This window comes from Pleurodeles waltl, chromosome 7, assembly GCF_031143425.1.
Source record: "Pleurodeles waltl isolate 20211129_DDA chromosome 7, aPleWal1.hap1.20221129, whole genome shotgun sequence".
Lineage (NCBI taxonomy): Eukaryota > Metazoa > Chordata > Amphibia > Caudata > Salamandridae > Pleurodeles > Pleurodeles waltl.
In genome coordinates this window covers 1425310690-1425454868 of record NC_090446.1, presented here as the reverse complement: position 1 = coordinate 1425454868, position 144179 = coordinate 1425310690, and the positions used below count along the sequence as shown (strand labels likewise).

The 144179-nt window shown below is 45.8% G+C and overlaps 1 long non-coding RNA gene across 1 annotated transcript; it reads left to right on the top strand.

The window, feature by feature from the left end:
- The first annotated feature begins 37057 nt into the window (after positions 1–37057).
- Positions 37058–129566, top strand: LOC138247420 (uncharacterized). The gene is made up of 4 exons (XR_011194499.1): positions 37058–37143; positions 56718–56782; positions 58596–58631; positions 129141–129566. It is a non-coding gene; the product is annotated as an uncharacterized lncRNA (long non-coding RNA).
- Positions 129567–144179: the final 14613 nt, after the last annotated feature.

The window sequence follows — 144179 nt, the reverse complement described above, 5'->3', positions numbered from 1 at the left end:
GAGCACCAGTGATCCGGAGGGCGAGGGGAGCACCACAACGGGGACCGGTGGTGACACCAGCGACACCGACACGTCCTCGGATGGGAGCTCCCTAGCGGTGGCGGCAACATCCGGGCCCCCGCCTCTACAGGTACAGCCGCCACCCAGCGCACCAGCCCCACCCTCCCAGTAGCCCCTCAGCCTACGCTCCGTGCCCGCTCGCCCAGGAAGGCGGGCGTCTCCTTCGCCCCAGGCACCTCAGCCCCTGCCACTGTTACCCCTGCTGCCCTCAGTGAGGAGGTCATTGACCTCCTTCAGACCATCATTGTTGGGCAGACTACCCTTTTGAATGCCATCCAGGGGGTAGAAAGGGAGGTGCATCAAAGCAATGCCTACCTGGAGGGCATTCCTTCGGGTCAGGCTGCCCATCAACGATCGTTCAATGCTCTGGCCTCAGCACTGACGGCAGCCATTGTCCCTGTTTCCAGACTCCCTCTTCTGACTGCCTCCAGCCTGTCTCTGTCTCCTGTTCCTCAGCCTATCCCATCCACACCATCAGACCAGCCTGCACACACCTCAACACCCAAGGGCAGCTCATCCAGACACAAGCACCACAGAACCCACAAGCATTCACGCAAGCAACACCCAGATGCAGACATTCCAACAGTCACTACAACCTCTGTGTCCGCCTCCTCCTCGTCTCCCTCCTCCCTCCCTGTGACGTCTACACTCACACCTGCATGCACACCACCATCAGCCAGTGCTTCCATCACCAGCACACCCTCCAGTAAAGTCCGCACACGTGCAGTCACCACCCCCACTACCATTTACACGTCCCCTGTGTCCTCTCCCACTGTGTCTGTCACCCCCTCTTCCAAGACACACAAACGCAGGCAGACACCCACCCAACAGCCATCCACCTCACGACAGCCTCCAGCACAAGCACCTGCACCCAAAGACAGCACACCTGACCCTCCTACAACCACATCCTCTTCCTCCACTCCCATCACCACTTCTCCTACCCTTTACCTTGGTCCTAAAAAAGTTTTCCTCGCTAATCTTGACCTCTTTCCCTCCACTGACCCACCCCCTCCATCTGCAAAGAGTCCCAAGAGCACCTCAGCCACCACCAGCCCAGCTTCGAGTGTCACTGTGGTGCATGGGTTCTGGAGTCCACCCTTTGCCAGCAGTGACACTTCAATCAGCAGCAAGGGGACAGCCAGCCCCCCCCAGGCAAGAGGACCCGGAAACTAAAGGGCCGCCGTGAGAGGACTGACACGGCTGCCCCCAAGGAGCAAAGTTCGCCCACTTCACCAGCCACAACATCTAGGGGAGGCAAGGGCCCGAGAGCCCCATCTAAGGAGCGAAAGGGCAGCAGGGCGGAGAAGTCAGCCAGCAGGAGCGCGGAGCAGGAGGGGCCCACAAGCCCCATCCCGGGTGTTAGGGAGGACACCAAAGGGCCCAGGACTCCATCACCGAAGGGTCCAGCAACAGCACGGTCGGAGGGCGACTGAGCAGGGAGTCCAGGCCAGGTCTGGCTCCCTTGACTTACTGGACGAGCACCCCTGAACAGGGCCCCGCCGTGCAGAAGAGCACCGCTGAAGAGGGGCCCGCCGTGCAGAAGAGCACCGCTGAACAGGGCCCCGCCGTGCAGAAGAGCACCGCTGAAGAGGGGCCCGCCGTGCAGAAGAGCACCGCTGAACAGGGCCCCGCCGTGCAGAAGAGCACCGCTGAACAGGGCCCCGCCGTGCAGAAGAGCACCGCTGAACAGGGCCCCGCCGTGCAGAAGAGCACCGCTGAAGAGGGCCCCGCCGTGCAGAAGAGCACCGCTGAAGAGGGGCCCGCCGTGCAGAAGAGCACCGCTGAAGAGGGCCCCGCCGTGCAGAAAAGCACCGCTGAACAGGGCCCCGCCGTGCAGAAGAGCACCGCTGAAGAGGGGCCCGCCGTGCAGAAGAGCACCGCTGAAGAGGGGCCCGCCGTGCAGAAGAGCACCGCTGAACAGGGCCCCAACGTGCAGAAGAGCACCGCTAAACAGGGCTCCGCCGTGCAGAGGAGCACCGCTGAACAGGGCCCCGCCGTGCAGAAGAGCACCGCTGAACAGGGCCCCGCCGTGCAGAAGAGCACCGCTGAACAGGGCCCGCCGTCTCAAGCACCGCTCCGCTGGGCCCTTCCTGTCAAGCACCGCTCCTCTGGGCCCCGCCATCTCAAGCACCGCTCCGCTGGGCCCTTCTTGTCAAGCACCGCTCCGCTGGGCCCTTCTTGTCAAGCACCGCTCCGCTGGGCCCCGCCGTCTCAAGCACCGCTCCGCTGGGCCCTTCCTGTCAAGCACCGCTCCGCTGGGCCCGGCCGTCTCAAGCACCGCTCCGCTGGGCCCTTCCTGTCAAGCACCGCTCCGCTGGGCCCTTCCTGTCAAGCACCGCTCCGCTGGGCCCCGCCGTCTCAAGCACCGCTCTGCTGGGCCCCGCCGTCTCAAGCACCGCTCCGCTGGGCCCTTCCTGTCAAGCACCGCTCCGCTGGGCCCGGCCGTCTCAAGCACCGCTCCGCTGGGCCCTTCCTGTCAAGCACCGCTCCGCTGGGCCCTTCCTGTCAAGCACCGCTCCGCTGGGCCCCGCCGACTCAAGCACCGCTCCGCTGGGCCCCGCCGTCTCAAGCACCGCTCCGCTGGGCCCTTCCTGTCAAGCACCGCTCCGCTGGGCCCTTCCTGCATGCACTGTTAATGGTTCACTGTGCCCACCATGCCTCCTCCTTGACCAGTGGAGACTGTAATCCACCTGATGGACTGTGGCTTTGCACTCCCCAGGATGGCACAGTGGGCAACCCACCCACTTGTGAGACTTGAGAGACTGTGGCTTTGCACTCCCCAGGATGGCACAGTGGGCAACCCACCCACTTGTGAGACTTGAGAGACTGTGGCTTTGCACTCCCCAGGATGGAACAGTGGGCAACCCACCTACTGTAGAGACTTGAGAGACTGTGGCTTTGCACTCCCCAGGATGGCACAGTAGGCATGGTGGCCCCTTCGTGGTTCTGGCGTCGTGGACTCATGTGGCTGTGGTGCCCCCCCCTTCCCTTCCCCCTGAGGTGCCTGTAGTTTTTTCATCAGATGCCCCTGCAGTGTTCTCTCCAGAGGACTCAGGTCTCCTGTGTGGGCTTTGCCCTTGTGTTGTTACACTTTGGCCCACAGACACTTCGATTTTCTTTTGATGTGCAGGACTAATTGCCTCGGTTATCCATTGCACTGTATATAGACTTATTTTGAAATTGATTTTTGGGCTAGTTGACCATAACTTTTCAGATCCTATTTTGTACATAAATTTTTATTCACAATTTAATTATGTCTTTGCATTTATCAGGGGGATTTGGGTGGTGTCACTGTGACTTGTTGCTCTGCATTGGTGTGTACATAGTTTGGGGGGGTGGGGGTCGCATATGTGTGTGTGCCGTAAGCTTTCCTCCTCCCCCCTCCCGTGTGTCGTAGGTGCAGTACTCACCGTTGTCATCTGCGCCGGCGTTCGTACTCGTGGTAGATGAGCAGGTAGACGAGAGCAGGTAGGATGTTTAATTCGGGTTCCATGTTGTCCTCCTTCCTCGTGGAGTGCGTAGAGGTGAGCGTTTTCCCGTTCGTAGTCTGTTTCCGCCGTGTTTTTAGCGGCGGTGCTCCCGCCCCGGAAAAGGTGGCGGATTGGTGAGTTATGATACTGTGGGCGGTACATTGTCTGCCGCCTGCCTGTTGGCGGTGACCGCCGCGCTGTTTGTCTGTACCGCCGTGGCGGGCGGAGTGTTAATGTGGTGGGCTGTGTTGGCGGTTCCCGCCAGGGTCAGAATTCCATTTTTTGGACCGCCAGCCTGTTGGCGGGTTGGCCGCCGCTTTATCACCGACCGCCAGGGTTAGAATCACCCCCACAGTGTTCACACTTATCAATAAAGTGTGTAACTTGTTCGTGTAGTCCAGGCCACCAATATGATGCTTTTAATTTCTTTTCTGTAGCTGAAATTCCTAAATGTCCTTGATGAGCAATACTAATGATCTTATGGCGGAGATCATCTGGGGGAATGAAAAGGTTACCTCTCATACAAACTTCATTATTACATGACAATTCCCCCGACACCTGTTTAAAAGTTCTCATAACTCTATCAAGAGTTTTCTCTGAAGGCCACCCACATTTGATAAAATGAGCCACCCGAGTTAGAACTTTGTCAGTGGACATGGCCACTTTCCACTCATCTGTCGTAATTCTGCCATCACAAGCAGAAATTGCTTTCACCAAGCTCACCACACATTCATCCTCTTGACTATCCGTTTCACTTCCAGCAAGTTGCAGTGGCATGCGAGATAAACAGTCAGCATGGACATTCATACCTCCTCGGATGTATTTGACATTTAAGTTGTATTCCTGTAATTTTTATAAAATACGCACTAAACGAGCCGAAGCCTTCCCCAAGCCATTGCCGCTAAGAAGATAAACCAAAGGATTATGGTCTGTGAACACATCACATTTCATGCCCCATATATACGTTTTAAACTTCTCAACTGACCATGCGCAAGCAAGGGCCTCCCTTTCAATGGTGCTATAATTCTTCTCTGCTTCTGAAAGGGACCGGGAAGCGAATGCAACTGTATTTTCTTTTCCATTAACTATCTGCCCAAAAACAGCTCCTAATCCTTTGAGACTAGCATCAACCGCTACAAATGACTCACCCGATTGGATGAAAGGCTTTAGTGAGGGTGCAGATAATACTAAATCTTTTTGAAGGTGATATCCATCAAGTCATCCCAAATAAACCTTTGACCTTTCTTGAGTAATGACCTCAATGGTTGAACAAGAATTGCATATCCAGGCACAAAACGTGCATAGTATTCACAGAGCCCCAAGAAAGAACGCAAAGTGTCCTTATCTGATGGTGCAGGAGCATTTTTAATGGCTTCTAAATTACAGAACTTCGGCTTTATCCCTTCCGACGAAATGGTATGACCAAGGTACTCTACTTGATCAGCTAGAATTTTACACTTTTCAGCTTTAATGGTCATGCCATGAGATTGAAGGATGTCAAAAACTTTACTCAAGAGGGTAATATGATCCTCCGTGGTAACAGTGTGTACCAATATATCGTCTTGGAAGGCTACTACATTGTCTAATCCACTAAACAAGGTATCTATCATATTTTGAAAGACGCTGGCTGCAGACGCCAACCCAAAAGGGAGCCTGGGATATTTATACGCTCCAAAAGGGGTTACAAAAGTAGTGAGCGACTGAGAGGTTACACTCAAAGGTATCTGATGGTATGCTGAGTGCAGATCAATGGTGGAGAAATACTTGGAGGTCCCTATGCTAGTAACTAACTCCTGTATGTGAGGAAGAGGATGGCAATCAATCAGTATGTTCTTATTGAGTGACCTCAAATACACACATAGGCCCTCATTACAACTTTGGCGGGCGGCGGAGGCCGCCCGCCAAAGTTGCGCGTCGTGATTACCGTACCGCGGTCGGAAGACCACGGCGGGTATTCAGAGTTTTCCCCTGGGCTGGCGGGCGCCCGCCGAAAGGCCGCCCGCCAGCCCAGGGGAAAACGACCTTCCCACCATGAAGCCGGCTCGTAATCGAGCCGGCGGAGTGGGAAGGTGCGACGGGTGCTACTGCACCCGTCGCGTATTTCACTGTCTGCTATGCAGACAGTGAAATACATTTTGGGGCCCTCTTACGGGGGCCCCTGCAGTGCCCATGCCGATGGCATGGGCACTGCAGGGGCCCCCAGGGGCCCCGCGACTCCCCCTCCCGCCATCCGGTTCCCGGCGGGAGAACCGCCAGGAACTGGATGGTGGGAGGGGGAGTCGGAATCCCCAAGCCGGCGCAGCAAGCTGCGCCGGCTTGGAGGATTCCTTGGGGGCAGCGGGAAACCGGCGGGAGACCGCCGGTTTCCCTTCTCTGACCGCGGCTAAGCCGCCGCGGTCAGAATGCCCCGCGGGGCACCGCCGGCCTGTCGGCGGTGCTCCCGCGTGCCGCGGCCCTGGCGGTTCTATACCGCCAGGGTCGTAATGAGGGCCATAGTCTCAAGTCCCCTGATCTTTTCTTCGTAAGGACAATGGGTGAAACCCACTCGGAGGAGTCGGTAGGGGTAATTATGCCTTCACAAATCAACTTGTCCAGCAATTCCTTCAATTTTGGCCTGACACTCAAGGGTACTGGCCTTACTTTGTGAATCACAGGCAAAGCTCCTTTCTTATGTCTGATATTGTGCTCGAAACCCTTGACATTGCCAACCATGTCCTGAAAAACGTTAGGAAATTTAAGTTTTAAATCACAAAAGATTGCCTCAGGAGATAACACCGACAAAACAGAGGCATCAGACACCGGAGGGTCAGCTAACCTAATGGGTGAACAATGCCCAGGACATAGAATTATCCCGAGTTTGGCCAGATCTCTCCAACCAACTATATTCCTACCATTAACTGCTACATAGACTTTGGTATGTGCCGTTCTTCCTAAAATGGATAGATCTGACCAAAAATACCATAACAAGTCTATGTCCTGATCACCAAAAGCCTTAGGACTGATGTCGGGAGACAGCAACCCAGATGAATCTGGCCATAAAGCAAAGTATGTTCTATCAGAAATTATGGTCACTGGGGCTCCAGAGTCAGCTATGACTGTTAATCTTTTACCACCTATACTTGCCTCACATAGTGGCCCTTTGATTTTTACTTCATCGAAACTCAAATCATTGTGTGTGTCAACAGTCAGTACAACATTAGAAAGTCTACCCATGCATTCAGAAACATCATTCTCAGAGTCTGTGGAATATAAGTTGCTAATTCGTAATTTGGATACATTGGCACTTGAACCTGAACCTGGCTTGAGTTTTCCCATCCTGCACACTTTTTGGAAATGGCCAATTTTTCGACATTTCAAGCATTTTTTGTTCAATGCAGGACAAGATGGACAATTTCCAATGTGATTATAAGAGCCACACAGACAGGCATGCTCATACTTTGACTAGAATTCCTCTTAATTTTCTGCCATGATATAAGAGTACTAAATTAAAGAAAAATTAGAAAAAGGATTCCCTCCCCACAGTCATGTGTACAGAACCTCCTGGTGGGTGGATATTTCTTAATTCAAACGTCTGAGAAAAGGTCTTTGTCTAGTGCTCCAGTGCCTCCACTAGAGTACAAAAATAAGTTCCTGTTCGCCAGAAGAGTGCCCTCACAAAAGTTAAAGAATGTTCCTGAATAGTTCAAATGTAAGCAGAAATTTCCAAATAATATCAGGGAAAAAGTCAAAAACAAGCGAAAATCCTTTACATGTATGCTGAGAAGAAATCTTCACATTGCAACTGTGCGCCGTTAGGACATCGTAAACTCTCACGTCTAAATGTTCCTGAGCGTACTTGTCAAGCGCGTGTACTTCCTGTTTTACTGGTTGCCATGGCGATCGTTTTTTTTTTTTTTAACGGGAAAGCGCACGCCGAAGCGGGTGACGTAACATAGCAAAATACTCAAGAAGCTGGACCCACAGCCGGAGCTCGTGCAAAAGGTAAGCTCTACAACACGCGGATGGTCTACTGCTGGCTGTAACTGCCTATAGCGCGCTGGCACCTCACACGGACAAGCACAAGCAGTCTGATGGTAGCAGCTTTGAGTACGCTGGAAAGAAAATTAAAAAATAAACTATTCTCACCCCAGAGACCTGGTACACAGTCTACCGGATCCAAGTGTTGAAAAACAACAATCTGGTCGGTGGGTCCCTGGCTCTGTCCTGGCGCTGTCCTGGAAAGCGCTACTTTACCCCACTCCTGGTACCAAAATGTAGAAGAAGATGTCACTCCAAATAACTAAATAAAAGAATTCCTGGAAACTTCAAGTGGTTTGCTCCAGCAAGAAAATATAATCCAAATAATAGGGACCCACGACAGTGAAGGCACAACCATCCGAGTCGAGAGCCAGTCACCAACTGACAGCTGACTAAACACTCGAACATGGAGTGTTCAGCTATGCTGCGTGAGTTCGAGAACACAATATTAAAAGACAACAAAACACGCGACAGTACAGGGTAAAATGTGAACAACAGAAATAGCAAATAATATAATAAATCCCAAGCATATTACAGAGACGCAGAAAACACCTGGCTCCAAGGGTTCAGGGAAAAAGAAAGGGGATAGTAGCAAGACAGCTGAGCCATCATCAAAGGTGGGGAAGGGCCAGAAACTGAAGGGCAGGTCAGGAGAGGGCATGGTGGCACCGTCTGAGAGACCAGTGTCACACCTTCTTTCCACGTCGATGCCAACCTGTACAGCGGAGAAGACCGCCACTTGCACTGCCACCTGCACCGCCCCCTGCACCACCACCAGCACTGCTGCCACAGAGCCCGCCGCCAGCACTGCTGCCACAGAGCCTGCCATCAGCACTGCTGCCACAGAGCCCGCCGCCACCACCACTGCCACAGAGCCCACCGCCAGCACCGCTGCCACAGAGCCCGCCGCTTGCACCGCTGCCAGAGAGCCTGCCGCCAGCACCGCTGCCACAGAGCCTGTAACCAGCACCGCTGCCACAGAGCCCGCCTCCAGCACCGCTGCCACAGAGCCGCCGCCAGCACCGCTGCCAGCACCGCTGCCAGCACCGCTGCCACAGAGCCCGCAACCAGCACCGCTGCCACAGAGCCCGCAACCAGCACCGCTGCCACAGAGCCGGCAACCAGCACTGCCACCACAGAGCACGCAACCAGCAACCCCGCCACAGAGCCCGCCGACAGCACCGCTGACACAGAGCCCGCAACCAGCACCGCCGCCACAGAGCCCGCCACCAGCACCGCTGCCACAGAGCCCGCCGCAAGCACCGCCGCGACTGATACCGCCGCAAGCACCGCCAGCGGCCCCGGGACATCCTGAGCCAGTGGCACCACCGCAGACATGGCTGCCATCCCCAGTGGTCAGTCGACTGAGGCTGGTGGTGAGCTCCATGATATAAGAGTACTAAATTAAAGAAAAATTAGAAAAAGGATTCCCTCCCCACAGTCATGTGTACAGAACCTCCTGGTGGGTGGATATTTCTTAATTCAAACGTCTGAGAAAAGGTCTTTGTCTAGTGCTCCAGTGCCTCCACTAGAGTACAAAAATAAGTTCCTGTTCGCCAGAAGAGTGCCCTCACAAAAGTTAAAGAATGTTCCTGAATAGTTAAAATGTAAGCAGAAATTTCCAAATAACATCAGGGAAAAAGTCAAAAACAAGCGAACATCCTTTACATGTATGCTGAGAAGAAATCTTCACATTGCAACTGTGCGCCGTTAGGACGTCGTAAACTCTCACGTCTAAATGTTCCTGAGCGTACTTGTCAAGCGCATGTACTTCCTGTTTTACTGGTTGCTATGGCGATCATTTTTTTTTTTTAACGGGAAAGCGCACGCCGAAGCGGGTGACGTAACATAGCAAAATACTCAAGAAGCTGGACCCACAGCCGGAGCTCGTGCAAAAGGTAAGCTCTACAACACGCAGATGGTCTACTGCTGGCTGTAACTGCCTATAGCGCGCTGGCACCTCACGCGGACAAGCACAAGCAGTCTGATGGTAGCAGCTTTGAGTACGCTGGAAAGAAAATTAAAAAATAAACTATTCTCACCCCAGAGACCTGGTACACAGTCTACCGTATCCAAGTGTTGAAAAACGACAATCTGGTCGGTGGGTCCCTGGCTCTGTCCTGGCGCTGTCCTGGAAAGCGCTACTTTACCCCACTCCTGGTACCAAAATGTAGAAGAAGATGTCACTCCAAATAACTAAATAAAAGAATTCCTGGAAACTTCAAGTGGTTTGCGCCAGCAAGAAAATATAATCCAAATAATAGGGACCCACGACAGTGAAGGCACAACCATCCGAGTCGAGAGCCAGTTACCAACTGACAGCTGACTAAACACTCGAACACGGAGTGTTCAGCTATGCTGCGTGAGTTCGAGAACACAATATTAAAAGCCAACAAAACACGCGACAGTACAGGGTAAAATGTGAACAACAGAAATAGCAAATAATATAATAAATACCAAGCATATTACAGAGAAGCAGGAAACACCTGGCACCAAGGGGTCAGGGAAAAAGAAAGGGGATAGTAGCAAGACAGCTGCGCCATCATCAAAGGTGGGGAAGGGCCAGAAACTGAAGGGCAGGTCAGGAGAGGGCATGGTGGCACCGTCTGAGAGACCAGTGTCACACCTTCTTTCCACGTCGATGCCAACCTGTACAGCGGAGAAGACCGCCACTTGCACTGCCACCTGCACTGCCCCCTGCACCTCCACCAGCACTGCTGCCACAGAGCCCGCCGCCAGCACTGCTGCCACAGAGCCTGCTGTCAGCACTGCTGCCACAGAGCCCGCCGCCAGCACCACTGCCACAGAGCCCGCCGCCAGCACCGCTGCCACAGAGCCCGCCGCTTGCACCGCTGCCAGAGAGCCTGCCGCCAGCACCGCTGCCACAGAGCCTGTAACCAGCACCGCTGCCACAGAGCCCGCCTCCAGCACCGCTGCCACAGAGCCCGCCGCCAGCACCGCTGCCAGCACCGCTGCCACAGAGCCCGCAACCAGCACCGCTGCCACAGAGCCCGCAACCAGCACCGCTGCCACAGAGCCCGCGACCAGCACTGCCACCACCGCGACTGATACCGCCGCAAGCACCGCCAGCGGCCCCGCAACATCCTGAGCCAGTGGCATCACCGCAGACATGGCTGCCATCCCCAGTGGTCAGTCGACTGAGGCTGGTGGTGAGCTCCAGAAGCCTGGGCAGCTTCCATAAAGCATCACTTTCAGTGGAGAAAGGCATCCACTACATCCGTCCTTGGCAGGATGAAGCACTCTGGGCACAAAGCCCCCTCCAGAACCAGTGGAGAGATACATCCACTACATCTGTCCTTGGCAGGATGAAGCACTTTGGGCACAAACCCCCCTCCAGAACCAGTGGAGAGATACATCCCCTACCTCTTTCCTTGGCTGGATGAAGCACTCTGGGCACAAAGCCCCCTCCAGAACCAGTGGAGAGATACATCCACTACCTATGTCCTTGGCAGGATGAAGCACTCTGGGCACAATCGTTCAAATCATTTCCTTTGGTCCTTGCGTTATTCAAGGGGTGTGGGGGGGTGTAAATGTAATGTTGCAGCATGTATTTGTGTGTATGGTGTTGTGGGTGAGGGTGGGGGTGGGGGTGTTGCGTATTGCATGTGTGTGTCACTCTCTTTTCCCTCCCCCTCCCCTGTGTTGTAGGTGCAGTACTCACTGTGGTCGGCGCCGCTGTCATTGGAGCTCCTCATAGAGGACCATCGCCGGAAGGATCTGCAGTTCTGGCTCCATGGCGTCCTGGTTCCTCGTCAGTGATTTTCCCTTCTGTGTACTGTTTCCGCCATGTTTTTATTCGCGTTGGTTCCGCCCCAGAAAAGGTGGCGGATTGCCGGGTTGTGATAGGGTGGGCGGTACATTGTCTTCCGCCTGTCTGTTGGCGGTTACCGCCGCGCTGTTTGTTTGTACCGCTGTGGCGGTCAGAGTGTTAAAGTGGCTGTTTATGTTGGCGGTTTCCGCCGTGGTCGTGATTCAATTTTTTTTTTCACCGGCCTGTTGGCCGTATTACCGCCGCTTTAACACCGACCACCAGGGTTGTAATGAGGGCCTTATTCTTTTGAAAATTCATTTTTTCACTTGTGTATGTTGGATTTTTCTCATTTTGGTTTTGTTTATTTAGATAAATATGGCCCATTTTTCTAACTGGTATGGTGTCCATTTTGTAGTGTTTGCACTGTATTACTGTGTGTGCTGGCACAAATACTTTACACTTGCTTCTGAGTTAAGCCTGCCTGCTCATGCCAAACTGTCAAGGTAGTGAGTGGGGATTAACCAGGTGTGTTTCTCCTTTGTTCTGACTAGAGTGAGGGTTCTTGCTTGGAGAGGGGTAACCTGACTGCAAACCAAAGACCCCGTTTTAAACACCCTGTGTAAGTACTTGAATTGTATAAGGTGAAAGTGGCCAACTATGGCCCTGCCCCTGGAGGATTTGAGACTTTTATGCCAGTTATCATCATCCAAGCTTACGATGTCTCCCTTCCAGGCCTTACTTAAATTGGGGAAAGTGTATGGGGTGTGTATGACTAGTGATTTGTTTATTGCAAACAACGTATGGTGCATGGGGGTGGGGTATAAGGAGGACCTGAGCCTCCAGACGACTGAACTGAGGGAGTTTGTTCATTTTGAAAAGCTATGGCTGGAGCGCATGTCTGATTGGTAAGTAGCAATAGAATTGAAATAAAAGACAAAGGGCCTCATTCTGAGGCCGGCGGGCGGCGGTCGCCGCCCGCCTGGCGGGAACCGCCATATGGCCGCTGAAGCCATTCTGGCTTTCCCGCTGGGCTGGAGGCGACCGTCAGAAGGCCGCCCGCCAGCCCAGCGGGAAACCCCTTCCCACGAGGAAGCCGGGTCCGAATGGAGCCGGCAGAGTGGGAAGGTGCGACGGGTGCAGTTGCACCCGTCGCGAATTTCAGTGTCTGCTAAGCAGACACTGAAATTCTTTGTGGGGCCCTCTTACAGAGGCACTGCCGGGGCCCCCAGGGGCCCCACGACACCCCATACCGCCATCCTGTTCCTGACGGGCGAACCGCCAGGAACAGGATGGCGGTATGGGGTGTCGGAATCCCCATGGCGGCGCAGCTTGATTCCTGAGGGCAGCGGAAAACCGGCGGGAGACCGCAGGTTTTCCCTTTCTGACCGCGGCCAAACCGCCGCGGTCAGAATGCCCTTGAGAGCACTGCCAGCCTGTTGGCGGTGCTCTCGCGGTCGTTGACCCTGGCGGTCAATGACCACCAGGGTCAGAATGACCCCCAGAGTTTATTAACCTCATGAGGTGGTACCACAGTTCAAACAGCACCCTTAGGTAATGTCTGAAGTAGCACACTGAACTGAGAGAGCATGGTCCTTTTATACCCATGCAGGGGCTAAAAGGAGGTGGTACAATTATAGAAGCAAGACTTGTATACATGTAAGGTCATGTGGAAAATGCACAGTCGACAGGTAGGAGGAGCTAACAGTTTTCAAGGACTAACAGCTGCAGACCTTACTGAGCATGTGCAAAAGTGGGAGATGCTAAATATAACTTGCCACTAGGTAGATTTCAAGAGTAGTTAACAGAAAGGTAGGGCAAAGCACATGGTGAGCACATGGCAGCATGTGGCAGAGAAAATGGGTGCCATGAATACAAAATGGATTACGCAAAATGTTCACAATAGTTACTAAATACAGATGTCTTCTGCTAACGCTTAATCTAATCGCTGCTAAACTACAACAGACAACCCTTTCAGCATTAGCTGAAGACATTCGTCTTTCTGGGATAATTTAAATATTCATCTTGTATATTTATGCTCATCATTTCAGCTATTTCCTTATCTAACATATGTTGTGCTTTCATTTCTGTAATATTTCTTTTGGTAGGCATACAAGCAGTAATACACATGGAGCAGAACATTGAACCACACTCAATACAGATACAGCATGTGAAACATTTTGCAATCATTACACACAGGATAGTAAGTAGTTTCCAGCCCCAGGCGGAAGCAAGAGCCCAAAACCATCCAGAAAAAGTCCAAGTACCAGTCTCTGTGTGGATTTCTGCAGCAATTTTATGCAATTTAGATATTGCATCATATACTGAAGGTGAGTGATCGGGAATGAAAACACAGCAACTACATGACATGCACCACTTCGGTCAGCTAATATCACATCTAGTACCATACGATTTTGGAGCGCTACAATCCTCGCAATTTGGAGCTCCTCAGTAATATTGCCAGAGCTGCCTGATTGGTAATAGCTTCCACAACCTAGTCAATCGTCTCACTTTCCTACTGTTTAACGCAGCACCCACAAAGGGGAACAATCCTAAATTAAAATCAACATATTGTTGCAGGCTAGTATCCGTTTGGTCTACCTCATTTGTTCTTATTGCCCTTTTATATCTATTGTTAATTATGTCATTGAACAGTTTTTAATCTCGGTGATATGATGCAGGGGCCAAAAACACAAGTGGTAATAGAAAAGATACATAACACACACCTGACCACCCAACAGGTAGTTGGTAATATCCATAGTTACCACATACAAAATATGTATTAGGTGAAGCTGTAAAACTACTATTATTCACACCCTCAATAGTTAAAATCAAGGTACAATCACTTATCCCTACTGGAATTCACCCAATGCTACGTATACATAAATCTGCTTTAGTTTTTGTAACAGAAATCACAAATTGTTCTTTCTTGTCAGAGTCTCTTATATTTGTGAAGACATATGGTATTGAAACATTTTCTGGTTGATACTCTTCCCATTCCCATTTAGTTCCTTTGGCTTGGGGATACCCATCTTTGTCTTGGTAGCATACTTTATTAAGGCAAAAAAGAAGTCCGCCCTCTGTACTTTTTCCAGATGCAAACAAAAGTGTGTACCAAGCTTGACAAGAACCATTGTGTGAAAAAGGAAGAGGAATGAAAGGTGCTCCTCCTTTCTTTTGATGCACAGGTATCATTCCACCTACACGACAGTTAGTAGTATTTGTAGCATTATGAATATGATGCAACATCTGAATGAAAGTATTATTGAAGTACGATTGTCGGTGCTTCTTCTCCTGATAGTGAAGCGTAAAGTAATAGTGATCCTCTGGTACTGGAGTAGTGCCAACAAAAAACTCACGAGCAGGAGCCTTCTTTTCAACAAACCAGGTGATTGTTGCTGTAACCACCAAAACAACAACAAACCCCATAGTACTTATGATCAGTTTGTTATTCATGTTAGCAACAGTGATAATCGACCCTTTCAGAAATGGATTAAAAACAATCGTTGGAGCTCTTATCCCTGGGCAGCCGCTGATTTCTTCACCACGGGCCAAGACGGGTGTCACTACTCTAATGCATGGCTGATTTCCCCCCCCCTTGCCACATTGGCTCTCCGTTTCACTAACCCAGGGCGGTAGCTCAACCAGTTTGTTTAAAAAAAAAATCAGATTATTTCCTCAGTCTCAAATTATATCGCGACACTCTACGTATCTACACTGATAAGCAGGTGAGAACGTCTGGTTGCACACTGCACACTGAAGCAAGTACTCCCCTGGAAGGTGTCTATGAGGCAGTGAAGCCAAGAACTCCTGCTGCTAAAGGTTTCCCCTCCCCGCATAGGTCTGTCTGGGATCCCGCTGCAAGCACTGCCTCTTTCAGAAAGTGATGAAGCCGTCCCTCAGCCTCTGGTGGAGATCTGCCAGTTTTTGAGCCAGCATCCACATACTGAAGGTCTTTTCAGAAAATCGGGATAGTCGACTCGAATCAAAGCCCTGAAGCAGCAGCAGGAGGAGACGTTCTCAAGTGGTCGCACTGAGTGAGACGGAGCGAGTGACAGAGACGGAGCCGACGCTCTAACAAGGGCGCCGCTATAGACGCGAACTAGGGGCATCCGCTGCCACTGCGGACATTGCTGTTGCCGTGAAGGCTACTGTGAAAAGCAGGGTGAGCGCAGCTGTGTCAGTCACAGCAGCGAAGAGAGTGCACCAGTGTCACACGGAAGCGGCCCAGCCAGGTCTGGGTGCAGCTTGTGGGCCCTGTGTGCCCCGCTTACCCTCCGCACCCCCCAACTGCACCTCGCGCCACCTACCTCCTCGCAACCGTAACCTACGAACCTACGGACACTCAGCCCTCGGACTCCCAGCCCACTGCAGTACGTTGTCGTGTGTACTACTTCACCGACTATCATCTAAGCAGAGGGTGTAGTGCGCAGGGTCTACCAGGGCCCTCCATTTCCTACAGGACACAGTGAGCGCAGCAGCGTTTGTAAACTGCTGCAGAGAGAGTGCACCGGGGTTACAAGTAGGCGGCCCGCTAGGTCGGGTGCAGCTTGTGAATCCCCGGGTGCCCCGCTCACCTGCCGCGTTCAGCCACTGTAGCCCTGCAATCCTAAACATCAGGAAAAAGCAAATCGCGCTTCTCTTTCGCCATTCCAGGCCAAGAGATAACCACCATGAGATCGGGGCGACTCAGGATTCTAGCAGAGGGCAAAGTCAAACCTTTAAAACCCCAAAGGAGGACGCAAGGGAAGGGAAAGTGCTCAGCAAAGCACTCATCGCCATGTCCGCAAAGTAGCAGACAGGAACAGCTGGTAGCACCCCTCACTCCTTTTCAGCTCTACTTCAAACAAACAGAACTCACTAACAAGGCAGACTTTTTGAAAGATCCAGCAGCGGCTTTTTTCTCAAATCCCGACACCGTCGTGGGCCTTCTAACCCCACTGACTCCACAACCTCTCATCACGGGGCAGCGGGGGCCCGGGCTATCAACAAACCAGACACAACAATTAGGGGTAGCCCTCCCCCGTCAAGAAACATCAAAGGTCCAAGCTCCTGAAGAGCTTAGTGATCCCCTGCTCCAAGGGCAACAAATCAATTTCAGTCGCTCAAGTAGCCCAATAGCCCACAAACATTCGCAAGCAGGTAGAATCGTGACTATGGCTCAGGTACATGCCCAGGAGTGGGAAACTTCTCTAAGTGCTCATCTACAGGTTTTAACGGGCAACCCAAGTAACTCCGAGCTTCCAGTCTCTACAGGTAATGAGACAGAGGTACATAATGACACTGGGTTTGTGAAAACCCACCAACAATCAACCCCAATCCCGTGGTCAAACTCCAACACCCAGGGGAATAATGAGAGACTGGTCATTGGTTCCGAAGTAATTACAGGGTTGGAAGATTCCTGGTTACAGTCGCTCTCTATAACAAATAACAAAGACCTGGGAGAAGCGCTGGACTTAAAAACTTTTGATCTAATGAATCCTAAGGACCAGCAGTCGAGCCACCCTCTGGTGGTAGAAAGCATTAAAAACAGTATTACTACACACCAACAAGAAAGAACTTTCAACCCAATCATTGAACTCTCTAGCGAGATGTCCAAAATACAATCACTTGAGGAATTAATGGTAAAAAGCAGCTCGATCGCTTCACCTTCCAATAATATCCCCTCAGAGTCCATTAACAGGGAAATTCTATTCAAAAATCCCGCTCAGGCAAACCACCCTACTTGTGAAATGGGAGATCTAACACGACTACACACCTCATTGCTGATTGCTCTACATACTTCAACAGTGGTTCTTAACATGCAATCAGATAAATTAGACTTACAAATGGATCTAATGAAGGTAATGGCCACATGCATAGCTGGCATCAAACACACTGGACTCGCTGGCCTTTCATCCAACTGAACAAAACTCCAACCTCCACCTCCCTCCCTGTAATTGTGGCCCATTATTAGATAAACTGTGTACGTTACCACAAGTCTTAATAGAGATTCTGCAGGAAGTTAAAGCAGGGAAAACCAATGAGGTCATCCCCAGGAACCAAGATACATCTGAAAAGACACCAGCCTTTGGGGAAGCAGCCCAGCAAAAAAAGATGCAAACATTCATTGCATTACCCCAATGATCATAGACGGATCAGATAGATCTACACAGTCGGAACAAACAGCGCCTACCAATTTGGAGAGTATAATTGAACAGCCAGCTCCAGCACTGAAACCCATAACAAAGAGACAAAAAAAGAGCGCAAGAAAGGCAAGGAAACAAACCCGCGCCAAAGCTATCAATGATAATCTGTATCCCATATTTTCAACCCTTCGGCAGCCGCAAAATCAAGCTTTAGGAACCGCAAGCAGCATGCAAATCTCAAATTGCTTCAAAACCATAAGGGAGGGGGTAGTCACCAGTCCAGAACATCAACTCACTGAAGAACATCTACCTGATGACTCGCCAATGTCGCTCAAATATAACATGCCACACCCAACATCCCAAGACCAATTGAACGGGCACGCATTGGCAACGAGGCTGGCACTTCCTTGTCAGGGAGGCCTAAGGGCAGGAAATTGCATCTACAAGGATAAATCTGAAATCCATTTAGATGCCCAATTACCAGTGAGGATTCCACCAGACCCACCCTCCGATGCAGCTGTCGCTCAAGCCACTTCTTCACTATCTACAATAACCCTTCCGGACAGGTCCGAGGGCATCTTGTCGAGTCTCAAAACATCTTCCAGGCAAAGATCGTCCACCCAGGTCAATGCGGGGCAGGTTATAGTTATCCCGTCAGGCACAAAGAACAATAACCTCACTCCTTTAGTAGACGACTCGCAGTCCAGACTCAACCCTCGCACCGGAGAAATACACCTGTCACCGGCCCTAAATTTTAAACATCCTTCTAGGGAGGTCGCAACTACTTATCATGATGGACGAATAAAGACAAAAGTAACGATTCAAAACACTCAAATAGCTGCAACAGACCTTGACAACAAAGCCTTTTCAAGCAAACAACTAGGCACGCTGAAAAGGGCCCCAAGTAGAAACAAGTCGGAGGATGGCCAACGGAACAGGCCTATGCCACACAGAATTATAGAGCATTCCCAATCTAGTCATGTTATTGAAAATGATAAGGAATCAAGGCAGGTCATTCTAACCCCAGATTATGACTCACGCAGACAACAAGATAGCCTGAACAGGGGCAATATTCTGAGGCTTTTGGCAGAGCTTCCTTCAACTAAGAAAATCATGTCCCCAGATTTAATATCACTGAAATTCCTCTCCAACAGCACTCAGAATGACCGGGAACAAACTCTGACTATGTGGAGAACAAGCGAAATCTCTGCATCAATTATGGCAGTTAAGCAACAGTTTGAAATCTGGGGTATACGGCTATCACAACCAACCAGCCCACGTTATCCTTTTCCCCTATTGTTAAATCTGAAAAATGAACCAATTAAAAAAACGGAATCACAGGCCCGCAAGCGCGGTGGGGGCCCGGACGTCGGGGAAGCGGAACAGTGTCAAACCAAATGGGGGGAAAAAGATTCAAATACCTCTATTAACCCCCTAATTGTAGAGAATGGAGCACAAGACGAATGGAGATGGATGGCACGTACCCTAAATTCAAGGAGAAATTCAAGGAGAAATAATTGACCCACCATACGTAACACACCAGATACAGATCAAAGGCCGACCGTTACTATTATGTCCTGGAACATTGCGGGAGCAAAAGCATCTATTACAGAAGGATTTACAGTAATGTCCAGTTGCAATTACTCAATAATAGTGCTGCAAGAAACATGGCTGGTAGACCCGATAGAACTAGGAGGCTATTCTCTACACCATATTGGAGCTGAAAAATCAAACAAATCAGGCAGGGCAAGCGGTGGTCTAGCCACATACATCTCTACGGCACTTCAGGTCACAACAGAACAGCTGGCCTTCTCATCAACGGACTTACAAGCAATAAAAATCAATTTTAGTTTCAATCGTCATGCTCCACTAATTATCTTTAATGTCTACGCCCATCCGCGGAACCATCGCAAAATACTTCTCTTCGAGAAGTTACTACAAAAGGTAGAAGAGATACGGTACGCTAATCCAGCATGGGACATCTTAGTAACAGGCGACTTTAACAGTAATCTGATTTATACTCCAGAACCGGACGAGCAATTGGCAGCAGAAAACGCAATTTGGTCAGTGCTACCACAGCAACCATCAATACAGATGAAACTGGATATAAGGGGCAAGCAATTGGTCGAGGCCTTAGAACATCTGAAAATGAGGGTGCTAAACGGCAGGGTGAAAGGTGATGTCCCGCCCAGCTTTACTCATCATAGTGCAAAGTCTGCAACTACAATTGACTATACTGCCGTCTCTCTTCCCCTGCTGGCACATGTTAAAAAATTCAAAATCATACCTACTCTTCACAGTGACCATTCGCTTCAGCACATAGAATTGGCTTGGAATGCTCCGTGTTTTCTTCCAGCCATGAATGAATTAGGAACAGTAACCTCTGTCAATCTAAACCGCTTGTTTTGGACGGAGTCCTCCTTACGACAGCTCTGCAAAAATATAAAAACCCTGCTTCAATCAACAGCATGCCAAGATCTCTCAGCTGGGGAAGTGTGGGCCAGCTTTCTACAGTTAGTACCATCACTTGGCTCGGCCAGGCGTCAAGCTCCAAATCATAACCGGAAGCCACTGACTTTGCCACCAAATATCTTAGAATTAAGAAAGATTCTGAGACGTAAACTCAGATCCGCAAAAGACAGACCTCCTACAGAATCTTTATGTGCCCAAATAAAAACCCTTCGGAAAAATTATAAGAAACAGCTATGGCAAATACGAACCCAAAAGGAGGATGATTTCTGGATCAAATTACTTTTCAACTTAAGAAAGGCTAATACTAGAGAATTCTGGATGTCAGTGAATGAAATAGACAGAAAAGCAAGAGTAATAAACTGTACCTCAATTTCAGAAGATAAATGGGTGGAGTACCTGTTAGACATCTTTTTCAAGCCAACCCCTCCTGTAGAAAATCAGCAACGGAAGGCTTCACTAAAACCTATAGACGTTCCTCAGAGTGATATGAAATTCAGTGCCAATAAAGTAGACCAGGTGATCAGAAGGAGCCGTAGGGACGGGGCTCCCGGCCCTAATGGTCTCCCACAAGCTATATTTAAGGCGGATCTCGATTATTGGTCAGCCACTCTGTCAATACTATATGCCGAAGTCGAACGCAACAGTACCATTCCTGATAGTTGGAAAGGATCCATCATTAATCCTATGTATAAAGGAGGCAGCAGGGCAAACCCAGCTAGCTATAGGCTGATAGCTCTAATTGACAGTGAGGCCAAATACTTTGCCTCTTTAATCCTAGCAGACCTGCTCACCTGGTCCAATTTAAATAACTTGGTCCCTATGAATCAAACTGGTTTCCGGAAGGGCTACGGCACAGTGACTAACATTCTTGCGCTAGGAGATATAGCCAATCGAGCTAAGTGCTTAAAGAAAAATTTACACATATGTTTTGTGGACTTCAAAAGTACTTTTGATCGTGTGGACAGAGCAATTCTCTGGAACAAACTACGGAGTTGGGGTTTGCAAGAACATATTTTGAGGTGTATAGAAATGCTGTATGACAGAACCTGGGTACGAATCAAGGTAGCAGACGGCTCAAAAGTTTCCAGGAAAATACCAACAAATATAGGATTAAAACAAGGCTGCATGTTGGCCCGCACCTCTTTAACCTCTTCATGGTCGATCTCTCTGCAAAACTAGATGCAACCAACTCACATTCTCCAAGGATGGGAAGTCTGGCTATAACACATCTGTCATATGCTGATGACATTGTTCTGTTAAGCCACACAAAAATAGGGTTGCAACGACTGGTTACTGCCTTGGGCGAATTTGCAAAGACAAACAAACTAGAGGTTAACACTTCAAAGACAAAAACAATGTCAATAGGCTGCCCTTTTAATCCTGCAAATAAAACTAAATTAAACGGTTTCACTCTCGGTACGATCTGCAGCTACAAATATCTTGGATTTACAGTAGACAATAAGATCAATTTTGTGCCACAAAACCAGTATATTCTGCAGAAGTCCAAAGCCCTGACGTTTGCTTTCTGCACTCTTGCTAAAAGATTAAAGGGCCCATCATATAAACCACTAATGTCGGTTATGTCGGCCAAACTCCTTCCAGCAATTACGTACGGAAGCGCAGCCCAGTACGGGAAAGATGCTAGCCTCCTGGAAAGGCAGCAAATAAAAATCTATAAGCAAGTCTTCAATCTCCCTCGCTCTGCTTCCCCTGCAGAGATAAGGCTGGAATTTGGTCTAACGCAACAGCACCTCGACAGAAAGGCCCACACAATTAAGACCTGGTACAAAATACGTAAAGACACTGTCAGCCCGCTAGTAGCGGCACTATGGAGGTCAGTAAACCTCAATCTTAATTCAGTGTACAATAGATATCTGAACAACTCCTTGCAAGAGACGAAAACAAAGTACCTATGGGATTCCAACATGTCATATTCCCTTTTGTGTCGAGCGATAAAAAAGGAAATAAGTATCCAATCTTTTCTAGATGATAAAGCTAAACTTGCCCAACGCTCACACGCCTGGCTGGTAATGCAAACTTATACCACCATGGCCTCGTCACAATACTTGGCCGAAACCTTTGCACTTCACATCAAGCATCGCTTCTCGACTCTGCGTTTGGGAGCATTTCCCGCTAGAGCGGATCAACCATCGTGGAAGAATAGAGGAGAGACTTCCTGCAGGCTATGCAAAGGCCCGAAAGAAGATATGGTTCACCTGATTTGTATTTGTCCAGCCTTAAAAGAAGCCCGCAGACAAATATTAAAACCGCTTTTTATGAGGAATGGGACTCGCTCCTGCCGGTCAGCGGTGATGTCAATGTTTGATCCAAATAATGCACAATCAATATGTAAATTTATCAAATTCTTGACTGCACACACCAAAGACGTAAACCTGCCATCCGGGACGCATTCTTAATCACGCACTTTTTTGCATCTTAGAATTAAGAAACTGATTTTAGATCCCCGCATGGCTCCACTGCAAATTAAATCACAGAATTTTATAGAATTTTAGAGATGTTTTATCTGTAAACATGTTGCATTATGAGATGATTGTTATGGTTTTTATTAACTAAACAATAAAGACGAATAACCTACTAAAAGAATCGCGACACTCCAGAAGTCGTATGGTCCGGGAAGACCTCTGCAGATTCGTCAGGTGATATAGCACGGCCTTTCTCTGTAGTCAAAATCTCTCGATGATCGGTCCGCACAGCAGGTTCCACCAAGGTAGGCAGCACTCTGTTGCAGTGAGTACTTTGGACCCAATTCTTTCGGTTTGTCACTCGAACTGCTGTCCTTGTCGCAAGGAGCACCTGTTCTGGGCCTCACCACTTTGGTTCCAAGCTGCTTGATCTTTCAAAGGACTTAATCATCACCTGGTCACCAGGTCGGAGTTCATGGCCTTCACCTGTAGATCTGTCAGGAAGTGCTTCTCGAACCTGTTGATGAATAGAAACCAAATTGTCGGTTAACTGTGCCAAATAATCATTCATCAGGACACAAGGTACATCATATACAGATTTTGGCTTAGGAACTCCCCAAATATTCATTGGGCTCCCGAATACCACCTCATAAGGACTAAGGCCGAGTCGGGAGTGTGGCACTGACCTAATAGACAATAATGCCAAAGGTAATGCATCCGGCCAAGTTAAGGATGTGGAAGCCTGTATCTTTGCTAACTTCAGCTTCAAAATTGCATTATACCTTTCCACCAACCCTGCTGATTGTGGGTGGAAAACCACATGGAACTTCTGTTTGATCCCTAATCCTTTCAGGACATACTTAATAACTTCCCCAACAAAATGAGGTCCGTTATCACTCCATAAAAGTCTGCAAACACCAAACCTAGGGAAAAATTCTTTCAAAAGCACCTTTGCTGTGGTAATGGCAGTATTATCCTTTGTGGGATACGCCTCTATCCATTTACTGAAGGCACAAACCACCACCAAGACATACTTTAAATTGTTGCAGCGTTCAAGCTGAATATAATCCATTTGTAGAACTTCAAAAGGTGCAGTTGGTGTAGCAAACCCTCCCACAGGAGTATGTAACCCTTTTCCAGGATTGTATTGTAAACAGATCAAACAAGACTGTACTACTCTATTAGCTGTACTGGAAATTTCTGGATGCTCCCAAACTTGCATAAGCAACTTCGTTATTGTTGAAGCTCCAACATGTGCCAGCCCATGTGCCATCTGAACCATAGGTCGTACAAAAGCTATAGGCAATTTCCATTTATCCATCTGCTTATTCCGCCAACAGCCCTCATCATCCAATTCTCCATCTTCAGACCATTGCTCACGTTCTTTCACAGAAGCAGATTTCTGTATATCTAATACATCTTGTCTAGCATTATGTCAACGTTCAGCTTGTGACTTCACTACATACATAGAAGTAGTTCTTCACTGCATCGCAGTCTCACGTGCTACACGGTCTGCAAAAGCATTACCTTGCCCTATCTTATTGGTCACTTTCTTATGTGCACTACATTTCACAATAGCTAGTTTGTTTGGATATGTCAATGCAGTCAAGAGCTTATGCACTCATTCTCCGTGCATTATCTGCATCCTGTGGGATGTGAGAAAGCCTCTCTCCTTCCAAAGCAAACCAAAATCATGAGCCACTCCAAAAGCATAGCGGCTGTTTGTATAAATGTTCACACTTAAGTCAGTAATAAGCTCACATGATCGTGTCAAAGCTATTAGTTCAGCTGCTTGAGCTGACTTCTGTGGTATACGAGCTGTCTCCACTACCGTGTGTATTGTGGTGATTGCATATGCAGCTGAGGTCGTACCATCTGGCAACTTCAAACAAGACCCATCAACCCACAGTTCCCCGTCTACATCTAACAGGGGCGTATCTTGTAAATCAATACGACCCTTTGTCTTTTCTTCAGTAAGGAATATACAATTATGTGTTTCTTGTGACTGAGGCTGAGTCACCGGATATGGCAACAAAGTGGCTGGATTTAGTGTTGCACATCTCTTCAGTGTAATGTGAGGAGCCAGCAATGTCAATTCATATCCTGTTATACGGGCGCTAGTTAAATGTTGTATCTTTGTTTGATTTGAAAGAGCATCAACCGCATGGGGTACTAACACCCACAGCTTATGTGACAAAACTATCTCTTCTCTCTGACGTATTGACACAGCTGTTGCGGCAACTGAACGAAAACACCCAGGCAACGCTCGAGCGACAGGATCAAGTACTGCTGAAAAATATGCACAGGGACGCTGCTTATCGCCATGTGTCTGTACTAAAATTGACAATGCACATCCATCTTTCTCATGTACGTAAAGTGCAAAAGGCTTCATGTAATCTGGAGTACCTAACACTGGTGCGGAACAAAGGGCTTGTCGCAGCTGCCTGAAAGCAGTCTCACATTCATCTGTTCATGGGAGGGGCATTGGAGTATCTTTAGTCAAAAGTGCTAGCAAAGGTTTGACAATGTGTGAAAACCCTAATATCCATTGCCTACAAAAAGAAGTAAGACCAAGGAATGCCCGAACATCTTTCTGAGTAGAGGGTACTGGTGTGTCTAAAATTGCTTGAATACGATCTGATGTAAGTGCACGGCCCTCCTTAGACAAAAGGTGACCTAAATAGGTTACCTTTGGTCTACAATATTGCAATTTCTTTCGTGACACTTTATGATGGTGTGAAGCAAGAAAAGAAAGTAAGGACAAAGTGCACTTTTCACATTGCTCAGGGGTATCAGCCGCCAACAAAATATCATCGACATATTGTATGAGAGCCACACCTTCAGGCAAAACAAAAGAATCAAGTTGTCATTTTAACGCTTGACTATAAATACTTGGACTCTCCGTATAGCCTTGAGGAACTCTGCAAAATCTAAATGATCGTTTATTCAAAGTAAAAGCAAACAAATATTGGCTGTCAGGATGAATAGGGATCGAAAAGAAAGCATTCTTCAAGTCTATCACAGAGAACGTAGTTGCTGTCGGGGGAACCAAAGTAAGGAGTGTTGTGATGTCAGATACCACAGGATATTGTGGTATCACAATCTTATTGAATTCTCGTAAATCAATAATGAATCGGTAAATCCTAGTATCAGTATCGTTTTTCAGAATAGGAAGAATCGGACTGTTACAAACATTATACAGAACTTCCTCAACAACTCCAACTGCAATAAGATGATGCACAATTCGTGTGAGTGCTTCTTCGCCCTCCTGTGAAATTTTGTATTGAGGCAAACGTGGCAATACAGCTCCCTCCTTGACACTAATATGTACCGGTGGAATAATCACTTGGCCCACATCAGTATCTGAAGTAGCCCACAAAGTACTAGGGAGTGAAGCTAATGTAATATCCTCTTTAACAAGACAAACTCTTTCCATCACAGGATGATTTTAATTTAAAATAACACGCACCCCTTCAGGAGAGCATCGTATTGTAGCCCTGAAATACTTGAGCATATCAAGACCCACAATATTGTCTGGTGTATTTGGAGAAAGCAAAAATTGACATGGAGCAGTAAATTTATCAACATGGAATGCAAGTGGTTGTGACAATGGGCTAGGGGAAGGTGTTCCATCGAAACCTATCAATGCAATGGTTAAGCCAGACAGGGGAGCTCTTAGAATCAATTGTTTGGACAAGGCGCTACGAGTAGCTCCTGTGTCAACCAGAAACTGATCAGTAGAACCCAAAACATGTGCTGTAACATAGGGACCCCTCTGATCTACTGGAACTTCAACTGATTCCTTACCCCATTCTAGGCAATCCTATGCATAAGCAGAATCTTGGAAATCAGGCTGCACATAGCTAGACATCTGGTATTGGTTCCGTCTATCAAAAGTGTTAAACCCATCCTGCCCTCGTACATTAGCATCAACCCTAGCATGATCATTCGTGCTTCTTCTAGGTCCTGAATATCCTGAGCGATTTCTCATTTGTCCCCGACCACGTGAACACTGCTGAACACGTAGTGCTGGACAATCGGCAGCCCAATGCCCACATTTCTTACAATACGCACACTGATCAACAGACAAATTCGAACGAGTGTAAGAAGAACCATAAGATCCACGTCCACCTCTATCACTACCTCTAACCTTCGTCTTTAATTCTTTAATCTTTTTGTCCTTGCTACCTTTTGCTTCTAATTCCTGACGTTCATAATACTGAGCCATAGTCAAAAGAGAAACCGGAGTAGAGGTAGTCCATGAACTTTCACTAGCTTTTAGACGACTAGCTATTCCTGGTAACAGATTTGCAACATATTTATCGACAAACAAATGTCTGCCCGTATCATCTGACAATAACTGACCGCTAAAATCATGAAATGCTTCTTCAAAGCATGTAAAGAAATCAGAGACCGATTCATCTGCCTTTTGCTTACAAGACGCTAAAACAGTCCAATCTATCTTTTTAGGGGGAATAATCGTTTTTAACTTAACTAATATGGCTGCAGGAAGATCTAGAATCAACTGATATGGCTTTTTCGCAGGTTCCCTATCCCCGTCCATCTGTTCTAATTCTTTCCATGACGCCCCAAAAACTGCACGATCATCAATTTTACGAACAGTTCTCCACATATCTGGTGGTAATATCAATCCGAAAAATAAATCAATGTCAGCCAAAGTCATAGTACAAGAACTAATTGCTCCCTCAACTTCCTCATAAAAGTCGGCTGGATTTTTCCGCGGGTCAGGTAATGCTGTTTTAAGTGCCATTGCATCTGCCCTATTCCAAGGGGTATACAACCAATTATAAATAAAATAACCCTTAGCATCAACAGAAGTTTTGTCATCACTTGCACCCAATCCTTTAGGAGGAACATACAAAGGCACGGCCTCCCGCATTGGTTTCGCGTGAACTATCACAGTCTTATCTGTTCCGAAGATGGAAGAATGCACCCCACCGGTCTGAGATGTCCGTGCAACTACGTCCACAGCCCTTTTCTCCTCTTGCAAGCCGAATACCGTAACACATAATTTCACCAAACGCCTGATTGCATCAGCCACCTGGGAGAAAACAAAAAGACCATCACTCATTTGCTTATGATCAGCTGCTACATCATCCGGCTCTAACTCATCCGAATATTTCCGATATAGTTCAATAACTTCTGAGCCAAATGCCTCACTAAAATATAGCTGCTCCTTTTCCGTCCACCCTTTCATGTTGTCTAAAAGTTCAGAAGCAGAGACAACGCTACGAATTGTTTTACGAGCAACAGATCTAAGCTCAGACGCACGGTCAGCAGGCAACATAGAACGACTGTCTCGCATCTTCTGTTGCTCCGAACTGGAAACCTTAACTAACTCATGAGGGGCAGAAGGAACGACATACGGAGGTGGAGGGCGATCTAGTAACAATAAATCATCATGTGGTTTATTAAGGATAGGATAGAGAGGTTGCCTAACGGTGTATTGGCCAGTTACCTGTAATTTACGTTCTTTCTCTTCTAGCTCCTTTAAGTCATTTATTTCTTTCTTTCTCATTTCCAATGCTTTCACATATACATTCTTCCGCTGCTCTTTCTCAAGCAAGGCTTGCTCACGCTTCACTCGTCCACGCACTTCTTTCTCCCACATTCGTACACAGTCAAACATATCTTGCCTAGACTTTCGCTTACACATACATTGTTCCACATACTCAATCTTTCGCAAATCAAATGACCCATGCATAGGCCAACGTAACTCAGGATCCGCACAAGTGTATATATTCCATAATGTGCTGTACATTATAGAAGAAAGACCATGTTAAACATACATATCTCTATTTGGCGTCCCCTCTGGGGGTGCCGGTTGCGATTCTTCCAGTCTCAAATTGGTACCATTACAAAAGCAACACATCCTACGAAGTGCGCTAAAAACAGGCATGCCAAAAATAGTGCAAAATATGCAATATTATAATCAAAGTAGCACTTAAGGTGCAGTTCAAATCAAAATTAAATTGGAGAAAATTCTCCTCATTACCTGCCTATATAAATTGCAATTTATATATCAATTCAAAAGACACAAATTGACTAGTCACCCAAAATACGAGAGCCACAGTAAGTAGTGCTAAACTACATTACCAAACAAAGGCATCAAAACCCACAGCAAGTGCCGTAAAACGGCTCTTACCAATCACAGGGTGTCCAGGTTCCAACTGCCAAGTTGTAAAATCGACCAAATGGTCACTGCATGACGAATGAACAAAAAGGATCTCAGTCGAGGACCGGCGCCACATGGATGGTCAAATCAGAAAGTAGGGAAAAACGCCGTGGTTGCCAAGACTCTGGTCTCCTCAGGCATTGATCGTCCGCAGCGAGATCCCAATCCTTCATCGCGACCAATCCGTTGGGCATCCGAGTCATCGATGAGTCCCTGTTTGGGCGCCAATTTGTTGAAGTAAGCCTCAGCAAGGCCTACTAGTGCAAGGGGTTCACCTTTCTCTGCACAAAGTCCTTAGACCATGTAGGAAGAAGTTGGCACAGGAACTGAAATAAAAGACAAAGTTTATTAACCTCATGAGGTGGTACTACAGTTCAAACAGCACCCTTAGGTAATGTCTAAAGTAGCACACTGAACTGAGAGAGCATGGTCCTTTTATACCCACACAGGCGCTAAAAGGAGGTGGTACAATTATAGAAGCAAGACTTGTATACATGTAAGGTCATGTGGAAAATGCACAGTCAACAGGTAGGAGGAGCTAACAGTTTTCAAGGACTAACAGCTGCAGACCTTACTGAGCATGTGCGAAAGTGGGAGATGCTAAATATAACTTGCCACTAGGCAGATTTCAAGAGTAGTTAACAGAAAGGTAGGACAGAGCACACGGCAGCATGTGGCAGAGAAAATGTCTGCCATGAATACAAAATGGATTCCGTGAAATGTTCATAATAGTTACTAAATACAGATGTCTTCTGCAAATGCCTAATCTAATCGCTGCTAAACTACAACACTGGTAGTTTCTAGATGTTAGGATCAGGGGTAAGTCATGGGATTTCCTTGTTAAATGTGTCAAAGTTCCTAAGCAGGGCTGTTCTTTTGTCTGTGCCAGATGACTGTTAGGGAAGGATGATGGCAGACAGGTGCTGAGTTCTCATGCTTCATTGTGTCCTTTTCTTGAATACTTATGCTTGAAGCCAACACTATTGGTAATGCTGTGAGAGCCATCACCTTGCACAAAGGGTGTGTTTGAGCTAATGCCAGAAAATGATGATTTAAAGAGAATCACAACAAATCACTTCTAAAACCTCAATAGCAGATCCACATCGCCTGTGTGGAAAATTAATATTAAAGTTAAACTGTGAAATTATCGATCTGTAGGTCACAAGAATGTTTATTCAGTGTCTTATTTCTTACAATATCTGTAATAAAGTAAATTAATAAAAATCTCTGTGAGTATCTTTTCTTATTTGTCTTTGATGCCTACACATATTTCCCTGATTTACTGGAAAATTCTTTCATTTTCCAATAACAATCAGTTCAGTTAATTATAGTTCAATTCATTTGCTTGTGGCTCCTCGACGGAATACTTCCTCTGATGTCCTGACAGAGTAGAGGCCATCAAAGAAATTACTTTATAATGTCTAGTCTATTTAGAGTAAAACCTGGCTGTTGTAAAGGACATGTAAAATTAATGATGATTGTGTCACACTAGGGAAACATTCTCAATATGTGGGGCCATTAGCTTTTTTTTGTTTTTCAAAAACAAACTCATGCTTTGGGACTTTGTTTTTGAAAAATAAACACGTTCGTAAAAGTTTCCTGGCTGGCCATCATGTCTGACAGTGCTGTCCCTCAAATGTTTCATGCATAGATAGGAACTGCCAAGACAGCAGTTCCTGTCAATGTAGTAAGTCGTCCACAGCACCAGCAGACACCTGTACATTTTTATTCACCACATCATGACAAAGATAACTCCATCCTCGGAACTCTAATCGGGTCCATGGATTTTCTTCCTTCTGTCATAAGACTAATAAAGCCTCTTAATTATACTGTGTTGGTCACTTCATAGGGGTCTGTATGCTATTGTTTCTATTCTAATAAAACAATCCTAAATATTAGATGCTTCTATGCCACTAAGATACATTTTCCAGTTCTAGTTTCTGCTTTTACGCATTATTATTTTCAAATGTTTTACTCTGATTTGCTCATTTGCACTGAATCAGAATCAATAATTCCAGAATTCCCTGATTTCCTGTAGAAAAGTGGTATTCTGATAACATAGAGCCTTTTTGTAATCCTATATCTGGCCCTGGTACAATCCCATGGTATTGTGAGCAAGAGCGAGTAGATAGCTTTAGAAAAGTAAACAGCTTTGACTAGTCTTGCAAATCTTCTTATCATCTGTATCATTAGTCACATTTGCAGGTAAATGTAAAGAAATAAGTAGGACCATTGGGAAGCATGAGATAGCTCCATAAAAGGCCTTCCAAGTCACTATGCCTTGACCCTTGCTGTGATGGAGTGGCATTCCATGCCAATCTACTCAAAATAACTTGAAAAAATTCAACATTTGCGACCTTTAGACCTATAGGTTAGTGTATGCATCTAAGACAGTTCCAGCACTAAGGACCTCTTGTCACATAATCACAGTGTTTGTGACAACAAAAGTACAAAACCCTTATTATGAGTATGTTTTCTCCCCTTTCCAATTCAGAAAGTACTTATTGATGGTTTCTAACTATAATTGCTTTTGCAAACTATTGATGAGGTAACCACCCCCGAGTTGAGGTGGTAACTAGTTTGCAAAGGGATGAGGTGAAAAAGTACCCGTAAATGCCCTTTCCCTTTGACAATCATGTTGGCAGTCACAGGCAGGAGCAAATTTCCAAAACTGGAAGAATTTTTTCAACCAGCATTGGTCCTTTTAAGGACCACGCTGCATGAAAAAAAAAATCCATTTTGGAATACAATCATAGAGATGATGGTTTGCTGTCAATTGCAATCCACCATCTCTGTGAGACAATCAATGAGGGGCACATATTGGGACCTGCCTAATGAATATTAACTAGGCATGTCAGTTTTTGACCCCTTAAGATTCAGAATTGTCTGAACCCACGAACAGTGTCGGTTTGAGAAACGCTATCCAACTCACAGAAAGTACATGCATAATTTACTACCAGTTTTTCTGAAAGAAATCATTATAAATCAGGACCCTAAGTTTCAGAAGGAGTTCGTTGCTAATAGTATTCATTCCTTGTTTGCAATTCTTTCTGGTGAAATCTACATAAGGCAAAATAAAACAAAATGTAAGCTGTTTAGATAGCAGCTTGAAAACAACGAAGTTCCTCTGCTTTTTGCATGGCTACCGGCATCACAGCAGCCACAAGGGGGTGAGTACAGTCACATTCATCTGATTCTGTGCGCATTACGAGGTGTCTGGGTGGGGAAGGTGGGCAGTGGGTTCCCCTAGGCCAGGGCGAGCTTGGTAGGCAAGGTCCCTTGAGAGGCAGGTTCAGTGGAAACCCAACCCCACTAGTGGTTAGTGCCATCTACACCTAGTCAGGCTCCTGTGACTTCCATGTGTGCAGCAATCAGGATTAGGCCTTGAACCCCATGGGCATGTGAATAATCTAGGAACTATAAGTGCATGGTGTAGTACAGAGGGCTGCTGTGTCTGTAGTGTCCGCCAACGATAGTGGTGTTGCATGCACTGAACATGACTTTCTTCTGTCTTCCCCCCTTTTTGTGGTCTCCCTGTTCTTGTGTGCAATAGCATCATCAGGCGGAGGAGCAGTGGCACCGGAGCAGGAGGGAGCTGCATCTCACTTGGCCCTGGAGGGCGAAACAATGGAGTCTGAAGCCACCAGTGTGACGGAGGGCGAGGGGAGTTCCACGGCGGGGACACGAGGTGACAGCAGTGACAGCGACTCCTCCTCTGAAGGGAGCTCCCTTGCGGTGGCCGGCCCCTCTGTGCCCCCGCATCAACAGGTACAGCCGCCACCCCCCACCAGCACCGCCCTCCCAGCAGCCCCTCAGTGTGTGTCCCGTGCCTGCTCACCCATGAGGGTAGGCATCTCCTTCGCCCCTTGCACCTCAGGCCCTGCCCCAGTCAGCCCTGCTGCCCTCAGTGAGGAGGCTATTGACCTCCTGAGATCCCTCACTGTTGGGCAGTCTACCATTCTGAATGCCATCCAGGGTGTTGAGAGGCATTTGCAACAAACAAATGCATACCTGGAGGGCATTCATTCTGGCCAGGCAGCCCAACAGAGAGCATTTCAGGCTCTGCCTCAGCACTGATGGCAGCCATTGTCCCTGTGTCCAGCCTCCCCCCTCCAACTCCCTCCACCCAGACCCAATCCCCTGTACCTCAGCCTATCCCAAGCACATCATCAGACCAGCATGCACACACCTCAACACACAAAAGTGGCTCAGGCAAACATAAGAACCACACATCCCACAGGCACTCACACAAGCATCATACCCATGCAGACAAACCAACATCCACTGCCTCCACTGCCTCCACTGTGTCCCCCTCCTCCACATCTCCCTCCTCCCTCCCAGTCTCGTCTCCACTCACACCTGCATGCACTACATCTTCAGTCACTACCTCCGTCACCAGCACGCCCATCACCACACACCGCTCACGTGCACTCACCACCCCACTACCATTCACGTATCCCCTGTGCCAGTCAAACAGTGCAGAATATCTACTATTAAGCAAGTGGCTGAGTAAATATTGATCTTTTTTTGCTATTTGCACGGCTGCCAGCCAAACAGTGCAGAACCTCCAATATTCAGCCGGCACCAGGAAAAATAGTGAAGTTATTTTACATGACTGTCCAACATACAGTTCAGAATCTCAACTATTTAGATAACAGCCTGGTGAATCGTGAAGTTTTTCTGTTATTTGACCGGGAGCTCTCTACTATTTTAGCTATCAGCCAAGTAAATAGTGAGGTCTCTCTGTTATTTTCAAGGCTTCTGGCTAAATAGTCCATAATTCGTAAATAGCAGCAAATATTCACTATTTACCCAGCAGCCAGATAAATAGCTGCTTAATTTTATTTTTGTTTTCCTTTATTTGCTATCATGTCTAGAACATGTATTTTTATTTCCCTTTCATGACAAAATTCAGCCTGTCACTTTTTTCAGGAGACATGCCTCATTTCTGTAATGGCCAGCACAACAATCTTTGGAAATAACACAATCTGATTATCAAGTTCTATAGTGTTTTGTTAAATAGCACCACTGCCTTAAGCAAACCAAAAAGCTGCTTCTACATAGTCATTATCACTAAAAGCAACTCTGCAATTATGGCTAGTAATCAGTTTGCATTGAAAAGTTACTTTTTTGATTGTCCTATATATTTGGAGTTGCACAAAACTTATTGATCAAATGGTGTAAGTGAGAACATTTCAGCTTGTCAGTGGGGGTGGGGGTGGGCAGGCAATAACAGACGTGTCCCTTAGAAAACTGCTAACCAGATTACAACTAAGCTTGCCTGGAACTAAAATTCACTCATAGGCATCCCGTGGCTTATTATCATATAAACATATATGATACTTTTAGATACATTTGCTGTACAACAAAGTATTCAACAGGATATTAAGAGAGGGAGTTTTATATGTACTGCCCATTGATCATTAAGAGATTGCAATACAGGACTTGATAACAGTGAGCTGTCTCAAAAAATCTAAAAAATAAATACATCTATTTTTAACAGGGAGCATTTTCTTCTATCATCCAAACTCTAGTGCATGAACCAGAACTTTCAGAAAAAACAGCTATGACAGGAAAAGTACTGTTGCAGCTGCCATTAGATAATACATTGTTCGGCACCAACTTCGCGCAAAAAAAAAATGAAAGTGGGTGTTATGGGTCTAAGAGACAATCCTCTAACCCCCAGGCGAGTGGGTGACCCTAGAAGTGCTCCCTTGGCTTGTTGGAACAAATCCCTTTTTTCTTGTAGGTTCTTTGGACCCTGTTGCTTTCACAAAGCCAAGCGTGCACCTTAAGGCCAGCCAACTTCAGGTAGGGCCTCAGGTTCGTGAACCCAGACCAGAAACTGAAAGACCCAAAATAATTTAAAAAAATCAAAAATCTACAGACACTGAAGCAGTGTGGGAGTTTGAGCTCTGCTAATTATAACTGGTACATTTCTGTTTTTTTATAGTTCAAAACCTTAATGTTGTCACTGACGTATTCACCTAGTTATAATGTTACTGTAACCTTTGTTATTTCAGAGAATTTCTAAGGGTTCTTTTTTAAATAATACAGATCTTTTATCACACTTAACCATAATGTTACTTTAACCTTTGTTTTTTTAAAGTAATTTCTACATTTTTTTAATGTAAAGTAATACTTTACTACCATACATGAAGTCAATCCCTAAGCACAAATGGACTTTGGCTGTGGGCAGCAGGGGCTTGCCTGTGGGGCCTGGCCTCCCCACAGGCTGCCAACCCTATGCTGTGCAAGTCCTTTGGCCTTGCATAGCAGAGGATTTGAGGCCGGCTGCTTGGCCATCCCATCCAGGGGCAGTCAACCCACCCCCACAGGCAGCCAACCCCACACTGTTCATGGACTTTAGTTTCGCACGACATGAGGTGGGCCACAGGGCCTGGCTTACAGCGAGGCCCTTCATCCAACTCTCCATAGGCAGCCATCTAGAGACAGCTAACCTCATGCCGTCCATGGCCTTGGCTGTGCGTGGCTTGTGTTTATCTGCAGGGCCTCACTTGCAGCACAGCATTGCGTCCAAATCCAGGCAGACAGCCAACCACATGCTGTGCACAGCCTTTGGTTATAATGGTTTTAATTAACTGAACAGTAAATTTAAATTTAAATTTAAATTGACAGACCTTCTTAAAAAACATAGCCTACAGGTGACCCTGAAGCACCAGCCCATCGGCCAATGTCTGAATGCCCACTTTCCCAATCCGAAGATGCGTATATGCATGATTTAATGGATACCAAAATGTTTGCCATAAATTGTCAATCCAAAGCACCTATTGCTATGGTCATATAATTTTTGTTTAATATTCAGCCACATGTGTGGTCTCACATTGGGCCTTCCTCCTTGTTCCCCCACAGTTTTCACATTTCATGGCATTGTGACTTGGGGCCTCCCCTGTTTCCTGCAAAAGTTGTACATCTTTTCCTCAGTCATGACTTCCTACACAGTGAGACCATGACTATTAGTTTCATTACTTCTTCCTTCTACCAGTAACAACAGCATAGAACATGCACGTCATCAGGCACCCAGGCTAGTCAAGTTGCCTCCTTTATTAAGATTGAACTGTGATGCCATAACAGAGGTTGCCATTGGTCACTGCCATAATTTGGAGGCCACAGTGGCTGAGGCCTTCTGATGTGAGTTTTGTTGGCAGTTAGGTCCTCAAAAGTGCCGCTGTGTTGATATTTTCTAAGCCATTGCAATTGTAGTATCCAATAATGAAGATTAACTCATTAAGAAATAGGGTGGATGAAGGAAAGAGAATCTGGCACCTCAAAGATTTAATAGTCAAGACTTCCAAAGGCGCACTTGGGCATTTTTGGAAGCTTCCACTAAATAAAAGTCTGTCAGTAGTTAAGTTGTTGAGACAGCACTCCCACCACCTTCAACTGCTTGGACCGAATGGGCGGACGGGGCTTAATCTCTCCATGATTAGGTGCTCTCTACCACTGCTATTAAGTCTCTGTTTGCGAGCAGGAGCACCCACGGTGCGTGTGGATGGGAGGATTCAGCTGGGCATGGCAAAAGGGGGTAGGGTCCAGATATCACATTTAGGTGTGATGTTAATAAGGAAAATGATAAGATAAGCCAAATGATGTTTTTTTACATAGAGAGGAACGTGGGGGAGGGGTGTTGGAGAGGTCTGGGAACATTTCTTTACATTTTATGGAATGCTGAGAGCTGGCAAAGTTGACAGAGCTTTGTGAGAGTGTAAGTAGATCATATATTTATACATACACGTAACTGCTTAATTTGTGCCAGTGGTTTCCGGTGCGGGGCACCAGCACTTATTTTCTGCCTCAAGCATTTACTGCGAGTAAAAGACACATATGAGAGAGGGAGGAAGTGAAAAAGTGTCACCAGGAGAGAAAGCAGCAAGAGTGAGCTGAAGGGGCGGGGAGTGGCTGTAAATTGTTTAAAGAGGCCTGATATGGCTTAAGGATTACGCCGCCTCAGTAGTCCGTGCTCGCACAGTTAATTGCAGCAGCTGCATGTTTCAGAGGAGAGCTTTGGGCACTGGAATGTTTGTATTTACAAATTAAGCACTGAACCTGATAGGGAGCACAGAGACAGTAAAACTGAAGGAACAACCTGAGGTAAATGTTTTTCTGCTGAGTATCAGCATGTAGGGTATGTTATTGATGTCTTTAATTTATGTCCCTCCCTAACACGTGTTTTAGGTCCTTTGCTTGTCGATATAAATATATAGTATGACATTTTAACTCAGATATAAAATCCCTAGGGCTCAAAATCACAATGATAACTTGAGCTTGTTTAATCCCCTCAGTGAAAAGAACCCCATTATTGGTACTTAAGTTTGAGAGTTTTTATATGTAGTGATTTAGTGCGCTTGTGTAATTGACCAGATCTTGAGCACTCAGCAATCATGTCATCAATCAAGTGGCTCAACCAGTACATACCAAATATAAAAGACAAATAACACTGAAGTATGAATGTTCTCACATTCAATAAATCAGTCACACCTACAAGGATGGTGATTCTCCTCATGCCTTCCTGCTCCCTTATATATCCATGCCACGTCTCCCATTGGCACAACAATCCAGTTGCAGCTCGGGAGTAGGGAAACTTGAGGTAAGGCAAAGAAACATTTACTTTAACTACAGCAGGTCACTTCCTGGGAAACTGTTAAATATTAGTAATACCAGGCCGCTAAGTGCTGGTAAAGAAATGTGTATTTCTTTAGAAAATAAATAAATACTGGAGTCATTTAAATTTAGGAGTCTTATTACACGTCTAAGCAGATACATCAAGTTGCCAAAAATCTTTCACATCTAGGCTATTTTATAAGATGTCAAACCCCAACAGCAAAATATAGATCTTACTGTGTGTGAGCACTCTGGTGAACTCAGGTCGAGGTCTATACAAGTGTAAAGTATACTCCCCCTCCCCACGCCTTCCCCTGCACTAAGCTTTATGATTTGAGGGTGTGTGAAACATGCAAACATGGTGCAAGAATGTTAGATGCTCCAGCTAAATACCATATACCTTGTTGCTCCTCGTGTCTTTTCTCCTTCTATGTGTGTTGCATTCAGCAGCATATATGAGAAAGAGGAAAATGTCTACCAGGACTGATTTTGTGTAGATAGGTGCTCCTTCCTGCAGCTGTACAAAAACAATCCTGCATGCAAGGTGAGATCCTTGCATCATTGTGCAAGGTGCCTGGATTGGAGCTAGGCTGCTAAAACAGCACCATCACAGTGGGGAAAGACAGGAATGAGAAGTATGCCATAGGTGATGGGCATTCATCTCCTTCCCCTTTGAGCCAGAGTACTGTAGTTATGTGACTTGCTGTGCTGCCCTGCGTCAAAAGCCCATAATTATGGGCCTAAGTGTATATTCCTTGGACAGACATTGACTTAAAAAAGGGCACCCAGATATTCTTGCTGCCTGCACAGTGGTTCAAGAAAGGTCTCTTGTTTCTGAGCTGTGCTGAATACTGCTGATGAACTAACTCAGAGAGTTTCTAAGTTAAGTGTAAACTTTTTTCCAACAGGCACATAGATCTTCTCTGAGCCAATGCACCTGTTTAGAATACGGCCCCTGATTTAATTCCAGTAATAATAGCCACTGTAACATAATGTTCAATGCATAACACCTTGAGACATATTTATGAGTGACTTGCACCACCGTTGTGTCATTTTAGGAGCAAACCTCTCGACCACATCTATGAGGCCAAGCAAAGCTACTTTGCATGGCTTTGAATGGCCTCATAGGTATGGAGTAGGGGAAGTCAGCACAAATTGCTGCCGTGCCTCAGTCTGCACTGGGGAAGTGTTCAATAGGTGTTGAGGTGGGTTTTCCCACGCAACACCCATGGATTTGCATGCATCTTTATTTCTCCTATTTTTTTCCACTATGTGTGCTGCAGAGGAAAAAGCCTCTCTGGATTGTTTTAGTGCAGGAAGGTGCCTTTTCCTGCAGATAATGCAGACACCCTCATACCATGGGGCAAGGGTGCTTGTGTTCAAAATGGAACCAGCGTACTTGGAAGGGAAAGGAATGCACCATATCTCATAGACACAGCACATTGCTGCCCTTTCCTGTTGAGGAAGGGCAGAACAGCAAGATGAGTTGCTGCGTTGGCTTGCACCAAATTCTCAGATGTTTAGCCCCATGTGCCCACCAGAGTGCTACGCTTTCAGTACGAAAATGATTGTTTTTGGGACGTTCATGCCATTGTATGTGTATTTGATATCACTTAGAGATGTTACTCTAAGGAAGCTGTCTTACCTCACCTTACAGGATCTCTGGCCCTGGGCACATCTGAAAAGCAAAAGGCACTGATGGTGCTGTACATTGCTGCATGCGCTCTCTCCACTATTTTGATCCATAGCAGACGTGACCAATATTTTTAATTTGCATTTTTTGTTTCGCCAGTGAGCCAAATGAGTGCGTAAATTGAGCGAGCCCAACTGAACTGAGAAGAGTGTGCTTAGATCGGGGTCAGATTTTGCATTTCAAGCTCCTATTTGCCAGTACTTGAAGAAAAAGCTACGAATTTTATTCAGAGGCATGTCTGAATGGATATTCTGTGAGGGTCATTACAGCACTGCCATGCCCATGAGGAGTAGGATTCAGGAATGAAGTGCACATTTACTTTGAAAGTGAGATTTGAAACAGGTGCAGGGTAGAGTGGAGTATGATGGCATTCTGCACTGAAGTAAACCATCCCATGACCACTCTTTGGATGACAGGTTCCGTGAAACTTCTCCTACCCTGTCTGTATTTGTTGAAGTAAGTACCAGTGTGTGCCAACACATTTATTTATGGTATACCTCACTTACCAACACTATTTAGAATAGGTAGATTCTAAATCTACTTCACCTGTTGGCATTTTCTCCATGTGTGCCGAATTGATACCTTGGGGCATATTTATACTCCGTTTGCGCCGAATTTGCGTAGTTTTTTTTTACGCAAATTCGGCGCAAAACTAACGCCATATTTATACTTTGGCGTTAGACGCGTCTAGCGCCAAAGTATGAGGAATGAGCGTCATTTTTTTGCGTGAACGCCTGCCTTGCGTTAATGAGATGCAAGGTAGGCGTTCCCGTCTAAAAAAATGACTGCGACGCAAATGCGTCGTATTTATACTCCCGGGCAAAAATCACGCCCGGGAGTGGGCGGGGCAAAAAACCCCGCATTTGCGCCTCTTTTTAACGCCTGGGTCAGGGCAGGCGTTAAGGGACCTGTGGGCTCAAAATGAGCCCACAGCTGCCCTCCCATGCCCCCAGGGACCCCCCCTGCCACCCTTGCCCACCCCAGGAGGACACCCAAGGATGGAGGGACCCATCCCAGGGACATTCAGGTAAGTTCAGGTAAGTATAATTATTTATTTTTGTATTTTTTTTTTTGGCATAGGGGGGCCTGATTTGTGCCCCCCTACATGCCACAATGCCCAATGACCATGCCCAGGGGACATAAGTCCCCTGGGCATGGCCATTGGGCAAGGGGGCATGACTCCTGTCTTTACTAAGACAGGAGTCATGTAAATGGCTTCTGGGCGTCGTTAAAAATGGCGCAAATCGGGTGGAGGCGATTTTTTTGCCTCAACCTGACTTGCCCCATTTTAAGACGCCCTAACGCCATTTTCCCCAACGCCGGCGCTGCCTGGTGTACGTGTTTTTTTTCCACGCACACCAGGCAGCGCCGGTCTGCTAGCGCCGGCTAACGCCATTCAATAAATACGGCGCCCGCAAGGCGCTTCAGAATGGCGTTAGCCGGCGCTAATCTTTTTGGCGCAAAACTGCGATAGCGCAGTTTTGCATCAAAAAGTATAAATATGGCCCCTTATATTTAGTAATGTGGCTGCATTTGCTGTTTAGTTTAAGGTCTTACTTGCTATTTGTGGTATGTCCATTTCTGACGTTCTCACACTACCTGCGAGGAGGATTGCTCCACAGGATATTTTAAAAAGCAGGAAAATATTTTTTCTAGGCCATTTAGTTGGAGCATCGACAAATCTGATAACAATTCACTCACATTTGTACATTATTCTATTTATTCTACTACAGTAGATCTTTAATGGATTAGATGCTGCCCCTGAGAAGAAATGAATTAATAATTTTCAGATCTCTCCGACCCAGATAATCTATTTTTTGTGTATTTGGAGATTGTAATAGCTTTGAATAGGTACATAATAAGGACTGGTGATTGATGGGAATAAAGATGTAAAAGAGCACCTGTACAAATCACATTAAGTAACATCCCCAAAAATATTTTTTGCATCCATCCAAAAATCTATGATTTGCAATTAAAAAAAAGTGGACATCCAACCACAAAAAGTGTTGTCATTTGTTTATTATGGTTAATATTTGTGCGTTTTTTGAAATATTCAAAAAGTATTAGAAACATGTACCCAGTTAGCGATCAAGCCCCACTAGAGTGCTCATAGTGTATAATTAATGAGACTCCATGTGTGCAAAAGAAGAAACATGTAGAGAATGATAGTACTTGAGACCTTGTTAAAAGATGATAACTAGGCCCTCACTAGGAAATGCTCATAATCTCTGCTGGACCCAGTAACAAGGGTTACCAGGACCATTTACCCAAAGGGACACCATTTTCTTAAAGCTGCCTATATCTCCGAGTAAAAATCCAAGTATGAATTATGAATAATCTGTGGAATTATCTGTATTTAATCCAATTCCACAGATTATTTGCTTTCCCAACTCAGAACATTTTTTTCTAAACCACAGTGATGTCGTTCTAGACATAATGATCTTCCAGGTGCCCTGAATTACCAAACCTATTAAAGGGCCACCCTTAATGAGAGCATTAAACGGAAAAAAGCATAGAAGCAGCAGTGGACTACTGTGCCAAATCTAAAAACCACATATACAGTATGAATCCCAGCATAACTGAAACTGCCTGAAATCAATGCAAGATTAATAGACACAGTACAGTTGATCTACGTAATAACATCATGTTAGAAATGGGAGTCTTTGGTTGGTAGTTAGGTACCCCCTGCCCAAGCAAGGACCTTCTCTAAAGGCAGGGTAAGTCACACACAATCCAAATTATCCTATGCCCACCCTCTGGTAGCTTGGCACTGATCTGTCAGGCTGAACTTAGAAGGCAATGTGTAAAGTATTTGTGCAATAAGTCATGCAATAACACAGTATAAACACCACAAAAATACACCACACAGGTTTAGAAAAATATAGAATATTTATCTGGGTGAAATAAGGTTGAAACAATCAATATTTGATAAGGAAACATTGAAATATCACTTAAAAGAATGTTAAAAAGAGTTTTAAGTTCTTCAAAGCAATAAGTGTCTCTTGCAAGCACAAAGTACCTGGTTTGTGTCTAAATTATCCGCAAGGGACCGCAGAGGGGGAGATGCGTGGATAACGGGGAGGAGTGCGTCGGTTTCTCCAGGTGCACACAGACGATGCGTCGATATTTTTCACACAGCCAGGACCTTGTGTCGATTTCCAGAGAACAGACTTGGATCCTCTTTGGGTTGCGGGGTATTTGGGCCCCCGGGGACAATGCGGAGAAATCCTAGACATGCAGGACTAAGTCACTGGAGCTGCGTCGATCTGGTGGGCGATGCAGGTAAATTTCTGTTGCACGGCATGCGCTGCATCGAGCCTTCTCGCAGGAAGACAGGCTGCGTCGTTCCGGTTCGGCTATGCGTCAATCCAGTGTGCTGTGCGCCGAAGTTCCAAGCCCTTGGAGAGCACTTCTCAGCAGAGCAAGAGGACAGCAAGGCAGCAGGACCTGACAAGGCAGAGTCAGCAGACTGTTTTAAAAGCGGCTCCTTGGCAGTGGTTAATTTTAAAATAAAAACGTGCAGTGACCACAACTCTTCTCTGAAACACGCGGCTGCTGCAATTCAATGTGCATGCACAGAATTCGAGGCAGCGTAATCCTAAAGGCTTCTTAGCCCTCTTTAATCCATTTACAGCCACTCCCTGCCCCTTCAGCTCACTCTTGCAGCTTTCTGCTTTCTCCCTCTGGGATGCTTTTCTGTCTTTCTTTTCCTCCGTCTTTCCTGCATGTGTCTATTGTTCACAGTAAATGCCTGATGCAGAAAAATAAGTGCCGGCCCTCAAAAATAAGTGCCAGTGCCCTCCACCGGCAACCACCGGCTCAAACTAAACACGGCTCCATTGAGACCATGAGTGACCAGATGAATGTGAATTGCTCCACTCTCATTGCCATGACAGCCTTGCTGCTTTGTTGCATGTTTACTCATTGGGAGGGAAGAGGCAGCCAACACTGGCCTCCGACATTCCTACTGCTTTTTTGGCTCTTACTGTAACAACGTCACTTTTCTCTGTGTGCTCAGAGACCAGCATGTGGTACTTCTCCACTACTTCTCCAAGGACCTACAACACTGGACAAGTTCTTACGCACAGTGCCTGACTAAAACCAGCCTCACTATCTGGCCCTTTCAGTCTTGTGTTGTGTCTTTCATTTGCTGACTGATGGGTATGACCCACAGTGATTTACTGTTGCTGTTCATTTGAAAAGTAGGTTATCTTTCCAGAATATTCTCCTGCAGGCACAGTGACTGCCCTTACATTTTGCAAACGTGCTCATAGACTCTAGAAAGAAACCAGATGTCCTGTGTGGCAGAGGTCCAAATGTAAGCAATAAAGAGCACTGTGTATCAAGTAATAAACGAGCGGTATCGGGTCCACGGTGGTGAGTAGCACAGATCCTGCAAGGACTAAGGTCTTCAAAAAACTACACCGGCGACATCACTCCTGGCCAGTGATGGCCCTTAACAAATAATCAGAGGGTGCATTGTCCTATCACATCCTACCAAATGTATTCACTCCCCCAGTGTCTAGCACCCAGTAGTCACATCCTCAGTGAGATTTTTTCAAGGTTAGATGCACGGAAACACCTCTCTCTAACTGAGGCCCATTCCACAGGAGCAGATTTTTGTTAAGGGTCCGAAAGTGGGGCTGTCCATGGCACGCTCAGTTTTGTGTTAATTCCTCCATGTCTTACAAAATAGACTGTTCTACTACTCTTCTTCTAGACAGTACAAGTTGAACAAAAGCTTAGCAAAGCACTGAATTTCAAACAAATCTATTTGAGCTCTACCTTCAACGTCTGTCACTACAGAGTTAAGAAGAGTAATTTTGCAGATAAGTGCCTCAAAAATCTATTTTCTTTCTTTGCCAGTGCTACTTGTGAAAACCTTGTAAACTCTGTCAAGCTAATTCTTAACATTGTGTAAAATGTGTTTACAGTTAAATATGTTAAAGATTTCTGGAATGACTGGGATGTTTTCTGTGGACTGCAATTGGGATGAAACAGAAACAGGCCCTCCCTCAAAGCTTAGAGTTGTCAGAGTGCACCCCTGACTTTACAAGTCTTCTCATTTCCCAGTTCTATATCTGAGATGGAACCAGACAGAACTGCAGAATTCATTTTATAAGTAAGGCTGTTTCATTTACCCTCCATCTACTCTATCTGCTGCTTTGAAGACACTCAAACGTTCAACACCTTGCCATAAGCACTTATTTAAGTTTTAAGGTGTATTCTAAATTTTGGTCCAGGTTTAGGAAGGCCTTGCGCCACTTAGCATCACATTAGTGTCATTTGTTTGCCGCTAATTTGGTGTTAGGTTGCCAAAAACGCTGCACAAAATTTATGAAGTGGTGCATTGCTTGCATTGTCCCAATTTGTAAACCCTTGAGCCACATTATGCCTACGCCAGGCATACTGTATGCAAGGGAGGCTTTCCTCCGTTAGGAACCCCAGAAACATGGCTCAGTGGAATCTATGAGAGTCCACTGTGACATTTTTGTGTGTCATTTTTAAAGCCTGCTCAGAGCAGGCGTTTCTATTCCAGCATGGCTGATATAAAGAGACAGATTTTACTATTTGCATCTTTACATATCATTTGCCTTTTAGTACTTCATGGTAGTCCCTGGCTGTTGTTCTTCTCTTCCAACTGTTTTTACCTTTTGTATTCCTTCTCATTAAACTAGTATAGCAAACTATTTTCTATATGTTTAACACTGCTGGTTGGACACTTGCAAAGTCAGTTGTATCACTTGCTCACCATTGGCAAACAGACCAATTGTCTTTGTTTCTGAGTGTTTTGTGAATGAATGCCTCTTGGCATATGGACCTTGTTCTTACATGCCTTGTGTAATAGTTCTTCAAGGATACATACTGGCCCGTTGATCATAATAGAAACATTTAACTTATAATCCTCAATGGATCAGTGTTGTGCTTGGCCCTCTCTGCAGAGTCTGTCACCCAAATGTTTTGCCTTCCTCCTTGACTTTCTGCTGATAACGTTTTTGCTGTCCTTTGGACTATGTGCACTTTATCTCTGTGACAAGCGTTAAAGCGCTTTCTCTATTAAACATGGTAAAATTGTCTTACACTGAAATTGGCATATTTAATTTACTAGTACATCCCTAGTCAAGTGATACTGCATGCTGAAAAGTAAATGGTACTAGGGGACATGCAGCAATGACCGTGCCACCTACTTAAGTAGCCCTTTTAGCATGTCTCAAGCCTGCCATTGCAGCCTACGAGTGTAGTTTTAAACTCAGTAAACAACTGAAGGTGCTGTTCCTAGAAGAAACGATAGATAGATGTGAGGTTGAATAGAACTGTCATGGAGTTCTTGTACCCATGAATTGGTGCCACCACACACCCAAATTAATGCCATGCTTTATCATAGGGCATGCTCCTCATCTGACTGGTGCTGCAGTGTTCGACAGGCCTGTTGAAAGGGCACTTTTTTGTAGATCTTTTTTATTTATACTTTAATCATGACCTAGTTTGTGAGGGTTTGTTCTATGTAGGCTGGTGATAAGGTGAGAGACAAAAAAAGTGTTAAACCTGTCTATGGGGTACCTAAATAACATTTAATGTTGTGTTCACCTTGACAGGCTTAAAAACAAAAATGGAATGCTACCCAAAGGGCGTAAGGTCTCCAGGTAGCCTTCAGGGGGATTTGGTAGGGTCAACATATTTTGCACCCCTCAGTCCAGCCATATCCTTGGTGCTTCTTCAGGAACACATATCCCTACCCTACACCAAAACACGTTTGTAATGATTAGTGTTCTCTTACTGTTAAAATACCTATCTGAGGTATGATCCAACCTGGAGGGAGAAGAAATGTAATCTCAAAGATATGCAGATTCAAAAAAAATTCTAACTAGGCGAGATTTACGCTCCATGCAGTAGGTGCCAAAGCGGTTGCCAATAGGTGATCAATGCTAAGAAACACAGCAGGCCAGGCAGTTGACCACACATGTAAAAACTGTGAAATCACAGTAGATACAGACACACAATAAACACCATAAAAGGGACCTGAGGGTCATCATATCCCTTTTGGCGAGGGTGAGGAGTCTCACCCCGTGGGATGTACATGTTGGGCCCCTTATGTCATTAGCAGAGTAATGTGCACAGCTGCAAAAGAACTATAAGTATGGGAAATGAGAAATGCATGAGAATAAATAACACAGGACCCTTATTTCATGGGGAACCGTATTGTGAAAAGGCACCTTTAATTATTTACTGATGATAATTTGGAGCATAGAACATTTATTGGCTCCTTGCTTTTGAGTATACAGTTTTAAATTACCATGTCGCTTTGGAAAAGTAAACCTTTTGCCAGGCCCAAACCTTCCTTTTCAAAGTATAAAGGAGCCCCATGGTAGGCACTGCAAAGGTCAGAGAGCAGAGTACAGTGTATTTTAAAGGTTGGACATGTATTTTTACGTTTTTCATTGCCTGGAAGTCAAAAACTCCCACATTCACTTTTTACTACTGTAAGGCCTTCCTTTCTTATAAGATAACATTGGAGTTACCTTATTACATTGAATAAACTATAACTTCCAATTGCAAGCAGGTTGGCAATTCAGGTTTGGTGTCTTTGGAATTGCAATGAAAAACCCTCTTTAATGGCAAAGTCAGCTTTTTGTTCACAATTTCTCAAATGCCACTTTTAGAAAGTTGACATCTTCCTGTCCCAGCCAATTGGTGCCTGCAGCCTATTTCTGGGTCACGTTATTAGATGTAGCTGACAATTGGTTTCTGTGTATTGCTCTCAGACATTGAGACAAAATGAATGTAGGTGTTTCCCAGGATAGCTACTCTGAGTTAAAGAAGGGCAGGGGCTATCACCGTTCACCCTTGCACATCACAAAGGCTGTGTCTGAGCACACTCACAAAGGGATTTGACTCCAGTCTACTGCAACCCTAGACAATCAGGAGCAAAGGCTGGGAGGGAGGAAATTCCAAGAACCTCTGAGTGGTGGAGACTTCTGAAAGTTTCTCCTTCAAAGTAGGCACCAGATATAAATATTGAACCTCTGGCCCCAACTCTTGAGATCACTACAGGGAGAAAGATTGTTCACTTATGACGTTCTCCCTGCTCCCTGCTGATGTGCTTTGCTGCCCATGGACTGATGTTTCTGCACCAGAACCCTTCTGCTGTGAGCTGCCCAGCTGAAACAAACATCTCTCCATGTCCGAGTATTCAAAGATCTCTGAGAGTCAGTCAGCTGACCTCCTGTTCTCAAGCTGCAGGGACATAGCAGGCTTTTCTGTGCCACGAATGTTTGATGCAGGACCACATTTCACCTCAACAGCTCCTTAAACTTGAATAAGTACGATAAATCTTGAAGCCCACAATTGTCTCAGTGCTTCACACCCTCTTGCAGCCCTGATGCAGGCAGACAGGCGCATCACCTCAGCAGCTCCCCCAGCCTGTCCCAGTGTGATGCATCTTGATAAAGACAACCATCCCAGCTTGACGCAGCACTGTGCTTATCAAAGCAAGTACTCACAAGCCCAAATGGCTTTACCAGCACCAGTCAATGGTGCACGGATGCATTTCTAGACAAGTCTTTATAAGCCCCAGCCTCTTCCTCAGTGACAATGCTGGACTTTGCACTGCAAGCTCCTACAGATGTTAACTGATGTCGCTGCACGATGCATCTTGGCGCAGGATCTCACATCGTTAGCAATGGTCTCTCTATGCCAGCCAGCGCAACTCAACTTAAAGATTTCTCATTGCTCTGCAACCAGGAATTAAGGTACTCTTGCTTAGCAGGCCTAACTGGGTCCCTGTAGAAGCTTGTGCTCTGTTGCTGTCAGCCTGAACATGTGACTTTGTCCCAGTCTGGCACAACCAAATATCCACAGTTGCACTTTGTGGTTTTTGGAGCTATATTCACTGAAATCTTTCAAGCTGCGTATCTCTGGTTCAAATAAATAGACTTTTGTTGTTTTTAGTCTTGGCTAATTTATTACATTTCACTCTATATTTATGTTTTGGTGTGGTATGTTTCTTGCGTTGTCTTTCACTTTATTACTGTTTGAAGTACTGAATAAATTCTTTACACATTGTCTCTAAGTTAAGCCTGACTGATTTTGTGCTAAGCTACCAGAGGGTTAAGCATAGGTTAATTTGAGGTTGCTTGTGACTTCAACCTGATGGGGATTTTGGTTGCTGTTACAGCCCAGTTTCAGCCCAGTAACCCGATTTCTTACAATCAATGACCTCAAAGACTGAATTTAGATAACAATACTTTTTCATATTTAAGGCTTTAGGACTTTTTGTATTTGTGAGTTTATGTGTCTGTGTGGAGGTTAAGTGGCAAGTGTTAGCAGAGTCAGCTGTCAATAGGCACAAGCCCTATGTCCCACATCCTGATTCTTGTCCTCTTAGTTGGTCTTACGTTGCTCTGTCCCCAGATGCCAATTTCTCTGCACCCCTTTCTCATGTATTTTTGCACAAAGTTCAGTAAGAAATTATAGAATTGGAGAAACCAAACAGCATCTACTGTACATATAATATTCCCATTGCATTAACTTAATAGAGAGTTAAGTCCTAAATTTGTTTACACTGTGGTTAGAGAACGTGTTAACATCCATTCCCCAGTGTCCATCAAGGGCAAACGTAAAGAAACTAGAGAGGCTGTGGAGCTAAAAATCTCTGATGTGGACCAATGTTAGTTTCATCACATAATTTTTCCCCTGTGTAATTTCTTTATCTGCTAGGATATAAATTATTGGCTAAATTATTTAAATTCAATTCTAATTCAACTTTTCTTCACAGATTCGTCATCCTCAGTGCTCTGACACTTACACAAAAAACCCTGTCCTTAGCCTAAAATGATTTTCTAGAAATGCTATAACTAGAGGGTGCAAATGATATGTAACCTGGTCAGATCTCTATGGATTCCTTTGTAATATCCTAAGCAAGCATCCACTCCTCTCAAAAGTACCCTTACATTGTTCAGGAGCAAAATAGTTAGCAGATCATGTTTATCCTCCAAGGCAGTCACAAAAAACTGCAGACTCGTGTGTCCTCTCCAAATAAGTGCTATTTAAGGTAGGTCTTTGCTGCAATGTATGAAGGAAAGGCTTAATTTTACTAAATACTCGGAGGTGAGTATTATGCCTTCTAATCTTGCTTTAATAATATAGCAGCAGTCAAGAACTACAAATCCCGAAAGGCTTAGGACCAGGCTGGCCTAAGGGACAAAAAAAATAAAAATAGTGAGCACCAAAAAGGTAATTAAACTGACTATAGAGTACACACTTGACTGCAAGCGGAGCCCTTTTCTTGTGCACGCAGATTAGGATGAACCATAAAACAAAGGAAAATTTAACAATAAATAGCAATTGCTAAAATAAACGATAAAGGTTCTTGGCAAAAGTTCATAGCTAAGAAATTCGTAGAGAAATTCTGAGGATCTTGGAGATAAAATTCCATGGAATTCTGAAGATGGATCCTGATGATGCCAGTGGCAATGCTTGATTCACCGTTAGGGAGGGAATAGAACAATATACGTTAACAATGATTGTGGTGGGATAATACTCGCCTCTGTGTCTTTAAAAAAATCAAGACTTTCCTTCATTAATTAGGAAAATCTACATTTTATGTCAAGGCCGGTGGCTCCCATTATGCTAGTTTAAAGCAAATCAACCACAATTGAAGTTGCTGTCTCAACGGATTTACAGTAAAATGTTCTAAAAATGTTCTTGTTGGATCAGTCAACCAACCAAGAATGTCCTCAAGGCTTTAGAAACCATAGAACCCCTGGAAGAGTGAGACCCAAACTGGGAAATGTCAATACCAACTAAAGACGTAGCCCATCTGACCAAGAGCCAGAGTACAGGAGGAAACTGCTTTGAAGGTTTATGAAAAGAAATCAGAAGTTGGTGGAGAGAAGACATTCTGAGGTTGATCGCAGTTTCTCATATTTGTTTAACCCCTACGGTGCCTGGGACAAGCTGGTCTCGCCCTCGGCCACGGTTCCCGTGTGCTGGGACTAGACCAGCTTGTCCTGCAAGGGAAGCAGAAACCCCACCAGAGACCAGGGAAGATTTTTTTTTTTTTTAAAAGAGGGTGTGGGTATGGCCAGACCCCCACCCCAAATAAATAGGGACAAAGTTGTTCTGCTCACAAGTGAGCAGATGGGGCAATTACCTCCGATCCACTCCCTGTGGGGGCAGAAAGCCTATTAGATGCCAGGGAATTAAAAACAAATAAAAAATAGTGGGCTGGTGGCTACCAACCAGTATGGGCATGGTTATGCCCCCACCCCAACTGAAGGGGGTAAGAGTCTTTCAGCTCTCCCCTGCACACTAAAACATATTATTAAACGGCAAGCAAGAGGACATTTGATTATTTTGAGTTTTGGTTTTACATTTGTGCCTGACTAACTCTCAAAATTGGCCCACTTGGAATGGTGAGGGCTTCACTTTTTGGACTTTGGGACACTGCCATGTAGAAAAATCCACAAGACCCAGACACATCTGAAAACTAAACATCTGGGTGAGTCCAGGGTGGTGTGCTTCATATGCACCCTGTACCATTTTCTTACCCACAATGCCCTGTAAACCACCAACTTTGCTGGAAATCACACATTTTTCACACATTTTTGTGATGGAACCTTCCGGAATCTGCAGGAATCCACAAAATTCCTACCATCAGCATTGTCACATCTATACCGATAAAAATTCGGCCCCACTTGTCAGCCTAAAGATATGTATTTTTTCAAACTGCCCTTTTAGATCCCCTTTGGTTCCCCCTCAATTTCGACATGTGTTTGACTCTTCCCTGTCACAGGCACGTGGACCACCTACACAAGTGAGGTGTCATTTTTATCAGGAGACAGAGGGGAACGTTGGATGGTAGGAAATTTGTCCCGGTGCGCCAATCCCACACAGAAATGTGGGAAAATTTAATGTTTTTGCTAAATTTGAGCTTTGCTGAGGATTCTGGGTAAGAAAACCTTGGGTAATCCATGCAGGTCACACCTCCCTGGATTACCTCGGTGTCTAGTTTTCAGAAATATTTGGGTTTGGCAGGTTTCTCTATATGGCTGCTGAGCCCAGGACCAAAAACGCAGGTGCCCCTGCAAAAACAGGTAGTATTGTATTTAATCATTTTGACATGCCCAGATAGTGTTTTGGGGCACTTCCTTTCGTCGGCACTAGGCTTATCTATCCTTTATAAGTGAGGTACGATTTTTATAGGGAGACTTGGGGGATTTGTGGCTCCTCTCAGATTCCTCTCAGATTCCAGAACTTTCTGTCACCCTAACATGAGGTTTGCAAAGGATTCTGGATAACAGAAGCTTGTGAGAGCCCCACACGTTACCCAATCTTGGATTCCCCTAGGTGTCTAGTTTTAAAAAATGTATAGGTTTGGTAGGTTTTCCGAGGTGCCGGCTAAGCCAGAGGTCCAAATCCAGAGCTAGGCACTTTGCAAAAAGCACCTCTGTTTTCTTTAGGAAAATGTGATGTGTCCACGTTGTGTTTTGGGGCATTTCCTGTCGTGGGCATGAGGCCTACCCACGCAAGTGAGGTACCATTTTATCCGGAGACTTGGAGTAACGCTGGGTGGAAGGACATTTTTGGCTCCTCTCAAATTCCAGACCTTTCTGTCACAGAAATGAGAGGAAAAAGTGTTTTTTGGCCAAAGTTTGAGGTTTGCAAAGGATTCTTATTAACAGAACATGGTGAGAACCCCACAAGTCCTGGATTCCGCTAGGTGTCTAGTTTTAAAAAATGCACAGGTTTGGTAGGTTTCCCTAGGTGCCGCCTGAGCTAGAGATCAAAGTCCACAGCTAGTCACTTTCCAAACAACACATCAGTTTTCAATGTAAAAATGTGATGTTTCCATGTTGCGTTTCCAGTCACGGGCATTAGGCCTACCCACACAAGTGAGGTACCATTTTTACACAGAATAGCAAAACAATTGTTACTGACCCTTGTCTTTCTCTACATTTTTTCCTTCTAAATGTAAGACAGTGTGTAAAAAAGAAGTCTATTTGAGAAATGCCCTGTAATTCACATGGTAGTCTGGGCACCCCGGAATTCAGAGATGTGCAAATACCCACTGCTTCTCATGAACTTATCTTGTGCCCATTTTGGAAATACAAAGGTTTCCTTGATATCTATTTTTCAGTCTTTATATTCCAGCAAATGAATTGTTGCATACCCGGTATACAATGAAAACCCATTGCAAGGTACAGCTCATTTATTGGCTCTTGTGACCTTGAGTAAAACGTGGAAAAAAATGGCTGTTTTCTTACCTCAATTTCATTTTTATTTTTTTCAGCTGTTATTGTCTGAAGGAAAACCTTATAGGATCTACACAAATGACCCCTTGCTGAATGCAGAATTTTGTCTACTTTTCAGAAATGTTTTGCTTTCCGGCATCCAGCATTGGTTTCATACCCATTTCTGTCACTAACTGGAAGGAGGTTAAAAAGGAGGCCAAAAGCACAAAATATAGTAAAAATGGGGTATGTCTCAGTGAAAAGCCAACATTGTGTTGAAAAGTGTGCTTTTCTGATTCAAGCTGGGAAGATGGTGATTTTAGCACCACAAATCCTTTGTTGATGCCAGTTTCAGGGACAAAACCACAAGCCTTCTTCTGAAGCCCTTTTTACAGATTTAATTTAAAAAATGGAAATGTTCGCTGTATTTTGGCAAATTTCTTGGTCTCCTTTAGGGGAACCCACAAACTATGGGTACCTCTAGAATCCCTAGGATGTTGGATAAAAAAAGACACAAATTTGGAGTGGGGAGCTTATGTGGACAAAAATTTATTAGGGCCTAAGCGAAAACTGCCCCAAATAGCCAAACAAACGCCTGGCACCTGAGGGGGAAAAGGCCTGGCAGTGAAGGGGTTAAACACAATCCAATACAAAATGTGGGTTTGTTTGTAAGGTAAGGATACAAGTCAGTATGTAAATTGGTTTTAGTTTATTTGTTAACATAAAACAATACTCCAGTAGGAGTATACTGATGTGAAGACACAGCTAATGATTTGACATCTGATACTCGTTTAATATAAATAATCCATAACAACATAGTCAATTTTGCTGGAAGCATTGTCAATGATAGCTCTGCATTATTAGGCCAATAAATAAATTAATTCAATACCACAGTTACATCCCATAGTTTTGTATACTTTGGAGAAGGAGGTTTGGAAAGTTTTACTCCCTTCAATAGAAAACAGATTGATAGATGTTCTCCCACAGGTTTGCCATTGACACAAGGATTCATGGAGATTGCACATTCTTCCACACACCAGCCTGACCATAAAGCTCATGCTTATTTATAAACATTGGTTGTTCCTGGGGCTCAAGTGTTGTTACTGAATTTTGAAGTTTCTGAAAATGCAATGTTGGGAAGACCTGACACTTTCCAAACCGAGGGTGTTAGGGAATTGTTGATTACAAGGTTGTGGGGAGATCCTGATGGATCTAGAAGAAGATAAGGCATTGACGGAAGAAGGACTGGGAAGCCCATTGTTAGTTTGAGGAGAGGGGGAAACCAGACCTAAGATTGCTAGAAGGGGATCACTATGATCAAGGTTGCTTTTTGACATCTGACATGGGCTGACACTTGATCATGATAAAAAGGGGAAAAGCATAATTGATTGTCGAGGACTAATCTTATAAAAAAACATCTGTTGCTAGGGGATCTGGCTGCCAACTGAAGAAGCATGGTAACTGGGAATTTAGGCAGGAAGCAAAGAGAGCTGTGTTGAAGGGTCCCCATTTGATCAACAGAATTTGAAACATCGAGAGATGGAGTTTCCAAACGCTGGAGTCTTTGAGATGGTGGAAGTGCCATTCTGCGATGGAGATTTGAGTACCTGTAAGATACTCTGCTTGGATAGAAATCTTGTTGGAGAGACAGAACTCCCTGGTCCTTTGCTAACTCTGCCAAAGGTACTGATTTGGTACCACTGATGTGATTGATGTAACAGACAGCAGAGACGTTGTCGATGAGGAGAGGAGAAGAATAGAACATTGTGCTTTGTGTTTTGCAAGGTTTTTGATTGTAAAGGAACCTGCAAGCATCTGTAAACAATTGATATGCAATTTGGACTCCTCTAAGGACCATGTACCACCAGTTGATATTGGTCCACAATGGGTGCCCCAGCCCGTCTGGCTTGCATCTGATTCTAATACAAGATTAGGTGCTAAGGCAAGGTTTCTCCTGCCGTTCTAGGCATCTAAAATGGCTTTCCAAGTGAGGGAGTTCTTTTTTTATTAAACTTACCTTTGCATTTGAAAGATGAAGGGTAGCGGTAAAGGAATCTACTAAGCAACCTAGGAACTCTATTTGCTTACTGGGAATCATTATTGTGGTTTCCAAGTTTATCACAAAACTCAGATCTGAGAGAAGTGAGCATGTGAGTTGAAGATGGGAGTAAAGCATTTGAACAATTTGACTCGTTGGGAGAATATCGTCTAAATATATTGAGTCTTATACCTTGAGAGCTGAGATAGGCGACTACGGGCTTCGTTACCTTTGTGGAACACCAGGAAGCCAAAGAAAGCCTGAAAGGAAAGGAGGAAAACTGATAGATTTGTCTCTGCCACTAGAACTGAAGAAATGTCCTGTGAGATGGATGAATGGGTATTGTGAGATAAGCCTCTTTTAGATCTAGTCTTACCATCCAATCATATTATAAAATATTTATTTGCTGTATTATAGTTTCCGTTTTGAAATGATGATATACCACAAGATGTTTGAACAGTCTGAGATTGATCACTGGTCTCATCTCTTTCCTTTCTTTTTTACAAGAAAGGGGGAACTTAAGAAACCCATGGGATCCAGACGAGAGAGTTGAATTACACTCTTTTGTAAACAGACTGAATTTCAAGTGATATGAGACTGGTCATTGCAATGAAAACTTTAGAGGGAGAGGAAAGACATTTTGGAATGGAGGGGAATAGAATTCTATGAGGTATCGTAGTTAGAACCCAAGGATCTGTTGTAATCATTTGTCGTTTTGATAGAAAAAACTTGAAGACAGCCCCCTAAGGAAAGGCCAGAAGATAGGCTTACCTTGGGGGAATATTGGACTTGAAGTTCTATTGTCCATCCCCTAGTCCTATGAGGGTAGAACTGGGATTTGTACTCCTGGACACTGTAGGTCGTGTTGAAGGAGTCTCTTGATCCCTGGTTGCGGTAGGCATGGCCAGTAAAGCGGCTCCTGCCTCTACTGACCCATGCAAAAGCCTGTAGATTGAAGGACTTCTTTCAGAATTGTTATGTCTTGTCAATAGAAAAAAACATTGTGACGCGGAGGCTAAGGTCTTTGATGAGTCCCCAAAGAGTTGACCTTCTGCTTGTATACCAGGTTCAAGAGTGGCTAGATTGGCGAGTCTCAGGTCCAGCTTTAATAATAAACCTTTTGTTCTTTCATGGATAATAGTCTATAAACAAAAAGCCCTTTGAACCCATAGAGAGAGGTCTGAAGGATTGATGCCCACATTGTCCAATGTAGCTGATTCAGCCAAATCCAAAATACACGTGAGTGGGCCTACCACATTAAATAATTTATCCTGGCAGGTTGACCAGGCTTTGTCGACCCCTCTTTGCGGATCTTTTCCAAATATAGAGAAAAAAGTAGTTATGGATTGGTTGATAGAAGGAATAACAGTGGTGTTGTAAGGTAAAGAAGGTCTAAGGCACTTAGGCCCAGATTTATGCCAAAGTGGCTCAGCGCAGTGCTGCACCAAAAAATAGCAGCACTGTGCCACTTTTGAAACACTGGGATGCGCCGTATTTACAGGAATACTGTGCATCCCTACATTTCCCCCTGCACCAGTGGTACATTAAGCTGCCTGGGTCAACGCAGGCATCCGCGCACCATAGTGCAAGGGTGTCTGTGTTGAAAGGATAGAAAGTTTATGTGCAAGAAGGTGCCCCTTCCTGCACATAAACAATCTATAATGGCAAGTAAGCGCTTCAAAGGGTGCTGCAAAATGCAGCACACATAGACGTACCAAAGCATTCTTTATGAATGATTGTTTATGTGCAGGAAGGGACACTTTCGTGCACATAACCAATCATCCATGGCAAAACGCAGCGCACATATAGAAAGCAGAAAACAAGGAGGAATAAAAGCATTCCTCCTTGTTTTGCCATGCCACAGATTTACAATTGCTCGTAAATTTTTTGCAGCGTCAAAAGCAATGGGTGTTGTGATGGAACGCCCACAGCAACACCCATTGCACGCCCCCCACTGGAAGGGCCCATATTTACAGAGAGGCATAGCACCACAAAAAATGATGTTACATCTCCCAGTAAATATGGAGCAGTTGTTAGCACCACCAAGGAGACACAAAAAATGATGTTCCAGTGGTGCTAGGGGCTCTTTAATCAGTCCCTTAGATTTAAGTTCTGTTTGCATTTGTCTAATGGGAGGCAAAGGTGAGAAGAAATGTATTCTCCTATAAGGGTGGCTGGTAACCACTCCATAGAATTAGGGTGGTGAATAAGAGAAGGTTCAAACATCAGAATCCTGCTGCTGAGCTTCTTGGTATTTATAGTTCTTGACTGCTGCTATATTATTAAAGCAAGATTAGAAGGCATAATAGGAGCCTCTGTTCTTGACATAAAATTCGTACACAATGCCAGTTCCAACTTGAAGCACATTGTGGTGTTTTTCTGAGAAGACAACATATGTTTTTAGTTCAATCTGTACTCTCACAAAGTTCTGGTTGATAATTCCAAGTTTTGAACATCACAAATCTGTATAAAAAAGGAACTGAAATGTGCTAGCATAAGCATTCACGTTTTCTTTTGGAAGAATAATTTATTATAGGGTTATGGCATAGCCACATCAAAATGCTGCATAACTATGTAAACCTTACTCTTGTTTCCAGATCAGCCACAATGCCATCGCTCACAATGGGAAATAAGGACAATATTCTACTGGCGCTCGTCATGGGTGAGGATACAGTGATTCAAATGACCACAGTGTTTATCAGATGCCAAACCAAGAATTCACATTGCATGAAGAATATCTATTTATGTCTTCCATTTAAATTGTCTACCTAACACTGCATGATCACTTTCAGTGCGCAGCCAAACAGTCCTGTGTTAGGAAATATATAAGCATGAGCTTGACTCAATTATGCTGATATTCTATTTGAGGTACTTTAGGAAGCATACGCTCAGAGAGTTGACCATATCAAATATTACAACCTGAAAGAAGAAGATTCAAATAGAAAGGGGTTGCGTAGACACAGATCACTTAGCATCTGTTTGAAGATGCTAGTCCACCTTTCACTGTGGCGGCACAGACCTGGCCTTGTATTTAAATGTGGGTATGGAGTATTCTGTTGGTAGATGCAGTGAGTGACTGCACCTGCCTGCTGGAGGTCGTCTAGGAGGACACTGGGACCATTTCCCACCACTCTATTTGCAGTATAGGGCACACTCCCCTACAGCTCCCTTGTCTCTGCGTGTACATTGGTGATACTGTATGGGCTCAAAAATAAAGTGTTTCCTCATTTGTATTGCCCATTGTCCATGCCCTCATGCAATTGAGCAAGCTCCAGTTCATAGGTGCAGTTGCTAAAAATGTCCTCTGGCACATTCCATATTATAGGAGAGGCTGCACGAACAACCATGGCCTCTTTTATGATACCAAAGAGCCCCCGGGGAGCAAAGAGTGGGTGAAAATGTCTGTTGTTCTCTCAGGGCACTTACTGTAATACATCCCCTGGAAAGAAAAGTCATAAATGTTCTTAGCCTCTTGTCTCCTTTACAAAAAAAAACTATAAACATAAAAATGACAAGTCAGTTAACTGAAACAGCAGTGATTTATCTCTGAAATTAAATGAGTACAATCTGAGACAGAGGGAGGAGTTAGACCAAATTGAACCTGGAGGAGAACCTCATAACTTCATGAATCAGTCAAGAAAGAATTATCTCCAGTCTTGGCTCAGTAATGTAAAGAAATTCACTGGTGAACAGTTTACGGTCAGCAAAAAATGCATTTCTTGTTGCATTTGGTGCCAATCTCTTCCATAGACCTATTCAACACTCAGGAATTATTCTTCAGACACAAACTTGTGAAACCTGCACGTTATATAACTATTATTAACTGAGCTACAGACGTGGCCTCACCAGAGGACGTCTGAAATTTCGGAAAGTTTGGCCCTGTTTTCAGATAACTAATTATTATATACAGATGGCACTGAATTCAACAGCGAGGTTCCCCAGAAACTCAGTACATAAAATGGCGTAATTTATGACTGCACGGTTGCAGACTAGATAAAGTGTGTTCCGTGTTTGGCCACATTCACAGCATATGTAAATATCAGTGTGTGAAAAGTAACCAAGGTCGCACTCATCCAAATTGGCTATAGATGGACTGTGCATGTCTGAATAATCACATAGTTTTGATGAGCATAGATGCAGGTATGTCACTCAAAGCAGACATTCAAGAAGGGATTCACCAGGCTCTGCACCACCACCCTATGAGTCCTTCTTTTACACAAACATTGAAAGATGCTGCCTGCCAATATTGTAGACTTCATCCTACCCCTGGATTAGAGGTACAAATGAAGCCTGTTTGATTTACCTAGTGGGGGCACTTTTACCGCATTGAAGATAATGCTCTGGTTGTAGTTCAGAGTCTGCTGCCTAGAGCTGCCATGTCCCTTCTCTCACGTGAGTCATGGGGGATAACTCACATGCTTTGTTTACCAGAAAACTCTAACTCCTGTAATACCTGTTTCTCTTCTATCCCACAGGATTTGCCTTGATGCTGGCACCTACTCAAGCATCCCGTAAGAATTATTCTTAATTTTAATGTAGATATGAAGCTTGTTATGTTTGCCAGCAACAATTGTAAATATGGAAGCAAGAACAGCAGATGTATTAGTATTACTGCTGACATCACCTCTGTATTTAGAGAACGTCCAGTAAACAATGGTACCATTCACTTGTAACCTTTGTTAGCGCATCCCGTTATGATAATTTATTACCCATCTGGACTCGTTTTCGGCCAATGAATCTTTCGACCCAGTTGAGAGACACCTTAGGACGAGATAGCTAATCAATATGTCGATCAATACGTCAATAATGTCATTAATATTTTTCACAACAATACATTTCACTTTAGTCAAAGTCATTAATCAATCCAAAACACTACCATGACCTTGCAGTCATGAATAACCACACCAGTTTAATTGAATTGTATGAGTTTTATTCCCTATTAGTTACAATTCTAAAAGCAGATGTGTTCATCTTAAAACCAAGAAGCATAATAGCATAGTCACGATATGGCAACTTTGATAAGATTTCATTAAGACGATTATCACAAACATCAAAACATAACACGGCGTAAACATAGATCAATTTAGCAGAGTGTCAATAACACGTCAGTTCAACAAAACATAGATTCAGTCGTTTGTCTATTTGTGTCAATTTAGTGAACACCTGTCCTAACCACTAATTAGCATTGGCATGTTGGGCTTCATGCAAAACAATTTAGAACACCAATTTGGAAAACATCTAGCTATGGTCTCTGTCAAAAGTAATCAGTTGGTACCAAGAAAAGAAAAGCAAATAGGCAATTTACAGTTTCATTGTCATAGTTATTGTTAGAAATGGGGCTTTTGTTTGGCAGTCAGGTTGCCCTCTGTCCAAGCAAGAACCCTCACTCTAGTCAGGTAAGTCACACACAATCCAAAATCAGCCTGTGCCCACCCTCTGGTAGCTTGGCACGAGCAGTCAGGCTTAACTTAGAAGGCAATGTGTAAAGCATTTGTGCAATAAATCATACAATACCATAATATAACACCACAAAAATACACCACACAGTATATATAATATTTATCTGGGTATTTGCAGGTCAAAATTATCAAAGATGCAATATGAATTAGTAAAGATATCACTGAAAAGTGATATAAAGTGTCTTAAGTCTTTAAAAAGCAAACAAAGCACAAAGTACCTGGTTTCTGGTGGAAAATCTCTGCAAAGGGCCGCAGAAGAAGAGATACGTGGAAAAATGGTGTGTGCGTCGATTTCTCCACAGCACACACGGACTTGCGTCGTTATTTTTCATGCCGGGAAGTCGTGCATCGTTTTCCGGTGCACAGACAGTCTCTTTCTATGGGTCGCGGGGATTACCAGATGTCCCGGGTCTGTGTGTGGATTCTCCTGCTTGTTTTCCGCCTGCGTGTCGTTCTGCGGGGCTGTGCGTCGAAGTTTCGCTCTCACGGCAGGCGTTGTGTCGATTTCTCCTCTGGAAGTCGGGCGGCGTTGTCCTTGCGAGGCCGTGCGTCGAAGTTCCGGTCGTCCCGAAGGCGTCGCGTCGATCAGCGTCGGTGTGCGGCATTTTTCCCGCTGCGGAACAAGCTGTGCATCGAAAAGTTCGGATCACGAAGCGTCCAAGTGAAAAATAGAAGTCTTTTTGGTCCTGAGATTTCAGGGAACAGGAGGCAAGCTCTATCCAAGCCCTTGAAGAGCACTTTCACAGCCAGACAAGAGTTCAGCAAGGCAGCAGTCCAACAGCAAGGCAGCAGTCCTTTGTAGAAAAGCAGACATGCGAGTCCTTTGAACAGCCAGGCAGTTCTTCTTGGCAGGATGTAGTTTCCGGTTCAGGTTTCTTCTCCAGCAAGTGTCTGATGAGATAGGGCAGAGGCCCTGTTTAATACTAAGTTGTGCCTTTGAAGTGCGGGTGACTTCAAAGAGTGTCTAAGAAATGCACCAAGCCCCCTTTCAGTTCAATCCTGTCTGCCAGAGTCCCAGTAGGGGGTGTGGCAGTCCTTTGTGTGAGGGCAGGCCCTCCATCCTCCCAGCCCAGGAAGACCCATTCAAAATGCAGATGTATGCAAGTGAGGCTGAGTACTCTGTGTTTGGGGTGTGTCTGAGTGAATGCACAAGGAGCTGTAAACTAAACCTAGCCAGACTTGGATTGAAGGGCAGATAAATATTTAAGTGCAAAGAAATGCTCACTTTCTAAAAGTGGCATTTCTAGAATAGTAATATTAAATCCGACTTCACCACTCAGCAGGATTTTATATTACCATTCTGGCCATACTAAATATGACCTTCCTGCTCCTTTCAGATCATCAGCTGCCACTTCAACAATGTATGAGGGCAGCCCCAATGTTAGCCTATGAAGGGAGCAGGCCTCACAGTTGTGTAAAAACGAATTTAGGAGTTTTACACTACCAGGACATATAACTACACAGGTACATGTCCTGCCTTTTACCCACACAACACCCTGCCCTAGGGGTTACCTAGGGCACACATTAGGGGTGACTTATATGTTGAAAAAGGGGAGTTCTAGGCTTGGCAAGTACTTTTAAATGCCAAGTCGAAGTGAAACTGCAAACACAGGCCTTGCAATGGCAGGCCTGAGACAAGGTTAAGGGGCTACTGAAGTGGGTGGCACAACCAGTGCTGCAGGCCCACTAGTAGCATTTTATCTCCAGGTCCTAGGCACATATAGTGCACTCTACTAGGGACTTATAAATAAATTAAATAGCCAATCATGGATAAACCAATCAATAGTACAATTTACACAGAGAGCCTATGCACTTCAGCACTGGTTAGTAGTGGTAAAGTGCCCAGAGGTCAAAAGCCAACAACAACAGGTCAGAAAAAAATAGAAGGAAGGAGGCAAAACGTTTTGGGATGACCCTGTCAAAAAGCCAGGTCCAACATTACCCTCCAAGGTTTAGTTCAGCACACAGGTTCAGTCTTCGTCTTCAGGACACCAGTCAAATCACCATCAGTCAGAACTTAGCTCCGGGGCAAAAAGGGGCACTTCCCTCATATGGAGGTAAAGTGTAAATGGGCAATCTAAGGAAAAGGATGGTCTAAGTAAAACCAAAGTATATACCCCACTATCTTTACCCAAATAGAAGATGGATTATGTCATTAATCTTTCACCCCATATTATTTTACAAGCTTTTTATTTGTCCACATGATCGACGTCTTCAGAGGTAACACGTCCGGTATGATTTCATCCTTCTGTAATTCTTTGCACATCTTTTGGTCAGTAGCTCCATTGTCTTCACCGGTTTGAACGACCTTCTACATTACATTAATCTACACTGTTTCATTTTGTCTAATATTTTCTACAAGCAATGTGGATTTCATGGGAACGGATCTACTATGGTTACATTCAGCTTCTAGTTTGAAGAAAACAAGGGGTCATGTCCTTTTGTGAGTCAGCGCACTGCAAGATAGGAAAAATACATTTAATATGAGAACCAAGCAGCTAAGCTTCGGCTCATGCCAACTTAAGGCCTACAAGGATTTCAGCACAAATTCAATAACGCAATCATTAATAGTTAGTATAAAACTTATTCTTTTATAGCAATTTATAACATTAGTCATTTTTATTAGTCCACGTATCCATTGACGGCCACTCCCCGTGGTCACATTTCAAGTGCATGTTTAAGCAAAAATTCATTATTTCAGTTCTATGCGGCGTTATCACACATTAATTCATAAACATTTCATGTTAATATAGATTATATAAGCTACGGTATCTCAGTCCTTCCTCTGATGACGTTCGTCATGGCACAAACCTTTCCCTTTTCGACCTTTCACTTTACATTTTTCACCTTGCGCATAATGCGCATTTCAACATCTTGTACCTTGTGTGAACTTTCCCAAATTCAGTAAACATTTTCTCACTTTCCTCATTTCTCTTGTTTCTCTTTGTCCAATTTCTTTTAATTTTGTCATTAATTTTGCATGCTCCCCATAAGCCTAATAAACAGACCAGAACAATCAATGGACCCCCTAGTACTTTTGCAAGAACCCATTCCAAATATTGCTAAACCAGCTCTTTACTCTGGCAATTCCTTTTCCCACTTTCTCCCACACTCCAGGTTCCTTTAAGTCCTTGAAATCTGCACTATCTCTAGTTAGGTTAGTAAGCATACTTCTAATCTTTTTACTATTGTCCGGTATAAACGAGCAACAATGACGCTTGTTGAGCATCTTGCAGACTCCGACGCTCTTTGCTAATAGAATGTGTAAAGCAAACCGATTTTGAAGAGTCATTGCTCGCTCCGCAGCAAGTTCAGTATCCATCAGGAGTATAGCCCCTGTAAATTTTTCAGCATGTCTCTCGTTTTTGTCTATCATGTTGTAATTCAGACGCTTTAGGTATTTGCTTTAAGTCATCAATCTGGTAAATCTTTGGGAAAACTATCCCCAAATAACATGTCCCATACCATCCCTTAGGGAGACGGTAATAAGCATTAAGGGGGTGATTCTAATCCTGGCGGGCGGCGGAGGCCGCCCGCCAGAATTCCGCCCCCATAATACCGCTCCGCGGTCAGAAGACCGCAGAGGGTATTATGAGTTTTTCCCTGGGCTGGCGGGCGGTCTCCAAAAGACCGCCCGCCAGCCCAGGGAAAAACTCCCTTCCCACGAGGATGCCGGCTCGTAATCGAGCCGGCGGAGTGGGAAGGTGCGACGGGTGCAGTAGCACCCGTCGCGTATTTCAGTGTCTGCAAGGCAGACACTGAAATACCTTGCGGGGCCCTCTTACGGGGGCCCCGCGACCCCCCCTACCGCCATCCTGTTCATGGCGGCTTTCCCGCCATGAACAGGATGGCGGTAGGGGGAGTCAGAATCCCCCATGGCGGCGCAGCAAGCTGCGCCGCCATGGGGGATTCTGTGGGCAGCGGTAAACCGGCGGGAGACCGCCGGTTTACCCTTTCTGACCGCGGCCAAAGCGCCGCGGTCAGAATGCCCTGCGGGGCACCGCCGGCCTGTCGGCGGTGCTCCCGCCGACCCTCGGGGTTAGAATCAGGGCCTAAGTCTGCAAATATAATAGATCCCAGGGATCGCTGGATCCTGTCCATTTACCATGAATGTCCATTTACTCTGAAACAAAAACACATGCCTGCATTCACTCGTTCCCACAAATAAAGTGTCATGTTCAGATTTTGGCCTATATATACAAAGCCTTCCTACATGTAATGCATCTATAGCTAATTTGCCTTGTGTCTTTATTGCAGTGTAAGCATAATCATTTGCATATGTGCGTTTCTCTAGCCCCTTTTCTAGTCTCTCTTTCAATGCTTTGAGTCTATCATCAGTGTGATCTAAGAAGCTTTTCTCTACAGGTGTTAATAAGCAAGTCAGATTGTTGCGGTGTGCATAAGCTGTCCCAAATGTACGTGTTGGTTCGAAGAAACCTCTAACTATTTTTATACTATGCTCCTTAGTTAATTTGTTCAGAAACTCAATCACTGGCACAAAAGAAAACACCACATCCAAATTGGAATAAAAGTATTGCACATGCTCCTGATTATAGAATCTTGTTAGTAGCAAACAGCAGCTTATCCCATATGTTAACGGTAAGCTATGATAAGTGACCCCTTCTTGCACTGATGAAGGAATCTTTGTGCACACATAACAATTTCTCGCATCCATGGTTTCAACATACTCATTCAGCAAGCGATAGAAGACTTTAATGGAGAGTTCCCCTTTTGAATTAGTTCCCTCATGCAAGTGTCTTGTATCTTGCTCAAACTTTTCCCACAGTGTTAGTGTTGTAGTCTCAGGTTTTGCAGCATTGTTAGTCGCTTTCTTATCCCACCACGGCATTCCCACAATCACACCTACAATTATTATCGCACACACAATACCTAATATAACACTTAACCAACCACACACTTTACCCTTCTTGCTACTACCTCTATTATGAGCCATGGTCTGTAGAGAAACATATAGCAGAATAACTCAAAGCAAACAATCAACTTGAGGACTTAAAAGCTCTTTTTTTTTTCTCTTCTTCTTGATGCAAGTCTCTCTCTCTCTCTCTCTCTCGCTCTCTCTCTCTCTCTCTCTGCGTGTATTTACAGCGTTTCACTCACTCCAGGACCCTTTTGTCAAATCAGGTTAGCAGCTTGTCATAATCAGGTTTCAAAGTCAATTCAGGTTATCAGTGTCACTTCCGGTAATTTATAAGTCTCTTTCTCCGTTTTTCAGCTTTCAATTTCAATTTCAGTTTTAACACAGTCTCTTTTCCTGATTGATTTCAGGTACCGTAGTATTGGCCTGGTACTTCTCGATCAAAACAGAACGCTAAGAATTGTTGTTGCTATTCAGATGTCGTTGCATATGCCCATTCAGGACCTGCGTACCTTCTATTTGCGGTTCTTTTTCTTTTCAATCTGCGTTCGCTTTGCAATTCTCCTTCACTTAGATCCTCTATTCGGGTTGTATTGATTTCTTCTGCTATTGTTTCACCTGATACGACCTTTTCTTTCGCAGCCTGCTTCTCTGGCCAGTTAGCACCTTTATGCGTCTTCTTCCTGCTTGTTCGTTCAGGACGCTGAACAGCACCCTCCTCTTGTGCTATGGTGTTTTCTCTTGACGGACCTGCAACTGGCTCAGGGGATGACGGTGTGCTTTGATCTCTCTCTACTATTTCCCCTTCTTCTTCTTCTGGGTCTGTAACAGGTTCAAGCTCTAACCCTTACCCGTCTACTTCTGGGAAAAGCTCTCCTTGATTTAGTTCTCCTGCTGCCTCTACTGAGAGAGGCTCACTGTCACCTCTCTCTAACTCGTTTACTGTTTGGGGGCCTAGGCTGTTCTCAGTGGGCTCTCCTTTAGTCTGAGTTCCCCCTTGGCTATTTCCTCGCCCTGAGACTTCCTTCTCTGGGATTGCTGAGTCGGAAACTTCAAGTTCCTCATCAGTTGGACATGTTACCTTCTTTGTATGACTGGCATGTATCCACTTTGGAACGTCTGCACATTTCACAGCAGTGGTTGTTGTCAGTATTACTTGAAATGGCCCCTTCCAGCGCGGCTCCAAACACGACTTTCTCACATGCTTCTTGACAACCACCCAGTCACCGGTTTGCAGGGTGTGACCTGGATCACTGATCGGTGGCAATGTGTTGGCTTCCACCTGGTGGAAAAAGAGCAAACCACATCAGCAAACCTTTGCAGTAGTCCAACACCATATCATCCGTGATATTCACAAGAGCATTTGCAGGTACTGCGGGTAGCCTCTTAGCTCTACCCATAAGGATCTCATGGGGTGATAGTCCTGTCTTCTTATCAGGTGTGTTTCTCATCGACATCAGCACTAAGGGCAATGCATCTGGCCATTTCATATTGGTAGCTGCGCACATTTTTGCCATTCTCGACTTCAGGGTACCATTCATTTGTTCTACTAGTTCTGATGCTTCAGGGCGGTAGCTACAATGCAGCTTCTGTTCAATGTCTAATGCAGCACACAAGAGCTTAATCACCTCATTGTCGAAGTGTCTGCCCCTATCTGAATCTAAAGAGACCGAAAAACCGAACCTGGGTATTAGTTCTCTAAGCAACAGCTTTGCGACTGTGACACTGTCATTCCTACGTGTGGGGTAAGCTTCAATCCAGTGGCTGAAAACACACACAATCACCAACACGTACCTCAATCCTCCACAAACAGGCATCTCAATGAAATCCATTTGCATCTTGCTAAATGGACCGCCAGCTCTCCCTATGTCGCTCAAAGTTACCACAGTCCCTTTTCCTGCATTCATCTGTTGACAGATGATGCACCTGTGACAAGTAACCTCTGCGGCTTGTCTGAATTTCGGGTTAAACCAGTCAATTTTGAATAACCTGATCATTGCATCTCTCCCAAGATGTGCCTGTCCCTGATAAAGCCTTGCAAACTGTGACAGAAGACTGTTTGGCAAAACCAGCTTCCCCTCCTCTGAGACCCACAAGTTGTCAGCCATCTGTACACATTGCATTCTCTGCCAGGAGCGTTTTTCCTCTCTGCTAGCACGACCCTGTTGTGATTTTAACTTGTCTAGTGTATCAACCACCCTTAATGCAAAGTTCAAGCATGTTTCATTTTCAGTTTGCGGTAACAATCCCCACTGATCCTTGAACAATATACAGTTCAATGCGCAAAACCTTGCGACTTGATCTGCATAGCCGTTTCCCATTGCACAAAGGTGGTCATTAGAACCCTGGCGGACGGTGTTAAGGCGGTGGTAAGACCACCAACAGGCCGGCGGTAAAAACTTTGGAATTACGACCGTGGCGGAAACCACCAACAAAGACAGCCACTTTAATACTACGACTGCCACGGCGGTACAGACAAGCAGCGGTCACCGTCAACAGACAGGCGGGAGACAATGTACTGCCCACACTGTTACGACAGGCCAATCCGCCACCTTTTGGCGGTCTTTACCCTGTTCAGCGGTCCTCGCCCTGTTCAGCAGTGCTTGAGTTGGCGGTGCTTGCCCTGTTTAGCGGTGCTTGCCCTGTTCAGCGGTGCTTGAGTTGGCGGTGCTTGCCCTATTCAGCGGTGCTTGCCATGGCGGTCTTTGCCCTGTTCAGCGGTGCTTGCCCTGATCAGCGGTGCTTGCCTAGGTGGTCTTTGCCCTGTTCAGCGGTCCTTGCCCTGGTCAGCGGTGCTTGAGTTGGCGGTGCTTGCCCTGTTCAGCAGTGCTTGCCATGGCGGTCTTTGCCCTGTTCAGCGGTCCTTTCCCTGTTCAGCGGTGCTTGAGTTGGCCCTGCTTGCCCTGTTCAACGGTGCTTTCACTGTTCAGCGGTGCTTGAGTTGGCCGTGCTTGCCCTGTTCAACGGTGCTTGCCATGGCGGTCTTTGCCCTGTTCAGCGGTGCTTGCCATGGCGTCTTTGCCCTGTTCAGCGGTCCTTGCCCTGTTCAGCGGTGCTTGAGTTGGCGGTGCTTGCCCTGTTCAGTGGTGCTTGCCCTGTTCAGCGGGGCTTGCGGGGCCCTCCTGGGCAGCGACAATGGGGCTTGCGGGGCCCTCCTGGGCAGCGACGATTGGGCTTGCGGGGCCCTCATGGGCAGCGACGATTGGGCTTGCGGGGCCCTCCTGGGCAGCGATGATGGGGCTGGCGGTGGCCTCCTGGCCAGCGGGGATGATGGCGGTCTTCTCCAATGTGCTGCTCCTCCCAGACTTTGCAGGTTTCTTCTGCCCCTTCCCCACCTTGGGAGGAGTCACAGCTGAGTCCACACTCCCCCCGGGGCCCCTGTGAGGGGCTTGGCTGGCTGGAGTCTTCCCCCTCTCCTGCCGGGCACTGGCCAACGTCTGGTGCTTCACAGGGGGGGGACTGGCTGTGCTGTGGCTCTGTGACAGACTGGCTGGCCTGGTGGCCGGTGCACTCCACATACCTGTGACAACAGGCACCACTGGTCCCGGTGATTTTGTGGCTGAGCTGATAGTACGGGACCTATGAGTTGGACCGGGGGTGGTGGGAAATAGGTTAATGGTGGACAGGAAAAGTAGTTTGGAGACACTGGGACGGGTAGCTGGAGGGGATTTGGGAGTGGAGGGAGAGGTGGTGGTTGTAGGAGGTGTACGTTTTGTGGCTTTGGGTGCAGGTGCATGCGCTGGAGGCTGTTGTGAGGTGGATGTATGTTGGGTGGGTCTGTGCCTGCGTTTGTGTATCTTTGGAGGGGGCGTCACAGACACACTGGGAGAGGACAGAGGGGACATGTAAATGGAAGTGGGGGTGGTGAGTGCATGTGAGTGGGGTGTGGTGGTGGGTGTGCTGGTGCGGGACGTAGTCTCTGTAGTGGTAGTGCATGCAGGTGTGAGTGTAGATGAGACTGGGAGTGAGGAGGGAGACGAGGAGGAGGGGGACACAGTGGAGGCAGTGGATGTTGGTGTGTCTGTATGTGTGTGATGCTTGCGTGAGTGGCTGTGGGATGTGTGGTGCTTATGTTTGCCTGAGCTTCTCTTGTGTGGTGAGGTGTGTGCAGGCTGGTCTGATGGTGTGCTTGGGATAGGCAGAGGTACAGGGGATTGGGTCTGGGTGGAGGAAATTGGAGGGGGGAGGCTAGACACAGGGACAATGGCTGCCATCAGTGCTGAGGCCAGAGTCTGAACGGTTCGATGAAGGGCAGCCTGACCAGAATGAATGCCCTCCAGGAATGCATTTGTGTGTTGCAACTCCCTTTCTACACCCTGGATGGCATTCAAAATGGTAGACTGCCCAAGAGTGAGTGACCTGAGGAGGTCAATGTCCTCCTCACTGACGGCAGAATAGGTGGCAGGGGCTGAGGTGCCTGGGGCGAAGGTGATGCCCACCCTCCTGGGTGAGCGGGCACGGGGTGAAGGCTGAGGGGCTGCTGGGAGGGCGGTGCTGGGAGGGGGGGTGGTGGCTGGACCTGTTGAAGTGGGGGGCACAGATGTTGCTGCCACCACACGGGAGCTTCTATCAGAGGACGAGATTGTGTCGCTGGTTGCAGATCCTGTGACCGCCGTGGTGCTCCCATCGCCCTCCGTCCCACTGGTGTATTCAGAGTCCGTAGTGTGGGCCTCCATGCCCATGTGGGATGCAGCTCCCTCGTGCTCCGGTGCCACTGCACCTCCGCCTGATGATGCTAATGCACACAAGAACAGGGAGACCGCAAAAAAAGGGGGGGAACAGAAGAAAGACAGGTTGAGTGCATGGCTTACCGCTACCGTTGGTGGACAAGACAGACACAGCAGCCCCCTGCACTACGTCGCGCTGTTGGGCTATACAGTGCAATTCCTGGGAAATGGCCTCAAGGCTATGGCCGACATCTGCACACAGAGATGACACAGGTGCATGAATAGCTGTACTTGGCACTCTACAGAGGTGGGGTGAGGGGCCACACGGCCATGCCTTACGTAGGGGCCTAGCCTACGGAACTTGCCCTGGCCTAGGGAAACCCACAGCCCTCCTCCCCCACCCAGACCCCTCCACTGCGCGCAAAGTCAGCAGAATGAGAGTGTACTCACCCTCTTGTGTCTGCTGTGATGCCCTCAAGCGCCCATCCAACTCAGGGTAGGCCACCGCCAGGATCCGGAACATCAGGGGTTCATGGTTCGACGTGCACCACTACCATGTTGGGAGGCCATCCCCAGCTGAGCCTCCGCCGTCTTCTTGCTCCAGCGGCGAATGTCCTCCCATCTCTTCCGGCAGTGGGTGCTCCATCTGTGGTGGACCCCCAGGGTCCGGACGTCCTTGGCGATGGCACGCCAAATATCTTTCTTCTGGTGGGCGCTGACCTACATGAAATGTACAGGGGAAGAAGAGAAGTCATTAACAACTGCACCGTCAAAGTGAGTGGCCCCCATCCCTACCCTTGCCATGTGGCACATGCCCCCACCATATTTCATGCACGCAGAACTCTGACCCCTTCCTTCTTACAACCAGCCCTCTCCACACAGGCATAGCCCATACGACATGCTCCCTGTGTACTTACCTGTTGGTCTGCAGGACCGTAGAATAACATGTACTGGGGGAGGACCCCGTCGACGAGCTTACCAACTCCTCCGATGTGAAGGCAGGGGCCCTTTCGCCAGATGCACGAGCCATTGTCTCTTCCAGACCAAGATCACAGCAGCACTTGCAGTGTAGGTCCTCTCCTGTCGAAGATCAGGTATCGAGTGATTCAACAGCTAGAAAATGGCGGTCATGTCCGCAGCGGTCACGTCCGCGGCAGTGCATACCATCCCTGCCGCGTACATCGTCATTGGCTCCTGGGACCCATAAGGTACAATGTTAACCAATGCAGCACTGCGCCGCGGTCTTCGACCTCCTACCGCAACGATGTACAACGCCATCGCAGTTACCTCACATCCCATTGTCCCGCTTTAGAGGTCAGGCAGCCGCCATTTCAGGGGCCCACATGGCCTAATTACCAACTGCGTCACACATACGTAGGCCTACTCTCAACACATATACAGGCCAGATTTTGTGTATGAATCCTGTTCTGTGTAGAATGTGGGTACATACCTCTGAGTTGTTTGACAATGTGCTCGCTGTTGTCCTTCATAGGCACCGTCCGCTGGGACATGTGAGGAGATGGTGGAATCCTCCGGTGTACCGACCACTGGTGGACCTGTCGACAATGGAGGAAAGAAATTTGATCATCACCTACAGGTTTGACCGTGCCACAATCCAAGAACTGTGTACCCAGTTGGACCCAGACCTGACGCCAGCAATCCATCATCCCACAGGAATCCCCCCCCCCAAGTGCAGATGCTATCAGTGCTCCATTTCCTTGCAAGTGGGTCTTTTCAAACAACTGTGGCCATGGCATCAGGGATGTCCCAGCCTATGTTTTCCAACGTGGTGTCCAGAGTGTTGTCTGCCCTGCTGAAACACATGCGGAGCTACATCGTTTTCCCTCAGGTGGAGGACTTGCCTACAGTGAAAGCTGACTTCTATGCCCTTGGACATATCCCCAACATCATAGGTGCCATTGATGGGACCCATGTGGCTTTGGTCCCCCCCACAGGAGTGAACAGGTGTACAGGAACCGGAAGAGTTATCATTCGATGAATGTACAGATGGTATGTTGGGCAGACCAGTACATCTCCCAGGTGAATGCCATGTTCCCTGGCTCAGTGCATGACGCCTACATCCTGCAGAATAGCAGCATCCCTTATGTGATGGGTCAACTCCAGAGGCACCGTGTGTGGCTATTGGGTGACTCTGGTTACCCCAAACTGTCATGACTACTGACCCCGGTGAGGAATCCCAGGACAAGGGCAGAGGAATGCTACAATGAGGCCCATGGGCGAACTAGGAGAGTGATCGAGCGGACCTTAGGCCTCCTGAAGGCCAGGTTCCGCTTCCTCCATATGACAGGTGGATCCCTATTCTACTCACCAAAGAAGGTGTGCCAGATCATCGTGGCCTGCTGTATGCTTCATAACTTGGCTTTGCAACGACAGGCGCCTTTTCTGCAGGAGGATGGTCCAGATGGCGGTGTTGTTGCAGCTGTGGAGCCTGTGGACAGTGAGGAGGAGGAAGCAGAGGAAGAAGACATTGACAACAGGGACTCAGTCATCCAGCAATATTTCCAGTGAAACCCAGGTGAGAATACATTCCTGCCTACTACAAGTACTTTTACACTTCTATCTCTATCCTGTCTATCAATTTCACCCAGTGTATGGTCACTGAGTTGTCACTTTCCCTTACGGTTTCACAGGTGTGGGTCCCAACATGTGTCATCTGCTTACATTCCTCAGGGACTAGAGCTGTGTGACATAGGTATGTTGACATTACTATTTCCTGGAAATTTTGTCACTGTAATTGCAAATACACTATTTCAAAATGACAGACAGACTCCAGATCTTTTGGTGCTTTAGGTGTGTTTATTTACATACAAAATATTGGAGGGGGAAGTTAAATGGTGAGGGGTGATGGCGGAGGAGTGTCCATGGCAGAGTCCAGTCCATTTGTCTCATAGGTGCATTGCCCATATGGGCATAGGAAGTGGAGCTGGGGCAGTTCCAATATGGAGAGGGTGACAAAGTAGGACAGTGGGTTGACAATCAGGGCGGTCTCATTTCTTGGCGGGGGTCTTGGCATCATGCTCTGTCTTGTTCCTTGATCTCAGGGAGCGCTTGCGGGGTGGTTCTCCATCTGCAGGGGGTGGGGTGCTGGTGTGGTGGTCCTGTGGCGGTGCCTCCTGTCCACTAGCGCCGGCGGAGGTGGTGGGCAGCTCATCGTCCAGGCTAGTGTCAGGGGCCGCTTGTAGTGCCACAGTGTCCCTCCTGGTGTTGAGTATTTCCTTCAGCACCCCTACGATGGTGCCCAGGGCGGAGCTGATGGTTCTGAGTTCCTCCCTGAACCCCAAATTCTGTACCTCCTGCATGCGCTGGGTCTCCTGATGCTTGGCCAGGACCGTTGCCATCGTCTCCTGGGAGTGGTGGTATGCTCCCATGATGAAGGAGAGGGCCTCGTGGAGGGTGGGTTCCCTTGGCCTGTCCGCCCCCTGTCGCACAGCAGCCCTCCCAGTTCCCCTGTGTTCCTGGGCCTCCGTCCTCTGGACTGTGTGCCTACTCCCACTGCCCCCAGGTCCCTGATGTTGTTGGGGTGGTGGGTTATCCTGGGTTCCCTGTAGTGGTGGACACCCAGCTGATTGACGTGTCCTGGGGACGGAGGTATGGGCCCGCTGGGTGGGTGCTGTGTTGGTGTTACCAGAGGGTGGAAGGTATGTGGTGGCCTGTGCCTGTGTGAGGGGAACAGACTGTCCCGAGTCCCACGATGGTCCGGGCTGGTCATCTAGATCCAGTTGGACAGAGGTGCTGTCATCACTGTGGGCCTCTTCTGTGGGTGGGGTGAAGATGTCTGGACCCTCCTGTCTGGTGACATTGGGTAGTGGTCCTGCAGGGGTGGAAAAGCATGATTATTGCATCTGTGTGTGTCATGGTGTGCAATGGGTGGGTGACCGTGTTCCCCAGTGCTTGCATTCCTATGTGGGGGCTTGTGTGATGATGGTTTAGGGGGGTGTATGGGTATGTGCAGTGGGCATGCTTTAGTGATGGGTATCCATGTGTTGGTGTTGCATGCAGGGCTTGATGTTGAGATGTGTGGTTTGTGATATTGGTACATTTGTGAGGAGCTGGAGTGATAGGGGAGGGGGTGAGGGTGGGGGTATGTGATAGCATGCAGGTAGGGTGGGGGATATGGTGGTTAAAGGTTTGACTTACCAGTGTCCATTCCTCCATCGACTCCTGCGAGGCCCTCAGGAGGCAGAATCGCCAAGACTTGCTCCTCCCATGTTGTTAGTTGTGGGGGAGGAGGTGGGGGTCTGCCCCCAGTCTGCTGAACCGCCAGGTGGTGTCTGGAGACCACGGAACGAACCTTCCCCCGTAGGTCGTTCCACCTCTTCCTGATGTCGTCCCGATTTCTTGGGTGTTGTCCCACTGCATTGACCCTGTCAACTATTCTTCACCATAGCTCCATCTTCCTTACAATTGAGGTGTGCTGCACCTGTGCTCCAAATAGCTGTGGCTCTACCCGGACGATTTCCTCCACCATGACCCTGAGCTCCTCCTCTGAGAACCTGGGGTGTCTTTGCCGTACCATGGGGTGGTGTAGGTGATGTGTTTGGTGGTGTGTGTGGTGATGAGTGTGGTGATATGTAGTGGTGTGTGGTGTTTTGTGCGTGGAAGTTGTGTGGGTGATGGTGTTGAGTGCCTGTGGATGCTAGTTTGTGGATGGTGGTGTCTCTCTCTGGCCTTCTCTCTGTAATAGTGGTCGTAGGGGTTTGTGGGTGATGTGGGTTTGTGTTTTATAGTGTATTGGGTGTGTGGGAGTGGTGTGTGTATGTGTATCAGGTGTGTGTATTTCGAATTGTCCAATGTGGCGGTGTTTTGTATGTGTGTGTGTATTTTGAGCGCGGCGGTGTGTACCGCCAATGGGATACCGCGGTTGAGAGACCGCCGCGTGGATTCATGTGTCGTGATAGCGTGGGCGTATTTCTGTTGGTGTGACGGTGGAGGTTTTGTTATCGCCAGTTTATGACTGACCTTTGGTGTGGCGGACTTGTGTGGGTGTCTGAATTTTGTCGGATTTCGAGATGTGGGTCATAATAGTTGTGGTGGAATGCCGCGGCCGCGGCAGTGTGTTGGCGGTCTTCTGCACGGCGGTAAACTACTTTTACCGCCAATGTTGTAATGACCGCCAAAGACTTGTGATTTAATATGAGCATTGCATTTCAGCAATGCAAATTCAAGAGGCAACTGAATCGCATGTAACAAATCCTTAATTTGCTCGCCATTTTTCATTGGAGAACCAGAAGAGGTCATGAAACGTCTCTGTGACCACAGTCGGCCAAAATCGTGTACAATGCCAAATCCGTATCTGCTGTCAGTGTAAATAGTGACTTTCAAATTTTCAGCTGCGTGGCATGCCTTAGTAAGGGCAATTAATTCTGCCACTTGTGCGGAATACACTCGAGCCAGGAAGCTTCAATAATACTAGCTATGGTACATACAGCATAACCGGCTCTCATTATTCCGACTGAGTCTCTCAAACAGGATCCATCAACAAACATAATGCAGTCATTTTCTTTTAACTGCGTATCTTGGATGTCAGGTCGGGGCTTGGTACATAGTTCTGTTACCTCAAGACAATCATGCTCCACTTCCTCTTCATTATTAATCTCAGTACTTTCAACAGGAAGTAGAGTTGCCGGGTTCAATACAGTACATCTCTTTAAGGAGACATTTGGTGACCCCAAAATAATTGTCTCATATCGGGTAAGTCGGGCATTTGTCATGTGCTGGGTTTTAGTTCGAGTCAACAGAATTTCAACTGAATGTGGAACCATTACTGTTAAGGAATGTCTCATCACTATGCCTTCAAACTGCGTGAGGCTTTGAGCAACTGCTGCAACTGCGCGCAAACAACCCGGTAAGGCTGCTGCGACTGGGTCCAAGGTAGCTGAACAATACGCTACAGGACGGTTTGCACCTCCATGGACCTGTGTCAAGACAGACAAAGAACAAGCATCACGTTCATGACAAAATAGTAGAAAAGGCTTCGTGTAATTAGGCATACCTAAAGCTGGTGCCCTGCACATGCACTCCCTCGATTCCATGAATGACTCAAGCTCTTCCTTAGACAGAGTTATGGTATACGGGTCATCCTTAGTTTCCTTGCCTGTCAGTTTTATCAATGGTTTAGAGATAATTGAACAGTTGGGTATCCACTGGCGACAGTAGCACCCCATTCCTAAGAACATCCTGACATCTCTCTTTGTTGTCGGGGGTTTATCTGCAGAATAGCTGTCACCCTTTCCTTTGATATTCTACTGGACCCTCTCTCAATTAAGTGCCCTAAGTATTTTACCTCTTTCTGACAGTACTGCAGCTTCTTTGGAGACACTTTGGGGGTCATTCCGACCCCGGCAGTCAAGGACCGCCGGGGCCGGGGATGCGGGAGCACCGCCAACAGGCTGGCGGTGCCCCCGCGGGCATTCTGACCGCGGCGGTTTGGCCGCGGTCAGACAAGGAAAACCAGCGGTCTCCCGCCGGTTTTCCGCTGTCCTTGGAATTCCCCATGGCGGCGCAGCTTGCTGCGCCGCCATGGGGGATTCTGACACCCCCTACCGCCATCCTGTTCCTGGCGGTTCGCCCGCCAGGAACAGGATGGCGGTAGGGGGTGCCGCGGGGCCCCTGGGGGCCCCTGCAGTGCCCATGCCAATGGCATGGGCACTGCAGGGGCCCCCGTAAGAGGGTCCCACTGTGTATTTCAGTGTCTGCAATGCAGACACTGAAATACGCGACGGGTGCAAACTGCACCCGTCGCACATACCCACTCCGCCGGCTCCATTCGGAGCCGGCTTCCTCGTGGGGTGGGGTTTCCCGCTGGGCTGGCGGGCGGCCTCCTGGCGGTCGCCCGCCAGCCCAGCGGGAAAGCCTGAATGGCCTCCGCGGTCTTTCGACCGCGGAGCGGCCATATGGCGGTTCCCGCAAGGCGGGCGGCGGTCACTCGGAATCAGGCCCTTCATGTCCGTTCTTTCCCAAGTGATTCAGTAAGGCAATTGTGTCATATCTGCAGTCATCTTTTGTTCTGGACGCAATCAGTAAGTCGTCAATGTATTGCACCAGAGTCGAACTGAAAGGCAGTTCTAGTGACTCCAAGTCCTTCTTCAATATCTGATTGAAGATGGACGGTGACTCAGAAAACCCTTGAGGAATTCTGCACCAACTGTACACATTGTCCAGGAATTTGAAACTGAATAAAAATTGGCTGTCCTCATGAAGAGGCACAGAAAAGAAAGCTTGTGACAAGTCTACAACGGTGAACCATTCTGCATCACACGGAACCTGAAACATAATCACTGCTGGGTTTGGCACTATAGGGCAACATTTTACCACAATCTTGTTGATTTTCCTCAAGTCCTGCATAATTCGAACCTTCCCACAAGGCTTTTTCGGACCCATTATTGGTGAATTACATGGGCTGCTCAATACCTCTTTCAGAACTCCTTGCTTTACAAAATCTGCAATTATTTGCGACACCTAGATAAGGACATTTTGTGCCATGTGGTACTGTGGCACCTGGGGAAACACTACATTTGGCTTCACTTGTACTTTAACTGGTTCCACTCCTTTTATCAGCCCCACTTCTTTTCCTGTCAAGTCCCACACTTTCTCTGTCACTATTCCCTGTAACTCAGCTGGTAAGTCAGTCACTGTAAGCATTGGGAATAAGGTTATCAAAGGGTAATCTTCATTTGCAGTCTCCGTCTCTAATTCTGGAAACTGACCGTCATCCCCGTCATCATCACTGTTTGTCTTCACCTCAATTCCATTGTTGGAATAGGTAATCGAACATTTTGTCTTGCATAATAAGTCTCTTCCCAGTAGGGACACAGGACTTGGATCGCAGACTACAAACTTATGCGGTCCCTGAAAGTTGCCAATCTCGACTTGCACCGGATCTGTGATCGGATTTGTCAAATACTGGTTTGCTACTCCTACCACTCTTATGGTACGCCCTGAAAGTGGGAGTTTCGGAACCTCTGCACTTCTGAATATAGAGCGTGTAGCTCCGGTGTCAACCAAGAAGGAAACCTTGTGACCCATCACCATTCCCTCTACATAGGGTCCCCTCTGGTCCACTTCTAAGGACGCTGCAAGCCTGCACTCCTCACCGTCTGAACTGTCATCCGACCATTCATCATTCATTCCATCTTCACCACGCAATGGGAATTGCTGTACTGTATTATTTTGGCTCACTACTTGACCTGTGACCTGCTGAGGAAGCATCACCTGTTGCTGTCCCACTGGAGCTAATGGTAATTGCATTTGCTGTCTAGGTACCATGGGAACCTGCTGTTGTACTTGCTTCATTTGTGCTGGTTGGACTCGCAGCATTTGCATTTGCTGCATGGGCTGTAGCCCCTGCATCTGAACCATGTTATTCTGGAAGTTCTGATTTTGACCTCTCATTTTTGGACCTCTCACGTTTTGAAATGTACCGACATCAGTGCTTTGTTGAACGACACCATCATGCTCCACATTTGGGCATTCCCACTTCCAATGCCCCACGCCCCGCACGCGTGATATGGTGACATCTTTTTCATCCCCTGTCCATCATTTTGGACTACAACAGTGTTCAAGTCTGGTTCACAAAACCTCAACCTCTCGGTTGCATCTGAAACACACCATTCCCTTGCGGTTTTTGCTGTACCATCTGCTGGATTCCATTCCCCTGCATACCTGCCTGCGCTGCCCTTATCTGCATCACCATCACTTTCTCCTTCAGTTTTCTCTGCTTCAGCTCAATCTCGTCACTACAGTATTTCGCATACTGTAATACCTCATCAATCGGCTTCGCTTGCCAACAGATCAAATGATTCTTAATCATCTGGCAAACCTCTGGTCTCAGCCTTTCAACAAATCTAAACACAAGATGGTTCATGTCTTTCGGTTCAATAGTCTCAGTGCCACTGTAATGCTTGAATGCTTTCAATAACCTCTCATAGTAAGCATGGATTGACTCTTTAACCTCCTGTGAGGTTCGGTCGATTTTCTGCCAATCTGTCACTTTTGGCGAAACCTTTTGCTTCAAAAACTCAATCACTTTACGGTAGTACTTCATCACCTCCTCAGAAGGTGCTCCGGTCGCCTTATCCCTTGCCGGCTCCTGTGTCTGCCAGTCTACACCTCTCTTGCATTCAAGCCATAAGTCGGGTGGGACAATAATCTCAAACAAGGTATTCAAATCTTCCCAGAGACATATCGTAAGTTTCACAAACCTATCCATCTGCTGGTACCACTCTATCGGTTTCTCCCTCAACCTGGGATAATCATTTGTAAATGACAAAATGTCTCTTCTAGACCATGGTAGATGAACTAGAACCCCTCCAGCTGTTTCTTTCACTGGGAATATCTTTACTGTCCCAGTGTCCGGTGAGGCTTTAGTCGGACTTCATCCCGGACTGTCACCTTTTTCCTTATCTCTTTTCTTTGCCCATCTGCCTTCCCACTTTTCTAGGGCTCCCCAGATCTGAGCACTTTGCAGTATTTCTTTAAGGTGCACCCTTATTCCAGCCAACCTCATGTGATCAAAATCTTTAGAGTCGAAGTCTAGTCTGTAACTTCTTCTCAAATGTTTAGTATTCTCAATGTCAATATTGTATTTGTCTGATAGGTTCGCCAACCTCTGATGCACCTTGCCCACTTCTTTAGTAATCTTGGGGCACAGATGCCTTAACTCCACTTCTGTGTACGATTGTAATCTGTTTACCCCTATTGTCCCTTCCACTAGTTCAGCAGCTTCCACACCCAGCCTTACAAAGTTCAGGTACTCATCTTTTTCTAACCTTTCTGGCTTCTCTGTAGTTGCTGTAGTCTTTTGTGAAGAGTATGTTTTTTCTAACCACTCGTTCAATTGTTGCACCGTAAAACCTTGCAGCGAAATATTCCCTGCATGCATTATTGGTGACTGTGAAGCATTCGTACTCATTGTCTGTGGGGTTAGCATACCTAGCCCTGCCTGTCTCATTGCGTCCAAAGGTGTTTCAACTAGATCAAGGTCTAACAAAGACCTTGGTCTTTCAACTGATTGCTCTCCCGGGGCCATTAATTGAGGAGTTCCTATGGACCCTCCTCTTATTGCATCTTGGGTCATTACCCCCTGATCACACATACCAGGCTTACCTTGTGCATACAATGGTACCGGTGGACCAACAGTAATTGGCAATGATATGGCAGACCTGGTCCCAAACTCCGCGGAGCAGTAACTCCCAGAGCTTGACTCACTGAGGCTGGGGCAGGTACTAATGGAGGTCCTGCTGCTGGACTATACCCCGGTATCAGCTGTTGCTGCGGCTGGGGCAGCAATTGTGGAGTTGGCTCAAACTGCACTAACCTTGACTTTGTATATATCGGGTCAGGCGGCACTATCAGATTTGTAGTAGTCTCTAGTACTGGGACGTCTGGATAGATTCTCTGTATCTGAGGTGGAGGATGCAACTGTATCTGCATGACTGGCGCAGTGGGTACACTAACACCATTCTGTAGCAAACCCGTATCACTAGTCTGTATTGTATCGGTAACTCCCTTCTCCTGCGTCTGGTTCCCAGGACCTGCACTGGTGCTCGGGACATTGTCGTCTACTGCATAAGGTGGCGGGCGATCATGCAATAACTGATTAAGAAACTCTTCATAGTCTGAGTAATCTTCCTCTATCCAAGACCTCTTAGTCTCTTTTGGTTTATTAGAGTCCTTGTCTGTCTTACAGGGGGCTTTCTTCCCCTGCGTCTCATCGCCCTGTGCTATTGCTGGAAACAATTTGAGTCCGTCAACTGTTCCCTGTCTCCACATTTTCCTCTCATTGTCCCATCTAGCCTCAGCTAAAGTCTTTTCTGCCCTTTTCATTCTCCTCTCGAATTTCTGTTGTCTCTGTTTAATAGCCATTAAATCCCAGACTGCTAATGCCTCGTACTGAGCTGGCCTTGGAGGTGACTTTTGTACACTTAACATCCATCTTAAATTCTCTAAAATTCTCGTATTGAACGTTCCATGCTCCGGAAACGCCTAACATCCCTCTTTTTCTGTCAGTTTGCGCCACTGTTTCATCCATAAGCAAGGCGCGACACCCTTTTCCTCCATGACTATATAAGCTGGAGTACCCTCAGGCTGTGTAGGCTCCCCTTCACTCGCCATAATGTATGCGTCTCCTTTCAGAGTGCTCCTAAAAGCTTTGATAAAATTCATTTTTGCTTCTTTTTCTTTTGTTTGTATTTTATCAGAAAGTGACTTTAATTCCCAGGACACTCTTCACCCACCTTTCTCAACCTATTGCCTCTCACGGACGGCAGCCAATGCGTGCGCGACCCCTCTCGGCAACTGACCTATCTCAGCGCGACACCACTGACGTCACACTCACACACACTGCAGCTGACTAAGTCTTGCGGCTCGTCCGCCCCTCCCTAGATTCACACCAAACTAATGCAATACTACTGCGAGCACCTTTTAACAACAACAACAACTCAAATTTGCCGGTTTACTACAGGAAGGGTAACACATTTGCTTCAGAACTTTATGGAGATTTCACTTGAAGCCTCGACCGCTACTCTCTCCTTCTCAGTTCCCGCACCTGCAAGCAGAATTTGACCCCCAAATCCTATTCTCGACTTGTCAATGGCTTGTCCTAGTGCACTTTAGAACTTACCAAATCTCCATAGGAGGTTTCATACACACAATTGACTCAAACTTGACTTGTCAACCACGCCCAATTGACCTAATTAAACAGCACAAATTACGACATAATCCCAAGAGTCTCCTACACTTGTCAATATACTCCGGAGTCTTAGACCACGACGGGTCCGTACATTAACAACCAACCCCGTGGATAATTTTGAGCACAAAGCACCACACTCATATGAAGTACGCCGACTTCCCTACTCTCATACTGCGGAGTACGCCCACTCCTGCTAAAACAACATTACCTGGCCTAAACACACATAGGGGGTCATTCTGATTCTGGCGGGCGGCGGAGGCTGCCCGCCAGAATTCCGCCCCCATTATACCGCTCCGCGGTCAGAAGACCGCAGAAGGTATTATGAGTTTTTCCCTGGGCTGGCGGGCGGTCTCCAAAAGACCGCCCGCCAGCCCAGGGAAAAACTCCCTTCCCACGAGGATGCCGGCTCGTAATCGAGCCGGCGGAGTGGGAAGGTGCGACGGGTGCAGTGGCACTCGTCGCGTATTTCAGTGTCTGCAAGGCATACACTGAAATACTTTGCGGGGCCCTCTTACGGGGGCCCCTGCCGTGCCCATGCCATTGGCATGGGCACGGCAGGGGCCCCCAGGGGCCCCGCGGCACCCCCTACCGCCATCCTGTTCCTGGCGGGCGAACCGCCAGGAACAGGATGGCGGTAGGGGGTGTCAGAATCCCCCATGGCGGCGCAGCAAGCTGCGCCGCCATGGGGGATTCTAAGGGTAGCGGTAAACCGGCGGGAGACCGCCGGTTTACCCTTTCTGACCGCGGCCAAAGCGACGCGGTCAGAATGCCCTGCGGGGCACCGCCGGCCTGTCGGCGGTGCTCCCGCCGACCCTCGCCCCGGCGGTCGAAGACCGCCGGGGTTAGAATCAGGGTTATAGTCTGCACAAATCACCTGCAAAAATGCATAAACTGAGCAAGAGCGAATTCTACACCACACATACTAAACGCCGAGAACATTCCCAACTCACTTAGGCAGGTTCCAAGATCCCAGGAAAGTCGGGGTGAATTTAGAAACACATCATACCTCCAATTTGCATTATTTCAGAAAAACAATTTAAACAATAATTCTCCTTACTAGGGCCCCAAAGGGCCAAACCGTCGCTCTGCTACCAAAACTGTTAACGCTTCCCTTTATGATAATTTATTACCCATCAGGACTCGTTTTAGGTCAATGAATCTTTCGACCCTGTTGAGAGACACCTTAGGACGAAATAGCTAATCAATATGTCAAACAATACGTCAATAATGTCATTAATATTTATCACAACAATACATTTCACTTTAGTCAAAGTCATTAATCAATTCAAAACACTACCATTACCTTGCAGTCATGAATAACCACACCAGTTTAATAGAATTTTATGAGTTTTATTCTCTATTAGTTACAATTCTAAAAGCAGATGTGTTAATTTCAAAACCAAGAAACATAATAGCATAGTCACAATATGGCAACTTTGATAAGATTTCATTAAGGCGAGAATCACAAACATCAAAACATAACACGGCGAAAACATAGATCAATTTAGCAGAGTGTCAATAACGCGTCAGTTCAACAAAACATAGATTCTGTCTATTTGCGTCAATTTAGTGAACACCTGTCCTAACCACTAATTAGCATTGACATGTTGGGCTTCATGTAAAACAATTTAGAACACCAATTTGGAAAACATCTAGCTATGGTCTCTGTCAAAAGTAAGCAGTTGATACCTAGAAAGGAAAAGCAAATTACAGCTTCATTGTCATAGTTACCCTCCAAGGTTTAGGTCAGCGCACAGGTTCAGTCTTCGTCTTCAGGACACCAGTCAAATCACCATCAGTCAGAACTCAGCTCCGGGGCAAAAAGGGGCACTTCCCTCATAAGGAGGTAAAGTGTGAATGGGCAATCTAAGGAAAAGGATGGTTTAAGTAAAACCAAAGTAAGTCACCAAACAGAGTGACAAAGTTTCTGGATAAAATCAATAGCATTCCCTACCTAACTCTAAATGGCTCCCCGTGTCATGGGTTTTTATCCCTTTTTCGTTGTACATTCCCCTAAAATTCTATTGGTCATTGGTTATACCCCACTATCTTTACCCAATTAAAAGATGGATTATGTCACTAATCTTTCACCCCATATTATTTTACAAGCTTTTTATTGGTCCACCTGATCGACGTCTTCAGAGGTAGCACGTCCGGTATGATTTCATTCTTCTCCAATTCTTTGCACATCTTTTGGTCAGTAGCTCCATTGTCTTCACCGGTTTGAACGACCTTGTACATTACATTAAACTACGCTGTTTCATTTTGTCTAATATTTTCTACAAGCAATGTGGATTTCATGGGAACGGATCTACTATGGTTACATTCAGCTTCTAGTTTGAAGAAAACAAGGGGTCATGTCCTTTTGCGAGTCAGCACACTGCAAGATAGGAAAAATACATTTAATATAAGAGCCAAGCAGCTAAGCTTCGGCTCATGCCAACTTAAGGTCTACAAGGATTTCAGCACAAATTGAATAACACAATCATTAATAATTAGTATAAAACTTATTCTTGTATAGGAATTTATAACATTAGTCATTTTTATTAGTCCATGTATACATTGGCGGCCACTCCCCGTGGTCACATTTCAAGTGCACGTTTAAGCAAAAATTCATTACTTCAGTTTCTATGCAGCATTATCATACATTAATTCATAAACATTTGATGTTAATATAGATTATATAAGCTACGCTATCTCACCTTATTTCTGGCAATTGTCTCATCTTTTCTCTGGCATACTCTCAATGCAGCAAACAGTACTGACTATTAGAAAAGGTGTGGCAGCATCACTGTCACTCCTGAAAGCAAAAAAAATGTTTGTGATATTTTTCATTGCTCCCTACTTAGGCCCATATTTATACTTTTTTTAGCGCCGCATTTGTGTCATTTTTCACTGCAAAAGTGGTGCAAACTTGCAAAATACAATTGTATTTTGTAAGTTTGCGCCGTTTTTGTGTCAAGAAGCGGCGCAAATGCAGCGCTAAAAAGTATAAACATGGGTCTTAATCCGAAAAGGTGGGGTTAGCAGGAAAAATTAGGAAACCTACTTTTTTAGATTGTGGTGGAATTGTATTTTACAAAATGGGGAGAAAAATAATCACAGCCATCCAAACTTATGGTATAAAATAATAAGTTTTGCATATCATCATGAAATCTGATACATATGTATAACATCGGTAAAAGGTAAGTAGAATGACTAAAATATCTGAGTCCACTAATGACATTGGCCGTGGATTGTTTCCTACAGTGTACGATTTGTCCAACAAAATCACTAAGGTCAGTCACAGATCTCTAGAATTCGTTATATACACTGTTCCAGGAGTACAATATATAAGGAAGGACAATCTCACAAATTTGTCTAAATGTATCCTATAGACTAATGTTGACTATTCAAAATGCACACTATGCATAACAAGACAGTGTGCATCCGTACGATTATGAACATCATACAATCCTATTCATATTTTCTACTGCACTCTTAACTATTGTGAGAGAACAGGGCTGATTGCAGAAGCCCCCTAACTTTTTGCCCCCATTTTCCACTTTTTGCTGGTGTTTTCCTGACTCTGACGGTGCCCTGGATACTGCTAACCAGTCCCAGGGCCTGTGCTCTGTGTAACATCAGTATGCAAATTAGGCTAATTATAATTGGCTAAGTCAACCTACCTATACGTCCCTAGTATATGGTAGGGCATGTAGGTTTAGGGACCCCAGCATAGGTAGTGCACCCATAGGTGCAGTGCTGAGGTGCCCATATCATTTTAAAGGCAGGCCTGCCTTGCTGGTTGCTTTTAAACTAAAGTTATATGCAAATTCGACTTTGGAGTTAAAAGTAGTTCCAAAGTCTTAAACTCCCTTATTTTTACATATAAGTCACCCCTAAGGTGTAACCTATGTGCCTCTAGGGCTGGGTGCCATGTAACTATAAGCAGGGACCTTATAAAATTAGTTTTATAAGCCCTGGTGAGGTAAAACAGCCACATTCATTTTTCCGTCATTGTAGTGAGTGGCCTCCATAGGCTAGAATGGGGAGACTTTATTTTAATTTTTTAAGTCCCCTTAAATAACATATTCAAGAAGTTTGGTATCAAATTAATTGTTATAATAAATCCCACAACTTCCAGTTGTGGGATTTAATATAACTTGTTCAGGTAAGGAGTTTTAAACTTTACCTGAAAAGTTGCCAACTTCAGCCCTGCAGTGTTTTTGCTGCTGTGCTCTGATTGGCCAGCCTCTGGCAGCCTGGCCAGGCTGCCTTGCTGAGGTGTGAAGTGGCCTGGCTCCACACAAAGATATGTGCCTTGGGGAGGAGGTCTCCCCTCAGCAGATGGTGAAGCAGGAAGGGGGAGGGCTGTGAAACTGGTCTTCAAAGGCAGAGAAGGACACTTGGAGCAACCCAGCAACACCCTCACATCCTGCAAACCCAGACAATTAGGTTCCCCCTTGATTAAATTAGGAGAGGGCAGGAGAGGGGTGTGTTTAGGATTGGATGTGGGCTCAGCCAGATGTAACCTCCAAAAATCACTTTCAGCCATGATGGATTTTTGAGGAATATTGCTCCCTGGGATTGATCTTTGCCACACTTCCCAGGAAGTGGTCATCACAGGGGGAAGGACCCTGCACCTGATTGGAGAACCAGAACCCCCCTGTTTTTCACCCAGGAGCAGGGATAAAACTGGCAGACCTGCACCCACACTTCAGATCCCTATCAGATTCTAAAAAGGAAGAACTACAGGAGAAGAACGACTGCCCTGCTGGACCCCTGACCTCCGCCTGGACACGGCACTCTGGAGCACTGCACCAGCTGCACACTTGGGCTTCACCACTAAAAGGGCTTTACCTGTCTTCTACTGCTTCAAGAAGGGACTCCCTGTTTGCTACAGGTACAAAGGAGCTGCCCAGAGTCCCCTGCATCAGGTCCTTCAAGCAGAGCCCAGCTGACCAGCGTCCAGTGGCCATTTGAGGATTCTGACCAGGTGCATTCTGGGAATTGTAGTCCCAACTCCCAAGGAGCAACTCAGAGCTTCTGGAACCTTGGATCAGGTTGTGGACATTCCAAGGACACAAAAAGGACCTCTGGAAGAAGATCCAGAAGTTTGGAGATGTTTGGAGCAACTCCATAAATTGAAGAGGTGCATTGTGGGAGTTGTCGTCCCAGACCCCAAGAAGCACACCAGAGCCTCTGAACCCTTGGCTGGTGCTGTGGACCACTTTCCTGAATCAAACACTTCTGAAAGTAAGTGTGACAGTGTTACTTCGTGGGTGGCCTGAACTCTGGACTTTGTTCCTTTCCAGTGTGACCTTTTTTAACCCTTTGGGCGCTAGTTGCTTCTATGCGCTAGAAGGCATTAATTCTTAAAAAATTCATATCTCCGGTTCCCCTTATTCGATTTTATTCGTTTGTGTGTCATTTTAAAGATAAAAATATAATCTATTGTTATAAATTGATTCTGGATTTTTAAACTGTTTCCTGTATTTCATTTAATTACTGTTTTGTGATATTTGAATGCTTTAAGCTTTGTCTCGTAAGTTAAGCCTAGTCGCTCGTTTCCAAGCTACCAGGGTTGAGCTAGGTTTAATTTACTGAGACCTAACTGGACCTAAGTGGAGGTTAGTGGCCCATTGCTAAGTGTAGGTACTTACCTGCCCTTACCAATAACCCATTTTCCAACAACTATGAACATTTTAAAAGTACATGAACATCCTTTGTGCACGCTGTGATATCTAGACACATTCATGCATATTCCTAAGGCTTGAACCAATTTAGTATGTGTTACATGTTAAGATGAATGTGAGAAATGAATGTAATATCCTATTCAAAAGCTCAAACTTGTGATGTTTTCCAAGCAGACATCCTTCTTTCCAAAAGTAATGTGCATATTTTACACATCTTCTGCTATGAAAATCATACAGAATGTACATAATGGTGCCTTACAATTTCTTTCTAGTCTACATCTGACGTATAAATTGGAAGCCCTTGTAGAATAAGCAGTTAGTGGGCCAAACATCAGAGGTCATGCTTGAGCTCTTTGACTTGCTCAAATGATTCCTTGCATCTCTTCTTCCAATCTATCAGTTGTATCAGGAGTGGTTCGTGGGGCTTTGAAGGGGCAAGGTAGCACAGTGCGTAAATGGGGGGAATTCATTAAATAATGAAAAATACACTTACCTTCACTCACCACCACCACGCCTCTCCTCTCCTGCAGGATGCAGGCACAAGCTCCCAGCCTGTCCTGCGGCCAATCCTGGCACTGCTCAGAGCAGCGTTAGGATTGGCTGGGAAAGCCCAGCCAGGGTGCTCCCAGGCAGACTGAGAGCCTGAACCTGCTCTCTCCAGCCTGGCAATACAGTGCCAGGCTGGAGAGGGCACAGTGAGCATGTGTGTTTGGTCGGTCAGAGACACCCGGCCAAACATACTTGCGTGCTGAGGAGAGTACTCCGTGCACTTCCCTCTCTGGCTGTCATCCCCAATGCCCCGCACCTTTTACTACAAAATGATTATAAACATATTTTATTACCATTTTGTAGTAAAAGGTTTGCAGCTGCTGCTGCTGGTGGGAGGTAAAGGTCCTCTGCCATAGTGGAGGAGCCGCCACTGAGTTGTATACATACATCTCAACCCCATTGCCGTATTTAGAAAATGAGCATGAAACTAAAATAGAATTGATAAGTCAGAAGGTCTTAAATGGTTGGCCACAGTAATATTGGCTTTGCCAAATGTTAAATACATCCTGTCATCCAATTTAAAATGGTATTTCCGCATTATTTTTTATCATAAATAAAGTATGGCAAATATCATACCAACATGGCTGTGCTTGTGAGTGCATTCACAGGTGGCCATTTTTTAATGGTTTTAAAATACTTTATAATTCAGCAGATACATCGTCTTTGACAAAAGCACAGACAAAGCCAATTTGTCTGGCATTTTCATAAATGAAGATGCTTCTTCAGTGGTTGGCAAGTTTGTCTGCATGGTTGTGTGGATGGGTGAGTGAGTAAATGTAAGAATTAGTCAATTATTAGATCAATGGATTGATGCATAGGTGTAGGCATGGATGGATAGGTGGATGAATTTGTGAGTGAGTGTATAGATGTGGGTTTAAAGGAGTTCTATAGGTTGCAAAGGGTGCAAGTGAGTCAGGTAGAATTGAGGACTAAAGCAATGTCAGAGTGTAAGGACAAGGCCAGTGTTTGAGAGAAAGGGCATTGTGTGAGGGCATTGGCACAGTCACTTTGCAAGGTGATGGACTTTAAACTGGAGAATGTGAGAATTAGCATTTCAAGCATAATATTCTGTTATGTAAATTAGGTGATGTTTTCTTGATATTTTGGGAACATATATTATGCTGGAGCAGATAGGTGTGTGTTGTAAATAGCTTGCATTGCATAGTGGATTTTTTCAAAATATGAGATATATCGTGTTTTTCATGCAACACTTACAAATGAAGGTTTTGCAGTTTCTAGGCACTGTAAATACAGAGTGCTACATACTAATTTTACGGGACTACATGTAGAGGCATCAGTAAGGTAAACTCCTGAGTGGGTCTGGCTGCATTCAAAACCTTAAACCACAAGTCACTGCAGAAGTCATCAGCATGCAACTAGTTAACACAAAACAGAGAACAGAAGCACACTGACACCCATTAATAAAAAAGTACTCATATTTTCTCAGTTAATACAGACAAACACCAGGAAGCACAACAACAGACACAAGAACATAGCTGACCTGCATTGAGACAGATACATTAAAAGAACCATGCCAATACATATAACCGAACCCCAACAAATACATGAACGGTTAAGCACACACTTTAACATAGACAGGAACACTTACACTAACACGAATCCACACACACATAAACAAACTTGTGCAAAATTGTACATGGTATCACACAAAGCAATGGAGAGGCACAGACAAATACATAGAGACATATAGGCAGAACAGCTACCATGTATGAGTTCTGGACTCTTCTCAGGTTCCAAATGAGTTACAAATTTCTTAACCCATCCACAATGATCATCAGCAGGTAGACAGTGTGCGATTTGTACCAAACAAGGTGTGTTTACTAAAAAGGGAATAACAGCAGGCATAAGCCGAATGACAGTAATCTTAATAAATTATTCCTTCTACTTCGAACTTTCCCTTGATTCAGAATCTTAAACAAAACAAATAGAAAGAAAATGAGGGATCTGAAATAAAAAGAGAGAAGGGCTGTGAAAGAAGGAATTAATGAATGGATGGAGTTGGTGGAAAGTCTACAACATTGGAGAAGTTACATAATAAACAAGCATCTGCAATGCAATGGGTCTTGCATTTACTCGAGATAAAGCTATTAGCATTGTAAACTCCCAACCGGACTTTTCTTGCCACATAAACTGAAAAATAAAACAGTTACACATAAGCAAGCCGACGGCTGAAACGAGTGCAAAGCAAACACACAAAAGGAAACAGAAGTTCGCTCACAGTGAAACATATCAGCAAAAGTGCAATTATCCATGTAACCGCAAAATTGTAATTAACCATGTAACCGGCAAAAGTGCAAATATCCATGTAAAAGGGTCTATGTCATGCAAAGCACTCTACTACTGCCCAGCGAGATTGCACTGCCCTCAAAATAAAGAGAAAAAATAATGTAGAAACCATATGGAAAACATGAAGCCTCGTATGTTTTCAGTAGTTGGCCGGTACGCTTGAGGTGGGCTAAACACCGGAAAAGCCAGGACGAATGCATGTCTTTCACTAATTAAATCAAGCTAATTTTAAAAGGCAATCCCACAAACCAACCAGACTGATGGGCTTGACATGGGTGTGGTTAAAAGCCCACAGAGAGATTACACCAGGGACAGAGCGCTTTGCGCTCGACCCTAAAAAGGAAGAGTAAGTGGGAAGTAAATGGCACAGCATCACTTTTCAACTAGAAAAGCAATATAGTATATGCTATTGTCAAGAATGAAGACCGTTTTGAGAAGTGATAAGGAAATGTTTTAAATTAGGTTGCTGTGATCAATCCCAATATCTGATGTGCTTTCTCACGAGGAAAACAACCTCACTCTATTCACAGCGATATTGATACTATAGAAGTAAAGTACTCCCGCCGTACAATGTAAGAATATTGCAAGTCCCCAAGTAGTTCCATGAACATGTAGAGGAACAAAGTTGACTATTAGTCACCGCTGAAGTAGGCTTTACTAGCTCTAAGGCAGGGTATATTTGAAAGGAGGACATGTGTACATTTAATGTATACCTTTTATCTTCCTAATCAGGCTGGCTCAACCCCCAGTGGGAGGGAAGCTGCCACAGACCTGGTTTACAGTGACCTGAGGGAGTTTTTGTACATTTCCATAGCTGCACCTCTGTGTGGGCACAGGGAACTCTGCACAGAGGAAGAAAGGGTAAGCCATGTTGGTTTTGGATAGTACAGCATGGGACTGATTGCTGCCAGGCAAACAGGAACTACTGCAAAAGTTGGTAGAGTTGCCCCAGGGAACACTTTTCCCCATTGATTAGGTAGGGGTCAGGAGTGCCTCCCCATTCACACAATAGTACCAGGCATAAATGGGGCATCCTGGGGCATCCTGGGTAGCTTCTTCAGAACACTACTAGACCTCTGGAAGACACAAGAATGACTGTGCTTTCTGTTGAGTCCTATGAGAAGAACCCATATGGCTGGACATATTCCCCCTTGCACCCAGGACAACATTCATACAAAATGTTTTGAAGGGAAAGGGAATATTAAACAAAACTATAATTGCAAGACATGGAAAATATATTGACCTAATATTTGGGTCAATTATCACCTTTCAAGAAATCATAATAACATTCAACTCTCAAAATATTGTATTTCTCAAAAAAAGAAAACAGAAAAGGAAAGAAAGGTGCTCCAAGTGACAGCGCAGTGAACCATTGAAGAACAGTGAACCATAACACAAATAATATATATAAAAAATATACAACGTACCCAATCTCCCTCGGATTACTAGATTCAGGGAATTCAACCTAATATCATAGAATATGAAAGTCCTGTGTCCAACAATAAAGGTTGAGGGTGGGCTAAAAATGAAGTTGCTGTTTAAGCCCGAAATTAGGATTATTCCTCCGGGGTCATCATCAGACCAAAGTAAAGGTAGAGCCCTTTAGGGTAGGGAATAAAAGACATGCTTGCTCATTAGCAAGAATCAAACCCAAAATAGAAAAGAAAGAGTATATAGAAAGACGAAGGAGAAAAGAAGACAAAAAATGATCATCATGTTTAAATTATCTACAAAAGAGCTGAGAAAGCGTGATAGAAAAGGTGAATGTGCATATGAAGGAAGTGATGACATCATCTCCATGCACCGCATAGTCACCACCTCTTGGAACAGAATGGGGCATTGGAAGACAGATGATGTGAATCCACTTAAAATACTGTGTAACCACCACCTCTGAAAACAGAGAGTGGCACTAACCTATAGAAAAACAGAAAAAACTAATAAAAACCCAAATTTCCAGGAAATGAAAACAACCTTGGTAGAAGAAACTCTCTGAGGAGATCAAAAAAACAATATAAACACCTCATTAATTCATACCACAAGAAACAAATCAAAACAAAGGAGGGGAATCTTTCACCCTACGCATCTAGCCAGCTGTGTGTCCCTGACCGAAAGTGAAATTGGAGGATCGATTAGGGAGCAAGGGAAAACATGAGAACAGCAAACCTAGTGGCCAACACCTTGCTGCCACTGTGAAAGTAGTCTGTGAGAACCAACAAAACTACACAACACAGGGCGTCACATCACATCAGTTTTCTCCAAGGACAGCTCAACACGAAGGAGGGGAATCCGTCTCCCCACGCTTCTAATCAGCTGTGCATTCCCAACCAGAAGTGAAGTTGCCAGTGATGGATCGTGAACCTTTTGGTGAGACTTCCTGTTTTACTGCTAGAAGAGAGCATAAACCTCACACCAGAAGTGAGGAAAAAACAAAACTCCACTTAATTATTAACAATTATTAACAACTGGAGTACTGAGCTCATGTAAATAGTATCAAAATAACTGAATTGTAATAAGTGATGGAAGAATCCCCATGGCTAGCCCATGAAGCATGCTTACACATGCTCACAAAAAAATGGTCACAAAGGTGTCCAAACAATTTCATCCTTAGTGTAGTCTCCCTTAACTTTTTGCCTCTCTTTCCCAGGTTATTGATGTGTGTTGGACTCTGTTTTTGCTGTTTCTGTTACTCTAGGCACTCTGTCACTTCTAACCAGTGCTAAAGTGCAGGTGCTCCTATACAAAATGTGTATGTAATTGGTTCATCCATGATTTGCATATTTCATTTACTAGTAAGTCCCTAGTACAGTGCACTAGAGGTGCCCAGGGCCTGGAAATCAAATGCTACTAGTGGGCCTTCAGCACTGGTTGTGCCACCCACATAAGTAGCTCTGTAATCATGGCTCAGACCTGCCACTGCAGTGTCTGTGTGTGCAGTTTTAACTGTAAATTCGACTTGGCAAGTGTATCTACTTGCCAGTCCTAAACCTTCCCTTTTCTTACATGTAAAACACCCATAAGGTTAAGGTAGGACATTTAGTAATGTGTTTTATATGTCCTGACAGTGAAATACTGCTATATTCATTTTTCACTGTTGCAACGCCTGTCCCTCTATAGGTTAACGTGGGGACTACCTTTATATATGATTATAGTGTAGATTCTATTTGGCAGCGGATAGACATGTGGAGTTTGGGGTCTTTGAGTTCACAATTTAAAAATACATCTTTTAGTAAAGTTGATTTTAAGATTGTGTGTTTGAAAATACCACTTTTAGAAAGTGAGAATGTTCTTGCTTATACCATTTCTGTGACTCTGCCTGTTTATGGATTCCCTGTCTGGGTCAGTTTGACAGTTGGGCTGGTTGCACCTCTCTCTAGACAGTGACACAAAGGGATCTGGGGTGTAGTCTGCCTTTCCTGATGAGCCATCTGTGCTAGGAGGGAGGAGTGGTCACTCACACCTGAAAGGGCTGTGCCTGCCCTCACACAAGGAGTCTCCAACCCCCTGGTGTGTGTCTAGGGCCTGGCCTGGGCAAGGCAGGATTTCAAAATCAAGAGAGACTTTTCTTTGAAGTAAGCCTACTTCAAAGGGCAAAATGGGTATAAGAAGGGCACCCAAAACCACAGACTTTAGAACATGTCTGGAAACCAAGAGGAACCTCTGCCTGGAGAAGAGCTGAAGAGCTGAGGAAGAAGAGCTGCCCTATCTGTGACTGTGCTTTGTGGAGCTATCCTGCAGGTGCTGCTTCAGCCTGTGCTAGAGGACAAAGACTGAACTTTGTGTTGCTTTCCTTCTTGTGAAGATCTCCAAGGGCTTGATTTAGAGCTTGCCTCCTGTTATTTGAAGTCTCAGGGACAGCCAGGAGACTCATACCCTGCCAAATGGTGCCCATCCAGTTCCTGGGACCCTGAAAGGAGAAGCTGGCGTGCAGGGAAAAAATTGATGCGACTCCGATCTGCATCTGAAAAAATAAATGCGCTGCCGACCTCACGGCTGAAAATCAACGCTCGCCTGCAATGTGACCCGAAGATCGACACCCGGGGCTAAATAAACAACGCACAGCATCACTGACGGAGGCTGGTGAGATCGCAACCCACGCTGCGTGGTTTTCGGATCACCAACCATCTGGATTTCTGATGCAAACACCGCTGGGCGTGTAAAAACAACGCAAGGCTTGCCTGACCCGACCCGAGAGTGCTTACCAGATTGATGCATTGCTCTCCTGCGGAGAGAAGAAATTATGCACGCCGACCCGACTAAAGGAGAAACAACGCAACGTCTCGCTCGTGAGTGAAATCAATGCATCGCAAGCCCTTTTTGACGCACACTCACCCGTGTAGGGTTATTTTTGATGCACCCAAGGTACATTTTCATGCTAACAGCGCTAGCATTGTGTTTAAAATTACATGAAGACTCTTTTTGTATTTTTAGTGATAACTTGACTTGTGTATTGTGAGTTTTTGTTGTTGTGGTCTTATTTTGTTTAGATAAATGTTTTCTATTTTCCTAAACCTGTGTTGGGTCATTTTGTAGTGCTTTCATTAAGTTACTGTGTATGTTGGTACAAATACTTTACACCTAGCACTCTGAAGTTAAGCCTATTGCTCGTGCCAAGCTACCAAGAGGGTAAGCAGGGGTTAGTTGAGGGTGATTCTCTTTTACCCTGACTAGAGTGAGGGTCCTTGCTTGGACAGGGGGTAACCTGACTGCCAACGAAAGACCCCATTTCTAACAGAGGGCACCTGAAGAGACTAAAAAAGTAGGGAAGGACAAAGCATTAGAATGCAATATTATATTCCATAATGTTATCTCTGCCAAAGAAACAGCTACAAAATTAATTCTTTGAAGACACCTGAAGAAATGTACACTTTCCTTGCCTAAAGCCTTGGGCGTCCAATTGCCTGAGCTTCACAGGTCATCTGGAAGCTGACCAGCCCCATTGATGAGGCATTAAGACATTCCTCAGAGCAGGACAAAGGTCTTCAGTTTGAGGAGATTATGCTGCTGCCTTGAAAGGATGGCAAGTGGGCCATGCCCAGGAACTTGATTAACTTTAAAGAGGCTTACTGTGTCACAGGCAAATGTTAGCTGATATTTGGGCAGGCCCTTCCTTTGTTTCCCCAGGCAGGCAGGCACCAATCCCAGTGAGAGAGGAGATACCTCCATAACAGGTTGAAAGTGACCATAGAGAAGGGGTTGCTCATTTTTCTGGCCACAAGCCTACGGTGTTCACAGGAGCTTTGCACAGAGGAAGAAAAGGTCTGCCACCTTGAATTTAGATACAGAAAGATTATTTGCAATAGGGCACTCAGCAAATACTACAAAGGTTGGTAAGTTTACCCCGGGAACCTTTACCCCATTGGTTAGGGAGGAGCCAGAAATCTTCCCCACTGGCACTAGAAATTGATTTGCCACCAACAGTAACCTTCTCAAAAGAATTCTCTAACTGTAGAAGGATAGAAAAGGACTGAATGCCCACCTGTGACCTGAGAATAGCCCAGAAGGCTGGACCTATTCTCTATTTGTACCTGTGACAAAGTAGAAGATTCCAAACGACATAAGGCTGATCTTGTATTCAATCTATAGGGACACAATAAGCTGCAAGAGACCTTTTCATGCAAATACCTAGCTGACCAATTCCTACTGGACCTGCCCTAGAGCCTGGTGCTCACCACTGCTGGACTGTGTCTTGACCCCCAAGTGCTGTCATCAAGGACCTTGGCCCTTGGCTTGTAGCAACATGTACACCTCTCAAAATAACTTGAAACCTGGCACTTGAAAACATTTTGGCTCCACAGGCTTCTAGAGGGCCAGAAACAACCTGCCTTGCCAATCTAACAAAGTGTGTTGCTGCTGGGTGAAAGAGTCAGGTTGTTCCTGCTCAGAGCTTTTTTTGCAGCAGCAAATCAAATTCTGCTGGACCTTCTGAGGAAGGTATCTGTCCATTTTGGCTACAGCATGGCTACAGCATGTACCCTCAATGTGCTGTAATAATCTGAGCTCCAGATAGAAATCTTCGATTGACAAACCTGCTGAAAAGTATTCCACCTATGAGGGACCTTCTCTGGACATGAGGTTCCATTTTTCCTGCTCTGAACTTTTCTGACAAAAAGAAGGAGGTATTTGTTAACCCCCTTAATTAATACCCAACTTTCTTACCAGCACCACAGGGGAATGTCACACATAATGTAGTATAATTTATAATTTGTCAAATGAAGGAATATATGAAATATGACATACAATATAGACACTTTATTACTGCAAAACAATGGCATGGCAGAAAGTATGAACAAAAGCAACCACCTAAATGGCCACTACATTTAACATAAATGTATGCAAAGTTGTCCATAGTGTATTAAGGCCACATCAGAGTATAATGAATGATACTAGTGGCTTCACTACATTTCAACTTTTGAATTGATGAAAAACACACAGCAATCTAACCCTATGGTGGACAAAATGTTTAAAAAAAGAAAAGTGAAGAAACAAACGCATACAAAAAACAGTTGGAGAATAAAAGACAATTTGAAAAAAAAAACATGTGGTCAGGGTGAAATAACAAGTATCACATAGAAAACGTCTTAACAAATACAGACCATTCAAAACAATAGGTTCAAGTAACAGGCCAAGGATAGAATTGGGTGAAAGAGAAAAGTGGAATGTATGAAAAGTAGTTGTATATAAGAAAAAAGGCCAGAACGAAAAAAAAGATGAGTGCAGAGAAGGTGACGAGTGCAGAGAAGGCAATGGAATTCCTCACACTATCCATTACTGTACAGTACTGCACATAGAGTTTGAGGCAGCAGGATGGTAAACAGCAGCGTGTTGAGACAACTTCAAAGACACCCACCGGTGATCACATTACTAGACCACAGAGACCAAGATGTGAATGCAGAGCACCAGCAAAATGGAATGACTGTTTATGGAATTGATTTGTGCCTTCACCCCTTCCTAGAATTTCTTTTTCGTATTAAGTGATGTGTATAAGGACATTTTCCATTTCCTGTCATGTTGCATGCAATTCCACTCTGTAATATTTCAAGGTTCATGGAATGGTCATGGATCATGAGCGTGAGATGGCACATGACATATCAGCACAACGGTTGAGGACACTGACTCTTCCAGGGTGTGTAGCCAGTCTCCTCATATGTACCAATTACTTAGTTTACCAATTGCGTGGGGCATATGATTGCTCCAGGCTGGTGTTTGCCTTGTGGCTACTTGCATGCCAGAGTCTACAAAGCATCCCATTAAGCATAAATAAAAGGAAAGACAAGCTCTGGCACTGAAGCAGACTATTATTAGGTGGATTTACACACTGTGTGACAAGCAAAATGCCATCACACCCAATGGAAGAGACCAATTATTTAAGAAGGCTTACCCACTGCACCATGCTCAATGCTGTGAGTGGTGAAATCAAAGTGAGATTGCCAGTTAAAGTGGCGACCGAATGAAGTGGGATATCCCACTTTCTATTTGGATATCAAAGGTTTGACAGTGTTTTCAAAGCTCGTATTTCACAGAAAAGATGTCAATGGATATTTAATACATTTCTTATTTCTTTCAGTTTCCTGGTCACAAAAACACTTTGGACCAGATTCACAAAGGTAAAATTAGACCGAAGGTTTAACTAGTAATCTTAAAATTAATGGTTATAAAGTTACTAGTAATAATAACTTACCTTTGTGACTACTGAAAAGTAATAAAGTTAGACCATTAGCCTAAGTTAGAGTTTTGACTACAGACGCGCACAGCGGGGTGCCACTAGCACACAGAAGGAGCACCATCTGCAAAGTCCGAGACTTTCTGGGACCAGCCACTATATCCGTAAACTGATTTATATGCCTGGGTACCTAAGAAATCATTCCTCTGGAAGCTATCAACTAGACACTCCTTTGCTATTTAAGCTAGATAAATTTGGCATAATTAATCAGAATTCAGAGGTGATTCCACTGACTCCTACTAACAATATCCTTGCTGGTTCTCAGCCTTCTTTGATGCCTATTACTCAAATTGATTTGTGCTGAATAATAAGAACTTAAACTCTCTCAGAATCATCTACCTTAATACTGTCTCACTGGTTAAGTTTCAATTAGAGATATTTGACTTACTGATCTCAGACTCTCCAGACATATTATTCATGACAGAATCCTGGCTTACCGATGAATCAGTGCCAGGCATACTAGCTGCCCTCCCCAAGTATTTTCATTTAATTAATACCGATAGACCGCATAGGAAAAAAGGTGGAGGGTTTTGGGAATCCATGCTTTATATGAATTTATTGGAGCTACATACAATGACCCCTGATCAGCTCCTGATCCTCAGGCAACTGTCTGCCTGCTCAGCTTTTAGGAATCTTCATTTCAGATTCCAAAAGTGGAATCATCCAGGTTGCCTAGGAACAATATCACTGAACCAAGGTAAAACACATTGCATAAAATCTTGCACCACTATATAACTTACATTCACAAGCCATGGTATACAGTATAACGCCTCCTCTTTCCATAATAACAATCCTCTGAATAGACTAGTAGCCACATAATATAGTTCAGTCACAAATGTAATCTAGCAATTGGGGCTTAGCTTTCATTCTGATAGTAGCTTTTGATTGTTTTTTTTTTCTCTTGAGACCTCACCATTACTTACACTTCAACCTTCACTTTAAACCATGCTTGTTGTTCTCTTTCATTGCAAATCTATATTTTCCTCGCATTCCACCATTTCACATCTGACAACATGACATTGATCCCTTTCACCTTCAACACTTCCTTGGGAAAAGGAAACTTGGAGCAACCTTTTCTTGCTCTATTGTCAAGAGGTACTTTCATAAACATTCCTAGCACAATTTGTTTGATTTTTTTCTTTATCCCTTTTCTATGCCTCTGCACATAACATATATTTCCTACAGCAGCTTGCTACATACTTTCCCCAAATTCTCAGTCACATTTCTTTATTTGACCATTCTCTCTGGGATGGTATACTGGGGTTTTGCAATGTTTGATTCCCCACATCTTGAACAATGTTTCAAACTCCTTGGACACAAATTTAGGACCACAGTCTGTCAACATTACTGCTGGGCATCTCTCCTTTTGAAACAGATTCTCACAAAATGTAATCACACTTCTTGATTGTATCTCCTTCACAAATGCCACCTCAGGCCACTTTGAATAGTAAGTACTTCTTTTGTTATGATTTTTAGAAGTTCCCAAAAAATGTATGCTTTTTGTGCGCAATTAAGCACCATAGGAATGAATGGGAAAATCTTTTTAAAAATGCATATTAAATCAGACGATCCTCTGACAAGTGTCACTTTTTATTTTTAGGTTGAGGTCATTGAGATGTCCTGTGAGTACGCTGAGGAGTTCAGGCAGTTCCCGACTCAAACAGGAGCAGTGGCTGAAAGTCTTAGAGCTGGTGCACAACAGAGGAGGGAACAACTTGGAATCACTCTGCACAGGTGCACTTAAAGAGTTTACCAGTTTAGAGACAATTATGGTGACATGTTTTGCTATAATTATTATGGGCACTACTTCATACATAGAGCAAGCAGCCCGAAGAACATATTGAATTACACGCAATGGGAACATTGCCCACACAACCACATGGGAGCTCTGAAACATATTCAGACAAATGTATGTATTTTTCAGGGCCAAATTAAAAAAAGGGTGAATCGTAAAATTTTAAAGTGCCCCTGACCACAGTTATGCACATGTTGTTGACTGATATGACATTTATATATTCGGATTCATTTGTTTCCCAGTTGTCAATAGAAGGATATGATTATTGGGCAAAATCAATCGATTTAAAAAGTGTCTGGGGGACAAAAAATTGGCAAATTAGTGGTGAGGAAACATTGTTTAGAGCATTTCTCATTCCTGTTCAAATTATCTTCTTAAATTAAATCTGTACAACAGACTAGTTGTTTGGGTTTAGCTACAATCAGGGAATTAAACATGCTCAGCATTCCATCCCCTGCAAAATTCACTAAATGGCAAAAGTACACGAATGTGTCTGAAGATGAGCTCAATGAGTGGGTCCAAAATGGTACTTTTATTGCTTCGTTGACGCATCCGGGCGGGTGGTTATTGTGGCCAATAGATACCAATGGGTGTCACCATCATTTTATGAACTCATCAGGGGGTTTTAAGACGCATAGGCCAGACCCTTGCTATATATCACCAGATCATGTGGATATTATTACTACATACAGTGTAGAAAAATTATGCCTGAATTGGCTATGGACATCCTCACTCAAAACGGTTAGGGAACACCTCACTCTCCTGCCTAACATCACCGATTTGAAAGATTTTTTTACAAGGCCCTAGAACACCATGTAAAAAGTGATTTTTATACGCAACATATAATGAAATTTGGAAGCTAACCAAACAGGATGCTTCTGCCCGGTTAAGGCAAGTAGATCAGGACAATCTGAAGAAGGCATTAGCTGTGGCTGATTATGGGATTAATACCTTGTCAGGCCGGATATATACAATTAACAACATTGTCTCTTCTGCGATAGACATCATACAATCTGATATGTCCTATTTATATCATGGACAGAGTCAGACCAGGTCCATTTTGCAGTTGGGTTGGACTCTTCAAACATTGAAGGCGGGTCACGTCCCATGGCAGCACGTCAGTGCGAGGGAGATATTTTCTTCCTTTAATCTGACGCGTCAGCAACAAATAATGGCTAAGAAAAAAGCGACATATGTCATGATTAATATTGAAAAGATTGAGAAATTGCCTTTTACCATGGCCGAAATTCCTTCAGATGAGTGGTTGATTCATGGGGTTATACATCTGCCTATTTCTACATTACAGTTCACCTTGTGTTAAAAGCACATTCAGGTAGGCAGATATGAGAAGCTGGGAGATAGTTACATCCATGAGGTGTGGGAGCGGCCCTTTTCATACAAATACTTCAATGGCATGAAAAAGGTCTTTTTCAGCTGCAGTGCTTGCGAGACCTCGGTCAGCCATTCAATGGTTCAATGGTTTGTAAACAGCTGTCTTTGCATGGGGGGTGTAATGCCTTGGGTGCAAATTTGGCTTGTTATCTTAAGGGAGTTCCAGTCCCCTTGATTAGACCAGTTTTTCAGGTGCTTTCTAACAGCAGCTACGTCCTTCTCACTAGTGAAGACTGTTGTGGGCTGCGGGCCAGAATAGTTTAGTTGTTTTGGTCTCTAAAGTCGTTACTTGCTGCGGGAATGCACTGTTCCCGCCTACTAACATTAAGGAGGTAACAGATATTTGGCCTTCCATTGCTACTTCAAACGTTAATTTTGACAAGCTGAGTAGACTCAAGGCTTTGTTATTTCAGAAGCATGTGGCCCTTACATCTGCTCGTGAGACCTACGCACTTCAAGTGGCAAGGTCATCAGCCGAAATACAGTCCCTGTTAAATACGAACTTCCCAGGTCACTTTGGTGAGCTCGTGGGACGAATATTTAATGCGTCCAGCACGGCTGGAATTGCACACTTTTTTAAGTCTGTCAGTTCTGGTTTTATTCACACCTTTTCCTCTATATTTGGTTTGATACCTTCAGCTATCCATTCTATTTTTGGTAGCATTTTTGGGGGATTTCCAGTGACTTTGGCTTTATTAGCTGTCATTTTGCTGTTGCTGTTGTTCATGCTCAATGGCTGTCCCACCACATCAAGGAGTACTGATGCCGCTTCCATCGGCGCAGCTGTGTCGTGAACGTATGATGCAGCTTTTTGGAGCAGCACTCCTGGAACAAATGGAGTACGGCTGGTCTTTATCATTCAGACCGGTCTTGCGCTGTGTGTTACCCATGTTTCGGTGTCAATGGTGCTCTTTCGAACTTGCACTGGAAGTTTGCCTTTCACGGCCGCGCCCCCCAGCAGTTGATGCTGATCTGTTGATGTTCTCGCTGAGGGTTCCTTACCAGACGTGCGCGCTGAGGCTGCGCTTGCTTCGTGAAGCTACTTATGAGTTACCCTTCCTGGAGGAAGTTGTTGTCGACTTTTCACTGGGCACTTCACGGGATGCCTCCTTGGCTGGTACTGAGACTATGGAACACACGTGCTCTTTGGTCCTTCTTGGCGTGGACTTTCCGGTTTTGACATCTGCCGAAGTGGAAGACCTCCTTTTGTCTCTATAGATTGGAATTTTTAAAAATCTAATTTTTTAATTTGGTCTGGGGTCACACCCTAAATGTTTTTACTTTGCCACATGACATGCTTCTGTGTCTTTTTAACTTGTCAAAATTGCTTGAGCTTTTATATATTTTAGGTTGAGTTTTTATAAATGGCTATTGCTTTTAGTTTATATCTCAGCTTTTAAACTACTTTAACCGACAAGAGGAGGGTGTCGCGGAGCCATTTTGGGTACATCTCTACGCATGTCAAGTTTAACACACTGGGCTGCTGTGCCGCTGTGCACCTTCACCTAGAGCAGCTGCACTCTCTCACCTAGATATATTTTATTCAGCTTCACTTATTTTTCTTAGAGTAGTCAGTTTCAGTGTCTTATTTTAGGTTACGTTTATCATATTGTTTGGCCTGCCCAACACCGTGTTCTCAAACATGACATTTTTGTTCACTCTGTGTTTCAGTCAAGGCTATAGTTTTGCACTTGTCGGTGAACGTGGTAGAAATTATGTCTCCAACACTCGTAGACATTACATGCTCTTACGTAGGAACATTTCTGCAGGACGTTAGCTGGGTTGTTATAAAAACACTTGCTAGTCCCGACACAAACTAAGAGGGAGATTCCAACCAGGAAACCACGACTGTGAGCTGAATGCTGAACGCTCCGCTGCAGATGCTAATGCGAACCACAGGCCTTTGCTCATGTATGGGGGTCGATGTCATCCTGGGGAACCCTGAAAGGCAGAGTTAGAGCTTACCATGCTGTGCTCAAATTTTAATTTAGAACCGGAGGTGTTCCACTCATGATAGTAACAAGATGATAGCATTATTCTTGTGCTTCACTCTCCTGTTCACAATAGTACTATTGTCATGTTGTATCAATCTGGTTATTGCAGCTCACGCTTTGCTATCTAAGATGCAGTCGTTTTGTTAAACCAATCTTAAAACTTATACTGCTTTTCTTTTCATTTATATTTGAGACCAAGATGTGTGTGAGAGAACCGGTTGATACCTCAGTGACCACGACTTCCCTGAGAAGTATCAGATGCCATGTGCTAGGCTGCCCAATCATCCCGTGATGAAGATGAGGCACTGCTAGTTAGCCGGAGCAAAACCCGGATTTAGAGCGACTATTTTGGCTACGTTTTCCTGCCAGTTTTCCTGCTCAAATTGGGGGGAGAACTGTTGGGTGGCTATCTGCTGCTAACAGCAGAGGTTTGGGTTAGATTTCAAAGGTGATAAGGCCTTTAAAGCTGGCATCTGGTGCAGGATGGCTGCCTGGGGGAGGAGATATAACACATACAGCCAGGAAAAGCTCTGTGCTCTAGCTCTTGAGAGCAGAGGCTGTTACCCCAGGAGTCCAGGCTTCTGTCTGGCGGTGGGAGGCTACCATGCCAGGGCAGTTAGGTTTTGCGGGGGACACATCTAAGGTGCTCTCTGGATACACTTTATTATATATCCAGCCATGGCATCGGTGTGGGCTTATTATTCTGAGTTGTTTGATATCAAACAACCCAGTATTCAGAGAAGCCATTATGTAGCTGGGGAACTTGTAATGACCAGTGTCCAACCCGTGTATTTCCTGTGGCTTCCCTGTACACTTGCTATGTCTTAAAGCTTTGCAAAGACACAGTAGGGACATATTTGCTCATGCACACATATGCCTGCAGATGCATTATAGTGTACCCTTCCTTAGGGCTGGAAGACCTGCCAGAGGGGTGACTTACCTATATTGCATTCAATGCTAGTGTTGAGTTTTCAACTTTTAAATACACCTTGTCATGCACTTGCAATGGCAGTCTCCATGAGGTGTGGGGCCTCTCAGAGTGGCAAAATTGGTGCTGCAGCTCTGGGGGATCCTTTTCAGTACCCATGCCCTAGGTATCAGGGGTACCATTTACTAGGGAATTACAAGGGTGGTTGAAGTGTGACACAAAGTACACTTTTGGAGAAAGAAATCTGACCCTGCAACCTGTTTAGAAGGACCCAGGGCACTTACAGTTTGAAACCATATAATTGTCCAGGAAAAATGTAGGGAGCTACCTTGTCAAAAGAGGCCCTTTCTCACACCTCAAGGAGCCATTAATGGCCCTTGGGACTGCCACTCCCCGGGTTTGGCTCCTCCTATGTCCTGGGGTGCCTACCCCCGGGACACAGCTGTTTGCTTTTGCTTGGTGGGAGCTTGCATTTGCTTGGTGGGAGCTAACAATTCCCAACAAGCAAAAGCAAACAAAGTCCGCTTTCTGACAGCAGGAGCTGTCAAACAGCCCACGCTGTCAGAAAGCAGAGTTTCATCTGTTTCCCTGCATTCAAACATGTGCAGGGAAACAGATGAAAACATTGCTCCCCTAGGCAGAGAGCTGCTATTTAAAGCCGCTCCCTGCTTGTGGGAGGAATGCTGGCTACTGCAGGATGCTGAAAGATGGCTAGGACCCCGGACACCTTCAAGCTCCTCCAGCAGCCCTGTCACTCTCTCTCTCTTCCATCCCATGACGGAGAGAGAAAGAGAGAGAGAGAGAGAGTCATTGCAATGGTCTTTATAACTTGTACCCATGCAGTTTTTTTCATCAAAAAAATTACTGAAAATATTATATTGATATTATCAATGCACCCTCGCCATGCACAGTTTTTTCATAAAAAAAATTACTGAAGATATTATCAATGATGTTATCAAAGGTGTCATGAGTGCCATAATTTATGGGGTAATTAGCAATACAAGATGAGGTATTAAGTTATAGTTACCTTATGGTACGAGTTATAGTTACTTGAGATAACTCTAATTATAAGAGATTAATTTATTTGGTTTCGTACATTTAAAATATGAACCTAACTATAACATTATTGTTACCTTAAAGTGAATTTCTATGTTTTTTTAATTCTATTGCCTAACTATAACATCCATGTTTTTTACATAAACTCATTTTCATTACTATATGTTAATCCAACCACCACTGTGCATGGCCTTTGGCTGTGCGTGGTGGCGGTTAGCCGCAGGAACAAACAACCCAACCCCACAATGCACACAGCCTTTGGCCATGGTCAATGGATTTTGGCGGCAGGGTCTGGCCTGTAGCCAAGACCTGCAGCCAACCCCTATAACCACCCAAACCTGCTCAGTGCATGGCCTTTGGCCATATGCAGTGGAGGTTGGCCACAGGGTCTGGCTTGTGGCCAGATACTGTGGCCAACACCCCTAACTACCCCTTTTGTCATTCACAGTGGGAGTTGGCCACGGCCTGTCTCTCTCGGTGTGAGATTAGGTGTGACAAGGTGTATCTGGGTGGCTGTGAGAGTTGGTGCATAAGTGTCTGTGTGAGCCTGTGAGTGAGAGCATGAGAGTTTCAGTGGGTCTGTGAGTGGGTGGGTGAGAGTCTGAGTGAGTCTGTGAGTGTGTGGGTGAGGGTCTGAGTGCAACTCTGAGTGGCTGCACAAGGGTCTGAGTGAGTCTGTGTGTGGGTCTGTGAGTTGGTACGTAAATGTCTGAGTGGGCGAGTGAATGTGAAAAAGAGATTGAAAGAGAGAGGGAGTGAAAGAGTGTGAGAGAGATAGAGATGGGGAGTTTTTTTTAGGTTTTGATGAATCATATACTTAAAATGAGATATTTCTGGACAAATTGAAAAGAAAAATAATTTGTCAATTAAAAAGTGTGAGATCACTTTTCAGTATGAGCTTTAAACATTTGCACTTGAAAATAAATTAAAGGAGGGAAATTATTATGGATACACCTGGAGTAAAACCCTCAACTTCGACCACTAGGCCACAGGTTACCCCTGACTGTTCAATGTCAAGATATACCTCTGACATGCAACCCCCAGATTGTGACAGCGAAGAGACATGAATGTTACACCACCAGGAACTTTCAACAGTTAAGACACTAATAAATAAAAAGACACACTGCCATGACATATTAGAATTTAAACCTTCTAGCTTGTGAGTGAGAATCCAAGAGCTTTACCAGTAGGGCAGAAGTGACCCTGGTCTGTGCTGCATCAAAACATCATAATAACAGTCAAACCAAAGATCTTGCTAGTCTAGCTCACTGAAGTATTTGTATTGAGGAACCATTGCAATAACAATCTCTCGCTCTCGCCCATCCAATTATGGGATGGATGAGAGAGTGACAAGACTGTGGGGAGAGCCTCAAGATCCCGTCGGTCCAAGCCAACTCCCCACATCTTGAAGGAGTCAGCATTCCTCCCACAAGCAGGGAGCTGCTTTTAATTGCATCTACCTGCTTGTGGGAGCAATGTTTTTATCTGCCTTCCCAGCACACATATTTGCATGCAGGGAAGACAGATGAAAACTTCACTTTTTGACAGAAAGCAGACTTTGTTTGCTTTTGCTTGTTGGAAGCAGTCAGGGCCATTGATGCTTTTCCAGTCAACAAGGGCTTTGCGATGATTTCCGGCACGCAGACTTGGATCCTCTTCGGGTTGTGGGGTATTCAGACAACCCGGGGACGACGCAGAGAAATCTTGGGCATGGAGGAGCTCCGTTGATCCGGTGGGCGATGCAGGGAAATTTCTGTTGCACGGCAGCTGCTGTGTCGATTCTTCTCGCAGGAAGTCAGGTTGCGTTGTTCCGGGTCGGCAATGCGTTGATCCAGTGGGCTGTGCATTAAAGTTTTGGTCGCAACGCTGGCGCTGTGTCGATCTCCACTTGGGGATCCAGGCTGCGTTGTTCCGGTTCAGCGTGCGATTATTTTGTCACCGCAGGGCAGGCTGTGTGTCAATTCCAGCAGGCTGTGCATGGATTTTTCACCACACAAGGAGTTCTTTGCAGAGATAACGTCTTTGTTGGCCCTGAGCCTTCCGAAAACAAGAGGTAAACTCAGTCTAAGCCCTTGGAGAGCACTTCTCAGCAGAGCCAGAGGGCAGCAAAGCAGCAGGTCAACAGCAAGGCAGCAGTCCTTCAAAGCAAAGCAGTGAGGTGAGTCCTATGGGCAGCCAGGCAGCTTCTCTTGGCAGTTTGCAGGTTCTGGTTCAGAGTTTCTTCCTGAGTAGATATCTTGTCAAGAAGTGTCTGAGTTGGCAGGGTCAGAGACCTGTTTTAAATACCCAAATGTGCCTTTGAAGTGGGGGAGACTTCAGAAAGTGGCTTAGAAGTACACAAGGTCCCCTTTCAGTTCCATCCTGTCTGCCAGGGTCCCAGTAGGGGGGTTGGCAGTCTATTGTGTGAAGGCAGGCCACTGTCCTTTGACATTTAAGTGTCAGGCCCTCCACCCTTCCAACCGAGGAAGACCCATTTAGTATCTAGATGTGTGCAGGTGTGACTGAGCATCCTGTGTTTGGGGTTGTCTGAGTGAAATGCACAAGGGAGCTGTCAACCAGCCCAGCCAGATGTGAATTGGAAGACACAGAAGGATTTAAGTGTAGAGAAATGCTCACTTTCTAAAAGTGGCATTTCTAGAATAGTAATATTAAATCCAACTTCACCAATAAGCAGGATTTTCTATTACCATTCTTGCCGTACTAAATATGACCTGGTTACTCCTTTCAGATCAGAATCTACCACTCAAACAATATATGAGGGTAGCTCTAATGCTATTCTATGATAGGAGCAGTCCTCACAGCAGTGTAAAACGAATTTAGGAGTTTTACACTACCAGGACATATAGAACACACATGTTCATGTCCTTCCTTTTACCTAAATAGTACCCTGGCCTATGGGCTACCTAGGGCCTACCTTAAGAGTGACTTATATGTAGAAAAAGGGAAGTTTAAGGCTTGGCAATTACTTTTAAATGCCAAGTCGAAGTGGCAGTGAAACTGCACACACAGGCCTTGCAGTGGCAGGCCTGAGACATGTTTAAGGCCCACTAGTAGTATTTAATTTCAGGCCCTGGGCACATGCAGTGCACTTTGCTAGGGACTTACAAGTAAATTAAATATGCCAATTGGGTATGGGCCAATGTCACCATGTTTTAGGGAGAGAGCATATGAACTTTAGCACTGATTAGCAGTGGTAAAGTATGCAAAGTCCTACAGCCAGCAAAAATGAGGCCAGAAAAAGAGAAGCAGGAAGGCAAAAAGTTTGGGGGTACCCTGCAGAAATGCCATTTCCAAGATACACACACACACATATATATATTTATATGTAGACATTCACTTAAGCAAAAACAAAGATTACAAGGACGTTGTAGTTAGGTTTTGAATTTACACACACAAAACCATAGAATTTGAGCAGTTATTGTTATGGTTATATCAAGTAATTATAACTTGTGCCCTAAGGTAACTATAACTTGTGCCATCACCATGCACAGTTGTCTCCTCAATAATGTTACTGCAAATATTATGTTGATATTATCAAACATGTCATAGTTGTCATGAGTGTTGCAATATGTGGGGTAATTAACAGTGCACTGCAAGAGTGTGAGTTTTAGTTACCTTAGGACACAGTTGTAGTCTTCCCCCCAAGTGGGGGTTGGCCTATGCCCAGGCCCGGCGGCCTACCCCTATATTCACCCCACTCACGCTGGGGGTTGGCCAGAGGCCCTGCAGTCACTCCCTATACCCACGCAACCCCAGTCGTCCAGGAACACTCTTTGGCCATTTGTGCTGTGAACTAACCCCTATAGCCACCCAACACCCACCCACAAAAGAGTGAGAGCACATTTCAGTATGTACCTGAAATATTCGAAATTGAAAAGAAATTAAAGCAAGAAAATGACCACTGACACACCAAAACTGAAAAGCTCTGCCTTCATTGTGAGGGTCAGAGACCTTAACAACTAGGCCACAGGTGACTGCTTACTGTCCATTGTCCAGACATATCTATGACATCCAAAGGAAAGATGATGATGGAAAAAGATGTAAATGTTCACACTAGCAATTTTTAACATTTGAAACACAAGTAAAAAAAACACACTGCCATAAGATAGCATGATTTGAATCTTCAGCTTTCTTTGCAACCGTCCAAGAGCTTTAACAGAAGGTCAGAACTGACTCTGCTCTGCTGTGCATCAAAATGTAACTCTAACATTTGACTCAAACATTGTGCTAGTGTGACGCTTTGAAGTCATTGTATTGCAAGACCACTGCAATAACAATATCTGTCTCTCTCTTTCATGCCACATTGTCAGCAAACATCAATAAACATGAAACAGGGTCCCCAAAGAAGAAGAATTTGCTTTATTTATTGATAAAAACGTATAGAATACAACACCTGATGCGTTTAGGTTCCCCTGGACCTTTATCCCAACATTTGTGGGAGGTGAGCAACATTTCTGAGGAACATTGACCAGTGTGGCCCTGCTGGTTGGGACACACCAATGTGAAAGCAGACAAAGGGGGTCATTCCGACCCTGGCGGTCGGTGTTAAAGCGGCGGCCAACCCACCAACAGGCAGGCGGTCAAAAAAATGGAATTCTGACCCCGGCGGGAACTGCCAACACAGCCCGCCACTTTAACACTCCGACCGCCACGGCGGGACAAACAAACAGCGCGGCGGTCACCGCCAACAGGCAGGCGGCAGACAATGTACTGCCCACCACCCTATCACAACTCACCAATCCGCCACCTTTTCCGGGGTGGGAGCCCCGCCGATAAAAACACAGCGGAAACAGACTACGAACGGGAAAACGCTCACCTCTATACACTCCACGAGGAAGGAGGACAGCATGGAACCCGAATTAAACATCCTACCAGCTATTGTCTACCTGCTCATCTACCAGGAGTACGCCGGCGCAGACGACAACGGTGAGTACTGCACCTACACACCAATGCAGAGCAACAAGTCAGAGTGACACCCCCCAAATCCCACGGAATAATGCAAAGACAAAATTAAAATGAACTTTAAAATTTAAGTATATTATAGCTCAATTGAAGTTATGGGAAATATGCAATATGAAATATACATATTAAAGAATGAACATAGTGAAAAATATATACATAGGCAATAAGTCCTGCACATTTTGGCAAAGTTCCATAGTCCGTGGGCCAATGTGCACAAACACATGGGCAAAGCCCACACACGAGACCAGATACCATTGGAGAGAACACTGCTGGGGCATCAGATGATAAAACTACAGGCACCTCAGGGGGAAGGGAAGGGGGGGCACCTCAGCCACATGAGTCCACGACGCCAGATCCACGAGGGGCCTCCATGCCCACTGTACCATCCTGGGGAGTGCAAAGCCACAGTCTCTCAAGTCTCTACAGTGGGTGGCTTGCCCACTGTTCCATCCTGGGGAGTGCAAAGCCACAGTCTCTCAAGTCTCTACAGTGGGCGGCTTGCCCACTGCTCCATCCTGGGGAGTGCAAAGCCACAGTCCATCAGATGGATTACCGACTCCACTGGTAATGGAGGAGGCATGGTGGCCACAGTGCTTCGTGAAGCCCTGCTCGACACAGAACCGGCACTGCCAATGGGCCAGCGGTGCTTGAGACGGCGGTGCCCAGCAGAGCGGTGCTTGACAGGAAGGGCCTAGCGGAGCGGTGCTTGAGATGAAGAGCCCAGCGGAGCGGTGCTTGACAGGAAGGGCCCAGCGGAGCGGTGCTTGAGACGGCGGTGCCCAGCGGAGCGGTGCTTGACAGGAAGGGCCCAGCGGAGCGGTGCTTGAGATGAAGGGCCCAGCGGAGCGGTGCTTGACAGGATGGGCCCAGCCGAGCGGTGCTTGACAGGAAGGGCCCAGCGGAGCGGTGCTTGAGATGAAGGGCCCAGCGGAGCGGTGCTTGACAGGAAGGGCCGAGCGGAGCGGTGCTTGAGACGGCGGTGCCCAGCGGAGCGGTACTTGACAGGAAGGGCCCAGCGGAGCGGTGCTTGAGATGAAGGGCCCAGCGGAGCGGTGCTTGACAGGAAGGGCCCAGCGGAGCGGTGCTTGAGATGAAGGGCCCAGCGGAGCGGTGCTTGACAGGAAGGGCCCAGCGGAGCGGTGCTTGAGACGGCGGTGCCCAGCGGAGCGGTGCTTGATAGGAAGGGCCCAGCGGAGCGGTGCTTGACAGGAAGGTCCCAGCGGAGTGGTGCTTGAGATGAAGGGCCCAGCGGAGCGGTGCTTGACAGGAAGGGCCCAGCGGAGCGGTGCTTGTGATGAAGGGTCCAGCGGAGCGGTGCTTGACGGGAAGGGCCCAGCAGAGCGGTGCTTGAGATGAAGGGCCCAGCGGAGCGGTGCTTGACAGGAAGGGCCCAGCGGAGCGGTGCTTGAGATGAAGGGCCCAGCGGAGCGGTGCTTGAGACGGCGGTGCCCAGCGGAGCGGTGCTTGACAGGAAGGGCCCAGCGGAGCGGTGCTTGAGATGAAGGGCCCAGCGGAGCGGTGCTTGACAGGAAGGGCCCAGCGGAGCGGTGCTTGAGACGGAGGTGCCCAGCGCAGCGGTGCTTGACAGGAAGGGCCCAGCGGAGCGGTGCTTGAGATGAAGGGCCCAGCGGAGCGGTGCTTGACAGGAAGGGCCCAGCGGAGCGGTGCATGAGATGAAGGGCCCAGCGGAGCGGTGCTTGACAGGAAGGGCCCAGCGGAGCGGTGCTTGAGACGGCGGTGCCCAGCGGAGCAGTGCTTGACAGGAAGGGCCCAGCGGAGCGATGCTTGACAGGAAGGGCCCAGCGGAGCGGTGCTTGACAGGAAGGGCCCAGCGGAGCGGTGCTTGTCTTGGCGGGGCCCTGTTCAGCGGTGCTTGTCTGGGCGGGGCCCGGTTCAGCTGTGCTTTTCTTGGCGGGGCCCTGTTCAGCGGTGCTTCTCACGGCGGGCCCTGTTCAGCGGTGCTTGTCTTGGCGGGGCCCTGTTCAGCGCTGCTTCTCACGGCGGGGCCCTGTTCAGCGGTGCTTATCTTGGTGGGCCCCGGTCAGCGGTGCTTGTCTTGGCGGGGCCGTGTTCAGCGGTGCTTCTCACGGTGGTCCCTGTTCAGCGGTGCTTGACCTGTGTTTCTAGGGAACCAGACCTGGCCAATACTTCCCGCTCAGTCGCCATCCGACCTTTCGGTTGCGGGGCCCTCCTGTGATGGAGTCCTGGGCCCGTGGGTGTCGTCCGTCACACCCGGAATGGGGCTGGTGGGGCCCTCCTGGTCAGCTCGCCTGCTGCCTGACTTGTCCGCCCTGCTGCCCTTGCCCTCCTTCGCTGAAGCTCTGTGTCCCTTGCCTCCCTTTGTTGATGTGGCAGATGACGGGGCAAGGCTACTGTCCTTGGTGACAGCCGTCTCAGGCATGTCGCGCCGGCCCTTCGTTTTTTTGGTCCTCTTCCCAGGGGGTGGGCTGGCTGTCCCCTTGCTGCTGGCCGATGTTCCTGCCCTAGGAGCTGGTGGACTCCAATAGCCCTGAACTATGTTCCTAGTAGATGCAGGTGCTGTTTGTACTCTTACCAGATGGAGGGGGTGGGTCAGGTGATGCAAAGAGGTTAATTTTGGAGAGGAAACGTTTTTTAGGCGCAATGGGAAGGGTAGGTGCAGTGGGTATGGGAGTGGAGGAAGAGGATGTGGTTGTAGGAGAGTCAAGTGTGCTGTCTTTGGGTGCAGGTGCTTGTGACGGAGGCTGTCGTGAGGTGGATGGCTGTTGGGTGGGTGGCTGCCTGCGTTTGTGTGGTTTGGAAGAGGGGGTGACAGACACACTGGGAGAGGACACAGGGGACGTGTAAATGGCAGTGGGGGTGGTGACTGCACGTGTGCGGACTGTACTGGAGGGTGTGCTGGTGATGGAAGTACTGGCTGATGGTGGTGTGCATGCAGGTGTGAGAGGAGACGTCACAGGGAGGGAGGAGGGAGACGAGGAGGTGGGGGACACAGAGGTGGTAGTGACTGTTGGCATGTCTGCATCTGGATGTTGCTTGGGTGAATGCTTGTGTGATCTGTGGTGCTTATGTCTGGATGAGCTGCCCTTGGGTGTTGAGGTGTGTGCAGGCTGGTCTGATGGTGTGGATGGGATAGGCAGAGGAACAGGAGACTGAGACTGGGTGGACGGAGTTTGAAGTGGGAGGCTGGAGACAGGGACAATGGCTGCCGTCAGTGCTGAGGCTGACCCGAATGAATGCCCTCCAGGTATGCATTGCTCCGATGCACCTCCCTTTCTACACCCTAGATGGCATTCAAAAGGGTAGACTGCCCAACAATGAGCGTCTGGAGGAGGTCAATGATTTCCTCACTGAGGGCAGCAGGGGTAACTGGGGAAGGGCCTGAGGTGCCTGGGGCGAAGGAGATGGCCGGCTTCCTGGCCGAGCGGGCACGGGCCGAACGCTGAGGGGCTGCTGGGAGGGCGGAGCTGGTGCGCTGGGTGGCGGCTGTACCTGTTGTGGCGGTGGGCACGGATGTTGCCGCCACCGCAAGGGAGCTCCCTTCCGAGGACGTGTCTGTGTCGCTGACGTCTCCACGGGTCCCCGTTGTGGAGCCCCCCTCGCCCTCCGTCTCACTGGTGTACTCGGAGTCGGTTGCATGGCCCTCCGGGGCCATGTGAGATGCAGCTCCCTCGTGCGCCGATGCCACTTCTCCTCCGCCTGATGATGCTAATGCACACATGAACAGGAAGACAAAGAAAATGGGGGGGGAGAAATGAAGACAGGTTGAGTGCATGCATTGGCAACACCGTTGTCGGAGAGGACAGACACAGAAGCCCCCAGCACTGGGCCGCGCAATCGGGGTACACTACTCAGTTATTGTGACTAGGCCTACAGGTCTATGGACGACAAATGCACACATAGGTGAGGCTGGACCATGGATAGCTGTACTTGGCACCCTACAGAGGTGGGGGGCGGGGCACAGGGCCATGCCTAACGGAGGAGCCTAGCCTACAGAAAGCGCCCTGGCCTAGAGATAGCCACAGCCCTCCTCCCCCACCCAGACACCTCCACTGTGCGCAAAGATAGCAGATTGTGCTGATACTCACCCCCTTGTGTCTGCTGTGATGTCCTCACGCGCCCATCCAAATCGGGGTAGGCCACCGCCAGGATCCGGGACATCAGGGGGGTCAATTGCCAGCTGGCACCCCTCCTACGTTGGGAGGCCATCCCCAGCAGAGCCTCGGCGGTCTTTCTGGTCCCGCGGCGGATGTCCTCCCACCTCTTTCGGCAGTGGGTGCCCCGTCTGTTGTGGACCCCCAGGGTCCGGACGTCCTTGGCGATGGCACGCCAAATGTCGATCTTCTGATGGGCGCTGACCTATGTGACATGTACAGTGTGGGAAAGGAAATATCATCACTTTTCTGCATGGTCAATGTTAGTGGCCCCCCCTCACCAACCTTGCCATGTGGCACATGCTCTCATCTGTCGTGCGTTGCACTCCTCATTCGCTCACCTCCCCACCATCTTACATCCACCCCACTCAACACAGGCATAGCCCATACAACGTGCACCCTGTGTACTAACCTGTTGGTCTTTAGGACCGTAGAGTAGCGCATACTGGGGGAGGACCCCATCAACAAGTTTCTCCAATTCTTCTGAAGTGAAGGCAGGGGCCCTTTCCCCAGACGCAGCAGCCATTGTATCTTCCAGACCGAGGTCACAGCAGCACTTGCAGTATAGGTCCTCTCCTGTGGATGATCAGGTTTCGAGTGATTAATCAGATAGAAAATGGCGGTCACGCCCGCGGCGGTGCGTACCGCCGCAGTGCGTACCGCGACCGCCGGCGCACATCGGCATTGGCTCCTGAAACCCATAGGGTGCAATGTTAACCAATGCGGCTTTGCATCGCGGTCTTCGACCGCCTACCGCCACGGTGTGCCACGCCAGCGCATTGACCTCACATCCCATTGTGACACTTCACAGGTCAGGCAGCCGCCATTTCAAGGGCCCACATGGCATATTTTCTACTGCGTCACACAGGCCTCGGCCTTGCATTGCCACTCATACAAGCCTTTCAATGCATAGCGAATCGTGTAATGTGCAAGCTGTGGTTACGTACCTGTGGGTTGCTTGACTCTGTGCTCCATGTTGTCCTTCCTAGGCACCGTCCGCTGGGACTTGCTAGGAGACGGATGAATCCTCCTGTGTACCTACCGCTGGTGGACCTGTCGACAATGGAAGAACGACATATCATACTTACATACAGGCTTGACCGAGCCACTATACAGGAACTGTGTGCCCAGCTGGAGCCAGACCTGATGTCCCCCATCCGCCAACCCACAGGGATTCCCCCTCTGGTGCAGGTTCTGTCAGTACTCCATTTTTTGGCAAGTGGGTCTTTTCAGACAACAGTGGCCATGTCATCAGGGATGTCTCAGCCTATGTTTTCTAAGGTTTTGTCCAGAGTGTGGTCTGCCCTGATGAAATACATGCGGAGCTACATTGTGTTCCCTGAGGTGGGCGATTTGGCTACAGTGAAGGGTGATTTCTATGCCCTTGGACATATTCCCAACATCATTGGTGCCATTGATGGGACACATGTGGCTTTGGTTCCCCCCAGAGAAAGTGAGCAGGTGTACAGAAACAGAAAGTTTTCATTCTATGAATGTCCATGTGGTCTGTTTGGCTGACCAGTACATCTCCCATGTAAATGCCAAGTTCCCTGGGTCTGTGCATGACGCGTACATCATGCGAAATAGCAGCATCCCTTATGTGATGGAACAGCTACAGAGACACCGTGTGTGGCTAATAGGTGACTCTGGTTACCCCAACCTGTCGTGGCTACTGACCCCAGTGAGGATTCCCCGGACCAGGGCAGAGGAACGGTACAATGAGGCCCATGGGTGAATAGGACGATCATAGAAAGGACCTTCGGGCTCCTGAAGGCCAGGTTTAGGTGCCTGCATATGACAGGTGGATCCCTAATGTACTCACCAAAGAAGGTGTGCCATATCATCGTGGCCTGCTGTATGCTTCACAATCTTGCTTTGCGATGCCAGGTGCCTTTTCTGCAGGAGGATGGTCCAGATGGTGGTGTTGTAGCAGCTGTGGAGCCTGTGGAGAGTGAAGAGGAGGAAGACGTCGGGGACGACACGGACAATAGGGATACAGTCATACAACAATATTTTCAGTAGCACACAGGTAAGAATCACCCACGCCATTTTACATTTACTTAAGGCCTCCTGCGTCTCTAATGTCTGTGTTTCCCCCAGTTCCTTTTAACTGATTTGTGACTTTCCCTTCCCTTTTCAGAGCTGTATGACCCACTGCGTGACTTCTGCTTTGTTTGACCATGGACTAAAGCTTATTGACATTGGTATGTTGTCATCACAAAGTAACTGAACATTATTGCACCGTTATGTTTAATACATTTGTTAAGAATACAAGCAGACTCCTGATTTTTTAAGTGCAATAAGTGATTTTTTCAAGTGCTACATATAGGTACATGATTGTAAAACGGTGATGGGTGTGGGTGGAGTAATGTCCATGGCAGAGTCCAGTTCTCAGTCTCACAGGTGCATTGTCCATATGCCTGTGGAAGGATGGAGCAGGGGCAGTTAAAGGTTGGACATGGTGACAATGTGGGACAGTGGGATGACATCAGGGGGTATCTTATGCTGGCGGGGGTCTTGGCATCCTACTCTGTCTTCTTGTGAGATCTCAGGTTCCGCTTGAGGGGTGGTTCTTCTTCTGCAGGAGGTGGGGTTCTGGAGGCCTGTTGTTGTGTGGGGGCCTCCTGTCCACTAGCGCCGGCGGAGGTGGTAGGATGTTCCTGGTCTGGGTTAGTGACAGGGGCCCTTTGGGGTGCCACATGGTCCCGCAATGTGGTGACTATCTGGTTAAGGGCCACGACGATGGTCCCCATTGCAGAACCAATGTTCCTCAGTTCCTCTCTGAACCCCATGTACCGTTCCTCCTGCAGTGCCTGGATCTCCTGGAACCTGGCCAGTACCGTTGCCATTGTCTCCTGGGAGTGGTGGTATGCTCCCATGATGGAGGAGAGGGCCTCTTGGAGAGTGGTTTCCCTGGGCCTGTCCCCCCCCTGTCGCACAGCAGCCCTCCCAGTTCCCCTGTGTTCCTGGGCCTCTGTCCCCTGGACGTTGTGCCCACTACCGCTGCCCCCATGTCCCTGTTGTTGTTGGGGTGGTGGGTCAACCTGGGTGCCCTGTAGTGGTGGACACACCGCTGATTGACGTGTCCTGGAGACAGAGGCATGGGCCCGCTGGGTGGGAGCTGTGCTGGTGTTCCCAGAGGGGGTTAGGTCTGCTGTAGCCTGTGGCTGTCTGTGGGGAACCGACTGTCCAGAGGTCCCCGATGGGCCGGGCTGGTCTTCTGGGTCCAGGGAGACAGAGCTGCTGTCATCGCTGGGGGCATCTTCTGGGGGTGGGATGGACATCTCTGTACCCTCCGTGGCGGTGTGGTGGCGTTCGGGTCCTGCAGGGGTATAAGGGTATGGTTATTGCTTCTGTGTGTGGCATTTCGTGTGATGGGTGGGTGTCCGTGTACCCAAGTGCAGGCATTCCCTTGTGGGGGATTTTGTGAGGGTGGCTTGTGGGGGTGATGTGTGTGTGCAGTGGGCATGCTTTGGTGATGGGTGTCCATGCTTTGTGGTCGCATGCAGGGCTTGGTGTTGGGATGGGTCGGTTGTGATGGTGAGCCATTTGCAAGGAGTTGGTGTGATGGGGGTGGGGGTGAGGGTGGGGGTATGTGCTGGCATGCAGGTGGGGTGGGGGTGGGAAGAAGTAGTTAAGATTTGACTTACCAGAGTCCATTCCTCCGCCTACTCCTGCGAGGCCCTCAGGATGCAGGATGTGCAAGACTTCCTCCTCCCATGCTGTAAATTCTGGGGGAGTAGGTTGGGGTCCGCCGCCAGTCTTCTGCACCGCATTGTTGTGCCTTGATACCATGGAACGCACCTTCCCCCGTAGGTCGTTCCAGCGCTTCCTTATGTCATCCCGATTGCGTGGATGCTGTCCCACCGCGTTGACCCTGTCCACTATCCTTTGCCAAAGCTCCATCTTCCTAGCAATTGTGGTGTGCTGCACCTGTGCCCCGAAGAGCTGGGGCTCTACACAAACTATTTCCTCCACCATGACCCTGAGTTCTGCGTCAGCGAACCTGGGGTGTCTTTGGGGTGCCATGGGGTGGTGTGGATGAGGTGTGGGGTGGCGTTTGTGGTGATGAGTATGGTGCGTGTGGTGGTGTGTGGTGTTTTGTGCGTGGATGTTTTGTGGGTGATGGTGTTGTGTGCCTCTGTGTTGTGGGATTGTCTATTCTGTGCTCTCTCTCTAGCCTTCGTCAATAATTTCGGGTCGTAGGTGTTTGTGGGTGATGTGGGTGTGTGTTTTATATTGTGTTGGGTGTGTGGGAGTGGTGTTAGTATGTGTATCAGGTGTGTGTGTTTCAAAATGACCAATGTGGCAGTGTTTTGGAGCTGTGTGTGTATTTTGACCGCGGCGGTGTGTACCGCCAATGGAATACCATGGTTGAAAGACCGCCGCGTGGATTCGTGGGTCATAATGGCATGGGCGTATTTCTGTTGGCGTGAAGGTGGAGGTTTGGTCATGGCCATTTTTTCGCTGACCTTTGGTGTGGCGGACTTTTGTGGATGTGGGGTTTTTGACGGTTTTCAAGTTGCAGGTCAGAATGACCGTGGCGGTTTACCGCGGCCGCGGCGGCGTTATGGCGGTCTTCTGACCGGCGGTAAGCGCCTTTTACCGCCGAGGTCAGAATGACCCCCAAAGTGCCATAATCCATCCATAACCTGCCCGCACAATGAGACGAAAGTGGAAATAAAATATAATTTTTTTTCTCTCCACTAGGTAGTTATAGTTAGGGCAATGTTTCCTTAGGAAATGCATTTTTTCTGCTGCTAATAACTTAAGCACTGTTTGTCAAACAATCTGAAAAAAAGCTATGTTTTGCCTTGGACTTGCATGGAAAGTTTTGGGGTGACTCCATAAGCAGGGGTTGAGAAAAATGCAAAATGCCCATGCATTTTCCATAGACTCTTATAGTCTGGGCTACAGCTAAAATGCTGCACGAAATGACACCAAATTTGGAGGAAGCGAGATCTTGTTCCACAGATTGTGCTGTTAGTGATTTGGTATGAATCTGCTTGGAGAAATTAGGTTCAAAATGTATAGTTATCTGAACAGTTTGTTTCCAGATATGTTCTAATAAGCCAATTTAAATGGGACAAGACAATCTCGATTGCATGTTGTCTACCTGGACAATGGGTTTTCTCATCTATCACAAGACTCAGGGATTTGGAGCCAAATGTAGGAAGGCTTTTGCGCCTCGCAAACGGCGAAAAACACAGTTTGCGAGGCGCAAAAGCCCTTACGCGATGCAGAAACACATTTTGCGATTCGGTACAGACTCGCAAAATGTGTTTCAGACTCGCAAATAGGAAGGGGGGTTTCCTTCCTATTTGCGAGTCGCACCGCGATGTAGAGTTGATTTGTAACCGCGAAAGCGGTTTCAAATCAACTCGCAGTTACCATCCACTTGAAGTGGATGGTAACTCATTCGCAAACGGGAAGGTGTCCCCATGGGACCCCTTCCCCTTTGTGAATGCTCACAAAAATATTTTTTCAGAGCAGGCAGTGGTCCTATGGACCACTGCCTATTCTGAAAAAAACCGAAACTGAAAGGTTTCGATATTTTTTCTATTTGCAGCTCGTTTTCCTTTAAGGAAAACGGGCTGCAAAGAGAAAAAAAAAACGGCTTTATTGAAAAGCAGTCACGGACATGGTGGTCAGCTGTTTCCAGCAGGCCACCATCCCCGTGAGTGCCTAGACTCGCTATGGAGTCGCAAACTGCGACTCACCTCATAAATATTTATGAGGTGGTTCTTTGCGACCCCATAGCGAGTCGCAGAAGATGTCTGAGACACCTTTCTGCATCACGAATTGTGAGTTGCAATTTGCGAGTCGCTCTGACTCGCAAATTGCAAGTCGCAATTTGGCACGTACCTACATCTGGCCCTTGGTCCCTGTGTCCTGTGAATGAAATACAAAAAATTTAAGGGGGCCATGTGAGCACCCCCAGGCCACAAAGGGCATGTGAGGAGTCCCAATGGACAACATGCTGCAGCAGCTATTACTGGACTCTGGGACACGGGCCCCATTAAAATGCAGCAAATGGCAGATTTTGAGGGTCAAAAATATGTGCACGGTTAAAGGGTGATAAAATATTTTAGTTACAATATAAATCATTTGTGTGTGGTACCATACTCATTTTAGAAATTGTGATGTGTTCTAATGTTATTTTATCATGTGAAAAACGCTGACCTTCTGCTGGGATTTCATGAAATATTGAGAGAAAACTGTTTTTAAATGATTTTCTCATAGAGGTTATAGAAGGTTCTCCAGACACAAAACTGAGCACATAATATCTGGAAATTTACAGTATCTTTCTATCTATGCCAAAGTGTGGCACATCTGAACACCATCTTGATACTGCTGTAAATAAGAAAATTAGGGAGCTTCATGACCGAAATGTCTCCTAAGATGGCCACCAGAGTCAAATGAGCCCACATGTAGAAAAAGGTCACCCAAATGTAGCCCAAGTATAGCCCAATGACAAGTGTGCAAAACACTTTTTTTTTTGCAGTTTTATATAGCGTGGACTTTACATGAGCATCAGCTTCTTTATACAATGACACATTCAATTTGGTTTTAGGCATGGGGAGATTAAGTGAGTTGCCCAGAATCACAGGATGTTGAGCTGACGCCCAAACTCGTACCTAGTTTACCAGTTACAAAGTCTGCTATGGTAATAACACCCCACCCTTTCCCCTAAGAGCAACAAATAAATTCAGTATTCATTTGGATAAAAAAAAAACACATACATAGCAAATAATTTAAAAATGCTGTGTCGCTATTTGAGAACTCAGAAAATGTGGCCTCATTTTTTTTTTTTTTTTAGAGCACTAACTGGAATGCTTTAGGAATTACAGTTTTGATTACATCAAGATACCTTCAAGTTTACCACAGTTTTGTAATACATGTAGAGTATTAGCAATCTAGTTGTTCATTAGAACACTGTGGGGAAACAGAGGTCAGGAGCATGGACTCAGAGAGTTGAGGGCAGGGAGGAGGGTGCAGAGGCAGCAAGTTAGCATGCTGGGCAGGTGAGAGGGGCAGTGGCAAAACAACAGACTATTGAGGGATGAAGGAAGAATCAGTGGCAGTACACCCATACATGTCAACAGACTCGATTCAGGCAGGAGATTCATGTTGTTTTTAAGCCCAAAAGGGCTTTATTTTAGCTGTCTTCTGCCTAAAACCTCCTGTTTTTTGATGAAGTCAATGGGTAAAATCAATTCCTTAGATTTTTTTTTAATTTCCCTCTTACCAAACTCAAAATACTGACATGCATGGCACATTAGACGATGAAAGGCAGGAGTGGAGTAGGGACAAGGACTCAGACAATAGAGGGAAGGAGGGAGGTGGGCAGTGGCACCACACTGACCTTACAGGGAAGGCATCTCGGGTTGCAGCAGCACAATACACCACACAGGGAAAGTGGGCAGTGCAGCACAATAGGCCATGGAAAGCAATAGGGAAGGGACAGAGCCATTCACATTGACAACAGAGAACTGAGAGGAAAGAGGCAGAGGCAACAGGATGGCCATACAAGACAGACAAGAGGGGAAGTTGCAGCACAACGGACAATGAAGGGCAGGAGGGGGGGGCAGAGGCATGCCAATGGACCAGGGAAGGCAGGAGGGGTGGCATAGGGGAACATACATTGAAAACAGAGGGCAGGGAGAAAGGAGGCAGTGCAGGATCAGCAAGATAACCTTGCAGGGTAGGCATGGATGGACACTGGAAGCCCAACACATCATGGAGGCCAACAGGGAGACCCGTAATGGCTGGCACACAGACAACAGAGGGAAACTGAAAGTGGGTCAGGCAGCAAGTTGATGAGAGAGGGCAGGTGGGATAAGCAGTGACAGCACAAAAAAACATGCATAGCTGGTGAAAGTGTTAGTGGCAGCACAACGTCCATGGTGGGCAAAAGGGAGTGGGCATGGGCATGCACAAAGCGGATGTATGATGGAACAATGCATGCACTTACAAAGCATGCCTTTACAACGGAGTAAGTACAATGCATGGTCATTACCACGCATGCACTTACCACGAAATGTTTTTACAATGTATATGCTTTTACCACAAATGTCTTTACCACAAACATTTCGTAGTAAAGTCATAGTTGGTAAAGGCATATGCATAGTAAAAACTATAGGCAAGTATAACATACATTATATATATATATATATATATATATATATATATATATATATATATATATATATATATATATATATATATATAAATATATATATATATATATATATATAAATATATATATATATATATATATATATATATATATATATATATAAATGTGTGTGTGTATATTTACCTATATATGTAATATATATACATTTTTCTATATGTGTGTGTATATATTTACATATATATGTAATATATATAAATGTCTCTATAGATGTGTGTGTGTATATATATATACCCATCCTAAAACCTAAAAATGCCCTCACCACCCCAAAACCCATGCCCACACTAAAACCTAAAAAAGCCCTTACCACCCCAAAACCCATGCCCACCCTAAAACCTAAAAATACCCTTACCACCCAAAACCCATGCCCGCCGTAAAACCTAAAAATGCCCTTACCACCCCAAAACCCACGACCACCATAAAACCTAAAAAAGCCCTTACCACCCCAAAACCCATACCCACCCTAAAACCTAAAAATGCCCTTACTACTCCAAAACCCATGCCCACTCTAAAACCTAAAAATGCCCTTATCACCCCAAAACCCATACCCACCCTAAAACCTAAAAATGCCCTTACCACCCCAAAACCCATGCCCACCCTAAACCCTAAAAATGCCCTTACCACGCCAAAACCCATGCCCACCCTAAAACCTAAAAATGACTTGCCACCCCAAAACTCATGCCCACCCTAAAACCTAAAAATGCAATTACCACCAATAACGGTTACCTATCCTAAACACTATATATATATATATATATATATACTGGAAGATGCAGGATCACAAGAAAACAACAGCCAGCCAGGGCAAAAATCTGGATCCCAAAGGATACAATGAGCCACAAGAAAATGTAATATCCAAGAAAGAAGTGACTCAAACAGATGATCTCACTAAAGAACAAAAATATATTTCTACTACAACGTTTCAGCTTCCGCCTTCCTCAGGTAGTGTATATATATATATATATATATATATATATATATATATATATATATATATATATCTCACTCAACCCACTTAATACTTTTACTACTTACCTGTACTTACCTAACCTATAAAACCTTTACCACGCATACACCTTTACCATTCATGCTTTTGCAACGAAATTTGTTTGTGGTAAAGGCATGCGTGGTAAAACCATGCGTGGTAAACGCATATGCGTTGTAAATGCATTGTGGTAAATGCATTTGGTTGCATTCACCGCAATGTAAGTGATGTTTCTTCCACAAAGGAGCCTAGAGGGCAGAAAGAAGGGGTAGGGGCTGGAAACAGATAGGAGAGGGTAGGGAAAGAGTTTAGGGACTTCACAACAGACCACACAGGGCAGGCCGGAGGAGTAGTTGCAGCACAACAGAGCATGGAGGGCACAAGGGAGTGACAGCAAAATGGGTCATGGGGGACAGAAGGAAGGGGATAGGGGCATGAAACTTGGACAATGTAAGGCAGGGTGGAGGGGGCTGGGGCAGGCAGCAGCCATCTGACCATGCTGGGTAGACAGAAGGGGCTGCAGCAGCTCAAAATAACTCTCAAATTAGAGGGGTAAGGCTGTGGTAGGTCCATAGATCATGGTGGGCAAAAGGGAGGTAACAGGCATGCACACAAGCATCTGAGGATGGGAGAAGGAGTTTAGGGGCAGCAAGCTAAGCAAGATGGCAATGATGGGGCATTGACTCGGGCAACAGAGGGCAAGAGGGAGAGGCACACAGGGCTGGACAAGGGGTCAGGAATATAGATTTGGACAATGGAGGGCAAGGAGGAGGGAGGACAGGGCAGCTTGCTTGGAAGGGGGCAGCACAATGGACTATGCTAGGCCACCTCCCCGCTGTGCATTACTATGGACATCTTACTTTATGTTAAATATAGTCATCAAAATTCACAGAAAAAAACAAAGTTTAAGGAGATGGTATAGTTAGGTCAAAATGACATGAAAACAAACCATTTGAAACTAGCAAAACCAATGTTTCCACATGCGGTTTCTCCCAATAGGAAGCTTTTTACCTCTAGGCTATTTCCTCCTCTTGGACTCCTTCTGGAATGGACCATCTACAAAGGTGCCTCCAAGTGGTGGTGCATTGTTGCTACTGGAAGGAGCTTCCCCTACCTCAGGCAGACAAAGACCAGACACCCTGAGCTTCATGGGTAAATCACAGTTAGAGGATGCCCTCTAAACAACCAACACCCAACAAACCTGACAGTTTCCATCTACTCTTAAAGACACCTAAATCATACTGGACCTGCCACTGGAGGTCCTTTTTGCATATCCTAATTTTCCAGGGAAATGTGTCTTAAATGATGAAAGGCTGTCAACTTGTATTTCAGTTCAATGGCCACTTTTGCAAGGCAGTTTGTAGGTAATTTCCTTAGAGTTCTTGGGGTTGAAGTGTTATTCATCTTTTACTTTACCTTCACATTTGCAACTACCCTTCGAAATTGGCCACCTGATGCTCTTTACTTCAAGTTGAATCCTGTCATTATCTAATGCTCCAACATATGAATGTCAGGTCGGTTGTTTTTTCATAATTTTTTGTATTTAGAGTGTTATAAACTGCTCTCCTGTTTACTGTAATTTACTAAGCTGCATAAAATACAAAATCAGGCTGTTTAAGTTCCATTGGTGTATTAATTATTCATATGGTATGTAACTATATCACAGTTGATAATATCGGTCTACAGTAATATTTAATTTCCAACATTGACTATCACTACAATTTAAGTGTATAATAACCAGTGGCAGCCAGTGATCTCGGAAAGTGGTAGAGCATAATACATGCCACAGGTTCACCTCCTTGCTTTAAAAATGTGCTGTGGTGCACTCACAGACGAATGTACTGATATACTCACACTCACTGTTTCTTCCCAAAAATATACTTGCATACACTCACAATTACTAACTTTCAGTCACAACTACTGATGGACAGAGACTCTGATTTGAACTCCTGGGGTTTTAATAGTGCAGCAGCTGCAGTTGCACCAGGACTTATGCATCCTGTTGCTACATTGCAAGAGGCACCCCTGACTCACTACCACTCCCTCTCACACCCTCCACCTCACTCACTTATTTTAACTCACTCGCACTGCTCAGTGTTTGCTTCACACTCATTCTCATTAATTCCCTCAAATTCATAAAACTAACAGACACTCTCACTCAATCCAATTGTCTCCCACAAACACACTTTAACTCACACAAACACAAATAAACAGCACTGTTGTTTTTTACTTAACCCCTTGGGTGCCAAAGACGAGGTGGTTACGTCTGGTGGCACGGCGCTTAGGCGGCCCAGGAGAGGCAGAAGCCACTAAACACCATGGATTTTTTTGTAGTTATGAAATTGGCATAAGGGGAGATACCCCTTAGGCAAGTGTCACTCCTGGGGGGAATTTGTTTTATTAGGCTTTTCTGCCCACTCTGGGGGCAGATTGGCCTATATTAATTAGGCCGATCTGCCCCCCAGGGGGGGCAGAAGCCATTGGACACCAGAGATTTGTTTTAAGCGCCTATTGATAAGGGGAATGACCCCTTAGGCAAGGGTCGCTCCCCAGCTGGGGCTACTTGTTTTTAGGACAGCATATTTCTATTAGGTCGCTCTGCCCCTGGTGGGGGGGCAGAAACCATTAGGCACCAGGGATTGGTGTGTGTGTCTGTTTTGTTTGGGGGAACCGCCCCTTGGGCAAGGGTCACTCCCCATGTGGGTACATTTCTGTTGGCCATATCTGCCCCCCTTGGGGACAGATTGGCCTATGTTTGGAAGGCCCATGTTCCCCCAAGGGGGCAGAAAGCCCACCAGAGACCAGGGATTTTTTTTTTTAAATAAGAGGGTGGTGGTATGGCTATACCCCCACCCCAAATAAATGAGGACAAAGTTGTTCTGCCCACCAGTGGGAAGATGGGGCAATTACCCCCAATCCACACCTCGGGGCAGAAAGTATACTAGATGCCAGGGAATAAAAATAAAAAAAATAGCGTGGTGGTGGCGGCTACCAACCAGTACGGGCATAGTTATGCCCCCACCCCAACTGAAGGGGTAACAGTCTCTCACCTCTCCCCTGCACACTAAAACATCTTATCCCACGGCAAGAGGACATTTGATTATTTGGGGTTTTGTTTTTACATTTGGGCCATGAGAGCTTGGCTAACTCTCAAAATCCACAAGACCTAGACACATCTGAAAACTAAACATATGGGTGAGTCTAGGATGGTGTGCTTCACATGCACCCGCACCATTTTCGTACCCACAATGCTCTGCAAACCTCCAACTTTGCTGGGAATCACACACTTTTTTTCCACATATTTGTGATGGAACCTTCCAGGAATCTGCAGGAATCCAAAAAATTCCTACCACCCAGCATTGTCTCATCATCATAAAAAATCTGCCCCACTTGTCAGACTAAAAATGTTTTTTTTCAAACTGCCCTTTTGGACCCGTTTTGGTTCCTCCTCAATTTTGACATGTTTATGGCTCTTCCCTGTCACAGGCACTTGGCCCACCTACACAAGGTATCATTTCTATCGGGAGACTGAGGGGAACGTTGGGTGGTAGGAAAGTGGTCCCGGTACGATCATCCCACATAGGAATACGGGATTGTTTTTATTTTTTAGCTAAATTTGAGTTTTGCTGAGGATTCTAGGTAAGAAAACACTGGGGGATTCACGCAAGTCACACCTCCCTGGACTCCCTAGGGTGTCTAGTTTTCAGAAATGTCTGGGTTTGGTAGGTTTCCCTGTATGGCTGCTGAGACCAGGACCAAAAAACAGGTAGTTTTGTATTTGATAATTTTTATGTATCCAGATAGTGTTTTGGGGGATTTTCCTTTCACGGGCACTAGGCCTACCCACACAAGTGTGGAACCATTTTTATTAGGAGACTTGGGGGAACGCTGGGTGGAAGGAAATTTGTGGCTCCTCTCGTATTCCAGAACTTTCTGTCACCAAATTGTGATGAAAAAGTGTTTTTGGAGCAATTTTGAGGTTTGCAAAGGATTCTGCTGAGAGCCTCACAAGTCACCCCATCTTGGATTCCTCTAGGTGTCTAGTTTTCCAAAATGCACAGGTTTGGTAGGTTTACCTAGGTGCCGGCTGAGCTGGAAGCCAAAATCCACAGCTAGGCACTTTACAAAAAACACATCAAATTTCAATGTAAAAATGTGATGTGTTTATGTTGCGTTTCCTGTCGCAAGCATTAGGCTTACCCATGCAAGTGAGGTAACATTTTTATCGGGAGACTTGGTGGAATACAGAATAGCAAAACAAGTGTTAATGCCCTTGTCTTTTTCTACATTTTTTCTTGCCAAATGTATGATAGTGTGTAAAAAATACATCTATTTGAAAAATGCCTTGTAATTCACATGCTAGTATGGGGACCCTATAATTCAGAGATGTGCAAATAACCACTGCTTCTCAACACCTTATCTTGTGCCAATTTTGGAACTACAAAGGTTTTCTTGATACCTATTTTTCACTCTTTATATTTCACCAAATGAATTGTTGTATACCCGGTTTAGAATGAAAACCCATTGCAAGGTGCAGATCATTTATTGGCTCTGGGTACCTAGGTTTCTTGATGAACCTACAAGCCCTATATATCCCCACAACCAGAAGAGTCCAGCAGACGTAAGGGTATATTGCGTTCAAAAATCTGACATCACAGGAAAACGTTCTAGAGTAAAACGTGGAGAAAAATGCCTGTTTTATTCACCTCAATTTCAATATATTTTTATTTCAGCTGTTATTTTCTGTAGGAAAACCTTGTAGGATCTACACAAATGACCCCTTTCTCAATTCAGAATGTTGTCTACTTTTCAGAAGTGTTTAGCTTTCTGGGATCCAGCATTGGTTTCACACCCATTTCTGTCACTAACTGGAAGGAGGCTGAAAGCACAACAAATAGAAAAATGGGGTATGTCCCAGTAAAATACCAAAATTGTGTTGAAAATGTGGTTTTCTGATTCAAGTCTGCCTGTTCCTGAAAGCTGGGAAGTTGGTGATTTTATCACTGCAAACCCTTTGTTGAGGCCATTTTCAGGGAAAAAAACATAAGCCTTCTTCTGCAGCCGTTTTGTCCCATTTTTTTTTAACTAATGAAATTTTCTCTGTATTTTTGCTAATTTCTTGGTCTCCTTCAGGGGAACCCACAGACTCTGGGTACCTCTGAAATCGTTAGGTTGTTTAAAAAAAAGGACTCAAATTTGGCTTGGGTAGCTTATGTGGACAAAACGTTATGAGGGCCTAGGCGTGAACTGCCCCAAATAGCCAAAAAAGGCCTGGCACATGAGGGGGAAAAGGCTTGGCAGTGAAGGGGTTAACATTCTTCCTTTTATGGCACCTTAAAGGCTCCATGGCAGCAGAAGAGCAAGAAACATGTGCTGAACATGGGAGCCAGCAAGCAATGTTTACTAGCGAGAAGCCAGACAGAGAAGCAGGGCCATGTTTCAGAGGACGACCTATGTCATGCCCTCTCCTAGCTTTTTGATAGGACTGGAAGCACAGTCCTATCAGAAGATTGGACAGGTCTGGGGGTCCTGCTTCTGTGTGTGGCTTCTTATTGGGTTCAGGGATGCACTGATGTGCACCCTGACAGCCATATGTCAGCGGATATACTGTTCTGCCAGAGGCATGTCCAGTATGCCTCCTAAATAAATGAATTGTGCTTGCGTGAGAGGATTGTGGTTGAACCACACACCTGAGACATGTGCAATCCAGGCATCCCGCTATTTCTAAAATACACCCTGTAGGAGGTCATTGCTCACCCCCCCTAGTATCCCCCCCACCCCATGCTCTTCCTCCTCCTACCATCAGGGGCCTGGTTGAGAGGCTGAGAAGGCTGACCTGCGCATTTAGAGATCATGCAAATACCAAGGTGGTGTTTGCATGAACATTACTAAATAACATTTTTAAAAGTGTAATTATTTAACTTAGCTGTTGCTCCTTGTCCTCGCAGGCGGTAGGACTAAGACCTGGAACATTTGAAGAGGAGCTACTTATCTTAACTTCACCTGTATTTCCTCAAGAGGTCAGAATAGGTGGAGATCGCACGTAATATAGGGCCTGATACCTTCATTCATAGACCCGGAGTGTTCGGATTTCAGTTAGATGTTTCCTGCAACAGGTGTCAAACTCTTCCTGAAATGGTTGTAGTTTGGTTATTGCACTGAGACACTGGTGCAGTGAGCTCAGCAGTTTCAAATTGTCAGAGGTCTGTCCACACCCTTCCTGCTCCCAGGAGGCCCGTACAGAGGCCCCCCGTGCAAAGAGCTGGCCAATACCAGCAACGTCTGTGCCGAATGAACTGCAGCATGCAGCGGTACAGCAGAGAGGCATACACCCAAGAACAAGTATTTGTGAAACTTGGAATGAAAGGAGATTAAAGAAATAGTAGGGATACCAGAAAACCAATGAAGGAAGGAAGAGAGAGAACGAAATAGAGAGAGATAATGATGGCACGAGTTAAAAAATAGAGATACATATAGGCTAAAGGAGACAAAGAGACAGAAAATGTAAGATAATTCTGGAGCGAGAGAGCGGAGGGGGAGAGAGTGGCTTCTTTGCTTGCAGATTAATATATATATAAATATGACTTGCCTCTTGATGTTTTTCCTACGTAGGTACATGCCCAGCAAATATGCATTATGAGAGCTGTGGAGTTCCTTGTCCACTAACCTGTGGCCAACGGAGTATAGCTTCCTCTTGCAGGCTCCGGTGTACTGCAAGGTGTGTCTGCAACCATGGCTACCTCCTGGAAGACACGATAAGGGTTGCATGTGTACCCAGGGACCAGTGTTTATCCTGCAGGATCAGGAACGGCGTCTACACTACCTGTGGCACGGCCTGCCCCCTGAACTGTCAGAATCACCAACGTGGAATCACTAAATGTGCCAATGACTGTGTTGAGGGGTGCATCTGCAAGAAAGGGCTTGTCTTCAACAAGCGGCAAGGAGGCACGTGTGTGCGACCCATGCAGTGTTTCAAGCTAATAGAGGAGTAAGCACGGATGAGAAAATCTGGAAATAAACAGTCTCTTGCTCACCGACTGCTATTGTATTATTTTCTACGGAAATCTTATTACAATGATTGGAAGCCGTACATTATCTGTCACCTCCTAACGGGTATCAAATACTGCTAGTCTGCAGTGTAAGGATGATCATTCTTGTAAGTCATTTTCTCTAAGCCTTTCTCTAATTTCTCTTTTAATGCTTTTCGCCTATCATCAACTAAGGTGTAAGCAAGCATGTTAGATTGTTTTTATGTGTGTAAGCCGTCCCAAACATTAGTGTAGGTTCAAAGAATCCTCTAAACAATACTATGTCATGATCCTTAGCTACTCTACTCAAATACCTAATGATAGGAACAAATGAAAATACTATGTCATGATTTGAGTAAAAATATTGAATACATTCCTGGTCATAGAATCCTATTAGTAGCAAACTACAACTTATACTATAAGTGAGGGAAATAACTCCTTCTTCAACTGATGAAGGAATTTGCGTACACACAAGACAATCCTTTGCATCCATCGTCTCAACATACTCACTCAACAAGCGATAGAAGACATTAGAAGAAAGGTCTCCTTGAGCATTAGTATAATCATGCAAATATTCATCTGACTTAAACTTCTCCAAAGCCGTTAGTGTAGTAGTCTCAGAAGCAATAGTATGACTGGCTCATTTCGCATCAAGAACAGACATTCCCACATTCACCACTATAAACAAAGTCCCACACATAATTGACAATCCAATGCTCATATATTTACAGTGCTTAGCATCTCTAACCTGATTATTCAACTCAGCCATGATCTGTAAATAATCAGAAAGTAGAAGTAACATAGAAAAGTGCAGCAAAAATCTAAAAGAGGCAATTCTTCTTTCAACAGTTCAGTTTTGCATCCAGGAACCCTTTTTCCTTGTCAAAATCAATTAGTAGCTTGTTACATCCGGTTTTTCAGGTCAACTCAAGTTATCAATGTCTTTTTCAGTTTACTTTCAACAGTCCCTTTTCCCAAAATAATTCTTCAATCAATTTCAACAGTTCAATTCCTTGCTCATCCATCAGGTTACATCAAAATGTTGACTTGGAACATCCCTATCAAAACAAAAAGACATAAACTCGTGCTGCCATTTGTTTGTAGTTGCATATGCCCTTTCAGGACCTGCGTATCTTCAACTTACTATTTTCTTCAATTTTCGGTCACCACTCAACTCTCCTTCACTTAATTCTTCTTTTCTTGTGGTTTCTATTTCTTCCTCTATTGTTTGGTCAACAACTACTTCCTTCCTTTTTTCTGCTTGTGACTCAGGCCAATTATCTCCTTTTCTCAAACCTTCTGTCAATATTTTTCTCAGGATTGGACTCTTCTCCTTTTCTTTTTCTATGGTGTTTTCTCTTAATGGACCTGCAACAGGCTCAGGAGGAGTCAGATCACTTTGGCTTTGATCCAACTCTACTCCCTCCCCTTCTTGGTCTGGCACTTGCTCTGTTTGTTTCTAAGAATTGTCTACTTCTGGGAGAACCCCTGTTGTGCTAGGCTCTCCTGCTGCATCCGTCGAGATTGATTCTCCAGCACCCTCAGGTAATTCTTCACTTTCGTTTCTTACAGGGGTAATAGAACCATCTTCCACAAGTTCTTGTTCAATTTCCGGTTTCCCTTGTTCCTTTTCTGGTTCAGGTGCTGCAACTTGCTTTCGGTTGTTGGTTCTCTCCACAAAGCTTCTTCGTGATCCAGTGGACATGCCACTTTCTTCGTGTGAATCCAGTTCAGTATTCCTGCGCACTTCACAGCTGTTGTAGTCATCAAGATCACCTGGTAAGGTCGCCGCTAACGAGGCTCCAAACATGTCTTGCACACATGCTTGCGGACAACAACTCAGACGGTGCCTCTCAGGTTGTGCCCAGGATAGTGAATTGGTGGCAGTGTGGAGGCCTCCAGCTACTGAGAGAAAGAGCGAACGACATCAGCCAGATCCTTGCAGTAGTCCAATACCATATCATCTGTAATATTGACAAGTGCATTGGCTGGAACCGCTGGCAATCTCATTGCCCTGCCCATAAGAATCTCGTGGGGTGACAATCCTGTCTTCCTGTCAGGTGTGTTTTTCATTGACATCAACACCAAAAGCAATGCATCTGGCCTTTTCAAATTCAAAGCTGCACACATGTTTGCAATTCATGACTTCAAGGTACCATTCATCTGCTCCACTAGTACTGATGCTTCAGGGCAATAGATACAATGCAACTTCTGCTCAATGTTTAGTGCTGCACACAAAAGTTTAATCACCTCGTTAATCGCAGTGCGTTCCCTATCTGATTCTAAAGAGATCAGAAATCCGAAATGTGGTATTAACTCTCTATGCAACAGCTTTGAAACTGTGAGGCTATCATTCCTTCTTGTAGGGTACGCTTCAATCCAGTGACTAAAAATACACACAATTACAAACACGTACTTCAAACCTCCACTCACAGGCATTTCAATGAAATCCAACTGCATTCTGCCTGATGGACCTCCTGCTTTTCCAATGTGGCTCAAGTTCACCACGGTCCCTTTCCTCACATTTAATCGCTGACAAATAAAACAGCGATCGCATAATGCTTCTGCTGCTTGTCTAAACTTGGGGTTAAACCAATAAATTTTAAACAAACAAACCATGGCATCCCTCCCAATGTGTGCCTGACCATGATAGTACCTTGCCATTTGTTAAAGCAAACTATTTGGCAAAATCATTTGATCCTCTTCTGATACCTATAGCTCATCCTTTCTCTGGATACGCTTCATTTTAAGCCATGAGCTTTTCTCCTCCTTGTCAACATTACCTTGGAAAGCTTTCAATTCTTCCATTGTGTCAATCACTTTTAATGCAAAACTTGTACATGTACTGTCTTCTTCAGACATTAATTCCCACTTGTCTTTGAACGATATACAGTTCAATTCGCGAAAGTCTAGCGACTTGATCCGCATATCCATTTCTATTGACACGTAGTCCTTTGACTTTAGATGTGCACTGCATTTCACTACGGCAATTTCTTCAGGCAATTGTATTGCATTCAGCAACTCTTTTATTCTTTCGCCATTTCTCACTGGTGAACCAGTAGAGGTCAGGAAACCTCTTTGCGACCACAATTGACCAAAATCATGAACAATTCCAAATCTGTATTGGCTATCTGTATAGATAGTGACTCTCGGTCTGGCAGACACATGGCACGCTCGAGTAAAAGCAACCAATTCTGCTACTTGTGCAGAGTATAATCCTCAAAGCCAGGAAGCTTCTAAAGTACTGGTAATTGTGCTAACGGCATACCTGCTCTGAATGTTCCTGTACCATCTCTGAAACATGAAACATCAACAAAGACAATTTGGTCATTTTCTTCCAATCGAGTATCTCAGATGTCAGGTCTCGGTTTTGTGCACAGCTCAGTTACCTCAAGACAATCTTGCTAAATATCTCCCTCTTTTTCAATTTCAACAGTATCATTTGGAAGTAAAGTTGCCGTATTTAGCACTGCACATCTTTTCAATGTTACATTTGGAGCACCTAAAATGCTCGTCTCATACCTTGTCAGTCTGGCACCAGTCAAATACTGAGCTTTCTTCCTTGTCTGTAAAATCTCAACTGAGTGAGGGACCATTACCGTCAGGAAATATACCATCACTACTCCCTCACATTGTGAGAGACTTTGACCAACTGCGGCAACTGCACGCAAACAACCTGATAAGGCTGCTGCAACTGGGTCCAAGGTAGCTGAAAAGTAAGCTCCTGGGCGATATGCACCTCCATAGACCTTTGTCAAAACAGACAGAGAACATGCATCACGTTCATGACAAAACAATGTGAATGGTTTCGTGTAATCAGGCATACCCAGCGCTGTAGCTCTGCACAAACTCTCTCTCAACTCAGTGAACGCTTTCATCTATTCCTGGTCTAACATTATGGGATCAGTGACATCCTTATGTGTCAGTTTCTGTAATGGCTTTGAAATCTCAGCAACATTTTAAATCCACTGATGACAATACCCCACCATTCCCAGGAACATCCTGACATCTCTCTGGGACGTCGGGGGACTTTTCTGCAATATCATTGTGATCCTTTCTCTGGAAATTCTCCTCGACCCTTTCTCAGTTTTGTGACCCAGATATTTCACTACCTTTTGACAGTACTGCAATTTCAATGGTGACAGCTTATGACCAAATTTTCCCAAATGATTCAAATAGGGCAATCGAGTCATACTTACACTTGTCCCTAGTTTTGGATGCAATCAGTAAATCATCAATGTATTGTACCTGAGTCGATTGAAACGGCAATTCCAATGACTCCAGGTTCTTTTTCAGGATCTGGTTAAACAAGGATGGTGACTCCGTGTACCCTTGAAGAAGTCTGCACCACCTATAGACTCTGTCTAAAAATTTGAAACTAAAGAGAAAATTAATATCCTCATGAAGAAGGCATGTGACAAGTCAACCACTGTGAACCATTCTGCATCACATGGAATCTGGAACATTATTACTGCTGGATTTCGCACCACAGGACAACATTTGACCACCATAGCATTTACTTTTCTCAAATCCTTCGCATTTCACACCTTCCCACATGGCTTTTTCATACCCATTATCAGTGAATTTTATGGGCTGCTCAGCACTTCTTTCAAGACTCCCTGCTTCACAAAGTCTCCAATTATCTGTGCTACTTTCATCAGGACATCTTGTGGCATATGGTACTGTGGAAGCTGCGGAAGCACTACATTCAGTTTCAAAGTAACCTTAATCGGCTCCACTCCCTTAACCAAACCCACTTCTTTACCTGTTAGATCCCACACGTTTTCCTGTACTGTTCCCTGCAAATCTGAATGAAGCTCTTTGACTGTAAACATCACATTAAGCTCAATCAATGGGTACTCTTCCTTGGTAGTTTACTCTCAGTTTCTGGAGTTAGTTCTTCTTCATCATCACTATTTGTCTGAATCTCTATCCCAGCAGTTGAGCAAGAGATCGAACATTTGGTCTTACACAATAAGTCCCTTCCCAGTAGGGATACTGGACTTGAATCACAGACTACAAACCTGTGCAGTCCCTGGAAGTTTGCCAATCTCGACTTGTACTGTTTCTGTGATCGGATTTGTCAAATGCTTATTCGCTACCCCCACAACCTGAACTTTTCTTCCTGAAAGAGGTAAAGTCAGAACTTCTGCACTCCTCACTGTGGAGCATGTAGCTCCCCTGTCCACAAGAAATTAGACCCTATGACCCATCACTCTTCCTTTCACAAAGGGTCCCCTCTGATCTAGCTCTCAGGAGGCTGCAAGCATACATGGCTCCTCATCCAAACTATCGCTCATCCATTCACCATTTATTTCATTCTCACTGTGTAATGGGAATTGGTGCATGGTGTTACTACTTCTGTCTTGTCTCTGACCCGTGACCTGTTGAGTAAGCGTCACCTGTTGCTGCTCCATCGGGGTTTGAGGTATCTGCATTTGCTGTCTAGGTACCATAGGAACCTGCTGCTGCATTGGTTGTAAGTGTGTCAATTGTACACATGGCATTTGCACCTGCTGCATGGGTTGATAATTCTGCATCTGATTCACGTTATTCTGAAAATTTTGATTAAGACCTCTCATTCTTGGTATTCGTACATTTTGAAATGTATTGACATCACCACCTTGATGAACAACACCTTCCTGCACCATCGTCGGACACTCCCGCTTCCAATGTCCCACGGCTCTGCAAATGTGACACAGTAATATCTTCTTCATCCCTTGCACATCATTTTGAACCACTGCAGTACTCAGATTCGGACCACAATTTATATTGACTCCACTACCCCTACCTCTCATCTGAGGTTGGAAGATGATAGTTCCCTGCTGCTGTGGTATCTGCTGAACAAAAGTCCCTTGCACTCCTGTTTCAGCTGCTTTAATCTGCATCACCATCGCTTTCTCCTTCAGCTTTTTCTGCTTCAACTCAATTTCATCACTACAGTATTTTGCATACTGCAACACCTTATTGTTGGACCTGGCCCTTTTACAGGGTCATTCCCCAGACTTTTTGCTTTTGCCTCCTTATTTTTCTGACCTCTGTTGGCTGACGTTTTGACTCTGAGCACTTTTTCACTGCTAACCAGTGCTAAAGTGCATGTGCTCTCTCTTACAAATTTGGTATGATTGGATTATACCCGATTGGCATATTTAATTTACCTGTAAGTCCCTTGTAAAGTGGTATCTCTATACCCAGGGCCTGTAAATTAAATGCTACTAGTGGGCCTGCAGCGCTGCTTGCGCCACGCACTGAAGTAGCCTGTCAAACATATTTAAGACCTGCTAGCGCAAAGCCTGTGTGCGCAGTTTCCTGCCACAGGGACCTGTCATCTAAATTTACTTGCCAGGCCCAGAACTCCCCTTTTACTACATGTAAGTCACCCCTAAGGTACGCCCTAGCTAGCCCTCTGGGCAGGGTGCCATGTATGTAGAAGGCAGGACATGTGCCATGTTCCGTGGCCTGTCCTGGTAGTGACAAACAGCCTAACTTGGTGTCTCACTACTGTGAGTGCTGCCCTCTCATAGGATTGCATTGGAAATGCCCTGCATTATGTGGAAGGGGTATTGTCTGATTTATGAGGGGTAGCATAGGCATGTTTGGTATGGTTGTGACAATGGTAAGAAATGCTACTTACTGGTGTAGGTGTATTTGTTATTACTGTCACAGAAATGCCACTTCTAGAAAGTGCACATTTATCTGTACTTATAACTTTGGTGTTTTGCAGCTTGTCTCCAATCAACGTCTGGGCAGACTGACAGTTGGGGCTTTGTGCATACTTCTCAGACAGCCTGAACACAGGGAGGGTGGAGGTGACACCGAGATGCATCTACATATTGTAAAGCCTACCTGGGCTGAGAGAAGGGAGTGGCGGGGCACACCTGCATTTGTAAAGACTGTGCCCTGGCCTCGCACAATAGGGTCGTTAATCCCCCACTGATGTTTGGAGACTGTGCTGAAAGGAGAGAGGGGGCACTCCCAGAACCAGTTGTAACTGGCTGGAACCTCCTCGCCCTACCATTGTGAAACACTGTAAAAACTGACTATGAGTACAGGGGAATTTTCCCCACAATTTGAACATTCTTGGAACTTGAAACTGGACACAGAACGCTGATGAATGGACTTACCAGGAAACCACCTTGGACTGCTGCTGTTGTGCTTACCTGTGACCTGCCTGGTCACTAGGAGGAACTGCCACCATCTGCACCCCTTGTGCTGGCCTGTAGCTGGTTCCACCAGCCCTGTGCTTCTTCTAGTTCTGGTTGCTCCCAGGGGCAGGATGTTGTGGCCCCTCACCCCTGCCAATCCTTCTACAACTTGCCCAGAGCGCTTCTTCAAAGGGGCGCTCTTTTGATTCTAAGGAGGAATCACCGCCGCAGCCCAGGCTGCAGATTTGCCTCAGCGCTGTGAAAAGCGCTTTATTGGGAAACTCTAAAATTCACCGCCGCAGCCCGGGCCTCAAATTGGCCTTCAATCTTGTGAAATCGCTTTATTCTGGCCCTCCGGATCATCGCCGCAGCCCGGGATCCAGGGCTATTAAAAGCGCGAGGTCCGCGCTCGACTAAGTGCCCCCGGGGCACGAAAGAGATCTCCAAGGAGCCGGCGTGCTCCTAGCGATGCCCCCGGGGCACGGTCCGCTCCTAGGAGTGCCCCCGGGGCACCAGCCGCGTCCTCTCCTCCTGGGAGCGTCCCGGTGGCCGGGAACGGCTCCCGAACACTCGTGCACCGATCCCGGTGCACGCGAGTGCGTCTTCCGGCCCCCGGACGGGTCCAGGCTCATAGGACCACTTGCAGGACACGGAGAAGGCACGAGGAGCGCCCCTTCTCCGGTCTCTGCCCTAGGAGCGGAACGCTCCGGTAGTTGGGCAGCTTTTCTTCGCCAGCAAGTGCCTCGCGAAAGGAGACCTCGTTGGAGGTCCTTTCCCGGTTTTGGGCCATAACTTGTTGCTGGGCCACGCCCGGCCCCCACCCCACGGACAGGGTGCGAGGAGGCCGAGGCAGGCCCCCACCACGAGGGAGGCCCCCCCGTTTGGCGCATAGGAGCACCGGGGGCCCCGTGATCATCTCCAGGCACTGGAAGTGCCTTCTTCCACCATAATTCAGGTACTCTTTAGGAAATTTAGACTCTAGGAGCCTAACACAGACTTGCAGAGGTTTGCTATTTCCTACCTGTGTACTGGTGATACATATATGTGCTAATGTTCCTTTTCTAGGCATGTCTGGCTGATATGTATTTATATGACTTGTGGAATAGTCTCTAATGTTCCTTTTATGGGTATTTAGGAATTGTTTGTGACAAGTGCATATACCTCTTATTATAATGTCTGACTACTGCTTATGTTGCAGAATCCTGAGTCCTTACATGTTCTAATGTGACAACGGCAACTTCTTGCAGAGTATTAGTAACTTGTTTAACCTTCTGACAACTGCTAAGGTAGCAGGGTATTACTTACGTGTAATGTTGGTCTAATTATGTTTTGTGCAATACAGATTAGTTTTACATAGTTCAGTGTTGTGTTTACTTTGTGGTGTACATTTTGCGTCACATGTGTTGTGTGTTGTGCGAACGCTTTACACATTGCCTCCAGGTTAAGCCTGACTGCTCGTGCCAAGCTACCAAGGGGGTGAGCAGGGGTTCTCTTGGACGTGTAACTCCCAAGCCCTGACTAGAGTGGGTAGGTTCTGCCTGGCTGAGGTGCATACCCTAGCCAACCAGAAACCCCATTTCTAACACTTCAATCGGCTTCACTTGTCAACAAATTAAGTGACTCTTAATCATCTGGCCTATTTCAGGTCTCAGTCCTTCCACAACCTGAACATAAAATGCAGCACCTATTTGGCTCGATCGCTTCCTTGCCATTGTCATTGTACTCCTTGAATGCCTTCAACAATCTCTCATAGAATGCATGTATGGACTCCTTTACGTCCTGCACTGTCCTGTCAGTCCTTTGCCAATCAATATTTTTAGATGAAATTCTCGTCTTCAGTATCTCAATCACCTTATAATAATGCTTCATTACTTCAGGTGATGGTGCACCTGTAGTTCTATCCCTTTCTGGTTCACTTGTCGGCCAATCTACAGCTCTTTTGCATTCAACCCACAAATCAGCTGGAAACACTATCTCCAATAAAGTATTCAGGTCTTCCCACAGACATTTCGAAAGCTTCACAAACCTATCTGACTGCTGGTACCATTTGGCCTGTTTCTCACTCAATTTTGGATAATCATTTGTGAATGACAGAATATCACTCCTGTGCCAAGGAACATGAACAAACTGCCCTCTTGTAATCTCCCTCATTGGTAAAAAGTTTACCAGATCCTTATCTTTCTGAGCACTTTCGGATCCTTCTTGTGAATCTCGTTTCCTTTTATTCTTCTTCTTCGCCCATCTGCCTTCCCACTTTTCTAATGCTCCCCATATCTGAGCACTCTGCAATAATTCTTTAAGATGTGCTTTCATTCCAGCTGACCTCCTGTGTTCAAAATCCTTTGCCTCGAAATCTAACCTGTAGCTCCTTTTCAAATGTTTTGTTTTCCCAATATCTATACAATGTTTTTCTGCTATGTCTGCCAGTCTCTGATGTATCTTGCCCACCTCTCTTGTGATTCTCGGGCATAAGTATCTCAGCTCTTCTTCCGTATAGGATTCTAACCTATTCATCTCCATTGATCCTTCAACTAATTCAGGTATTTCTGTACTCAACCTAACACGATCAATCGGCCTCTCACTTTTAGACATATTCTCTAGGGTGTTCAGACTGTCTAACCACTCATTCACCTGCTGTGCTGTCAATCCCTGCAACGTAATGTTACTTGCATTTGGTGATGGCACCTGCTGCACCACTGCACCTGGAGGTTGTGGTGTCAGGAGTTTCAAACTTTCACTTAAACTTGGGCCATTTACAGCATCAGGAAGTGCTACTAGTGGACTGAGATACATCTGTGGCCTCAATCCATCAAAGATCTGACCCATGGAAGAGACTACCTGCACATGTTCTCTCACCCCCCTCCTCACGAGGCTCTGCAACATCTCACCCAGTTCTCCTGTGATTGATTTCTTCTGCGCAAACAATGGTACCGCTGGACCAACAGTAATTGGCAGTGATGTTGCATCTGGAGCTGCTCAAGTGCCTGCATTCTGCGGAAGAGTTACTTCCATACTCTGATTCATTACCAGAGTCAAATCTGACTGTGTCCCTGTCAATGATGTAAACCTCAGCATACCCTGTGGCTGTGCCTGGGGCATCAATATCGTAGTCGTCTCAGTCTGGACCAACAATGGTCTTGGAACCACTTTTTCCATTGGCACCACCAAGTTTGAAGTTGTCTCAAGAATCGGCACTTCAGGATTAATTCTCTGTATCCGTGGCAGATGCATCTGTGCCTGGCCTACCGAAGGAGTCAACACATTAGGAGTACTCTGTGCCACAACTTGTACCGGTCCATTATCAACCTGTATTGGACTCACTGTCCCCATTGCCTGTGCCGGGGCAGTTGGAGCAGAACTAGTAGTTGGACACCCCTCATGCACCGCATATGGTGGAGGTCAGTCTCTCAGTATCTGAGTAATAAGTTCCTCGTCATATGAATCTTCTTCTACTCTGGAAGCCTTTTTCGTCTCCTTACTCTCAGCCAAACCCTTATCACTTTTGCTAGACTCCTTTTTCCATTCTGTCTCATCTTCCTCCGTAATAGCAGGAAACAACTTAACATCCTGCAATGTCACTGTCCTCCACTTTTTCTGTTCCCAGTCCCATCAGGCTTCCGTTAGAGACTTCTCTACTGTTCTTATTTTCCTTTGCAACTTTATTTCTTGCTATCAGCTCCCAAACTGCTAATGCCTCAAACTGTGCCGTTCTTGGAAGGGGCCTTGTTTCATACAACGACATCCGCAACTGATCTAAAGTTCTCAAATTAAACGTTCCATGCTCAGGACATGTTAAAACTCCTTGTTTCTCTGTCAATTTGCACCATTGCTTTAACCAAAGGCATGGCGTGACACCTCGCTTCTCCATCACAATATAAGCAAGAGAACTTTCCGGTGGGGTAGGCTCCCCCACAGTCACCTTAATGTATGTATCTCTCTTCAGAGCGCTTGAATGCTTTTAAAAACTCCATCTTTTCTACTTTTGAATATTCAAATCAAATCAAGACATGACTTTTACTCCCAAGATTCCCTTCACCCAAGTTCTCAACTAATTGCCTCTCACGGACGGCTGCCTATCCATGCGCAACCCTTTTCACACACTGCAGCTGAGAAAGTCTTGCGGCTCATCCTCCTGAACTTCAATTCACACAAAAGTAATGCAAATTGTTGCGAGCACTAATTAAAACCCAATAACCAAAAATAAATCTGCTGGTTTACTACAGTAAGGTAACATGATCGCTTCAGAGACCTTACGGATTTTTACTGATGGCCCTTTCACTCATGCAGCTATTCCTCTTTCTCAGTTTCCCACAGTCGCAAGCAAAATTTGACCCACAAACGTTACTCTCAACTGATCAATGGGTCTGTCCTGGTGCACATAGGACTCGCCAAATCTCAGTCTAAATGTTCTCTCGTCCACTTTAACTCACACACCGACTTGTTGACCACGCCCGATCAACCTACTAAACCAGACAGATTACAACATATAACCAAGTGTATCCTATACTTGTCAATGTACTGCGGAGTCTTAGACCACACAGGGTCCGTTCATCAACAACCACGTGGACAATTTTTTAGCACAAAGCACCACACACATATGAAGTTCGACGACTTCCCTACTCTCATACTGCGGAGTACGCACACTCCTACTAAAACTTCATCTGAGGTACGCAGACTCCCTGTTTTTCCTCACATACGTCACAATTCACCTGCGATTTGCATAAGCTGTGCAAGCGCAACCTATCACTCTCACATTATCACTAAAATGCCATGAACATACCCAAATCTACTAGCGGGTTCCAGGATCTGGGAAAGTCATTTCTGGGCTTAAGGGGACATCTTCTTTGCTACAATTGCTATTTTGAAAAGCATAATCCAAATCCCAATAATAAATAATTTAGCAATCTTAAACTACCACCATAACCTCTTAACCATTTCTCCAAAGAAACTAAACATCAAGCTGCTACCAAAAACTGCTAGCGCAACTGGTCCTTAATAAGTAAACTTACAAGGGGACGTACATAGGTCGATGAACCGTTTGATTTGCATGGAGTATCCTAGCTAGGGTATGGTCGGTGTTTCCTAATAGTCATTACACAAAACTCAATCAACATTAGTCATCGTTAATAAGAATCAATTAACACCACACCACACCTTTCAGTCATTGAATAACCAAAACTCATTATACGTTTTAGTGATTTTATTTCCCTATTAGTTACAATACTAAGTAATGAGATTAATTCAAACGCAATTCAATGTAATTCAAAATCCGTATTAATTTATTAAAAGGCACCAAAAACATAATCTAATCAAAAGTTGCATCAAAGTGTATTCTAAAGCATTAGCATAGGTCAACAGAAGAAACAAATGCAATAGATCTTTTCTAGTCATAGAGTTCAGCAAAACATGCCATCAACCATTTGTCTCTGAATCTGTCAATGTCATGTAAGGAAAACCTTGTCCAACCCAGATTAGCATCAGCATGTGGGACTTCATACAAAACAATTTAGACCAGGAATTTAGAAAACATCTAACTAAGAGTACTATTTAGACAATGCAGTTGGTACATAGAGAGGAAAGGCACAAAAATATAATTCAGTCACATTGTCATAGCTACCTATCCTCGGTATGGATCAGCAAGAGAGTTAATCTTCATCCTCAGGTCATCAGTCGATCAGCATCACATCAGGCTCTCAAAGAGTATGAGCCCAGTGACAGAATCTCAAATCACCTCAACGATCACGTAGTCTCTCTCCCTTAGCATCTAACATCTGTCTTCTTGTCTCTCTGTCACGTTATTATGGAAGTTACCCAGACTATCCCCCAATTTCCAATTGGTCAATTAATCACAAGTTAGGACTCTACCCAATAGTTGTACTATTCCAAATCTATGTTTTCCAATATTTCACATGTCATTGATCGGTCCGTTTTACAATGTCCTCATCATCCGGCTCATTAGGTATCAAAAATGTTGCGTCTTCTACAGTCAGTGCCTTCATTGTTGGAGACCTGAGAAAGTACATCTCATGCACGTTATACATTATTGGTTACATTTACTAGAACATCATCTGTTGTCCGTCGGTTCTCACAGAAGGCCTAGTTAAGCATTTTATTAAAACAATGAGCAGTTCATGGTCAGCTCATCTCGTCAGCGTTTATCTATTAGACACTAAGAAATTCAGCTCTCTGCATGAGGCCTGGCAAGACTAGGCCAAGACACTTGCTAAGTTAAGGCCTACAATTATTGCAAGACATAGGTCATAACTCTCAATATGACATATTACTACATAATTCTAATACATTTTCAACATTTCATGTATGTTAATCATTCTTTTAGTACATTTCGTGAAATCTGGTGGCCATTCTCCGAGGTCACAACTTCAAACATGCACATTTTTCTACGTTAATCATTTTATATGAAGTTCATTAATCATTTTTAATTAAGTCATTTGCGTTAAAAATATCAAACCATGTTTTAAAATGTAAAACCTTTTACCTGAAACTACATCAACTGAGCCCAAAAAACCACCAGTTCTCCTAGTCCTGCACAATGATTTATGGCTGCATTTACCAAGTTGTTCAATAAAAAATTTCAGTTAATTCCACAAACTTTTTTCTTTCAACTATTTTAACAAACTGACATAGTCTCTCTCACCTATACAAAATCATACACCAACAATTCTCTCATCATATCCCTTACTCGTCCACCTGCTTGAACGCTCACTCTCATCATTTCACTAACTTGTCAGTAATGTGTGCAATCATGTACTCCTATTAATGGCAACATCACGTAACCTTATAACTCGAAAAAATACCCTGCAGTTTGCCTGCCCATGTCTGTGATTTCCCTGGCAAGGAACTTCATGTGTGGAAAAGGGTAGTAGGTGTGGAATGCAGGGGCGTAGGGTTTCAGGGACAGGTCAGGACAACAAGCTTGAGCAAGTTATTTCCTTGTTAAAAGACCACTTTAGAAAGACATGAGGTCTCAGGCCTACCTGTGCGGTGCATTTCTGTTAAATTAAAAGATGAAGGACTGCTGAGCAAGTGTGAGTTGGGAGATATAGATATGTATGCCATGTGGGTCGAAACCTCGCATTAGCCTTTTTCCACAACATTGAAACATCCTGCCCTTTGTTACATATTTTACACTGCACCTACACCAGACTTCAGGAACATAGTCAAATATTTATGAGTCCTCTAGTGCCACCTTGGGCCATTTTTGCATCATTGTTTTTATACAAATGTGGTGTTAATGTGGCATTTCCCACATGCCATATTTACAAAGTGGCACAATGCAACTTTGCACTATTTTATAAACCCTTGCGCCACATTATGCCTGCGCCAGGCATATTGTATGCAAGGTGGCATTCTGGCACTGGGGGGCCCGCAAAATGGTGCAGTATGATTTAAAAGATTTCACTGCCCCATTTTTGGCGTCATTTTTAACACCTGCTCAAAGCAGGCACTAAAATGGCGCA